Source organism: Castanea sativa, chromosome 7 (genome assembly GCF_040712315.1).
Source record: "Castanea sativa cultivar Marrone di Chiusa Pesio chromosome 7, ASM4071231v1".
NCBI classification, from domain to species: Eukaryota; Viridiplantae; Streptophyta; class Magnoliopsida; order Fagales; family Fagaceae; genus Castanea; species Castanea sativa.
Window position 1 is genome coordinate 29,807,314 of NC_134019.1, and position 144,179 is coordinate 29,951,492.

Sequence of the window (144,179 nt, forward strand, 5' to 3'; positions counted from 1 at the left end):
CCAACTGTTAGATATTTCACAGATTAAGGACAACATCTACATTTTCAAACTCATCATCCGTTAGCTCTGGTAAAGAGTCTTCTAATACAACAATATGAGGGAAAAATTCTATAGTAACAGTTACATCATAACCATCAATAGTAAATGAATAAGTAAATATCATGGGTTCTGTAGGGGTATTGGGCCCAGTAATTTATAATGGACGGCCCAACAAGGTCTTTTGGGCTAGAAACCCAAATCCGAAAACATCAAAATGATCGTGGAGTATTTAAGTGTCCCATACCGTCCGAGGAGTAGATTTGTCCTCGGAATGTTAAGCCGAGGATACACAGTGTACGTGGAGGACAGTAGAAAGAGCGGTGGAATGTCTGAAGTAAAGCTGCTACCACCACCCATATATTAAAGACTCTGTAATTGATACGCGGACAGCATAGATGGAAGGATGGGACCTGAGCATAGAGCTTGGAACTTGGTCCCAAATCCCAGCGGGCTTTAGGGAAGAATGGATGGGACAAGTATCCAAAAATCAGGGTTGCAGTGAGAGAGTGGAAGATGATGAAGAGAAGAGGAGGAGTATAAATAGGAGAGAAGGCATAGGAAGAATGGGGAGGCTTTTTGAGAAAGGAAAAGGGTATGATAATCAATACTTGTATCCACACTTAAGAAATACTATTAGAAACTATCATCGGAAACAGTCCGAGGAGGAATTCTCAATCTTACTTTTTGCAAACGATTCTTTGTTTTGTTCCATTGGGCCCAAAGCCCGTTCTTTTTGTGATTGTCCAAAGCCATCCTTGAAATCTAAATTACAAACCCATCCTCTACAAATTCATTGTGAAGAAAGGCCTTTCAAGCCCATTTTCCTCCCAGTTGTGGTTTGGAAATTTGAATTGTGTCCTTACAGGTTCCATAGTAACGAATAATGAGGAAAACTTAGTGTGAGATGAAGGGAGAGAGAGAGATCCTAGCTAGCCCAGCAAGATCATCATGGTGGCAAGACATGCTCATGGATATAGTATATGTAGTGAGTAGAGAGAGTCATTTTGTTAGTAGTATGAGTAATGAGTGATAGTGTATGGTAAGGCTACTGGGACTTTCTGCTGGGGGTAGCTGAGTGTTTCTAAGTGGAAGTATGAGGGGTGTTTTTGAGCTAGGAGCTAAAGAACTCAGTTTCTATACTTGAAACTGAGAGTCTTGTGACTTAGAACTGTGCTGGAGTTTTTGAGAAAGCTAAACAGAGGAGTTGAGTAAGAGTTCTTCTCTATGAGTATATTTCTTAGTATGTTCTCTTCTCCCCCCGAAGCATTAATGGAAAGTTCCAATTATAGTTGGGTTTTAGGGGGTAATTAGCAAATAACTTCTGCTAAATCTTTCTCAATCTTTAGAAAATCCTTAGTGAATCTTTAGAAGGTTCTTACTGTTTTGGGTAATAACAGCTGGGATTCTGATTTAGCATTGAATGCTGATTAGCCTTGGCTGATGGGATTAGAGCATGCATTAGGCTAATGATCTTGGTTATGCTGCTACTAGATTCAGAGCTCCCTTGGGCAAATTGTATCACCCCAAGCCAGGTGTCAATCTTGAAGCCCTTGTTAGGAACTCTGCTGAGATCCCTTTAGTGCCCTCCAAACCACATTTCCCTAAGTTTCCCCATTTGGGGTTCATGTGCTTGGTCCATGAAAATGAGATGATTTCAAGTTGTTTCAGGAGCTTTAATGGCCTGGTCATGGTTGCTCTTGTTTCTTGACTGAATGGGTTGGTGAAGAAAGAAGGGGCAACTAGTTGAAGCTTCCCAGCTTTCTGTCAAGTCACCTTCAGCTTTATGTTACATGAGAAATGATGAAATTTTAGCTTGTGAAGGAAGGGTTGAACCCTTGATGTACACATGTCCTCTTTTGATCTGATTGGACAAGTTGGAACTTGATAGCAGTGGGCTCCAACTGTTAAGTTGTACTGAATTTCGACTGATTAGCTCACATGAGCTTCAGTTGCTGGGATTTGTGTATGAGTTGGGCTGGCTCAGCTGGACTTTGTAGTTAAGCTTCTTTGGACTTGGTTATTCCTACAAAAATGAAGAGTTTTGTCATGGGTGATATACATGGGCTTTTATAAATTTTGTGAGAGAGGTATTTCTTGAGAGGTGAGTATTTATATTTCCCATAAATGAGGGATTTAGTATATGTAAAACAAGTGTTAAGATAATATTTGAGTTTTGTAAATGTGTGCCAAAATAGCAATTGGACTTTATGAAATAATTGCCAAAATAATATTTGGGCTTTGTAAAGTAAGTGCCAAATTAATATTTTGGACTTTGTAAAATAGTGTCAAATTAATATTTGGGTTTTGTGAAATAGTTGCCAAACTAATATTTGGGCTTTGTGAAATAGTGCCAAATTAATATTTGGGCTGTGTGAAGTACTTGCCAAATTAATATTTGGGTTTTGTAAAATAGTGTCAAATTAATATTTGGGCTTTGTAAAATAGTGCCAAATTAGTATAGTGCCAAATTAGTATTTGGGCTTTGTAAAATAGTTGCCAAATTAGTATTTAGGCTTTGTTAAAATAGTGTCAAATTAGTATTTGGGCTTTGTTAAAATAGTTTGAGATTTTGTTAAAATATTTTGAGATTTTGTAAAAATATTGCCTTGTAGCAACGGACTTAGTAAGATTGCCTTGTAGCAACGGACTTAGTAAGATTGCCATGTAGCAACGGGCTTTGTAAAGAGTGCCGTGTAGCAACGGGCTTTGTAAAGGGTGCCGTGTAGCAACGGGCTTACTAAGAGTGCCGTGTAGCGACGAGCTTAGTAAGAGTGCCGTGTAACAATTACACAGCACCTTTACTAAGCCCGTTACTACGCGACACCTTTACTAAGCCCGTTGCTACGCATTACATTTACTAAGCCCGTTACTACGCGGCACATTTACTAAGCCCGTTGCTACGCGGCACCTTTACTAAGCCCGTTGCTACGCGGCACCTTTACTAAGCCCGTTGCTACGCGGCACCTTTACTAAGCCCGTCGCTACATTGCACTCTTATTAAGTCCGTCGCTACACGACACCTTTACTAAGCCTGTTGCTACACGGCACTCTTACTAAGCCCGCCGTGTAAGGTGCCGTGTAGCAATGGGTTTTGTAAAGAGTTTTGTTGGGCTTTTCGGGTCTTGCCCACAAGTTAAATGATTTTGGGCTTTTTTGTGGAGGAAGTATAATTTTGGGGCCCAATGTTGGTAGCAATGTGATGGACATTTTTGTGAAAACCCAAGTTGGATAATATGTGGAATATAATGGGTAATATTTGTGAGAGGGCCCAAGGTGATTTGTGAGGCTTATATATATATATATATAGGGAATATTTGTGGGAGCCCAATACCATGGAGAATATTTGAGTAATATGTGGGAAATATTTATGTGGGCTCCAAAATAATTCTTGGGCTTGTGTGGGTATTTTTGTGAGTGGGCTAAAAAAATTAGGGCCCGAAAATTTGTACCTTAACACCAGGTTACTAAAACATCACATTTAACAGCTCCATCCTCACATTGTGCAATTCCAACATCATATGTGACAATTCTTTTGTTACATTTGGTGGTTATCTTTTTTTTTTTCCACATTTGATGGTTCTATTTTTACATTGTACAATTCCAATATCATATTTGATAGTATTTTTTTGTCACATTTGATGGTTTCATCCTCACATTGTACAGTTCCAACATCACATGTGACAATTCTTTTGTCACATTTGGTGGTTCCCTTATTTTTTTTCTCACATTTGATGTTTTCATCCTCACATTGTGTAGTTCCAACATCACATTTGACAGTACTTTTGTCACATTTGGTGGTTTCCTTATTTTTTTCTCACATTTGATGGTTTCATCCTCACATTGTGTAGTTCCACATCACATGTGACAGTTCTTTTGTCACAATTGGTGGTTCCCTTATTTTTTTTCTCACATTTGATGATTCCATCCTCACATTGTGCAATTCCAACATCACATTTGATAGTACTTTTGTCACATTTGGTGGTTCCTTTATTTTTTTCTCACATTTAACGATTCCATCCTCACATTGTGCAGTACCAACATCATATGAGACTGTACTTTTGTCACATTTGGTGATTTCTTCATTTTTTCTCACATTTGACAATTTCATCCTCACATTATGTAGTTCCAACATCACATGTAACTTTTCTTTTGTCACATTTGGTGGTTCTCTTATTTTGTTTCTCATATTTGATGGTTATATTGTCACATTAGGCAATAACCAACATCACATCTGACTGTATATTTGTCACATTTAGTGGTACCTTATTTTTTTCTCACATTTAATAGTTCCATTATTACCAACATCACTTTTGACCGTACTTTTGTCATATTCGGTGGTACTCTATTTTTTTTTCACATTTGACAATTCCATCGTCACATTAGGTAGTACCAATATCACATCTGACCGTACTTTTGTCATATTCAATAGTTTTTTTTTTTTACTCATATTTAACAGTTCCATCATCACATCAAGTCGTACCAACATTACATATGGGCATAGCCAACCCAACTCAACCCCACCAAATTACCTAATAATCAATGAATATATATAAATAACAAAAATAGTACTCCTAAAATATCTAAAATTCCCGAAATACCTTTAAATATACTAAAATTACCAAAATGCATCCTAACAATTAAAAATTGACAAAATAACTTCGAAACTCTTAAAAATTATTGGGATATCCTTAAAACCTAAAAAATGACCGAAATGACACTAAAATCTAAAAATGATTGAAATACCCTCTAAACCTAAAAAATTATCAAAATACCCTTAGATACTAAAAAAATGACTTAAATTACCATGAAACCTAAAAAATGATAGAAATGACCTTGTAACTTAAAAAGTGACAACAGTGCCCTTAGAACCTTAAAAACGACCATAATGCATCTTAAACTTAGAAAATGACCGAAATACTCGTAGAACCTTAAAAATTACCGAAATGAACTTGAAACCTTGAAAATTTTTGAAATACTCTTGAAACCTCATAAAATGACCAAAATACCTCATAAAACTTGAAAATGACAAAAATACTCTCGAAATTGTCAACAATTACCAAAATACCCTTAAAACCTAAAAAATGATCAAAATACCCTTAGAACCTAAAAAATGATCGAAATAACCAAAAAACCTAAAACAATGGCCAAAAATACTCCATAACACTCTGATTAGTTTTTAATCTTTGCTGTGTGATCCATTGACCCCTGTTTGTCATGGATAGATGACAGTCTCTTATTATACCTCCTTTATTTGATGGCACTAATTATGCATACTGGAAAGTATGCATGAGAGCTTTCTTGCAGTTTTTAGATGAGAAGGTTTGACAAGTTGTGGAAATTGGTTGGGTGAAGCCAAAGGAATCGCCGACTGATTGGGATGAGGCCAAGATCAAAACGGCAAACTTCAACAGCAAAGCATTGAATGCCTTATTTAGTGCGGTGATCAATGAGGAGTTCAAGAAAATATTCTCAACTGAAACTGCAAAGGAAGCATGGACCATCCTCTAGACAACCTATGAAGGAACTAAGGCTATCAAGGATTCAAAGCTCCAAAGACTCATGACTAGCTTTGAGGAGATAAAGATGGAGAATGATGAGACATTCGATAAGTTCTATGCCAAGCTGAAGGACATAGTGAACTCAACATTCAATCTTGGTGATCATATTCCTGAGCCCAAGATTGTGAGAAAGGTGCTCAGATCTCTCCCTGAGAGATTTCATGCCAAGATAACAACAACTGAAGAATTAAAGGACATTGACACCATTCCTTTGACAGAGCTGATTGGCAACTTGCAAACCTATGAATTGGGTTTGACTAAACTTGAGAAATGAACCAAAAATAAGAATATGGCACTGGAGGCCAAAAGTAATGAGACTGATGAGTCTTCAAATGATGAAGATTCCAAGATGAAGTCCTACAACACTATACAGTTCAAGAAGTTCATGAAGAATGCCAATGTGAAAGGTTTTGACAAGGACCGTAAGCAATCTAGTTCTTCTCGTAATCACTAAACAGTAAATCATCTGATTCTTTAATATTTTTTGGTCTTTCAAAAGTTTTAATATCTGAATTTTTGAGTTATTTTTTTGCCGTATCTGAAACCGTTTGACAAATTTTTTGTAAGTTATTGCACATTCAAGTAATGGCTTCTTCATCAAATTGTAACACAAATTGAAGTCATACAATAGCAAATCATGCAATAATGTAGACTCTTAATCAATTTAAGATTTTATAAAATTATTTTAGTCTATCTCACAAATAAGTAGGTTCTCGCGCATAGCACAGGTATGCGACTAGTGTAATTATATTTTTGAAGTTGGACTTCGAGTGATTAGTTAGGATAGTTTAATCAAATAAAGCACTCCTAAATATCCACTAGTATTATTTCGTCCTAAAATAGCTAAATTTTAGAACTCAAAACTTATCGGAAAGTTGCCAAATGGTTAAAAAAAAGAATCAAAAACAATTTTTAGACTCACAGATAGAATTCTTGTCTGATACACAGAGGTAGAGGAGGCCATCACCCTTTTGATAACAAACGTTCAAGTCCTCCACCATTTACACCTTATATTCGCCCCTTGCTCCCAACACCGCCCTATAGCCCTCCATTCCATTTTTCACCTAGTTGCTAGAACTTGTTGCTTTTATATTAGTTAACACAAGTGGATGAAAGTAAAAAAAAAAAAAAGTGTAATGTTTTTAATAAGAGATTAAATTTTATAAGAATGTGGTGTAAAAACTCAAATTTCACTCATGCAATTTCAACATGTCACATCATCATATCACATAGTAAATAATAGGCACAACCACACTCAATTAATTCTAATACCTATTTGAAAATTCAAATCAACTTTAAGTTTATTGAGATGTTATTATATGGCATGATATATTAAGTTTCAAGTAAAAAATTGATGTGACAATCTCCTGTTAAATGATGTAAAACATGGGTTTTACACCCCTTTTTACCAAATTCAGACTCTTAATAATTTAAAGATGGAAAAAAGCTTTCTAAACTATAAGAACGAACAACAAATTTCATGCAAACTTTTGAACCTAAAACAATATTTTTGCCTGAATTTATTAGACAACAAGACATGTGAGATGGGAATGGGAGAGTAACAGTTGTTTAGGTGTGAACAAGTCTTTTAGTAAATTACTTAAGAAGGTCGTGTGGGATGTAAATGGCTAGAAACTTGTCTAATTTGGGAGGATGCCACCTAGCAAGTGGGTGGAATCTTCTCTGACTTGGTTTGTAGCTAAACTTTATTCTAAAAAATGTAAAATGAAGAATAAAATATAAAAAATTACATTTTTCCATTCTAAAATATCACGCTGATTACATTTAATTCCATGAACTATCAAAATGTACGATTGATCCCATCAAATCATAACTCTATTTCAATGTCCTCCTATCATCTGTGTTGGTGTTAAGTTTAAAGGAATTTAGCATTGAAAGACAAAATTACCCCACTCTCCAAAACAAACAGTTGAAAGGTAAATTGGTTTTTCAATGCTAAATTATGTTAGAGTTAATAACAAAACAAATGACAAGGGGTTTAGTGTAATTTATGTTTAAAAGAGAGTCAATTGTGCATTTCAATAGTTCAAAGGATTAAATGTAATTAGGGTAATAATTCAGGATAAAAAAAATATATAATTTTCTCAATAAAATAAGAATAAATTACATCACTAAAATTTAGAGTAATTTTAAATTTTCTCTCTAAATATTAACATTTTAATATGCACTCTTATTGTTATGCTAATGCAAGTTTTGAAACAATTCATATATCCATTTGTGAGTGGTTGTTAAGCGCCCCCTAAACTTGTCACATATACTAGTTGGCAGATTTAAACTATGTCATGTCAAATTAATTATGTCATGTAAATTAAATAACCAACAATAACTTTTAAAAATTAAAATAAAATTATCTAAAATCTGAAAAATAACAAAAACTAAAATAAATCTTACACGCACACGCTCTCTCACTCTCTCTTGTTGTCAAGCAATATGCTGTCACATCACAGCACCTAGGAAAAAATTCACCATGTTACGGTTGCATGTTTATTCTCCCTCACATGAGGATGGACCCCACAATGAAAAGTTCCCTTTGCCAAACAAAAGTGCTACTGTTTACCTAGGACCTAATAGGACTAAAACGCCACTTCTCTCTATCCCTCTACTCTCTCATATAGCTGGTATCAAAACCTTGTAACTAGTTTCACCCTTCTTTGATTAGTATACTCTGATTATTGTCCTGATTAGTATGCTCTGTGATTTACAGTTGCCACAATATGTGGATCCTCTGTATTTATCACATCAGAACACTGGATTTGATAATCAAGTAGAACACTAAGGGTTTGTTCTCAACGTTTCAAAGAAACTAGTTTTCCTAAGTCATCTTGTGGACGTGTGAGCCTAGAAATGGCGTTTTAGTCCTGTTAGGTCCTAGGTAAACAGTTCTTCCTTTCAGAAACTATCATGGCTAGTTCATCTTCAGCAATTACTGATACCACTACTATTACTTGTGACCTTTCTCTTCGTAAATCCATTGCAAATAGGTTAGACTACTTGTATAAAATCTCTCATGTACCTGAAGATAATAAGATTCCTATTACTGATTTTCCTATTGTAAATCCTTACACTGTGTTTGATAAACCTCAAAATACCTTCAAAAAATCCATAAAAAGTTTTTAGGTCCTTCTCATCCTTCTACTGTAAAAGAATATATTCAAACTTCTAAGTTTTACCAGTTCAACATTGCAGCAAGTGAGAATGAAACTTTTATCACCCTTGCCCTTTCCCGAGAATTTGTAATGCCCTGGCAAAAACAAGGATACACCCACCTCCATTTTGGTGCAGTAAGATTGGCACTAACCTTTCATGGAAGAAAATGACTCCCTATAGCTTCTAGAATTTCACTTCTCGATTCTAGATTCTTAGAATATCACAATGCAATTATAGAAATGGTCCAAACCACTCTTAATGCGGGAACAGTCTTTGTCACACTCATTCCCAACTTTAGCATGTCTCTTAAAGATCCTCACCTTTATGATGCTCTTAAAGTTCAAGTTCAGATTATAGGAGCTTCACAAGTGCACGATACTTTTGCAACCACACTCCATTATCAGCTTGCCTACAGATTTCAAAACCATGCTTTTGATATAGTTGTGCCAAAAATAGCTCAGACTAATGACACTTTTTTAATCCAAGTTGATCCAGGCATGACGCCTATGTGCACATTTGTTCCAAGACAGTTGAACAAAAAGCAAATGACTACTCTCTTTCCAGAATCATGGATTACAAAATATGAGACGCTTCATTAGGCGGCTAAGCCAATACAGTCCAACAATCCTTTCTTTATCAAAAAAGCAAATGGCGAAGTGGAGATTAGGTTCTTGGCAGCCACACCAGAAAAGAAAGAGGTAACCGTCTTTCCTACTCAAATTGTTATGATCCAGCCAGTGTCATACAAAGGTCTTGAGGGCCTTCAAATTAAAGCATTTCGAGAAGATGGGCAGCCTTGCTATGAAGGAAAATCATCCTCTGGTCATATATGGTGGGATGTTTGTGACTGTGCTGAATGCCAAGAAGAAGAAGTTTTTAAAAAGGATCATCCACGAAAAAAGAAAAATTCCTCCCAATAGATTCTCAAGGAAAGATATGAGGCAGGAGATCCAGAAGTAGACCTCCTTGGCGAACCCTCTGGAAAATTTGACTATTATATTCTCTATCCCAGAACCAGGAAACAAAATTTTCCTTCTCCTTTTCCATGTAAATAAAACCATAGTCAAAACCAGAAACCTCCATTAATCCCATACTACCAGAAAGTCCTTCCCCAAATACCAAAATGTCAACCCAAACCTACTAGTCAAACCCATACACAGAAGATCTTACCTTGTTACATGTTTGACCATGCTTCACCCTCCTATTCACAAAATTTTCCTCCTCTTGAAAGTTTTGACCATCCCCAAACCAACACCAAACATGTTTGGAAAATCAAAAATCCTGTTGGAAACAATCCAGACAATACCAAGAAACAGGTTTCTTCTACTGAAGCAGTTTTAAATTGGCAGGCAGAAAATGTTGTGGCACAAAACCATGTCCTTTCAAAGATTCTTGATAATCAACAAAAGATGGCAGAAGCAGTTACTCAAACTTTCTCGTCCTCAAATTCTCTTATTGAAGATTTGAAGAAGAAAATACAGACAGTTGAACAAGAATTGGCAACCATTGCCTCCACAGTAAAAGACTTGTCTATCTCCTTCCTTCTTATTGGGCAAAAAGAAAAAAAAAGAAAACAGTTGTTGATGCAACTTCAGTCTATGGAGAGTTCACAGAAGGTGGCTACAAAAGCTCTTCCAATGCAAGTCTACATGCCTTATCAAACTCGCCAATCATTGTATAAATATCTGTCCATACCTTTAACCTTACCATTTTCCCTAGTTTCCCCCTACCAGAACCTTCAACCATGACATATCCTGATCACAATCCTTTTAAACCAAGTGGAATCTTTCCCAACATAACATGCTCAGCACCACTTCAACTAGAACCTCAAACCAGACCACAAAATGAACCTTCTCCCATAAAAAAGGACAAAGAACCATTACACCAACCCCCAGATCCAACTGTTGGTGCTTCTTCAAGACCTTCAGATATGAACATGTTGGCTATAGACCCTGATTCTCCAAACCCAATTTCATCATTTCTTAAAACCCTTACCCTTCAAGACCAAAAAAAACCTTTTGTACTCCCAATCATTGATGACACAGATCTAGACTTGTCTGGTCTTGACCTAGAAAGAGTATTTATGACAGACCCAAAGGTGGAAGAAGATGATGATGTCCTTCACCTTGAACAACCTCCACCACCACCACCACCACCACCAATATTTCCCCCACCACCTTTAATCCCTAACTACCAAACAAGATTAACCTACTCACCAACCACAGATTCAAAGCACTTGTTCACCATTGATAATGCCCCTCCTTCGAAATGGCATGATGAGATTTTTAACAGGTATTCATGGTGCATAGCTGAACTCCAAGCCCCAAATAACATTGTTGCACAAATCGTTGCCAAATTTGTTGCAAGACTTACTGGAAGAATGAGACAATAGTGGATCAATCTTGGAGAATACAGGCAAAAACAAGCAGCTCAGTGTAACACTCTTGAAGATTTTTTCATAATCATTCATAGTGAATTTCTTGGTTCAGTGGCACATTATACAGAAGTGGCAAGAGAAGAATTCTTACTGATGAAATGCTGCTCTTTTGAAAGGAAAGATTTGGAAAAATATTTTGACAGAATGTCAAGTCGATACTACTCCTTTAATGGTAAGGATGATGTCAATTCTAAGCACACCTTTCTTAACTCCTTTCCAGAGCCATTAGGAGATGAAACTCTTCGTATGATGAACCTTCAAAAAATAACTCTGCAATAGGCTTCTTTGGGAGAAATCTACCAGCATGTGCTTATTGCTCTTGAAAAACTCTGCAATTAGAGAAAGTTTCTTTCAGAAATTGACAAGGTCCATAGTAAGCTTAAGGACAACTGCAAAAGAAAAGATTTGCAGATAAAGTGCTATGACAAAAATTGTGCTTGTCCAACAAAAAGGAGAGATCATTTCAAGAAGTATTCTTGGAAGAAGAAACACTATGCAAGTTAGAAGAAGAAATCCTTCAGGAAAAAGAAATGGAAGTTTCTCAGAAGAAAGCAGTTCAAAGGAAAAACTTCAAAAGTTTGTTTTGTATGTAGAAGACCAGGTCACTTTGCAAAAAATTGTCCAAAAAAGGAAAAAGCAACAAAACTTTTGGAACAAGCCTAGATTCATGCAGATGATACTCCCTTCTCAGATGTTGAATCACTCTTCTCACTGGATGATGACTACTCTCCCCAAGCCTTGGCAGTTATGGCTTATTCTACCTTAGAAGATGATTCAGACCCAGACAATAGAGAAGAATCAGACCCAGAAATCCAAACCATCTACATATCCCAGCCTCTATAGCCCCCCTAACTGGTCCCACACCCATAGCCCAAGTGCACATCCTCCTTGACACTTATTCTAGACCCATTCCAGTAATAGCCTTGTTTGACACAGGAGCAGCAGCAACAATTCTCCATCCCAAAATATTACCTGAAAACTTTTGGTTACCCCATCATCAGATGTTTAGAGCAGCCAATGGAGAAACATTTCTGATCACCCAGAAAAGCAAGCCTATTTGCATTAGAATCTTTTCAACCCTTACTATTAAACACCAAGTCCTTGGATCCCCTCTCACAGGCAGAGACCTTTTTATAGGATTTGATCTCCTTCATCAAATACCTAGCCTTAGATGGTCATCAAAAGGACTTTTGCATAAACAACATCTTCTCACCTGGACCCAAGTACCCCATTTGTTCACAGTCAATCCCTTTGACTCTTTGAGACTTCAGATTATCAATGAATGTTGTGCAACCACCCACTCCGAATTCCTCCTTAAAAATCGAAACCCTTTGTGGAAAAATCCATCTTTTTTCATACACTTACCCTTCAAAAAGAATGAAGATGTTAATCCCACAAAAGCTAGTCACAGAGGAATGAAACCAAAACATTTGTCTTTGGCTAAGCAAGAGTTATCCACTCTTCTTTTAGAAGGCCTTATTGAACCCACAACTTCTCCATGGGCGTGTGAAGCTTTCTATGTCAACAAGCATGCTGAACAAATTCGAGGAAAGCTTAGATTGGTAATTAATTACCAAGATCTTAATCATTTTCTTGCAGATGACAAGCTCCCTTTGCCAAACAAAAGTGCTCTTTTCCAGCATCCTTCACATGCTAAGGTATTTTCGAAGTTTGATCTCAAAGCAGGATTTTGGCAATTAGGAATTCATCCAAAAGAAAGGTACAAGACACGTTTTGCATCCCAGACCACCATTATCAATGGACTGTTATGCCTTTTGGTCTTAAATATGCTCTATCCCAATTCCAAAAAGCAATGGTAACGCTGTTCCAGCCACTCTTGACAAATGCATTAATTTATGTAGATGATATCCTTTTATTTTTAAAGGATGCAGAATCCCATGAAAAATTGCTTACTGAATTCTATAATTTAGTAAAAGCTCAAGGGATAATACTTTCAAAAAAGAAAATGGTCATAGGGATGTCTTCTATAGATTTCTTGGGAGTAAACATTTCAGATGGAAAGTATACTTTGCAGTCCCACATTGCAGTTTCTCTTGGTGAATTTTCAGATAAGCTCACAAGTACCAAATAGATACAACAGTTTCCTGAAATTGTCAATTACATGTCAGACTTCATCCCAAAAATCTCCAGATACAAGGATTGTTTGGCTAAATTGCTGAAAAAATCTCCTCCAGAGTGGAATTCAGTTCATACAGAAGCAATCCAACAATTGAAAAAACTGGCAGAAAAACTTCCCCCTTTGTAGATTCTAGGACCAGGCAAACGAATTCTGCAGACAGATGCAAGTGATGAATACTGGGCAGCAGCTCTCTTTAAAGAAGTTGATGGCAAGAGAAGTATTTGTGGTTATAAAAGTGGTGCATTCAAGCCTTCAATGCTTCATTACCATTCCACTTTCAAAGAAATCTTGGCGTAAAACATGGAATTGAAAAGTTCCAGTTTCACCTCCTTGGGCACAATTTCCTAGTAGAAATGGACATGTCTTCCTTTCCCAAAATGCTCCAGTTCAAAAGAAAAATGCTTCCACATCCTCAGTTACTCAGGTGGTCAAATTGGTTTTCACAATGGTCTTTTCAAGTCAAACACATCAAAGGAAAAGATAACCTTCTCACTAACTATCTTTCTAGAAAACCTCCTGTCCTTACTTCCACGATTGTCCCTCCACCTTTGTGTGTATATCCAATCACAGATCCATCATTATCCTCAGGTTCTTCCTCTACAACTCCTCATGATATCCTCCACATGGTAGAAACCCTTCCCCCAGAAATAAAAGACCAAATAAAGACCTTGACCTTTGAAGCCATATCTAAAAGAATCATTAAAGTCCTCCATAATTATCTTCAAGAGCATCAACACCATTTTCTTGCTATTTTCCCAGATATAGAACAACCATGGAAAATCCCTTTTGCCTTTTGGATAACAAACTGGACAGTTGTACATTACCTCTACATGTGGTATCTACTCAATGAGTATTACTTGTGTCTTCATTTTGAGCCAGAATTTTACTCATATATTTTCCCTCGTGAAAATAAATATTTTCACAAATTCTAGTTTGAAATCTTGAAAAATGATGCTCATGATGGTCAATGGTTCAAATATTCCAAAATAGAGCACCCACGTTTTGGTCACAAAATTACTTCTGCATGTATAGTAGCCAAGCTAAATTCCAAAAATAATGTTCAGGCAGAAGGAATCCTCCACCCTACAGAAATGTATTGGGTAACAAATGCCAATGGTACTCTTCACACATACGTGGACGTGTCTTGGATATCTTGTCACTATTCTCTCACAATGGCAGAATCCCTTAACTAGGGAATCTTACCTGAGATAGTCCCAGCAGATCCAAATGTTTGTAGACAACAATGGCCACATGAAGACCATTGGGAAATGCCAAATCCTTTGGTTGGACATGATGACCCATACCACTATAACCATGATCCAGATGTTGACGTTGATGAAGAATGGTTCCAAGGAAGAGATGAATGGGACGACTAGACATCTCTAACACTTAAAAAAAAAAAAAGGTTCCGAAAACTTCCATGAGAATGGGCATCTTATCTGTCAGAAAACTTTATGTCCACTAGCAGACTATAGAAGACTTTCTTTGCTAGATGTTTCTGAAGACCATGGCCCTAGCACTTTATGGTCACAGTTGTCAACCATGCAAGGAATCCTGGATGTTCTTATCTTCTCCCCCCAGACAATATTTCTCTCTCTGTCAGTAGCATATCCGGAGGTAGATCACTACTGAACCTGGTTCCCTAATTCAAGATGACACTTGTCAATACATTTTCAGGACCCCAACTCTCTTCGACAAATGTCAAGAACGACCCAGCCCCTACAATCTAGAGTCTCCTTATCTTCTGATTGTAAAATATTTTCATTGTAACTTATTGCCTATAAATAGGCATCTTGTGTCTTTGTAAGGGCAGAGAGTGAAGAAAGCCCTTTGTAATATGTCTTCCAACTTCTCTTATGTCTGATGTAAAAAAGCTGTTGAATCTAATAATATCCCTTAGTTTTTTGTATCTTGTTCTGTGTTCTATTCCCTACTTTTATGTTATCTTCTATACGGTCCTAGCAATATATGCCATTAACTAGTTTCCATGATCTTCTTACACTCCTATTGTCTCTCTATCCTTCTACTCTCTTGTATAGTCACTCCTATTGTCTCTCTATCCCTTTACTATCTCTCCTAGGAAAAAATTCACTATGTTACGGTTGCATGTTTCTTCTCCCTCACATGAGGGTGGACCCCACACTTGTGGGGTCCACCCTCATGTGAGGGAGAAGAAACATGCAACCGTAACACAGAATAACTTCTTAGCACCTAGAGTGACTTTTTAACTCAAGAACTGTCCTTGTTGACCATTCAACCCAGCTATTTACGACAATTCAAAGCATGATGATTGAGAAGTAAGATTTAGGTTTGAGTCTGACCTTAAAAGTTCCCCTCAGCACAACCATTCTCTACACCTGAGAAGGAAGATTTGGTTTTTCTCATAACTTTTTATGGAAGTTTCATACATATATACACTTAGTTTAGGTTAAAATAAAATTTCTACCTTGCAAAATAAATAAATAAAAACCGACGTCATTTATGAGTGAAAGAAATTTAAACAATACTTAACGTGAGGGGAGTGAATCAAAATTTTGAATATTTATGGGTCAAATTTAAAATTATCACAAACTCTAAGTATGTAACTTGCAATTTAGTCTTAATTAAACATTTATAATTTTATAACTAAAGTAGTAACAGAATATCTAAATAATGCATTTTCATATATATTAATAGGGGTGTAATTTGCAATTTACCTAAATATTTATCTATACAACTAATAAGATGATTCCCTTGTTTGAGTTTCATTATTTAGTATACCAAAGTACCCTCAAATTATGATATTTAGAAAGTTTAAGTAGTGGAGTTAGACATGTAAAATTACTAATTTAAAAACTCATAAATTTTAGATAATTAAAAAAAAATACCACTTTTTTACCATTGACGCTTCTCCCTCTCCACGTTACTTTAACAATTTTTTTTAGATAGTTTCAAATGGTTTTTTTCCCCTTCTCTCATGTTAGTCAAGTTCAAAATGTTACCACTTCTCATGGGATACTTACCCTTCCCCTTAATTTTGAAATTATTTCTCCTTAATTACTATCATAAAAATAAAAATCCTACCAAAATACATTTCTTTCTCCAAAACAAATAATATACTATTTTGAATACAATATTTTTTTAGCTAACAATTTTTTTAATTTAAAGATAACCTTTTATCCATATCCCTTAAAATTAGGCACTTCCATCTCTCCTTATTCCTTCTGAATGGCAAGTCAGTTGCCAAAATCAAATATAAATAAATATTTTTCTTCCTCCTATTTAATCTATAAAAAATAAAAATAAATAAGAACTCTCTTTCTCTCTCAAAGGAAGGAGTAGTCTTTTCCTACAAGGTAATTCTCTTAGTGTTGTTTCTTCTTTTCTTTTATTTATTTATTTATTGTTTTATTGCTATATGGTTTTAATTTATTTGCTAAAAAAATGGTAAGAAAAAGATTTGAAATAATAAACATTTTATTGTTGCCACACCTTTCGCCTTTATTTTGAACCAAAGTAGGTTGTAACTACTATATTTTAGTCGGTATAACTATTTTTAGGGTTATTGGAGCAATTGCAGTTGTTGTATATCTGGTTTTGTGGGGGCAAAAGTGAGGAACTAAGTACCAAATGAGATTGAAGTCAAAGTGTCAGACAATGACAAAGCTTCAAGGGATGGCACCATTTTCTTAACATATTTGTTTTGTTTTGTTTTTCTTTTCTTTTCTTTTTACCATGTGAATAGATTTTTTTTTTCATTCTTTTTTGCTTTTTTTTTTGGTAGAATTTCTGGTAAAAAAGTGTAATTATTTACTTTATTTTATTGCAATTGGTTTGTCCATGATTATAGGTTCTAGAATGAAAGGACATGGAAATAGGAGAGATAAAGTAGGATGATATTCCTATGAAAAATAAGGTCATGAGTCGATGCTTAATATTAGTAGGAGAATGTGTTAATACCCAATTGTGATTAATGAAAAAAAAGGCTAATATATATTTTATGGACGTGTTTATCCATATGAAATGAACATATTTATACATATAAATATATATACACACACAATAATTCATGTTTAGTTAGATCCATCATCAAACAAATAATGTTCAAGAATTCCTTTGTGACACAATAATTCAATATCTTTTGAAGAGTTAATGAGATAATCCATGAAGTTTACATAGTCAATGAAATAATAGAGATAATTATCACCATATTGCTATGATGTAATTATATTTTTGAAGTTGAAATTTGAGTGATTGTCTATTATCAATAGTAGGATTCGTATTTTCCCATTGTTGAACTTTATATGGAACAAGTTTTCTAATGACTTCTTAAACTTGACTTCAGCCTCCAAAAATTATGTGGCACAATGCATTAACTCACAGTTTTCCGTATTATGTGCAATTCTTGGGAAGGAAGGACATTTTTTTATGCACCATACCAAGTAGGGGTTTGGCTTACCTTTACTACTTTTTCAACTGGACATCTCATTGTGTTTTAAATATATAATAGCAATTGGTAGTGAGTTTTAATCTCCACCTTTTATTTAGTTAGTGGGTAATGTAGCAGTTTCTTATTAAAATAAAATGAGATTTCAGTTTAAAAAGTACTGAAAGTAAGCCATACCCAACAAGTAATTGCTCAATATTATAGAAGTAATTATCTGCAATTAATTCATAAATATAGTTCCCAAAACCAAAGAACTTCAGGGCAAGATGAATACTGTTATATTGCAGAGTAGGAACCTCATTCATTGTAAACAACTTAAATAGAACAAAGAATAGAAGTAGATTTTTTAATACAATAGATAGCCTTCTCAAGTTGTGTGGCACGCCACATTGAGTCACAGTTCTTTGTATTTTATACAGTTTTCGAGAATGAATGGCACATTTTTTTATGAAACACACCAAGTAGATTCTCAGTATTATCGATAGAATTACCAACAATTGATTCATGGATATTATTTTCAGAACTAGAACTTCAGAGCAAGATGAATAATTTTTTGTTGATAGGTAAGAATCTCGTTCATTTTGAACAATTTACAGAGAATAAAGAACAGCAGTTGATTTTCTAATAGCATTATATCATGTGCCAAGGTATGGCTCATCCATTTCATTTTAATAATTAAGTCACAATTACCTATAAGATTCTCCATCAATTAACAACTTCGACAACTTTGAGCTTGGGCTTTTATCGAAGATGCTTCATATTCACTTCTTATTAATCAAACTATCATACTTTGGCCCATCTAAAGATGAATTCTTGATTTTTTTTTCCCTAGGTCCACATGACTCTTTACATACAGTAGCTTATAGCTATATATATATATAGTAACTTAGAGTTCGTTTGGAATGTGGTGAAAATCTAAGCTTATTTAAGTTTTTTAGCTTATTTTTGATACGTTTTGGTACTATTTATGGGTCCTATTATACTATTCAGCTAGTTTTTAACTTTTTTTTTTTTCCTCATACTTTCAACAAAAAGTTTTCAATTTCAGCTAAATAAGTTGTTCCCAAATGTTTCCTTAGTTAAGTAGTCGGCAATAAATTGATTTTTCTCCTTATATTCTTTATATGTTAGAGGAATTGTATTATGTTTTTGTGGTTTGAATATGTCCACGTTGATGTATAAACATGAGTATGTTATATGTATGAACATGTCCACACTGGAAATAGTTTGGACGAGTGTACCAAGCAGCACCACAATGAAGGCAAAACCGAGTAGTCTTAGGACTACTTTTCTTCTTCAAAGGAAGTCTAGATGCAAACTTATACTCCTGCCTGAGAATAAAAATTTGATTTGGTGTGACCAACAACACCACAATGGTGACACATGGTTACAAACTCAGATTTTTTTTGTAACCTAGGATCTATGACTTGTACAAGTGTCATGTTATAATTAACAAGTAGATTAAGTTAGTCTGTTAGTAATAGCCGTTGGCAATGTAACAACTTTCTAGTAAGCTCTCTTACTTTATTCTCAATATATATAAACATAATAATAATCAATTTGATTAATTAATGAGAATTAAATATTTTCTCTTTGGTTTTTTATAAATATTCTACACCAAAGGGAGGTGACGAAGTATAAGAAATTGCAAAAAAAAAAAAAAAATCTTGAGAGTGCAATATCTCCCAATCCAAAGATGATATTCTCGAGCCATTTTTTCGTGACTTAGCTAACTAATTATATTTACGAGAGGGTGTTAACAATAAATTGTTCAAACCTAAAGCTTTGTCTATCATTGGAGTATATAAAAAAAAAATTGTCCTGATAGTTAATATCAAGAACCCAGCCGCAAGACTAGTCCAGGTACCGTGGAATTCAAATTTATTTTATCAAACTAGTCAATTCCTAGGGTGTGGTAGTGGTAAATACTGTGTTACCAATGACAATGTTAATAATCAAAGTAATTTTTTTATATATAAAACTGGCCATTTCTATTAGTTTGAGGGATTTTTTCCCTTCCAAAATGAAAAGTGAAGGAAATTTTATTGGAAAATGAAAATAACATAATTTTTTTTTACTGGCATATACAAAACGATGTTGTTTTAGCCATATTAAAAGTACGTCTTATTTATTTATTTATTTGAAGGGACACTTAATGAATAATTACATACACTAAAGGAAACAAATCCAAACGATACTTAATGTTAAGGGAACAAATTAAAAGTTTAACATTTTTAAGGGACAAAATTAAATTTATTGCCAATTGTAAGGGTGTAATTTGCAATTTTGTCATCGGATTCTATAGCTAAAGCAATTACAAAATTTTCAAACAATGCATTTTTAGACATATTACATGATAATTGTTATAAATATTAAAATAAAATGTTTATCCATACAAAATGAACATATATATATATATATATATATCCAATAATTCATGTTTATTTTGATCCATCATCAAATAAATGATGTTCAAGAATTTCTTTGTGACACAATAATTAAACATCTATTGGAGAGTTAATTGAGATAATCCAGTAAGATCACATAGTCAATGAAAAAATAAAGATCATTATCTAGACCATATTGCTCTAATGTAATTGTATTTCTAAATTTGGACTTTGAGTGATTATCTATTCTCCATAGTGGGATTTGCATTTTCCCATTGTTGAAGTTTATATTAAACAAGTTTTTCAATGACTTCTTGAACTTTACTCTAGCCTCCTAATTTTTTTTCGCACATTGCATTGACTCACACTTCTTTGTATTATGCTTAGTTCTTGGGAATGAAGGACACATTTTTATGCACCAGACCAAGTAGATGCTCAATATTATAAATTGAATTATCAACAATTGATTCATTGATATAATTTTCAAAGCCAAGGGACTTTAAAGCAAGATGAATAATGCTATATTTCTGGGTAAGAATCTCATTCATTGCAAACAACTTGTTGAGAACAAAGAACATAAGCTGATTTTATAATAATAGTTGATAGCCTCCTAAAGCTTTGTGGCACAATGCATTGGCTCGCAATTCTCTGTATTATATACAGTTCTTGGGAATGGAAGACACATTTTTTATGCTCCAGACCAAGTTTGTTTTTTAATACAAGATAAAAATTCTACTCTAGCATAATCTAAGTGTATATGTGTGTGAAGCTCTCTCCTGGAGACTGAAACTCCGGCCCTTACCTCCCACACTCCACAAGCACTTATACTTGTGGACTTGTGGAGTGACCATTGAACCAAGGGTGTGCGGTGGTTGCACCAAACCAAGTGAATGCTCAATATTATGGATTGAATTATCAACAATTGATTCATGATTATAATTTTCAAAATTAAAACTTCAAGTAAGATGAATAATGTTATATTTTTTGGTTGGATCCTCGTTCCTTATAAATAACTTATTAGGAAGAAAGAACATAAGTTGATTTTCTAATAACATTAGGTAACGTGTCAAGATACAGGGCATCCATTTCATTTTGAATTATGTGGCAGAGTGTGAGAGGTGAAGGAAAAAAGTTGTGGATTCACATTTAAGTGATAAACAATTACTCACAATATGCAATGTCAGAATTGTGACAAAATGTTGCAGAATAATTTGTGGTCAATCTTTGAGAAGTTATCAACAAGAAGAACAGAGATAGATTCCATTCCCACATGCTCAAACATCGCGTGTTTATCACTTGACCTCTCACACCATTTAAAAGCTCCACCACACCACTCCTCCATGGTCAAACAAAACATGACTTCCTCTTCCTCACTAGTCCTCCTCACCATCAGATAATAAAACAAAAGTCTTTAAAAATATTGTTAAGACAATATAGATTTCTTGGATTAAGATCTTTTGGGCTATTTAAGAATTTTTAGAGTTACTTTAAGAGTAGATTTCTAATTTGAGTAGGTTTTGAAACTCGGAGGGAGGTTGAAAAGCATCCAAAATTTTATGGTACTTTTTTATTTTTTATATTTTAGTGAAGAGTTAACGAATGCCATGAGAGTATTGATTTATAAAATATTTATAAAATTGTTTTATAGAAAAAGAAAAATGTAATTGAATTTGTAATAACTTCTTAGAGTATTCACATTGGGTCATGCAAATGTCATATGTTGGTTCAATTTAGCATCAAATCCCCAAAACCCCCTATTACTCGGTCTTGCAATTGCAAAAAAATTTGTAATTGTGCTATAGTGCCATCCTAAATGTATGATGGTACTGTAGCAAGCTTGAATAAGTATTAATTATATTTTATTATCTCTTTTCTCTCTCTATTTATTTCTTTTTTCTTTCTTTCTTTTCTTTCTCTTCGTCTTCCTTCTCTTCTCTCTCACTCTGATACTTGGTCTGCTCTATTCTCTCCTCAAACCTGAAACCCATTTTCTCAAACCCAAAATCTCGTGTGGTGGTGGTAGCGGCGGAGGTAGGCGTGGGCGTGGGTTGTAGTCTATGGTGGCTATGTGGGTTTTTGGTTGGTGGTTTTGGGGTGGTTTGTGATGGTGGGGTTGATCTAGGTTTGTAGTGTGAGTTGGTTTGGGTTTGTGGTGTGAGTTGGTTCGGTTTGTGATGGTTTGTGGTGTGAGTTGATCTAGGTTGTGTGGTGGTCTTTGAAGTGGTTTGGTGGTGTGGGTGTGGGGTTTTGATTTGTGTGGGAGTGGGCTTTGGGTTGGTGGGTGGCAGTGGCGTGGTGGATTTGGGTCATGGTAGGTTGTGGTGGCATAGGGGTTTTGGTTGTAGAGGTGCAGTGGTGGCATGGGTGTGGTTATGGATGGGTTTCGTGGTTGTGTGCCTCACGGTGGCGGTGGTGGGGGCTGTGATGGTGGATTTTGGTTCCAATGTGGTTATGTCTCTGGTTGTGGTGGCATAGGTGGGTTTCATGGTGGCAAAGGTGGGTTTTGATGGGTTTGATTTTCGGTGGGTTATAATTTGGATTTTTATTTGATTTTTTGTGTTGTTGTCGTGCTGGTTTTATGGGTTTATGCGTGGAGGTGGTGGTGGACTTTATGGGTTTTGTTCCTAGTGGTAGGGGTGGGTTTTTTTAACGGTGGTGTTGGATTTCTTGTGGCAGAGGTGGTGGTGATGAGTGTTGAATGAGAGAGACATTGAGGAAACGATAAAAAGATTGATGCGGGAGAAGGGGTGAGAGAGATTGGATTCTATTATTTTATTGGATAGTATATATTATTTTAATGAGTTGAATAGGAAAATAAAAATTGGGATATTAGGTGTGTTGTAAGATGATATGGTATAAATGATAAAGTAGCTTTTGAAATGGTAAAATGGAATTTTTTATGAAAACCAAATGTGAATGCTCTTAAAATTTTCAAAAAAGTTATATTAAAACTTTTCTAAAATGAACCATTAATAAATTTCCCAAGTACACTTGTGAACTAAAACTTAGAATCTCATGGTACTTTCAAATTGCAATCAGAGGAACAAAAGTACAAATTTAAAATCCCAACTTGATTTTTTTTTTTTTTTTGCGAAAATGAACTTTTGGTCCTTACATTTTTGGCCGATTCTCGATTTAGTTCCTAAATTGATTTCGCTCCTAGGTCAATCCTTAATTTCAAAAAATTGTTTATATTTTGGTCTCTGCCATCAACTCAGTAACAGAAAAATCTGAGGTAGCAAATAGAATACATTGTGTGCATAGTAAATGCTGACGTGGCTAATAAAATAATATTAAACAAATTTATTTGTCATTTTTTAAATGCCACATCAGCACTTAAAATGCCACGTCAATATTTAAATTAATAAAAAAATAAATTTGAAAAAAACCTTAAATCTAATACAATTAAAATTATTTCTTAAAAAAACAAAAATCATTATTGTATGGACACAATTCGCACCCAAACTCACAGTGAAAAAGGGATGGGCCCAAAAAGCCCAATATAATGAAATTTGTATAGAATGAGCTTGAAATTTAGGTTTTAGTGATGTTTAGAGAACAAAGATGATGGGCTCAATCACCACGTCACACTCAAGGGACTGTTTATATGAAAGAAATTTGTCCTCAGACATAAGCCGATGATGAATTCTATTATTTCTTTCAAAGATAGATTGCCACTAAGGATGGTGATGTATACAGTGTTATCTCTCTACTTTTTCTCTTCCTTTCTCTGAGCACCCTCCTCTTCCTTTTATATCACCTCCCACCCATGGATCAGATTCTTGATCCAGATACTTGTCCCATCTACCTCCCCTCAAGTCTTTGGAGGCAACTGTTAGGCTCCCCCTTGATGCTCAGACCTCACTTCCCCATTAATGTGGCTAGAGAAGCAGTTGCAGAGCATTCAATGCAGTGGCGATGATAGCAGTTTTATCTTAAATATCCCACCGTCCTTCTTCTTATCTTCTATGTATACCATGCTTACCCTTACCTATAAGATCTTCTAGAATAGTGTCTGTGGAGGTCAACCAGCCTTTCTTCTACCTCGGCTTTAGATAGCCAAGGACATATTCCTTCTCGGACCATTCTCTTAGATATGCTTGACCAAATATCACTTTTTTACCTTTTAGCATTACTTCGTGGGCTGACATTTACACATCCTCAGACCATTCAGTGTTCTCGGATTAGGCCTTTAGCCCAACACATACTCTTGGGCCAACCCAATACGTGTTCTTGGGCCCATTGACCCTACAATTATCTTTTTAATTCTTTTTTTTTTCTTTAATGTGTCAGTATTCAAATTTTTTAAAAAAACCCTAAGCAACTTTATCTATCTCTAATTCTCTCTCTCTCCCTCTCACTTTTTCTCTTCAGCCTCCATGGATGGAATCTCCCTCTAATCTCAAAATTCTCTCCACTGTAGCTCCATGGCTGGAGCTCACAAGGTTGGCCTTCTTCTCCACCACACATCCCTGACCTGACCTAAGCTTTCTCTAGTCTACAAATCTCATCTCTGCTCAAAACCTTACACCCGATCCCAACCAACATTGAGCAAATCAGGGGCTGATCTTCGAGGTTTTGATTATGGAGACCATGGGGTCTTGATGCGGAGAAAATAATGTGAAAATTTTGGAGTCTTGCCAGTGGGTGTTGTGAAAAATGGATCGGTGGTTGGTGGCTGTGGTGTCGTGAACTCCAAGCAGTGGTGGTTGTGGATTGGTTTGGTTTCGTTGGTTGTGGTGGGTTTGTTGTTGGTGTGGGTCGATTGGTTTGTTTGTTTTTAGTCTTCCTTTGGTCGGTCGAGTCCGTTGATGATTTTGGCTTGGGTTGATGATAGTGGGTTTTCTCTAAGATTGGTGGCTGTGGCGTTGTGAACCCCAGGCAATGGTGGTTGTTGATTGGTTTGGATTCGTTGGTTGTGGTGGGTTTGATGAATTTTTTGGGTTGGAGGTTTGATGATTTTTTTGGGTTGGTTTTTTAACGCGGGTTTGATGATTTTTTCATGTTGGAGGTTTCGGTGGAGGATAGAGATTTCGTATGAATTTTTGCATGTTTATTTGATAAGAAAAGAAAATAAATATCTTAGATTATTTTAATTTTCTAGGCAACTCGAAGAACATATTACCCATTGTTCTTTCGAAAATAATGAAAAGAAAAAAAAATTCAACGTTTGTTTTTTTAAAATATTATTAAATGATTTATTTTTAATTTTCTGACCTAATTTTTTTATTAATTTAAATGCTAATGTGGCATTTAAAAATCATAAATAAAAGTTTTTTAATATTATTTTATTAGCCACATATGCATACAGTATATTTCGTTTGCTACCTCATATTTTTCTGTAACTAACTTGAGAATGTGGACCAAAATAAAAATAATTTTTTAAAATTAGAAACTAACCTAGAGCGAAATCAATTTAAGAATCAAATGAAGAATCCACCCACAGACCAAAATTACATTTTCGACTTTTTATTTTTCGATTAGTTTTACAACGAAGACAACACTCCCAGTCTCCATAAACTAGAACCAGATTCTATCCCCACGCTACCGAACATCGCGTGTTTATTACTCGCACTGTCACACACCCTTTAAAAGCTCCATCATCGTAATCATCATCAAACAAGCAAAACATGACTACTTCTTCTTCTCCTTCTGCCTCACTGGTCCTCCTCATCCTCCTACTCTGCACCGCGTCGCACACGATCCCCACCCTATCCTCCGCCAACATAGAAGCCTATCCTTCAATCCCAGGAACCCAAACAACCACGGACCTTTCAAACAATGGCGAGCTTGATCTTGCACCGGTTCGCCGGGAAGTCTACGGCGGCGGCCGAATCATCGATATAAGCCACCGTTACACGCCGGACATGCCGTCGTGGGACTCGGTTGATGGGGTGGGTCAGTTTCTGTGGCTTCCGAAGAGCATCAAGAATGGCTCCCTCGCTAACAACTCGGAGATGAAGCTTCCCACTCATACGGGTACCCATGTTGATGCCCCGGGACACGTGTTCGACCACTACTTCGACGCTGGCTTCGATGTCGACACGCTCGACTTGGATGTGCTCAATGGTTCGTGTATTCTATTCTATTCTATTCACTGTTTTTGTTCTCTTTTGTTTTCTTGGAATTGTGTTCGATGTTGAATTATGTTCTTGTTTTGCTCATTGTGTTTGACCACTTTCTTATATTAAAAAAAAAAAAAAAAACTTTTAAGCCTAACTTTTTTTATGAATCAATTGCAATGGGGTCCATTTCAGCAGTTTGTTGTGTTCTAAGTTGTCAATGTTATGTCTAATTTACACAGTTATGAATTTATGATGTTCATATTCAGTGTTTTTTTTTTTTTTGGTGTAGTGTAGTGGTAGATTGAATTACTGGATGTTTTGACTAATCATGGTTTTTTTTTTTTTTTTTAAGCGTTGGAGTTTGTGGGGGAAAAGGTAGTGGAAGTTACCTTCAGTTGTTAGGTTGAAAAAGGGTTTCTTTTTGTTCTGCATTTTTTTTTTCGGTTGATTGATATTTTGGTTAAATTGCATGTTTGGTTCTCTACCGTTGACATTTGTTCTAAAATCGTCTTTTTTTTACTTTTAAAAAGTGTTTGGATTTAATTCCTATAATTTCAAAATTGTTTCATAAATCATCTAATGGCTGAAAAATGCTGACATGGAAGCTAGAATTCATGGCATGTCATAGGCTACAAATCATCAAAGTAATCATGTTTTCATGAATTGTGTTTGTTACATTAGGTCAATAGCATTTCCCATCCATAGATGATGGTAACAAATTTTTTTGAAACATAGGTCAAAGGCTGAGGACCAAATGTGCAATTTAACCTTTTTTGTATTAGTGTGTATTTTGGTGGTCAAAGCTCTTCTGTGTGATTTCTCTGCACTTTACCACTCTCTTGTTGGATACTATGGGCTTGTGTGCAATAATTTTGAATGCATGGTGGATTGGAGAGTGCCTGTTCCACTAAAAGGAAGGTAAGGTATTATGTGTTGACTTCTTCATGGGATGAGTTAAGCTTAAATGGGCAAAATGTATGTTGAATAGGGCATTCTTATATGGTTGAAGATAAAATTCGAGTTTCATGTTCTATTTTATGGTTTATGAAAACTGTTAAATTCATTTAAACAAATGTCAAATCTCCTACTGGTTTCTCTCCGACTGTCTTTTTATTGCAAAGAAGATATTTCCCTCCTTTGGAGAGCAGATTCTCTTTCTATGGATTGGTGCATCTGAAATGTGAATGTTAGATTTTTTTTAGCTTGATTTGAAACAGAAGGATATGTTTAGTTCATTGTTCCTATGAGACTGTTTTGGTAAAGTCTCCTTCCTGATTTCTCGAGAAATGCTTATTATAATCTGTTGTGCTTTCTTTTATTTTTTGATATGTTTTTGCTCTTCATACCTTGCGCATCTAAATGGGAATTTCTCCCATATTTTCTTGTGATGAAATGTAAGATTAATTTTAGATATATAGTAATTACATTTTATTGTTTTGATGAGATATTATTGGTGATGATCGGATTATATTTGTTTATTGCAATAGGTCAAGCATTGTTAGTTGATGTTCCAAGAGACAAGAACATAACTGGTATGTATTTCTAAAGAACCCTCTTTTTGTAACTTGTGATTAGCTTCTCCCTATGTTAAAAGGAAACTTTATTTGGAGGGGGGTGGAGGGTGCTGCTACAAAATTTTCAACATGCTACTTCATTTTTGTTGGGCAGCAACATTAAAATTCTGCTTTATGTGTCTATGATGAAATTAGATGCTGCATCAGTTGGTGTCGCCTGCAGGGGCAGAGCCCAGATTTGTTGCTTGGGGGGGGGGGGGGGGGGTGTTTTTAATAGAATTATATATATCTGTGTATGTGTGTGTTTGTGTAAGTGTTAGTAAAAAAATATCATGTTTTCTGAGAAAGGTGTAAATCAACACCATTTGAAGATTATTGATTTGATTTCTCTTGAGTTTCTTAATTCCATGTTTAATTTTTTGATAAATAACTTCTTAACATTATGATTTTTAGTTAGATATCTTTCTTTCATAAAACTTTGTATAAAGTTCAATAGTAATTTGTCATACAAAATTGAGAATTTTAAAGATTAAACTTTTATATTTAAAAATTGTATGAAAATTACCCTTTTATATTTAAAAGATCACTTTTGATTTCTTAAAGATTGGAACCCCTTCAATATTATAATTTAAAAAACACGTGTCCATTTATAAATAGACCCATGCGATTTAAGGCAGGTGCTTATTAGCCACAAGGCCCACTACAACAATTTTTTTTTTCAGCTACATGGAATGTTGTTATATTTTCCAAGTGATGAGAACATTTTGTGCGTTATATTTTCCTAAGTTTTGGATATATTTGGAGATAACAAAGTCTATTCCTTACAGCTGAAGTTATGAAATCCTTAAATATCCCCAGGGGAGTACGTCGTGTCCTTTTCAGAACTTTAAATACTGACAGGTAAGTTCAGAATTCCTACTGTATTGGAACTTTTTGTATTGATGACTTTATCTTATATTATGTTGTTTTCGAATTTATTAGTTGTCATTGGTGATACTTTTTTTGAGATGATCATTGGTGATACTTTTTTTGAGATGATCATTGGTGATACTGGTTTGCCTGAACTAATGCATTTGATGTTTAATTAAAAGAAGAACTATTGCATCTCTCATATTTTAAAAAGAAGTTGTTAAAGATTATTTCGTACTTAATTATGAAAGTAATAATTACGCATTTCGGTTTGTGCTAACACTTGTTGCAATTTCAGGAGGCTTATGTTTAAAAAGGAGTTCGACACAAGTTACGTGGGATTTATGAAAGATGGGGCACAATGGTTGGTAGACAACACAGACATCAAACTTGTTGGTAAGATAGGCCAATGCTCTGTATCCTCTTTTTGTTACTGTGTCTTCCAGTTGTGAATTTCACATTTCCTGCTAATTCAACAGATAATGCAAAACATTCTACAAAAAAAATTCTTTCTTGCAATGTGATAACCCTTATAAAATTCATTGAGAACTGATTCTGCAAATAGAGTTGTGTGTTTGGTTATTGCAAATCAAGAGGGCATTAGTGAATTTCAATTTCCTTTCTGTTCATGATATTTGCATTTCTGTGCTTTTGCTTGCCAATCTAGTGTTTGCACTGACACCTTTTTCTGCTATGTAATGTAGGAATTGATTACTTATCTGTTGCTGCCTATGATGATTTGATCCCATCTCATCTGGTCTTGCTGGAAGGCAGGGTAAGAAAATCTTTGTTTGATCTTCCATGTTTGACTTTTAGAAAATGTTTTGCTGATTTTACTTAGAATTTTAATTGAGTATAATATATATGGTGAGGATTCATTTTTCCAGCCACAAAAATTGAGATTTTTCTGTCCAACTGTATTTATAGTTGGGTATTTAATTGTTTGGGTTTATGATAGAGATTCTTGTGAGATTTCTGAGGTTGATTCTCTGTCTATGAATCTGAAGTAATGTTGTCCTGGTGATTGGGGTCAATATGACATAAGATCTGGTCTCAAGTAATGTTGTCATTCAATTGTGAATCATTAGTGTATATCAGGATTGGGTCATCGCTACCTCAGTTTGCTTTGTGTTTCTCAACTGTTAGTGCAGTGATGTTAACAGGAGCCAAATGCATCAGACTACTTCCCTACTACCCTTCTCCAATCATGAAAATCATCATTGTCCCAGACCCCAAAAACACCGTCATTAATTGGTTTAACCTCAACCTCATATTTTGGATGGAAAAGTTTTTGACTAGTAAGTTACAAACGCACTAGTGGGGTTTGAACCCACAACCTCACCTTCCATCCCATTATTATGGAAGGATGAAATGGCATTAGGACTATATATTATTGAGGGCTTCATCTCTTTATGTTCAGTATTTTGATTGCTTTTACTTTAATTACTTTTAGGTTATTTTCTAAGTATGTTGTATTTAAATTAAGAAAATAATCTAAAATATCATTAAAAAATTCTGTTAACAATTTTTTCAAGCAAAAACTGCCATCATCTTTCCAGCATTGGCTTTTTATATAACTTGGTCAAGAATTATATTCCCCTGTTGGCCATTGTAGAGATTGTTCTTTTAGTCATGCTCTCAATCAATGTCTTCTTCCCCCTTACTGTATTTGGCTAATAAGCATCTACCCGAAGGTTGATGCCTGGGATCTTGAATTGTGAGCAGCTGGTTCTGGTTTAATCTCAGACATGTTTGTTTTCCCACATTTATCTTCTTTTACATTAATGAGTGCAACGTCCCATTGGGAAAGCATCATTGATTAGTCTATAGGTGATCCAGATTGGGATTGAAATGCTACTATGTCTATGCCATGGCTTTAAAATATTAAGTAACAATTGAATTTTGTTGATTTTGGATTCATGTAGAAGTAGTAGGGTCAACACACGATGCTAATACTGCTTTAAAATTCAGGAAATCATCCTTGTGGAAGGCCTAAAGCTCGATGGTGTCCAGCCAGGAATATACTCTGTCCATTGCTTACCTCTTAGGTTGCTTGGTGCTGAGGGATCACCAATAAGATGCATTCTCATCAAATAAATAATAGTTTCCTTGTAAGTGTATATTACTGAAAGTGATCTATCTTATGCAATAATTTTCCTCGTTTAATCTGAAACCTGTTTTCTTATTGGTTTTAGTGGTATACTCATGCATATTGGTTAAATTGTTACAGGAACAATGTTAGCCTAAGAAGGCGAGTGGAATCAGAATGTAGAGATGGGTTTTCTTGTGCTAAATTAGAGCAGGAGGGATATGATGTAGTAGCATATGGTAAACATTTGACTCGGCAAATGTTATAAATTGGTTGGGCCTTTGGACTTTTTGTACAGGTAATAAAACTATTATTCCTAGTTTTTGTATACTCAACAAAAAAGAACCATCAAAAGGAAAACTCAAATACACACCTACATTGTTTAACATGCCCATCAAAATATACCCATCACTTAGAATAATCATTTGGACTGAGTGGTGAATAGAGGGGTCAAACCTTAAAATGTTGCATGCTAGGAATTTCTGGCCTATTATTGGTAGGAGAAGATGATAATCCCTTATTTATTGCAATCAGTTTATACTTTATAGCAATAACAGCGGCTATTCATGAAGCAGAGTCTAGGACAAGGTCATGTACTAATAGGGGCAGTATTCTTACTTTTGAATTTCATTGTGCCTTTCCTAGTTCAATAAATCGGAGATAAATGTGAACCAGAAAAATAAATAGTTTCAGTAGGCTGTAGCTAGCATATTATGGCTATATCCCTCATTGATTTCAAGCATAATGGTACGTAACGTTGAGTTGAATGTCTTTGAAGTTTGAACAATGAAAGATCAGGCTGTGAGCATACAGAACAGCTTATAAATTATTCTTATAAAAAAAAAAAACGGCTTATAGAGTATAATAAATTGTCCAAAACAAAAACACAACTCCTAATTAATAAAAAAGCAATGAGGAAACCAATCATGTACTAGCTCTTGCACCATAATGGAAAGAAAAGAAAAGAATGGGAGAAAGTTTTAATTACACATTTAGTCTCCATGTTTTAAAATGGTTCTCATCTTTTGAAATGCTTCATTTTAGTTATTATACCTTTAAGATTGTGTCAAAAAATTCTTACCATAACATGTGCTTTAATTTTCTCAATCTCTAAACAGATATAAAGAAGCAAACAAAGTTTTTTTAATCACCAATCTCTTCTCTCATTTGTTGTTATCAATGTATAATTTCAAAATCAAAGCAATATTTAATGTCTCAATGATATTGATATGGTCCAAGTGGCCTTTCCTTATGTGGGTTTCTTCTTTCCCTTTGGACTCCCATAAGGTGGATTTTGGGCTACCTAGCTAGTGAGTAGTGAGGTGATGAATCTTGGGTTTTTACAGACAAAGTTTGGACCATGCCATGTAGTCTTGTGATTGGAGGAAATATCGGGTCCAATTGGCTTTCTTTGGCTTGATTGGCTCTCTAAGGGAATTTTTTAACTTTTGGTTTGGTGGGTTTTCTTGCCCATTTCGTGTAGTGGTGTATATGGATATGGGACCAAATGAAAGATGAGAAAGACGTCTTGGGCAAAGTCCAACCCATGAAGTGTAAGGAATGGTTTTATTGAGCCATTTCTTATTTTCTTATTTTTGGCCTTTTGCTTATTGGGCAAATAATACCCAATGAGACTAGGCCATGCAAATTGTAAAAAATATGTCACCAAACAGGCAAACATTTAGCCCCTCTAAGTCTTGTGCGGGACCACTACTACCATTACATATTGTCATTTTAATAGTTGTGAAATTTGTTTTGATGTTAGACTCACTATCTAATACACTGTTCTATATGATAAAAATGTAGCCATTTGTTGTGGATGTTGGTTATCAAGCTAAGCTATATTAATTCTTCTCCTCTTCTCCGGTATCATTCTTGTTTTAGCAAATTTGCGTATATGGCAATTGCTTACGAAATCATTAAATGTGTAATGAAAGGCACAAAAAAGGGCAATATTAAATTTCATATGGTAGAATATTTACAAAAAAAATGTTTTTTTAACAACTACTTGATAGATTCTCACCCGAATTCATCCAATGTGCCTGATATGTCACCCTAAGAAAAACAATATACAAAATAATAGGAGGAAGAGAGGGCACCACTTAGAACACATACACTAAAATAACGAGTCAAACTCGATAACCACAAAAAAAAAAAGACAAATCAATATATATCATTCCTATTCTTTAAAAAAGAGTCATTAATTAGAGAAAATACTTAAACACCCATCACACTGACCAAATAAAAGAAAATAAAAGATTAAAAAAGATAAGATAATGATATGGAAAGGATAACAATAACAAAGTGTGGTCTTATTTTGTAGGCACTATTTTACATAGGAGTTAAAAGAATTTTTTTTTTCTTTTAGAATCTAAATCACGATAAATAATAAGTTTTTTTTTTTTTTTTTTTTTATAAAATCTAATTTAGCAGTCATCTAAATTAAAAAAAAAATCAATGATGACTTAATAGAATTCAATGATGACTAAAATAGATGACCAAAAAAAAAAAAGACGAAAATCATATGAATTAACTGAAGGATGCTGTGTGGGCCTTTTTTTTGCAAGTATTGGGCTGGGCCGCCTGCCGCTACACTAGGCTCAAACTTTTCTGGATCGAGGAGTTGGGACCGGTCCAAGAGCAAACCTTCCTGGTCCGGCTTGTGCACAAACAATGCCATTGTTGGTCAGGTCTTGATCGTACACTTACAGCAGACAGAACTATCACGTTAACTACAGCAGGCAGATATAATTAAGATACTAATAAGAATTTAGGCAAAGTAGTTAGTGGACCTTAATGATGGGTGCCCGTCTTACACAATATTAACAAAATAATGAGTATTAGATGGAGAATAAGGAGCATGTTAAAAAAAACAAATGTTCGCGGGCCGTGTTAAGCCGTTCTACAGAGTTTATGTTAGGAAGGGAAACCACTCCTTCAATGCGACTAATCTCTCTGAGGAGGAAGTTAGCTGCTTTGAAGGAACGGGCCTAAGTGACTTGGGTTGAATGCAATTTATTCTTTTCGTTATCAGAGAGCATGGGTTGGAAGGGGAGAGGGAGATTAACCCATTCAGTACATGCCAGCCACTCTATTCCCTCTGCCTCTCTCTTACTTATTTTCTTTTCCGTTTTTCTTTCTTTTTTTTACTCTCTTTTTCTTCTTGTTTTCTCTCGTTCCCTTATTCTTTGTGATTCTAGCGACTATCTTACAAAGGTTTTTTCCCGTTCCTCCTTCTCCCCCTAGCCGTGCACAGTAGGGCTCATTATATAGGGCCAACCGTGCTTAGCTTTTTACCATTTTAGCCCTTAACCGTTTTTGTCTGACATGGGTTCCTTTGCCGACTGTCACTGACTGGTCAGTCACCCAGCCAGCGCCTCTCCGCCTCAAACAGAGAAGACTTTTTTTTTTTTTGCTTTGCTTGCTGCTTGTGGCATTCTTACTTGCCATAGTGTGGATACTCTCCTTCCCTCTACCTTTCTCGGCATGCACCTGGTGATTCCCACCCAACTTTACCTCTTTTGGATTGTATATCATCCCAGCAGAACAATACTGCCAAAAGGGCTTGAGCAGGAAACATGAAAATGGGTTCTTCCCCCTCCCCACCGCCAGACCATACCCCCTTTCCCTCTGACCTGTGACCTCACCATTTTCTGTATTGGTTGGGTACAAGCTGGTGGTGCCTAGGCCTTGCGCGTGCTTTGCCTTCATGCTTGTTCAAAAAACTCCGCCTGCTGCTCATCTGTTTGCAGTGGTTTGAACGTTAAACTGCCTAGTCTGCTGCTCGTTTTTTGCTTCTTTTGGCATGGGCTGTTTCGCCTGACTCCCCATTTATGGCCTGCATCTTGTAAGGGTTGGGCCTTTCCCGATTGTGGGTCGTTCCATGTCTTTATTCCCAGCTCCTGTTACTTGCTTCCTGCTATACAATTCTGTTGTGCCTGCTGTGGGGTCTACTTGACCCAAGCCTGTTGGGCCACCTTAAACCTTTTCTGTTTATTCTTCCTCCGAAGACCCAATGATCTTACTAGGCCTTTTGCTACTCGCGGGCTCCCTTGTCCCATCTACTTTCGTTTGGGCGTCCTTGGCCCACTCATTCTCTTAGGCGTCCTGGGCCCTTTTTCAATTCTATGTTTCCCATGGGTTTTTACTAACTTCTGGGCCTTCCTCGGCCCAAGTACTTCTCACCTTTCTTTTAGGGCTCACGGGTTTTCTACAGCCCCTTACTTTCTTTACTTGCACTACTTTAGGCTTGCTGCAACAACTGTGACCCATTCTCACTTTTCTACATTCATATAGCCCATGGGTTTGTTGTTATTTTCTTCCGGACCTTTTTAGGCTCACTATCCGTTATTCCTGCCACTTAGCTTAATGACACTCCATACTACTTTCTTTTGCCCATGACTTTGGGCCTGCTTCCCTGCTGGGCTCGTAAAAAAAATGAGCATCTACAAATGCTAAAAAGCTTCAATCACAATAAGTGAGTCCCCTATCAAACACATCAAAAGAGAAATGGTGATGAACTGCCAGTTTGAGGGCCAAGAGAACAACATGAACTTCACCGAGAAGGAGGTCCAATGGGGGCAACAGAGAAGCATGGGCAAAAAATAGCATTTCGATAATCATTCCTACAAATAGTAGCAACAATAGAGAATCCAAGTTGGTCCCATAATATAGGTGTCGGTGATGAATCAATTGATGCTAATTCAATGACTAACAATTTTTTTTTAAAAGGAGTCACACAATACTATTTAGAGTCACACTAAATAACAAAATATTATAACAAAGGAGAGTCACACAATACTATATAGGAACCCAAAGACCAAGTGAAATTGAGTTCCCAATGCCTTTCTTATACAAGCAACAAAGTACAACTTGGAAAACCAACATAAAAAATTACAAAGACCCATCAGCATTTTAATATTTTTCATTATTCAAATATCGAAGTACAACCCATAAAACTAACATAAAAAATTACAATGATTCATCAGTATTTTAATATTTTTCATCACCTTTATAAGAAAATGGATTGCAAGTAAAAGGAATGTGAAGAACTTGAGGATTTTCGTTTTGTAAAATTTACCTTGCCAAGAGTGTATGCGAGAGTGGAACCTGCAACACTGGCGCCTACAATGATGATGTCTGTGTTGGAACCATTAACGTTGGTGAAGCCTACACATCAGTATGATAATTCTTCTTTACCGTCTTGTTATTGACATTGTTATTACGACAAATAATGTAGAGAAGAATGAAGCCGAATAGTACTGACCTCAAAGCCTACACATCAATGAAGAGTCATAAAAAATGAAACATCTTTTAATATCATCTTGTGTAAAACAATAAACCAGAAAATATCTAGTAAGTCTTGAAATAACAATAAGCAAAACATGGCCAAATAGAGAGAGAAATTGAATTAAGAAATGTAGAAATAAAAAAGTGAGATGAGAGAGAGAGAGAGAGAAAGAGAGAGAGGGCTGAGATTTGATCTGAGAAAGAGCTTACCTCAAATCTATCTGTTGTTGTTGTTGTTTGTAGTGAAATTTGAAGCAAAGAGGTGGGTGAGAGGAGTTTCTTAACAATGACGATAATGGTGAAAGGAAGATTAACACAGAATTAAGAGAATTGGAGAACTGAAGAAGAAGTCATTTGAGTTTAAAACCAACGTGAGTGTACTAAGAGTGTGGTCTTATTTTGTAGATAGTGTGTTTACATGGAAATTAAAGAAGCATTTTTACCAAGTTTTGCCTCTATTTAAACATAGGTTGTAGGGGTATTTTGGAACAAAAAAATCCAGTCCAAACAGGGGAAGCCCCTTAAATAGTAGTATAGATAATCTTAATTTTTTGACAAATCAAAACAATTGAAGAAGTAGAGAATAAATTGGGTCCACAGTTGGCATAAAACCAGTGTTTTACGCCAGCCAATGAGACCACACCAAGTCAATATTTCAGTGAAAGCCAAAAACACCCTACCGCAGACAATAATATCTCTCTTAAATCCCAAATCACAAACACTGATCAAACCAAATTGTAAAATCAGCGTATCAGACCAAATTGAAAAATCTCCTTTGCAGCTCTGCTTCCTCTTGCTCGAACCTCCACACCACCACACACTGACGCACGCTGCCATACAAGTCACCAGATTCGTTGCTGGAGCTGGTAAACATGTCGGAGCTGCCGTGAGCTTGGTTTCATGATTCCAAGGTTTGTGTTTTTAATGATTTGCCCTTTTTCCCCATTTAGATTTCGAATTATTAATGGTTTGGATTTTTTTTTTTTTTGGGATGTTAATAACTTGATTTGTTATGAGTTTTCTGTATTTTGGTATCTTGAGCGGTGGAGAAGCGGTGACTACAAAACAAAGATAGTGAAATGGATGGAGCTCCAGAAGCGAATGCGGATCTACGAGCTGGTTCTTTGCCACCATTTTTGTTGATTTTTGCTAGAAACATAACCCCAATGGACCACAGGTGGAACCAGCATGGTCTTGGTGGGGGACAACTTTCATGGATTGTGTAGAGATTTGCATCCCGGTCTAGTGAGTCTCTTGCATTGGAGTGGGAAAGGCAAGCCACGGGCTTGACTTGATGCTAAATGGCCTTGCCCTTTGGATGCGGTGTGGGCACCTAATGATCTGTTACAAACTCAGTTCGCTCTTGAGTCTTAAAATTGGTTCTTTTTTTTTTCCTTATAGCTTTGCCTTGGAATCGTGAAACCATCGATGGCTCTGAACACTGGTTTTAAAAGAAGAAGTGAATAAACAAAAAGGAAAGTACTTCAAAAAGCAAAGACACATTGGCAGATCTGATTTTTACAAGTTTGGATTTTTTTTTTAATTTACAAAAGAAATACTGGTTTTATTGAATTAATGACGTGGCGTGGTCTCATTGGCTGGCGTAAAACACTGGTTTTATGCCAGTTCCGGACCCAATTTATTCTCGAAGAAGTATGGTGTCAACTATCAAGTAGATGAAGTGTATAAAGGATTTTGATTTGGCTAGTTTTTATTTATTTATTTATTTTTATTATTATTTTTTGGGTCAGGCTTCCATTTTTAAAAAATATTTTATGAAAAACTGAAAAAAACTGTCATAAAAGTTTATAACTTTTTCAATATTGTATAGAATTTTTTTAAAAAATAATTTACTAATATGTATGTTGTAACGGCATACATCAATAAAACCCTTATTTGTTTGTTTTTTTGATAACGGGTTATGGGTCATGCCTGGGATATTGTCTACTTCTATGGGCAATACATTTGTAACAATTTAATCTTAGAAAAACAAGCAAGTCTAATGTTACAATAAAAGATACAATTTGTACTACAATTTGCACACGTGACGAGTTATGATTAGTGGAAGGATAGTGACGGGTCCAAGTAAAGATACCCTTCACCAACCACAATTCACTACATGTACAAGTTGTGACACAAATTATGTATTTTGTCGTGACAACAGACTTTTTCTTTAAAAAAAACATCACCCAAACTGTAATAAGTCTCTTCCTAATCCTAACCACTTAACACGCGGAGCACGTACATCCATACATCTGTAACAAATTTAATACTATATTTCTCTCTTTCTGCTTCAAGAATTCCGCTTATATTTCCACTGATTCCACACTTTTGCACTCTGTCATCACAAATCCATGATCACCAAGATGATGATGGCCAACCCCCTTCTCTTCTTACTACTCTGCTCACTACTGCACCCGATTGCCGCCACCAACGACAACCTCGTACCTGAACGCAGAGAAGTGTACGATAACGGTCGAATCATAGATATCACTCACAAGTACACTCCTGAAACTCCCTCAGGTGGTGATTCTGAAAATGGGGTTGGACAGTTTCTCAGGCTCAGCGACTCCATGAAGAACGGCTCGCTCTACAATGGCTCCGAGCTCAGGAAGCTCTTCGTTCACGCCGGCACCCACGTCGACGCGCCGGGTCACATGTTTGATCACTACTTCGATGCCGGCTTCGATGTCGACACGCTTGACTTGGGAGTTCTTAATGGTACTACTTAGTCTCACACTCTCGAGTCGAGCCTCGTCTACTCGTTCTTGCTCTGCTTTTTGTGTTTGATGCTATTTCTGATATACTAATTTGGGTTTTTTTTTTCTTTTTTCTTTTTTTAAAAAGGATTAGTCGTTATATATTGTGCAAATGTGATGTGATAGATGATTATATGTATGTGTTTGTTTGTTTTGATAGGTCCGGCATTGTTAGTTGATGTTCCAAGGGATAAGAACATTACTGGTATGTATATTTTTAGCGAACTTTTCTGGTTTAAATACTCTGTTGGTTTCTAAAGATTAGTACACGAGCGATCTTAGTTCATGGAGTTTAAAAGTGATAGCTTTTAAACTAAAAATCGTCGAGTTGTCACTCCATTAGACTAAATTCGATCATTTTAGGGACTATAATTGATCACTTTAAGTATTTAGGAGCTAAAAGTGATCACTATAAGTATTTTAGGGACTAAAAGCGTTCGCATAAAGTGTGTTAGGGAATAAATTAACTTGTGGGCTAAAGTTTAGTGACCAACCATGTATTTTGGCATAGTTTTAATTGAGGGTATGATTGTGTGTGTTCACACGTGCAGGGCAAACCATTTTAAATTAGGCACTTCTTATGCCCTGCTATGTAACAAGTTTTTTGAAAGCTAAATGAAAATGTACAAGTGATAAGAACATGTTGTGTCTGATGTTCTTAAGTTTTGGACAGAAGGCCTAATGAAGTCTTCTCCTGGCAGCTGAAGTTATGCAGTCTTTAAATATCCCCAAGGGAGTACGCCGTGTGCTTTTCAGAACATTAAATACTGACAGGTAATTCTAGATCAATTTTATTTTTGAAGATTTTCACTATAGTATTTCAGTTTCTGTTCACAATTTTGGCTAACAAATAATAAATCTGCATTAATAGGTTTGATATTCATGATATTGGTAATTGGTTTGATTGAAAATCTTACATCTTACATGATATCAGAGAACTGTAATTTTTAAGATTCTTTTTAACTGCAAATATTTATTGCTATATTTTTTTTTCCCCTCACAATCAAAGGTTTATGGAACACATTTTTATTTGTGAACTAAAGTTTATCTTCAGATCAGAGTCATTTTTGTTTTGTGGATGTACTTACTACATGCAATCTTTTAAGAATGCCATCAAAGGAGGTCAGGAAGTAGAATTTTAGCATGCCTGCCCATGTACTTGCTCAGCATGCTAAACAATGTTGAAGGCTTTGTGGCTTGGCTGGAGGAAACTCCTAGCCTTATTGAGCATGCGTGTGCTCAGGATGTAATCCATTTGTCTTTTGCTGTTGGTTATTGAAATTTCCAGGTTTCCCATAAAAAAAAAATGTTGCCACAATTTTTTGTACTTGCATAAGGTCAACATATCATACTGATTTGTTCTTTACCTTTTGTTCTCTATCCAATTGTCTCTTGAGCTTATTAATGGTCAAATTATTAGGTATATATGATGTTAGAATCATATTAATGAAAATCAGTTTTCCCTTTTATTTGGTTCTTGTGGGTTCATATATTAGCTAAAAAATATAGATTTCTCTCTTGTGATGCAAAATGAGTTTATATTATTAACGAATCCTTATCAGATGAACTCCCCCCCCCCCCCGGGGGGGGTCTCTTCTCATTTCATTTTCCCATTATAAGTTGCTTCATGTTCAAAACTCATGGCTTGCAGGTGGTTAGATGACTCTAGATGACACAATTCATTATATCATATTCATTGTTAAAATTCTGCCACTGGTTACAGTGGCCCTAAAAGAGGTTAACATATTGACAGCAGAATATCATAATCATTGTTAAACTTTTGCTGTTGGTTACTCTAGCCCTAAAAGAGTAAAACCTGTAGACAGTAGAATGTCGTTAAGGGTTAACTATCAAAGACCATTATAATGTTGTGAAAAATGTGATGGTGCACATCATAGGAGAGGCAGATAATTAATGATGATGAAGTGGGAAAAATGACCATGTGAAGATGGAAGTTGAAGTTATTAAGAAAAGGTAAGATATAATATTATAATATATGAGAAAGCCTTTATCCTTGGATTTTAAGTACTCTGTACTCCTTTACCTTTCTTCTTCTGGATACATAATAATTCTCCTAGACAAAACTGGCTTGTTGGATTCAACAAGTTGCTGTATTATTGGAAAAGCGAGAAAGGGTGTTGTTGTGATGACTATAGCCTCCCTTTAACCTTGCTTCCAACTACTTCTTCTTCCTGAAAATGATTGTTTGAGTTAAAAATGCTGAACCTTTGCAATAGTAATAATTAGAAAATTTGATTTGAAATAAAACCTATCCAATTTCAGGAAGCTTATGTTCAAAAAGGAGTTCGACACAAGCTTTGTAGGATTTATGAAGGATGGGGCAAAATGGTTGGTAGACAACACTGACATCAAACTTGTTGGTAAGATATAGATTGACTTTGATAAACTTTAGAGCCACTTTAAGCCTTTTTGCTATGTGGATTCTTGCATCAATGTTGGATGATAGCACTTAATTTTCTAAATGTAGTTACTAATATATGTTGTTTATGATATGGAACTCAATCACTACATAGGATGTCTAAGATCTTTCAAGTAATAATCACAGACAAATTTTCACTTAATTTATGCATGTATAATTATTATGTTTGTAAATGTTGAACATGACTATGAAAAACAAATGCAAAGTAGGCTATATGATATGGACAGAATCTAGTAAGTTTAGAGTAAATATTTAGTATTAGAAAAAAATTAGAATTTTGCCATATTTAATATTGATGTATTATTTTGATCCCAAGACAAAATTATGATCCCATGTTGCCTTGGATTTAATTTGAAAGAGTAATCTGTGAGACATAATGTAGATACTGAACTAAAATAACACACTAATGTATTCCTATGGGGGGGGGGGGGGATTATTTTGATTATGAATAAAATTTCTCTTGAAATTGTCCCAATGGCCTAGTGTTGACTCTAGCCAACCCTAGGCGTTGAAGTTGTCTCTCGCTTGGTGGTGACTCCAAGCAAGCTGAGGCATTGATTCCTAGGTTCTCTATCTTTATTTTGTCTGTCTCAGTGTAATAAACTAAACAGTGTCTTTTCTAATTTTCAAGGTACAATTACATTAGTTGTAATTCACTATTCCACCGTATCTAGATCATACTTTCGATTTGATAGGACACCATTGTTCCTTATTCTGTTCACCTCAATCTTCCTCCTTTTCGGCACTTGTAACTGGAGGTGTCAGTAATCTTCATTGTAGAAGATGTAGCCATCTTAACAGAATCTCTCAATTTGTACCCAGATGACTGTCATTTGTGATTCATCTCCTTTTATCTTTCCACTTATCTATATCACATCCCCATTTCAGTTATGCTAATATGAACTTGTTGATTGTTGGAGACTGGAGTCCATTATTCTTTATGTTAAAGGGGCTATCTGATGGTGTTTTCAATGCCCTCCTCAAGGTGATATTAAACATTGATTATGCAATAATCTGGGTGTTAATTGATTTGATATTGCTGTTCTAATTCTATAGGCAGCATCCTTTTCAGCCTAAGTTTGTGATGATGGAAAAGGTACAGTATTTTTGTGGGTTGTTAATTGATGAATATTTTGGTTCTACTCACCCTGATCTTTACTAATTTGTTAAGGATCCATAGCCAACCTCAAAAAATTTGGGACTAAGGCTTTGTTGTTGTTGGGAAGGAGTAAGATGGGTAATAGCCTTTACTAAAAAGATCATACCCAGTGCACAAAGCTCTCACTTTTGTGCGCTCTGGGAGAGGTCATACCTTGGTGCTATGGCAAGTTCCTTCTATTAAAAGCGACGGGTTGCAGGTTCAAGTCCAGGAATCAGCCTCTCCTAAAAATGTTTTAAGCATCACAAACTAAATGCTTTGACTGACACATAAATTCTCTTTCCCTGTTCCTACTCTAGTTACTCATCTTTGAGAAAATGTGGGGAACTAAGGATCAAATTCCTTTCTGCTCCTCCTTTTCATATGCCATTACTGTAGCATTCAGCAGTATTCCAAGGTTCAATCATCTCTTTGTCATTGGTTCTTCAATACTTCAGATAGTGCAAAAAGCATTCTATTTAAAATTTCTTTGTTGCAATACGCTAGTACCCCTTTAAAATTCAATGAAAACTATTGAGAGGAATGTTCAACTAATCCACAGGGAGGGGACATTGGTGAAACTCCTTTGTGTTCATGATATTCTCATTTATGTGCTCTCTATTGCAAATCTAATGGTTGCACTAATGCATTTTCCTGTTACGATGTGTAGGGGTTGATTACTTATCTGCTGCTGCTTATGATCATTTGGTCCCAACTCATCTTGTCTTTCATGAAGGCAGGGTAAGAAAATATGTCTGATAGTTTAGTGACTCATTCTAGTTAACTTTTTCCAAGTGTTTTGCTGTTTTTATATGATATAGCTGTTGAGCAGTAACTATCTACTAGGTGAAGGATGATTGCATCTTGAACTGTGGACTAGTTGACACATTTTTTTCCCTGCAAGTTTGTCCCTTACAATCTGGAGTGCAACATCATAGTTGGAAAATATGATTGACTAGTCTATAGGTGTTCCAGATTGAAGTTGAAGTACCATTATATGTCTCTGGCTTCTTTTACAGGATAAATAAAAAACTGAGTTTTGTAGTAAAGGTGCAAAAATGCATGGATTCATGTAAAATTAGAAGGGTCAACACAGGATGCTAAGATTGCTCAAATATTTCAGGAAGTCATACTTGTGGAAGGCCTAAAGCTTGATGACATCCAACCCGGAATATATTCTGTACATTGCTTACCCCTTAGGTTGGTTGGTGCCGAGGGATCACCCATAAGATGCATTCTTATTAAATAATAGTTTTCATGTAAGTATACTTTCTGATGGCATAGTGATCTCTCTCTCTCTCTCTCTCTCTCTCTCTCTCTCTCTTAATCAGTATATGGTATACTCATGCACAACGATTAAATGTTACAGGAAACAATGAAAGCCTGGGGAGGTGTTGAGGAGAAATACCATGAAGATAGGTTTTATTGTGCCTCACTGAAGCAGAAAGAATATGCAATAAAGAAACTCTGAAAGATATGTTGGATATGTATTCCTAATATTTAGCATAGGTTATTATGAACCATGTAGAAATGCCTAAAAACTGTACACTTGCATTGCTCTTTGATTGTATATAATATACAGCATAATATACAGATGTGGTAGAGCAGTACTCACAGGGTAGCCTAACACTCCCCTTGTAAACTTTATGATCTGAGGATTAGTTTTGACATAGAAGCCTGTTGCGATGTTTATGGAGCTCCTTGGTGAAGAGATAAACAGTTGTTCAGTATAAGGATCAAACTATACACAAAAACAGTTTATGGGATAAGTTCATGGATGAAATGATAATCAAGCTCAACGTGCTTGGTGCTAGCGTGGAGAAACTAGGTTGGAAGCTATGTAGGTGTATACGGCTTAGAGTGCCATAGTAAAGTTTAACTAGCTTGGAGACCAAAACACATTGCTCGCAAAAAAGAGCATATTTTAGATGGTTTCAGCACACGTGAGCTAGCCAGCAATATGTGAATTCAACACTGCTCGAACGAGACACTGTAGGTTGTTTCTTGGCACCCCTTAAGATCAGGTTAGGGCCGAAGAAAACATAGAAACCATAAATGGAACATCGAGTGTTAGCCGGTTAGGACAATCAGCCTAGCTAGTCAATCTCAAGGCTTCAAGCAGACCTAAAGGACTAGAGGACGAAGAGCATTCAACCAACCCAAGATTCAGGAATATCCAATTCGCTCTAGGCTGAAGATGCTGCCATGAAATGGAAGTATCACTATAAAAAATAAAAATAAAATAAAAAACTCCTTGGGAATAGTATAATCATAAACAGGGCCCGCCTTAGACATTGAGACATAGGGCGAGAACTAAAAATAGGGTTTTTTTTTTATACTTATATATTAATTAAATTAATGTTTATTTAATATTTTTATATTATAATATATTCATTTAAAAAATATTTTTTTTGTCTTTTGAGATGCAAATTGACTAATTAAATTTTTGTATTCAAGTTCTTCTAACATCTTATTTTCAATCGATAATATAGCTAATCCACTTAATCTTTCTTGGGACATTGTTTAGTTAAACATCATTGTGGTGAACTTGTTCATTTGTGACATTATCATCATTATTTTCATTTTCTTCTAAATTATTTTGAAGTTCATTCTCAAGATTTGTTGTATTGCAAAATTGAACATCATTGTTATCTTGCAATTGTATCATTTCATTATCTTCTAACTCTTTTTGGTAAATTTCTTGCTCATTTGTGATATTTTCATCTAAATTTTGTATTTTATTTGGTTTATTACTAATAACAAATTTATCCATGGATCATTTTTGAGACTCAATTAATTTTTTTTTTCTTTTTTTAAGTTTTTCATATCCATATGCATATTTTCTAGTAGACATTTCTAATCAAACAATATATTTATGAAGACTAAAATAAAAATAACTTTCAAGTGTAGAGCAAATGAGAAATAGAACATGATTTATATAAAAAGTATTGTTGTAGTTTCACTGAACAATAACAAGTTTTTAGCAATCTCAACCTGCATAAATAAAGACTTATTCAATATATTACTACTAACTAATATATATATATACACACACACACACACAAGATTAAAATTTAAGAAAAAAATAAGCATAAGCATAGCAAAAATTTAAGCACAACTATAACACAAGGCTTATTAATAAGACCCACCCACAAAAAAAAAAAAAACAAATCCTATCTATAACCCAAAAAAAAAAAAAAAAAAAAAACCTTGGAAGGCCTAAAACTGATAAACAAAACCAAGGCCCAATCTTATTACAAGTCAAAGTGCCCTATGCCCAAATATTTATACCTGAAGTTGAATGGCTGAACCTGAGAGAGGTGAAGAGCAGTTTGAGCAGTGAGCAGAGAATTGGATTTAGAGAAAGAATGAGACTATGAGAGACGTGGAGAAACCGAGAAAGCTTGCTTGAGCTTGAGCAGTTGAGAGAGGTGGTCCAGGCGGAGGAAGCTTGCTGCCTTGCTTGAGCTGTTGAGCAAATGAGAACAATGGAGAGAATGAGAGATAAAGTGAGGCGGAGAGCAGAGAGAGGTAAATTTTTTTAGGGATTTGAGTTGTTTTATTTGTTTTGATTTGTTGATTGTTTTGTGGTTAATCTTTTAGACTGGATTTGTAGTTTATCTAGTTGATTTTTGGTTTGTCTAGAGGATAATAATGTTTGATTTACCAAAATTTTTGTTTTTTGGTTAAAAGAATGTGCCAGATTTTTGTAATTCCTCTGAAACTTTTTTTTTTTTGCTCCTACTACTCCATAATTTCTAAAATTTTAGGGTCTCCCTTCCATTTGGGGGCCTTAGGCAATTGCCTAACGAGTCTAAGGGAAGGGCCGACCCTGATCATAAACACTATCGCATAAAGACTATCGCATATTCCTAGTCGTGGATAGAGATAAAAGGATGTCACGTGTGTAAGAGGATCCACCAGTTCACTACAAATGTATGTAGGTTCAACTACCTTTTGATTTTTTTCCATAAAAGAGGAAGGTACAGCTACCCTTTTAAATCTAAGGACTAAGGATAAAAAAAGTTAAGTAATATGAGTAAGTCTAGGGTTGTCCAACTAGACTTGGAAACCGACCAACTTGCCCAACCCGGCCAATCTGGCCCGAGAACCATCCGACCCGATGCCGGCGACGGTTGGCGGCGGGTCTCCACCCCCAAAACCCGCGATTGGTGGGTCGGTTGATTGGTTTGAGCATTGAAAACTGATTTTCAACCAACCCGATCGATCTCAACACCGGAAGTTGTTCTTCGCCGATTAGAGTGGTTCGCTGGTCTGGTTATGTCCGATTTGTAGAGATCCGATGAGATCTCGTCGAGATCTGGTCTGATCTCTTTGAGATCCGCCGAGATCTCACCTAATTTCTTCGAGTTTCGGCTTGATCTCTTTGAAATCCGGTTAGATCCAACAAAAACCAGCAGATTTCAGCAAAATTCGGCGACGATTCGTACATTCCGAAGTCGACCGAGACCTGATGACGTTCGACCACCTGAACTGCTGCCATTGGCGGGTCAGCGGCAAGTCCAAGTATAAGAGACTCGAAGTGATCGGGTCGGTTCCGGGTTGGGCACAAACCCGACCTAGACCAACCCGTGGACAGGCCTATAAGTAAGGGTAGGAAAAGGATGTTATTATTATTTCTTTTAAAAATTGTTAACAGCTGTATTAAAGACATTTTTTTAAGATATACATTTAAAAATTTTTCATCGAAAATAAAAAAATAACTGATTTTTTGAAATTTTTTTATATTTCCTATAAAAGTTGTAACAAAATTTTTTTTAAAAAGAAATGATATGTCTACAACATTTTTATAATAATTTCAAAACAAATGATAGGTGGCAAGATGTTACTAACTATTACAGTTAGTAAAAAAATAATTTAATGGTGAGTCTAAATTAGAATTAGTAACAACTTTCCACTTAAAATTTGTTGTAAAATACTAAAATTTCTTCTATTTTTTTCTTATAAAAATATTGTAGATATAGCATTACCTTATTTGAAATAAAGTAGAGACAAAAAAAAAAAAAAAAAAAAAGTTGTAACCAAACGAATAGTTGCAGGTTTGGTTAGAGGACATACCTGGCGACATTGCTTCTTCGGCCTATTTTGATGTTCATTAAGATTTCTTTGTCCTGTTTTGCTAATAAATTCCCAGGCAGCTATTGGTCTGGTTTCTCAAAAACAAAAAAAAAGTTTTCTCTTCCGTTCAGATTGATAAAATGATAATGCAATTAGCCAAGGCACATGTAAAGTGATGTATGACAAACCATAAAATCAGATCAACCAAGAACAATGAGTTTAGCTAACTTCCAGTATTTTTTTAATTGCAATCTCCTCTTATTTTAATGAGAAACTGTCACATCACCCACTAACTAAATAAAATGTAAAGATTAAAACTCACTACCACTTGCTATTGTGTATTTAAAACAAAATGATACTTCCAGTTAAAAAAGTACTGGGGGTAAGCCAAACCCAAGAACAATAATATTGATTTTGGTTATTTTTAGGAAAAATATAAAAATTACTTTTAATTTTCATTCTTTCAAATACACATTTCCTCTACAATCAAAATCTTTATGCCTAGTCTAGAAAAATATATAAAAAGGTTGAAGTATAATAATAAAGTCGGTTAGTAATCTATATCTATATATATATATATATTTAAAAGCTGAGATGTAGTATTTAATATTGCTATGCTTTTATTGAGCTATCTCATCAGCCACATCATACTATTTTTCTTTTTCTTTTTCTTTTTAAATTATTTTTCTCTTTATGATATTTTAATTTTTTATATAAAATAATTAAATAAAGATCATGGACAAACATTATTATTCATTAGATACATATATTTGACTATTCAGCTACTCTAATTGATTTCAACTTTTCATTTTCTTCTTTATAATTTCAAGGAATTGTTAAAATTGAATAATTAATTATCTTTTTAGTGGATAAATTAACATTTCAAGTGTCTCTTCATTTATCTACCGTTATAGTGTTTCATTTTCCAAACTTTATGTTTTTCAAAACCTTATCTATCTCTCACTCATACATTGATTATTAATTTAAGTTTTACAATGTTATATATGTCAACGCACATTTTAGATATAGTCACCCATCATCTACAACAAAAAATTTAGCACAATATTAATTGTTTTCCATATTTTTCAATCAAGCTTTAGTTTTCACTATTTTGAGAAGACATCAAGCATTAAGTGTCTCTTCGTTTATCTACCATTATAGTATGTTCTCTTCCAAAATTTTAGTTTTTCACAATCTTATCTCTCTCTCACTTATACATTGATTATTTATTTATGTTTTACAATGTTATATATACCAATGCACATTCTAGATACAATCACCCGTCATCTACAAAAAAAAAATTAGCACAATACTAATTGTTTTCCATATTTTTCAATCAAGCTTTAGTTTTTACCATTTTGAGAAGACATTAATTATTTTTGTCAGAAACTTTCGAAGTTAAGGCAACAATAGAAAGACCATTGAGGTAAACAAAACGCACAATAAAAAACGATCTTTCTTTTTTTTTTTTCTTTTTTTTCCGCTTTCCTTTCTTTTTAGTATTCTTGCATTTTTTGAAGTTATTTTGCTGTTTTCCTTTCCAAAATTATCAATGATATTGACTTTTGTCATTTTTAATTAAGACTTAGAATTGTTAATGCAATTTTCTTTGGCCTATCATTGTTGTGGAAATTCCTAATGTTGATATGAAATGTATTGATTAGCAACATTTTTTGTGCTTTTTTGTAAAGTGTCAAAAAGTTTTTAGTGCAATAATTTTGTTATTATTGCATCCCATATGTTTGGTAAAATTTATTTTAAAAATCTTATGCGTCTTTTCTCAAATCTGTTTGTGATGTTTATTTTGTTTATTCTATTACAAATAATAGGAATCTCCACCATTAAATTTTTAGCTAATTGAACTTTCTTGGTAAGCTTTTACTTTGTTTAGTTGATCATCTTTAAGGAAAAAGCCAAAAAGAGAATAATGCAAAATTTAATTTATTCTAGAGCATCATTATGCTATTAATGTTTTTATGTATAGAAACTTAACGAATTTGATCAATTCTTTCTTGGAATTCCTATTATCCTTACATCTAGCCTCTTAGATTAATTTTTGGGGTGTTCAAGTAATAACCTAGCAACATTCTTTATGGTGTCCCATATTTGTGGTTCAAAACCCACCATCCCTCCTCCAACACCATCTACATATGTCTCTCTCTCTCTCTCTCTCTCTCTCTCTCTCTCTCTCTCTCTCTATATATATATATATATATATATAATCGGCTGTTCAAATTAAGAATTCTCATGTGTTACTCTTTAAAGATTTTATTAGATGTATAAATAGTACTTTTGGTTTATGAAACATAGGCAACAAAACATGAAACTGTTGGAAATCTGGTTTTGTATCTCATACAAAACACACAACGGAAGCAACAATCACGGATCTACTTCATTCATGAGAGATAATATGTAACCTTGAATTCTAGAACATAGAATAGAAAGCGTACCTTGATGCTGTGAAATTCAAAACCAAGACTTGAGAATACCTTTAATCCTCATCTCAATTCCACATGGTGCCCGAGAAGTGTGGTCTTTCAATCAGTCTTTCTTGAGAATCACCAATTTCTTGAAAAGAGTGAGCAAAATATAGGCAAAAATAAATGATTGCCACCCTTCTTGCTAGGAAATCATCTCACAACAACAATGATCAATATATTCAAAGACGCACTCCTAACTACAAGAAAATTCCCTTCTTTGATGGAGATAATGTGTAAGTTGGATTTTATTGATTGGCTTCTTGACTTAGAAGAATATTTTAATTATTGGAAGATTTGTGACGAAAAAAAAGTGTAGCTTGCATCTAATAAATTGGATGATGAAGCAGGGAAATGGTGGGAAGATATTCAAATTGATAGAAAGCGACGAGGTAAGCATCCAATCTACTCTTGGCAAAGAATGAAAAGGGTATTAATTGATTTATGGTTTCTTAATGACTATAATGATATACTAGATTATACAAGTGTTGATTATAAATTTGTATATTCATATGAAAAACAAAATGTTCAAAACATGAAAGGTCAACCACAAAACCAAAATTATCACAGCCAAGTCCATGTGTCAAGTAAAGGAAAGGGTTTGAGGGTTGAGAAGAAGCAACCTATTTCTAAAGAAAATTTTGAAGTGGTTAAAAAAGATCAAAACTTGCAACAAATTATTGAATTGAAGATACCACTTGTCAAAAATTTGATGAAGATGTCAAAGAAAAGAAAGTTGAGTTGATTGTGGATAATGACAGAAATCAAAAGATGATAATTATTAAGAATATTGAGGAAGATCCAATTGAGGTAAAATATGAGGATGAGTCCACAACTCACAATCCTCAGGTGTCGGTTGAGTTTTTGAAGATGGCTACACAATATGTTGATTTTCTTGGAGTAGAAAATTTTAATTTTATTATCAACCCTTTGTTGATTGATGTTGCAAATAAATTGAAGGTAGATGAGAAGAAATTTTATGCTACATTTCATGAAGGATTCAAGTTTCAGAACCGGATCAAGTTATTAAAGCATTCAAGGTATTTGTTTATGTTAGGACATATGTGTTTCACTTGTTAAGAACATATGTCATTCATTTATGTAATTGGCTATTCCTTTGACAAAATGCACTTTACTTGTAATTAGGTAGATTTAGGATGTGTTTAATGCTTCAAGAAACTATGTTTCAAGATTAAGTGTTGAAATCATCAAGTCTGTCCAAGAAACAAGCTGAAAAGTGCAAGTTCATTAAAACTCGACAGCTAACATGTGTCGACATTTAAAGAGCTGTTTCATCCCCGTGGCTCGACAGCTGCTCGACAGCATCTCGATACCTCTATCTGTCGAGGTTTAAGAAAAACAAATTTTGAGTTCTGTTTTGATTCCAATCTGTGGATATGTCTTTGGGCCTTTTTTTCTTCTAACCCTAGATATATAAAATGATTATTTTAAGGGCCGTCAAAGTGGACACAAGTTGCACAAGCATTGAGAAATCTTTGTTCAAGCAAGTTGTGACCAGAGAAAAAGTTCTTGCCCTAGTTCGTCTTTCTTGTGAAGAAGTTGCTGTGTAATATGCACCGTAGTTTTGTAACCAAGCATCTTCTTGATCTTCATTGTGTTGATGAATTGAAGAACTTTGTAGCCAACAATCTTCTCTAGTTGGTGATTGAAGTCGCGTACTGAAATCCGCGCAATTGGTTAGTCACGTACTTGAGAGCCGTGCATTGAAAGGAGAAATTGTCACTACAAAACAAGTCCAATTGGGTATTGGGGTAAGGGTTCAACTGTAGGTTGGTAAGGTACTTGAGATTCCTTTACTTGTAACCGCTTGTTGTGATAATAGTGGAATTTCGGGAGTGATGATCTTAAAATCACCCGGTGGGGTTTTTGCCGTATAGGTTTTCTCTATTCGTAAACAAATCACCATGTCAATTTATTTTCTGCTGCACTTTAGTTTATTGGTGATTTGTTTGTGCTACCATGCATTTGCATGTTAATTTGATTAATTAATAAACTTGGTTAATTAATCAACTTAATCCATCATAAGGGGTCAATACGTTTTTGGCCTATCAGTTTATTTGGAGCGGGAGATTTCAGATTTCAACTATCAACTCGAGGACGAGTTTTTTTCAAGTGGAGGGATCTGATGTAGGACACGATTTAATATTTAAATTTTGTAATTATTTAATTTTAGTACTTTTATGTAATTTTTTGTTATTTTAGGTTTAGGTAATTTATTTCCTTGTTTTAGGTGCTTTTAATGTTATTTAGTCAAATTAGGGTTTTATATACTTTTGTAACCGTCTTAGGCTTGCCTAAGGCGGATACCAATTTTTCTCCTTATGAATTTAGGAAAACCCCTTGTGGATTTGAGGTTTACAATCAGAAGCTAATAGTTTAGTTTTTGTTTCATCAAGAGAGTATTGTGTGTGCTTTCTTTAGCCTTCTGCAACATTAGTTTGGTAAGAGAGTTTTAGTAACGTTGTTTAAGTTTTGTGAAAATACGTATGAGTGAAAAAATATGTGGAAATACGTGTTGTGGTGTTTAAACAATAATTTTCGTTGTTTAAACATCGTTACCGAACGAGACCTAATTATAATGTAGTTTTGTCCCACATTCACATTGATAATGTACCTAGGCAAAAGACAAAAGTAAAGTACCAAAACATAAAGAGTGTATTGAAAATGTTTGATGATTTTACTGTTTGGACGACAGAGGAATGTACATGATGATTTTTAGTTTTGTTTTAATAAAAGCTACTGCTTTTGAATAATTTTTTAAAAAAAATAAAGGTTCGCACAATCAATTTACAAAGTCATTATAGTCAAATTTATAATATCCGAACATTACTTAAAGTCTTTCAATAATCTATATATATATATAAAACCGAAGCTTTGCTCTCTCCACAATTTTTCATGTTATCACAATATTTATAAAAAAAAAAACTAATTAAAAAACCTCCCTTCCATCCCCAAAAGTAAATCTGATATTTTATAATTAAAAAAAAAAAACCCGATAAAACTCTTAAACAAAGGATACGTTAACCACTTGGAATAGTTGAAGTTTTTAGCTAGGCATTTCAATACCAATTTAATCGGCTTTGACTTAGTCAATTTGTTTTCAACTCCAATTCCTTGTTTGCAAAGGATATGTTACTGAACCAACTTTGATATTTATAATCTTCCAAAATAAAGTATAGTACAGAGTTGGAATATTGAGAAGTATAATTCCTTTTCACAGGAAATCGAGTAGTTTTTTTTTAACTCCACATTAACAAAGAGTGAAATTATATATTTCTAACAAGTTCAACTTAAATTCAAACTCAAATATTGATAATTTATCTTTAAAATTGCAAGGTTAATCATGAACACATCAAAGCTCTGCTCTCTCCACAATTTTCCACGTCAGCACAATATTTATAAATAAAAAAAAAAAACTAATTAAAAGACCTCCCTTCCATCCCCAAAAGTAAATCTGATATTTTATAATTAAAAAAAAACAAACCCGATAAAACTCTTAAACAAAGGATACGTTAACCACTTGGAATAGTTGAAGTTTTTAGCTAGGCATTTCAATACCAATTTAATCGGCTTTGACTTAGTCAATTTGTTTTCAACTCCAATTCCTTCTCTGCAAAGGATACGTTACTGAACCAACTTTGATATTTATAATCTTCCAAAATAAAGTATAGTACAGGGTTGGAATATTGAGAAGAAGTATAATTCCTTTTCACAGGAAATCGAGTAGTTTTTTTTTTTTTTTAACTCTAAATTAACAAGGAGTGAAATTCTATATCTCTAACAAGTCTAACTTAAATTTAGACTCAAATATTGATAATTTATCTCCAAAAAGCAGTAATATATTTTTTTTAAAAGCCAAATTGATATGTTGTGGATTTCGATTGCCCCTTTTTTCAGGCCTGCATGTTTGCCATCCGAGCACAAAGGAACTCTGTGACGGAGAAAGATTTCCTTGATGCAGTGGACAAGGTCATCAAGGGATACAAAAAATTCAGTGCAACACCCACGTACATGGTTTACAACCGATTAAGCTGTTATGAACCATAAGGTTCTGCTATTTCATTCATCATTAGGCTGCATATATTGGAACACAAAAAATTCAGTGCAACACCCACGTACATGGTTTACAACCGATTAAGCTGTTATGAACCATAAGGTTCTGCTATTTCATTCATCATTAGGCTGCATAGCTTGGAACATTTGTACTCATTAGTGAGCTTTCTCAATGTGAAGTTGTGAAAGTGTATCAAACCATGATTTGCTACATATTAAAGCCGTGACTTCTGGAATACCCATTAAAATTTAAAACTTATTGCTCTATGGGTTTGTATACTTTTTTCTTTTTCTTATATTTCTCTTTTGAGTAGTCATATATTTTTTGAATTATTTCAATAACTTATTCTTTAATTATATATCTTTTTTGACATTTGAAAATTTTAACATCTGAATTTGTGTTAATTTTTGCAATATTTGGACATGTTTAGCAGATTTCAATGATTATACTATGTATTATTCTTTTGAAGGTAATCAATTTCATTTATATTTCTGTATCGTGTAATCATATACATTTTTTTTATAAAAAATTTATTGAAAGTAAATCTTATGATTTTTCAATATTTTTTGGTCTTTCAAAAGTTTTAACATCTGAATTATTATTCTTTCTCTTATATTTCTCTATTGTTTAGTCTTTTTTTTTTCCAGTAATTTCTAAGCTATGAATTATCTGATTCTTTAATATTTTTTGATCTTTCAGAAGTTCAAGTAATGGTTTCTTCATCAAATTGTAACACAAATTGAAGTTATAAAAGAGCAAATCATGCAATGGTATAATTTTTTAATCAATTTAGATTTTATACAATTAATTTTAGTCTATCTCACAAATAGGTAAGTTCCCATGTATAGCACGGGTTAGCGACTAGTATATATATAAAACCGAAACCTATGAAGTTCCCACAATTTTTCACTTTACCATTATTTTTGTTTTATTTTTATTTTAGATTTTATATCTTATATATTTATTATTTCTCTTCAACGTGTAATTATCTTATCAAATGTTACAAGAGCTTAAAAATTCTACTTCAACTAAAATTCTATAACAAAAATTTTAGTTGTTTGGTGCCATACAACCACTATACTTAAAGGAGACCTAAATTATCACCTAAATTTAGTTGTTTGGGTTTGCAAAAAACCTCACAGTAAGCACCAAGCCACCAACACAAACATTAGATTGCTTTTGTTTTTTTTTTTTTGTTAGAAATATATTTGGATAGCTGAATTGCATAACCAGCCCTCTTCATTGGATTTGCTTCCTTTTCTCCTCTGCATCCTCCTTCTGTAAGTTTTTTTATTTTTTATTTTTTATTTTTTAATGGGACTCCTGTAAGTTGGGTTCATTCAACTTAAGATTACAACCTTATCATATTTTTTTAATGAATTGTAAGGGATGTTCTTATTTTCCACTTTCTTTACGAAATTATAATATTGCTTGATTTTTCTGTTGGTGAAGTCTCATTCGCAGGCATTGTACGAACAATAACATTAGCTTAACCTTCAGTTTTATTAAGCTATTGAATATGAGAAAGTTTGTTATATATTAATTGTGGTAGTTCAATTAATGGAAATATTAAAAAAGTTTAGGGATAACAAGACAACCCACAACCAATCATAAGCAGATTTCATCGATGTACACCATATATATATATGTTGAGTTAATCTTCGGTTCTATATTTTTCTTATATTTTATCTGATTTGTTGTTATATATTTTGGATTTTTCTCAATAAATATTGGGTTCTAATTCTATAATTGTCTAATTGTAGGAGCATTGTGCGCGCTTTTTTATGATTTCTAATGTTCTAGCCATGGCCAATTTCAACAAGTTGTGGAGCTAATATGATTAATCCTCAAAAGAGGTAGATGAGTGGTAAGAGAATTTTTGTCATCGTTATAAGGGGTCATGGAATATCGATATATGCAATGTTCATAACTTCATAGGGGCAGTGTAAGAACTTAAGTAGAGCTTATGTTGTTCGTTTTAGTTAGCTCAACTGGTAAAGTCTCTAATGATTAAATAAAAGATTTGAAGTTTAATCCTCATCTACACCAAAAATCAATTGATATCTTGGTCTAATGATAAAAAATATCATTAAAAGCGGACGGCATAGGTTAGAACTCTCTCAAAAAAAGAAAAGAAAAAGGAGCATATGTACATATAAACTTATACTCCTTGATTTTAACTTATTTTGACCAACCATATGTTCTGCCAAGTTTTTATGTGAAGCATTATTTTATGTATGCAGTTGACAGCTATAATGTAATTATGACACAATAACAAAGCATTGGATCATAGAAAAATATATATATATATATATATATATATATATATATATATATATATATATATATATATATTACCAGACATGCCACAAAGCGTTCCTACAAGAATATAAATGTTTTTAGTGTGTTTTTACTATACCTATTAATTATGTTTTAACCTATTTATACATGCCACAAATTCCTTCATACAAGGGTAGTGTATTAACCATTTATTTTAACTTCATTCCTTTTAGATGAATTATGTGAACTTTATTTTGAATAAAATTAAATATTTTCTTTCATTTTTAAGTCGTATTACGTTCCATTAAAATAAATATTTTTAATATGAGAAATTTTACTTCTACAAAATTTTCACAACAATTTTATAACAAATTTTAAATGACAAGTTGATATTGAAAAGTAAAAAAAAAAAAAAAAAAAAAGTAATTTCAATAATGAGCAAAGATTAGAGCCAATAAAAAATTGCTACATAATATTTATTATAAAATTGTGATGAGATTATTGTAAACGTACCATTATTCTTTTAATATTTATTTAACCATTTCATGCATCGCAGGTTAGCGACTAGTTAATACAGATACATCACTCTAAAGTAACATAATTTGTTTGTTTATTTTCTTAAAAATTTATTTTAAAATAATAAAAGGTCTAATAGTGGATTATAATAAGCAAATTGTCTTAATTTGTAGCCGCACGCCACCTGAATTCGGACTTAAACAGAGTCTTCAAAAACAATGGAATAACTTTCACAAAATTCAATCCACATGGATAATATAATATAGTAATGGATTTATCTGTCAACAAACCAAGAATAAAAAAACCAAGAAAGAAAACAAAGCAACCTCTATATATAATCTAGTAGTTATACACTTTGGCAAAACCATGAACCCATGATCATGATCATGATGATGAACAAAACCAAACCCCATGTCCTCCATCTCCTACTAGTGCTATCGTGCACTTGGGTGCTCACAGTTTCTGCTACCAGCGATGCCTATCCCAGCGTCTCCGACTGTGGCGTATTAGACGAGGTCGTCGTTCCAGAACGGAGAGAAGTGTACGGAGAAGGTAAGATATTTGACATAAGCCACAGGTACAGGGAGGACATGCCGTCGTTTCAATCGGACGATGGGCTGGGCCAGTTCCTGTGGCTCCGCATGTCCATGAAGAACGGCTCCCTCGCCAACGTTTCAGAGCTCAAGTTCTCTACTCACTCCGGCACCCATGTCGACTCGCCGGCCCATATGTTCGACCACTACTATGACGCCGGCTTCGACGTTGACTCTCTCGACTTGGAAGTGCTTAACGGTAGGTCATCATCGTATTAGTAGCATGGTTTTAAAAACTGATCGATGCGGTTAAAGAACTGGTTGGTTGAACTGGTTGGTTTGGTCTGATTTTTAAGACTATAGCAGTGATGAGCAGTGTTTATTACAAACTCGTTGTTTTAACTGTATAGACATTTTATTTTTAATTGGTAGTGGTATTTTTAACTGTTTTAAAGTAAAAGTATCTACTTTCTATAAAATAAACGAATATTTTGGGCTAAAGTAAACTTGTAGTCATAATTTTATTTGACAGTATCCCAGGTTTCTAAATTTTTCTACTGTGCAATTCAAAGTTATTTTCCCCTTACATATGTAGAAAGTATTTGATCAATCGTTTTGATCAATTATTATTTCTATTCATTTCTACTAGAACCATTATTTGAAATTGGTTACATCGCGTGAGATGGACATGCCTGCACACTTAATTACAACCATATATCTCTAATTCTACTGTTTGAACTAAAAATTATTAAGTTTTAGTTCAAACAGCTACTTCATGTCATGTGATATTCAATGTTCTCATATAAGATATAACTAATTTTCATAATAATTTTAATGATAAATGAATGGAAATAATTGACCAGTACAAATGAATTTCAAGATATAAGTACTATGACTAGTGACAATTACTCTCAGAATTTGGATTTTTAGGATAAGAGGTAATTGATCAATTAAGGACAACAAATCATATATAAGGGTTTCTGTTTCTGCAGAATTTTTTGTCAAGTCTGTAGTTAGTTCTTGTTTTGCTTCCTTAGGTGCTATGACTTGGCCTAATCGTCTGGAAGTGTTATGTTTCAGACGTACACTTGTATACACTTTTCATCACTCATTAATACAATTTCTATCTTTTATCTCTAAAAAATATATATTTTATTCATTATTTTACAGTTACTTTTATGATTTTTCTTTTAAGAAAATCACTTTGCTTATTGCGTTTATAAATCTATTACTAAAGCCTGTAAACCAAGTTATCTATTACATATAATTTGCGACTATCTAGACATTAATTTTGGATAGAGAGTGTCGAAATCTACATGTGTTTAATAAAGTGGAATTCAATTGAAAATTCTCACACTAGACATTCGGGAGGAACTACCAAACACAAGTATTTTTATTTTTTAAGGACATAGGTGATTGAGACAAAAGATGAGCTATACTTGACTTTCTTGACTTAATAATCTACGTGTTTAATGAAGTGCAATTCAATTGAATTCTCATACTAGACATTTTGGGAAGAAGGTGTAGGTTCTTAATAATCATATATTGTTTTTTTTTTTTTTGTTGGTAATTGTCACCCATAGTTTAAATTTGAAAACTGCAGGTGCTCACCTCAATTTAACTCAAATATTAAAAAGATGGAGAGGGATGTGGAATGTAGACATGGTGGATGGGATTTGCAGGGTCTACTCTACAGAGAAATTTGTTCCAGTTATTTAACATCTCTTAGATTTGCACAAAATCTTTTGATGCATAAACATTAATGGAGGGTTATTAGTGGGGGGATGTTTGAAAAAAGCTTTAGCATGGGTTATCTGATCCATTTTGCTGGATGAATCTCATATTCCTTGCTTATAATTATAGTTGGCTAGAGTAAATTTGGAGACCTGAGAAGTGCATAATTCATCTTAACCAAGGCAATTTCCTGCGCTGAAGCTTAAAGAAATCATATTAAGATCCTTGTACATTGCAAAATTCAAGTTCAAGAAATTTTAAAGGTTTTCCCTTTTTGGCATCTGAAAAATTCTACTATTTATAACATCTTCCTTCTCTCAGTACTTTTTGTTCGTTCTATTTTCCCTTTACATTGGAACTCATCTCCTGCTTACAATAAATTGATTAATTTATGTGACATTGATGATTATTTATGTTTGTTTTGACAGGTCCTGCGCTGTTAGTTGATGTTCCAAGGGATAAGAACATTACTGGTATGTTCTCTCTTCTTTAATTGAGACCGATTTTACTCTGCTGTGCTTGTTGCTTTCTCTTTCAATGGCCATAGCATGTTCCTAATCGATCAGTCTCGTGCATCATTTTTCAAATTTTAGTGAAGATGGATAGAGAAGATTGTGGAGTGGGACCATAGTGATTTGATAAAAGAATGCACCCTTATGTATTGAAATCAATTTATAAACAAGCTCGTTTGTGCCAATCCTCTTTTTCATGCACTGAATTACTGCTTATTCCTGGGATTTGGGATGCAAAATATGGGGTGATACCTGTCATTTAATCATGGCTTCTCTAATGTTTCAAAGATTATGAATCTCTCTGAAACTACCAAAATATTAGCTGTAGTGTTGCATAGTAGGTTATATACACATGATTTGCTTTGCACATGAATACAAATTGTGCATGGTCATTTGATTAGTTGAACTGCCTCGTTTGTGCCAATCCTCTTTTTCATGCACTGAATTACTGCTTATTCCTGGGATTTGGGATGCAAAATATGGGGTGATACCTGTCATTTAATCATGGCTTCTCTAATGTTTCAAAGATTATGAATGTTTCTGAAACTACCAAAATATTAGCTGTAGTGTTGCATAGTAGGTTATATACACATGATTTGCTTTGCACATGAATACAAATTGTGCATGGTCATTTGATTAGTTGAACTGCCTCAGTTACAACTTACAGGTTCATCTGATTCTGATAATTTCATATATGTATTTTATCTAGCATGAAGCATCAGAATGCAAGGCCAACCATTCTTAAATTCGTATTAATTGGGTTCTTTTTTTCTCAAGTATTTTTTTTTTCCTAAATTAATATATGTATTTATGTAGCATCAGAATACAAGGCCAACTAGGCCAACTATTCTTAAATTCTTAATTATTGGGTTCCTTTTTATCAGGTATCTGGTTCTAAATTATGGTCTTTCCTCTTTCTTTTCCATATATGTCTTTGCAATCTCTCTCTCTCTCAGCTAGAGAGGTTTGTGGGATTTGGGTTTAGTGCTATAAAAAGATAATTTAAGCGTATGACAGGTTTAATCTTCTCTAGACAGTAAACAGCCATCTCAGGAAGCATCTTAAACTGGAGCCATGCTACATTTAAACAACTCAGGGAGTGGAGTCAATGATCTGATTGGCTTGTAGGATTAGATTATCCATATGAAGCAAATATTGTTCCAAAAAAGATAATATTTACTTTAGTTTTTTTTGCATGAGACAGCATACATTTCAATAACTTGTAATTTACTGCACACGTGTCTGTGTGGTACAATGAGAGAACATTGTTTGATTAGACAGGTTGCTCAACACATATCACGATGCAACAAATTGACTTTCTAAACCATGAAAAAACATAATTATTTTGATAAGAACATTTTGTGCCTTTTTTTTTTAATACCTTTTATGCCTTTTCATCTTTCTTTGGTTTTGGCTACATTAGGCTTTAACAATGTCCACTTGATACAGCTGAAGTTATGAAGTCCTTGAATATTCCCAAGGGAATTCGTCGTGTGCTTTTCAGAACGTTAAATACTGATAGGTAAATTTATTGAAGTTATATTTTTGTCAAAGTGCCATCATAGTGGACTGGATTTTCAAACTGTAGTTATGACATTCATAAGATATTGTTATTGATATTGGCTCCTATTGAAATTATTCCATTTTACATTTGATATCACTAGAGTTAGGTCCATATATATGATATATCCATGTTGGCAAACCATGTCAAGTTGTGAGATTTCTTGTGTCTTATAATTGTAATTGAAGATTTAGTTAAAGACACAAAAACTGCTTAAGAAAGTGAAGTTTCCGTAACCTTAACTCCAATCTCGTTCAATTAGGCTTGAAAGCAAACTCGATCAACTGAAATTATCCCTCACTATACAGTTTTAGGGGAAGATGATGATATATTCCAAGACGAGAATGGCTTGTTTGATTCATTAAGTAGCCTTGTTTATGTAATGGCAAAATATGGTCTGATTCAGGCCATTTTATTATTTCATTCATTGTAGTTCACTCTATTCACTTACTGTTCATGTTTGTAGCGCCCCTTTGTCTGTAGATCTATTTTCAGGTTAGGGGCAAAAGAAAATGCAGAATCTTAAGAAGTCATAATTAAAATAGATCTTTTTTATTTGTGAATTAAAACTAATTTTATTTTCAGGCAGCTAATGTGGAAAAAGAAGTTTGCCACAGACTATGTGGGATTCACGAAAGATGGGGCAGAATGGTTAGTAGAGAACACAGATATCAAACTTGTTGGTAAGACACAGATTTTACTTTCTATCAATTTCGAGCTACTTAAAAATAACATTGTGGCCTTCTTTTGTCCCTCCAAGCTGTCTTGAGCATCTTGGAAACCAGGGCTCATGTCTTTTGTAGTTGTATAATAGCCACAAATATCAATTGGTAGCTCAATCGCCATGTGCATTTCATGCAGTTTCATTATATTTAATATGTACTTGATTTTGTACATATATTTGCTGTTTTTCACACTATTAGCATTGAAGGATTATTAACGATTTATTTGGATGGAAGTATAAAATAGAAAGAATTTTTTATTGATGAACTTTAAGGACGGATTGTGGATTTGAGATGATTAGGTAGAATATCTTATTTCAAATCTCTAAGACTAGACTCACCCTTGAATCCAACCCCCCACCCCCTCCCAAGCGTCTATCAGTGTCACTTTGTGTACAAAAGCACCGATATAGCAGATAAACCGTTAAATTCCACAAAAAGCAGCAAGTATGTGATCTTTGATCATTACACTGTGAAGTCAGTGATCATGCCCTTCCACAAATGTTTGGAGATTCCAATGTAGACAACCATCTACCACTGCTGATAGACCGACACTAGCGCAATGTTCTGGATCAGTTTTTTCAAGTTTATTACTAGTTCTATATAGGAATTACTTCTACATGCACCTATTAACTTGACAAGTTATTCCAAACGTGAAGTTTAATTTACTTGGTTGCTATGTGCTAAACCATTAATTTAATTTTGGGATGGTATCTTTTCATTCAATTACATTTATTCTTGGAACCATTAAACCTAATGTTTAATTATCTGCACTATGGGAAATTGTATTGAAGTCCCTCTCTGTATGTGTGTACACTTTTTCTGTTCTATAATGTCATTGTTTTGCTAAACCTAGTTGCACTAACCCATCTTTTTGCTATGAAATATAGGAATTGATTACCTAAATGTTGCTGCTTATTTTGATTCAATTCCAGCTCATCATGCTTTTCTTGAGGCCAGGGTAAGCAAAATTATATGATGAAATAGGCTTCTAATGTCTTTTACTTTTGGCAGCAATTTATTCCCTAATGCTTTTTTTTTTAATGGGATATTTCCTAATACACGTTCCTGCATAAATCATATCCAATAGATGAAGTTTCATTCAAGCCCCTTTTTTTCAGAAGAACTCTCCTTTCATTTTAATAATTATTTTGTATCTGTAAAATGTGCACTTCTGATTATCTAGCTTGTATATGATATCAGAGAATTTTTGCAAGATTTTAATATTTTTCTGCTGTCATGTCTCTGGCCATAAGTTTCATAATCTCCATGCAATGATTTGATGATCAATTGAGTGGTTTAAGTGATTCTCCAAAAACCAAAAAAGAGTAGCTTAAGTTGCATAGTATTTTCTTTCTCTTTTGTGTGGGTTGGGTTCAGAAGGATAGGTGATAGAATTTCAATTTGCTACTACATACAGAATTTTCTTTATGACATTAAGGAGACTGGATGTTGCTGCACTAGTATTTAGATTTAAACTAGGAAATTAAAATTTACACTCAAAACTAACACTGCTAAAATGGTTCAGGAAATCATTATTGTGGAAGCTGTAAAGCTCGATCACTACATCCAAGCAGGAATATATTCCCTTCATTGCTTACCCCTTCGGTTGCCTACTTCTGATGGATCACCAGCAAGATGTATTCTCATCAAATGATATTTTACATGTATGTTTTTTATATTGTTGTACGAGATATATAGTATCACCATTACTGTTGACTTTATAAGCCATGTGATGTCTTGGGGGGCCATGGCCACCCCCTGATCCAATGGAAAATAATTGCAATGGTGAGGAAGGTAATTGAAAGGAGTAAATAAACGAAAGAAGTAAAGATGTGGTGGGAATTGAACTTTAGAAAGAGAAAAGTGTAAGGAAAATAAAGATAAAAAAAGAAAAAAGAAAAGTTGGGTTAATTTTGATGAAATGGCATGATCGTTGGCAGGTGAGAGAGGAGATTGATGGGAAAATAAAAAGATGATTAAAAGGATTTTGAAAGATGTTATCATTAATATTAACATCCACATAATGATTGAATATATATATTGAAATATTTTGTTTCAATGGCCAAATTGAAATGGCTATGGAACGATATTCAAAACATTGGTTGGTGGCAATTGATAGCACCAAGTTTGCCAATGGGAGTTGTTTAAGAATAACTAATCACAGACTCATGCGATGTGAGAATAGATAATTATTTTGTAATTGTAATATAATGTATAATTTTTTTTCCTAAAAATTTGTTGAAGATAATTTGTTCTTTCTAAAAATTAAACAATTTTTATTCGATCCAATTAAGTCTACTTTGATCCCATTTCGGCCAATTCGTTCCACTTGGTACAATCCAGTCCACATCTTCAATTTTAGTCCCCTTCAATCCATTTTGGACAGATTGGGCCTTAGATTGATTTTTATTTATTATTTTATCATAGATTGTCTTTTCAAGTTTAGCACGAAAATTCTTTCTTTCTTTTTTTCATAATTTTTGGGTTGAAAAGTATGAAATTTTGTTATATTTGGGCTAAACTGTTTAGTTTTGAGTTAAAAAATACGAACAAAATAGGCATTAAAATTATAAGTATGAGCCCTAAAAATGTAATAAAAATGATATATACAGAATATTCAAAAGTCCTATTCGGTCCATTATGTCCTCTTTGGTCGACTTCAGTTTTATTAGGTCCACTTTGGTCATATTCAGTCCACATTGGTCCTATTTTGTCCACTTCAGACGTAGTCGGTCCATATTGGTCCTATTAGGTCCATTTTGGTCCACTTCAGTCATATTAAGGTAATTCGGTCCTCTTTAGTCTTATTAGTTCCATTCTTTCTACTTTAGTTTTATTTGGTCCATATTGGTCTAATTCAGTCCAATTTGTTTCCATTCGGTCCATTACATCTACTTTGGTCCTATATGTCCATTCGTTCTTATTCAGTCTCCTTTGATCCTGTTCGGTCAACATTGGTCCATTATGCTCTATTCGGTCCACCTTCTTTTCATTCAATCCTATTTTGTCTATTCGGCCCACTTTGTTCCATTTGGTCCAATTCAGTTCATTTATGTCCATTTTAGTTCAATTTGGTTGCCTTCGCATTTTTGTGGATCCATAAAAAAGTGGGTTATAGTGGTGTTTGACAAACGCCACTATTATATAGTAACTATAGACTTATATTGGCGTTTTACAAAAACGTCAGGTCCATACCCTATAATGGCATTTATAAAACGTTGCTATAGCAATGTTTTATAAACACTACTAAAGGGTGTGGACCTATTAAAACGCCATTATAGCTAATTAAAAGAAATAAATTTGATATATAGCAACATTTCAAATGCCACAATAGCCAATTAAAATAAAAAAGACCTATAGCAGTGTTTTCAGATGTCACTATAGGATATAGACCTATAATGGCGTTTTTTGAAATGCTGTTATAGGCTCAATGTTTTAATACGCCACTAGACCCCTCAAAACGCAACTATAAATAACCTATAGCAGCATTTTTCAAAAACTCCATTATAGGGTACCTAAAGTGGCGTTTTTTATATACACCACAATAGGTAGCATTTTTCGTAGTAGGACTTACATACAAGGAAAAAATATGTTTGGGTTGAGAACACCTATTTCAAATCTATTAAAATTAGTAGCCTCATAACATGCGTTTTTGCTTGTGTGATGAGGGTTTTTTTTTTATCATAATTTTTCATTCATTCCAATTTGAAGTTTACATATTTTCTCATTAATATTACGCATTTAGAACTACTAATACAACCCGAGTGTAGCAACAAAAAAAAAAAGCTGTGTTTTTATTTTATATATCTAATTTTTATTTGAGAATTTAATTTATAAGTAGATAAAATAATTTGAAAATCAACAGAATTTTATAATAAAAAAAATCAGCAGGAAAGTGACCATATTTTTTAGTCTATGTTTTAATGTGAATTAGAGTTGTTTTTTTATCGGATTGTCCTTTAGTTTTGTCTATACTTAAACATAGAGGTGTAAAGACATTTTTGAACAAAAAAAAGAGGATTCCAAACCAGAAAAGCTCTTTAAATAGTAGTATGGATTAACTCATGATACTAATTATATTCATTGTTTTTTTTTTTTCCCAATATATAGCTAGTGGGGAGGATTAGTAAAGTTCCAATTAAAAATATGTTGCACAACAAATGATATCGTTATAGCGACACAATCACTTGAATCCATCCTCTTCTCATTCATCGGTACCGGTTTGTTTCATAACTTTTTTGTAGTAATAAATTTCTGAATACCATTTTTTTTTTTTGTTGTTGTTGAGAAACAAAGAGTATGAATTTTGGGTGTTATTTTTAAATACTGATAACGCACACACTGAATGATTAAGACTACAATGAAAGGTCATTATCGTTGTTGTGGCTGTGGATGAGAAATAAGCAAATTGTATTTGCACCATCTGAAAAGGTTAAAACAAGTTAAAAAGTGGCTAGCCTTAAACTTCAAACACAATTGAACAGTTTTTCACTGTATATACCAAGTTATTTACGTTGATTGCCCGGAGCTTTTGTACAGACTGAACACTTCGATCGGCAAAGCCATGATGAGGATCAAAATCAAACCCCTTGTCATGCTGCTAGTTCTATCGTGCACATGGGTGCTTACAGTTGCGACCAGTGATGCCTATACCACCATCTCCGACTGTGGCATGGAGGACCTCGTCCCTGTAAGGAGAGAAGTGTACGGACATGGTAGGATATTTGATATAAGTCACAGGTTCAGGGAGGACATGCCATCTTGGGATTCCGAGGATGGGATAGGCCAGTTCTTGTGGCTCCGTGACTCCATGAAGAATGGCTCCCTAGCCAACTGTTCCGAATTCAAGTTCTCTGTTCACTCCGGCACCCACGTCGACGCGCCAGGCCACGTGTTCGATCACTACTTTGATGCCGGCTTCGATGTTGACACGCTTGACTTGGAACTGCTTAACGGTAGGTAATCATCCTAATACCTTTTTTTAGACTAAATTTGTTATTGTCTTTCCGTCAAAGCGCACGTGATGAGGTGTCTGTTAAGTATCAACTAAATTCAAAACAATTTCGTTATTAAAACTATGTTAGATATTATTATTCTTATTTTTTGACTAAATTGTTATTTATACTCTTATGGCCTGTGGATGGAGAGAGATAGGAGGGAAGTAGAGTAGAGTTGACTAAAAATAAGTTAATTTTGTGTTAAATCTCCTCTATTCTACTCTACTCTCTCTTCCTATCTCTCAATCCAGATGGAGACCCCCCCCAATCTGATATTATAGTGCCTGTATAAAATTGGTGGGTCTACTCCACAAAGAAATTTGTTCTAGTTGTTTGATATCTCCTTGGTTTGCATAAAAAAGTTCTTGATGCATAAATGTGAATGGAGGGGGTTATTAGTGGGTGTGATGTTTGAAGAAAGCTTTGGCATGGGTTATGAACAGGTTGTCTGATTTTGTTAAAATCGGTGGTTTAGTGATAAATTTACCATTTTGTATTAACTTATGCTTTTTGTAACAAACGGTAGTTTATAAGATGATGTATCTCATACTCCTTGCCTAGACATGAGTGAAGATGATTCTGAATTATCCATTTTTTAATCTAATCCATATTAAAAAAAAAAAAAATTCAGGGACTTGATAAGTTCAGAATTCATCTTAACCAATGCAAATTCTTACTTGGGAGATCCTTGTACATTGCAGAATGGGTGAATCCTCTTACATACACCTTGTATGCATAAATGTACACACATTTCATTTTTGAACTGAAGTCGTGTCTTGAAGCTACAATTTCTGTGCAAAATGTTTTGAATTGAAATTGTGATTTCAAGATACAATATCAGTTCAAAAAAAAAAAAAATGTGTACGTTTGTGTGCATAATAAACAGCTCTCTTGGAAAATTCTAGCTTAAGCAATTTTAAAGGTTCCTCCTTTTTGGCATCTTAAAAATCCTACTCTTTTTAATCTCTTCCTTCTCTTGTTTTTTGTTAAATTTACTCTTTACGTTTGAACTGCATCTCCTCTCTTATAATAAAGTTATTAATTTATGTGACATTGATTATTATTTATGTGTGTTTCAATAGGTCCTGCACTGTTAGTTGATGTTCCAAGGGATAAGAACATTACTGGTATGTTATCCCTTCTTTAATTGAAACAGAGCAATGGCCATAGCATGTAACTAATCGATTAGTCTTGTGCATCGGTTTTCAAATTTTAGTGAAGATAGAGAATATTGTGGAGTGGAACCATAATGATTGAAGAAAAAAATGGCACCCTTATGTACTGAAAATTAATTTATAAATAAGCTTATTTGTCCCCTCCTCTGTTCCAATCCTCTTTTGCATGTACTGAATTACTACCTATTTCTGGGATTTGGGATGCAAAGAATGGGGTTGAATCCTGTCATTTAATCATGGCTTCTTTAATGTTTCAAAGGTTATGAATGTTTTTGAAACCACCAAAACAATAGTGTGTTGTTCAATTGTAAGTTATAAGAAGAGAATCTAAGCACGTGATAGGTTTAATCTTCAGTTTTGCTGCTTCTGCACTAAACAGCCATCTCAGTGAGCTTCTCAAATTGGAGTTGTGCTAGATAAAATAACAACTCAAGAATGCAGTGAATGATCTGATTGGCTTGAATGTTTGCACTAGCCATATGCAGCAAATATTGGTTCAAAAATAGATAAAAATTACTGTAGTTTTTTGTTTCATGAGACATGCGTACATTTCAATAACTTGTTGCTTACTGCACACATATGTGTATGTGTGTACAATGGAAGAACAATGTTTAATAAGACAGGATGCTCAATATATATCGTGATGTAACAAATTGATTTCCTAAACCATGAAAAAACATATTTATTTTGTAGTTTTGGGTATATTAGGTAATAAAGTCCACTTGACACAGCTGAAGTTATGAAGTCCTTGAATATTCCCAAGGGAATTCGACGTGTCATTTTCAGAACATTAAACACTGACAGGTAAATTTATTTTAGTTATATTGATGAAGTTCCATCATACTGTCATAGAGGACTATGGACCAATTTTAAACTATAGTATGACATTCATAAGCTATTGTTGGAGATATTGATTCTTATTGAAACTTCTCCATTTGACATATGATATAATGAAAGCCAAAATTGTTATTGATATTTTTTGTTCTTTTGCTAGTTATTGTTTTCCAGTGCAACAGGTTTATGAACCAAAATCTTTTTTCTGCACTAGGCTCCGTAGTATAATTTTTAATGAAAGGAAGTAAATGTCATAGTTAGTTCTTAGTTTTCATTACAAAATGTATGTTGCTCTTAAGATGGCATCCATAAAAGTCATCAAGTTAAATCTGATCTTAAATGTTTTTTTGATGCTGTACCTTAGCTTTCATTTATGATTTTGGCATGCCTGCACCTGAAACACATTTTCAGTGCAGATTAAGCTATGTTCTTCAATCTTCAATTTTAGATTATACTGTGCTGCTGCTTTTGGTTACTACTATAAACGGTAGATATGGTATGGAAAGTGGAATATGGTTGGCATCTAGCTACCAATGAATATAAAATGTGATAGATGGGAAAAAGATTAAACAATGTAGTATTAAATATATCCTGAAGAGTGTAGTCAATAGAATGTGATTAACATTTAGCTATCAATTAATGCAACATATGATACGAAGCAGATAAACAATGTAGTTCTACAAATGTCTATGAAAAGGTGGAAGATTATCCCTTACTATGTTTCTCTTTTTTTTGAAAGAATCAGTCATTTCATTAACAAAGATTAGAGTTCAAACACCAATACAACCATCAGCTAGCTGCAAACTAACCATGTACAAACAGAAAACCAACTGCAGAAACTATCTGCAAAACAAGAACTGCAGGCTTGCAGCACAGCTAAGACCAAAAACAACAATATGCAAACAGCAAAGATAGAAACCGACCCCACCTTTAGAGGATCAAGCTCTACCTTTAACGTCATTCATTATGGCTCTAATAAGTTACTCTTCGGCATACAGCCTATTAGCATGAAGAATTGCATTTCTTCAACTTCAAAGGTGGTACATAGTTGCCCACCAAGCTAATTACAGAGCACAGCTCTCAAGCCCTTTCCCTTTAGGTGTATTACACTCCAATCAACTAAATCCTGCCAGCTGACTTTGGGATCAGACAGTAACCATAAGCTCATAATGGATTTCCATACTCTTTTAGTGAAGGGGCAATGATAGAAGAGATGCAGAACTTACAGAAAAAACAAAATTTGTCTACCATAATTCCCCATTGGATCATTCTATCTTTGTTTGGAGTTTTTTTTAGCATGACCGTTTATCCTATGAATGAGTGCCTGGGAATAGCTAGATTAAACCACAGTAGGTTTCACCAATCTCATTCCCTGTTAGAGCACACACAAATTTAGGAGATGAGGACCATAAGGCTTTATCTTCATCTTTTAATTCAACCATATGCAATTTACTTTGTTTGTCCACCAATTAATCTGATCTTGCAAGCCTTCAAATCCAAAATTTATCTTTATGAACAGATGCAAGATTAGATTCAACCTGACTGGCAGCATTATAAGCCCTATGACCACACCTTTGCCGTTAAACTCCATCTGGATGACATAAATCAAGCTATAAGATCTTGTTTCCATCCCCCATCTAATACCTCAAGAATTTTCTTGCTTCACCCCTGAGTTTAAGGATAGTTCTCCATCCCAAGAGCTGTCTTGGGGGATTTTATTGGTTCAGAAGCATCTCCCTTTTAAGAGACAAGCATGAGTCCATGCTACCCATAGGGAATCTGATTGGGTGAAGAGGTTCCAAATGTGTTTTATGACTGTTGCTTTATTCCAGTCAGCGAGCCTTTTCAAGGCTAGACCCCTCTTTGCTTAGGAAAGCATACCGGGATTACTCCAATACCCCCTCTGGAATCTTCCTTTCCATGCCAAAGGTATTGGCTATACCAATGTTCAATTTCAACAAAGATTTTGAATTATGTGAAGTACAGATTGTAATAATTGGAGCCTTCTGGCAAAGGACAAGTTTCTGGTAGTCCAAGAATTAATTCTAGCTAGAATGTTAAGAAAGGGCTGGCAATCCTTAAAACTAAACTTACCAGGGATTAATGGCATACCAAGATATCTTACTAGACAGGAGCCTTCCTTGAATTGAAGAACCTCCAGTATTTGCTTCTTTAAACTATCAGAAATAGATGAGCAAAATACCTCACTTTTGCTTGGCTTTATACAGTCCAGAGATATATTTGAATTCTTCAAGGGATTCTTTAATAATATGGATTGAAGATCTATCAGAATCAGAAAATATAAAAAGATCATTAGCAACGCTAAAATGAGTAATCTGCTTCCCTTTGCATTTGGGGTGATATTTGAATAGACTATATGATAGGACTTTGGATTTGAACAGCCTATTAAAGGCTTCCATGGCAATAACAAGGAGGTTGGGTGAAAATGGGTCCCTCTGCCCCAGTAACTTCCTGCCATTGAAATAATCCACTAAAGATTAGAAATAGTGATGCACTTCTTAATCCATTGGACAAATCTTGGAGGAAAACCAGCTACCATTAAACACATGAGGAGAACATTCTAGTTAAGTGAGTCATAAGACTCTTGAGATCAGCTTTAATTGCACATCTGCAGTCCGCTTGTTCCTGTGGTAGTTCTTTACATGGGCTAATAGAATATTTTCAGTTATACTTATACCTTTAATGAAGACTGTTTGGTTTGAATCCACCAGTTCTCTCAATTACTCTCTTCATTTGTTGGCCGATACCTTAGTAATGCACTTTTAGATGACATTACAAGCAATTTGCCTAAAATCAGTGATGTAAGAGGGGTTGGGATCTTCAGGAATCAGTGTGATAACTTTGAAATTCACTTCCTTAAGCAGCTTGCCAGTATTAAAGAAGGAAGAAACAATCTCAATAAAAGCCTCTTAACTGTATTCAAGGCTTCCTTGAAGAACTTGTCAATGAAACCATCAGGTCTAGGTGCTTTGTCTCTCTCCATACTGAAAAGAGCTTGCTGGATTTCATGCTTAGTCACATTCCTCTGCCAGCTCTTCATGGATTCAGGTATTTGATAAGAGAAAAGTAAAGCCACCTTACTTATCATCCTTTTCTCATTCACAGCAGTGCTTGAACCCAAAAATTTATTATAGAAACAGAATATGCGCTCCTTAATAGCATTTGGATCCTCCACCCTGGTACCATCATTATCAAGCAGGCATTTGATTTCATTCCTAGCTTGCCTTCCTTTGACAATGCTGTAGAAATGGGAATTTGCTTCTTCTTCTTCTTTTTTTTTTTTCATTAAGTAGTCTTATTTAGATAATGGAAAGATATAGTCCAATTCAGGTGGTTTTATTCTTTCATCCGTTGTTCTCTCTATTCACTTCCTGCTCATGTTTGTAGTGCTCCTTTGTATGGACATAATTTTATGCTAGGGGCAAAAGATATTGCAGAACCATAAAAAGTCATACTTAAAAAAAAAAAAAAATGGTGAACTAAAACTAATTTTATTTTCAGGCAGCTAATGTGGAAAAAGGAGTTTGATACAAGCTTTGCAGGACTGATGAAGGATGGTGCTGAATGGTTGGTAGAGAACACAGATATCAAACTTATTGGTAAGACATAGATTGTACTTTCTACCAATTTGGAGCAACTTGAAAATAAAATTATTTTGGCCTTCTTTTGTCCTTGCGAGCTAAGACTTTCTGTGTGCTTAACTTACAACACTTTTACTTCATATAGTTATATAATTCTTACCATTGTGAACCGGCAATCTATCATGATGCAATTTGACTTTTTGTTCTCATATTTTAAATCTTATTTAGAGGTAACTATAAGCAGATCCAACGAGCAAAGATTTGGTTCTGAATGGTAAAGACCAGTAAAATCATTAGCTAATTCCTGGTGATTTAAAGAATCTTGGGGCCATGGAAGAAAACACAGGAATCTTGCATCCATTACTTTCAGCACTTGGGGCATGAATGGATAGTTATATGCAGAAATTACCTTGCATGTCTCAAGACTCTCAACCATGTTTCTTCCACTCTTTCATTTCCATGCCCCATTAGCATTCTCTTAGAATTTCCCCCTTTCTTCATTGGCCAAGTTGTCTATCAGCCTCATTTTGTATACAAATGCAATGATAATATTGGTCTTATGCCTTGCAAGTTGATGTGTATATTAGTTTCTTATCATAAACTATTCAATTCCACAAAATGGCTTCGAGTATATTAAAGTTTGAGAAAATTTGGGAATTTTGATATAATTCTCATTCATGAATAAATAATAAAATTTTGTTATAAAAAAATAAGAATAATAAAATTCTATTCTTATACACAAGAAACAGAGCAACAGAAATGAAAACTAACCATATCTAACGGCTACTAAAACTGGAAAACAGAATCCACTATCTAACTAAATAGATGAGCTTCTTACAAGTGTCCATCTCTATAACTGATAAATATTATACTAAGCTACATGTAGTTTAACAGAAATTTAAATACAAACTACAAGTCCTGCACCAAATGCAGAATATTCTTCACTTTCAATCTATATTACTAATTTGATCAAACCCTCAATAGTATGTGACATTTTATCATTACGCTGAGGTAAGTCATAACTTTCACAAACGTTTGGAGATTCCAATGTAAATGGCATGACAAGTACCTTTTTTTAAAAAAAGAGAAAGAAATCATTCCTCCTTCCAAGGTAAGTCATTTTATTTTATTTGTTTGTTTGTTTTTTTGTTTGTTTTTTTATTTTATTTAGCAGAAAATGACCCATCTTCCAAGGTAAGTCACCTGGTTGCACTAACCCATCTTTCTGCTATGAACTATAGGAACTGATTACCTAAGTGTTGCTGCTTATGTTGAAGCAATTCCATCTCATCTTGTTTTACTAGAAGCCAGGGTAAGAAAAACTGTCTGATGAATTGCGCTTCTATGTTTTACTTTTGGCAGCTATTTATTCTCTTGATACTTGTTCCAAAGTAACTCATTTCCAATAGATGAAGTTTCATTCAAGCTCCTTGAATCAGAAAATTTTCCTTCGTTTTTCAGAAGAACTATCCTTATTTTGTAATTGTAGAATGTTTAATTTTGATTATATGGCTTGTATACCAGAGACATTAGTAAAGTTTTCTGTATTTTTCAGTTGTCATGTCTATGAACATACGTTTCATCATTTCCATGCAATGTTAACCAATAGAGTAGTTTAAGTATCATAATATGTTCTTCCACTTTCGTTTGGGATGAGTTTGAGAGGATACAGGTGATAGAATTCAATTTGCTAGAATATCCTGAAATTTCTTATGAAATTTCATCCTGACATTAAGGAGACTGGATTTTGTTGCAGTGGGGTCGTATTTAAATTAATGCAGGAAAATAATATTGACACTCAACACTAACACTGCTAAAATGGTTCAGGATATCATTCTCGTGGAAAGTCTAAAGCTCGATCACATCCAACCGGGAATATATTCCCTTCACTGCTTACCCCTTAGGTTGCCTGGAGCTGAGGGATCACCCGCAAGATGTATTCTCATCAAATGATATTTTATATGTATGTTTTATATTGTTGCAAGTGCTGTAGTATCACCACTACTATGACTTTATAAGCCATGTTATGTGTCTTGTGTTTGATGTGGAATGCAAAGTGTTTGGTGTGTCTTATGTTTGCACTATAACTTTCTTGTCCCCTTTTATCAGTTTGATGATGTGCTCGTGCAAAGTGCTTAACTTGTTGCAGGAAACAATAGTAATCCTTAGAGGTGTTGAGTGGGAATAAGGCACTACAAGAACAAGTTTACTACTGGAGATAGCCAGATAGGACGGGCATATATATATGGGCGGAGCACAAGGGATATGCAACAAAAAACCCAATTCGACCACAATTTTGCATAAAGGCTCCAATCAATTGCATAATAAACACTTCAATGACTTTTGATAAGTAATAGTTTTGGAGAGAGAGAGAGAGAGAGATGATAGCAAACAAGAAGAAAATGACAAAAGATAACGAGGAAGGAAGATGATGAGGTAAAGAAAAGAAGCCTTCAGTAGGTGTGGATGGTTTAAACCTTGAAGGTTATAATAGAGGGCATTTGTATCTTTTTCTTTCAACCCAGGCTTACAAAGTTGACCATAATCAAGTGCTTCCAGGTCATCTCAGACCTTGCAATTGCCCCCTATTCCTCCTCATTTTCTCTCCAATTTGGAGAGATTGGTTTGAGGTAGGCTTTGAGTAATACTACTATGAACCTATCATTCATAACTTGTCATCTTAATGGTTGTGAGATTTTTGTCTATAGAGTTATTGTAAACTTACACATCAATGTGGTGTTTCTTTTTGATAATTCGATAGTTGAGGATGTGAGATTTTGAACCCTTATGTGGCGTTTGGTACGGGATAATGTTTTAGGATTCTCAGGAATGTTTAAAGATTCCCATGTTTGGTTGAAAATCACACTAGAGAATTAGATGCCAAGGAAATCTGGATTCTCCCCTCAAACCCCACTTAGTAGGAATGTGGATTCCCTTTAAAACAGGTGGGAATCCAGATTCCCAAACTTAAAGGAAATTGTATTTTTTTATAAATTGACAATTTTAACTCTTTTTCGTTATCATTTAAGCAATTAAGATAAAATATAAAACAAATTATCAATATCTCCATTGTCTTTATCTTTTCTTGCCAAAATAATATAAACATGATAGATAACTGATGTGGGATGAAAACGCTCAGACCGTCCCTGGACGGTCATCACCTCGGCAGCCGTCCAGGAGTTATCCTCAGTACGAGGGTAACGGAAAAGGCCGTCCTGAGGATGATAGTGAAGCTACATCCCTCGTCCATGGGATGCACACAGCCTGTCCCGAGAGGACTCGTCCACATAAAGATTCGTGAACGAGGATGCTACACTTGGAATTATCAGGCACACTCGACGAAGGAATTCCAAGACGAGGATATCATACTTAGAAGAATCTCCGAACATAATGTGGCAATCCCTTATCCCATGCATAACTGTCATGTATCCGTTGTGAAATAGAAGTGTAACTCCTAAACGGTTATGGCAGTTACGTTTAATCCTCCTTGAATCCAGGGGAGGTTCCAGTATTCGATAATCGTCTATGGGAACACTATATAAACACTGATTCAGACAAAGCAAAGGTACGTTGAACAGTTTTTGTCAAAAGATTGGAATTCCATATACCAAGAGAAAACTGACTTTATCATCAGAGGGTTCTTGGCCGGCAGCCCCGGTCACCTTTGATTCGCTTTTCTTTTTTCTTCAGGCCGCAGAGAGAGCAAGTGGTCCTTTCAAGTCCGAAACATCCAGCCTACTGATCTTCTTTGCATCATCAATAACTATGTTGATATATTCTTTAACAAAATTTTATTTAGGTTCACGTGTGGGAAAAAGAAAAGTTGTCAGGTTATTTTGTTATGAATTAAACTCTTTTAAAAATTATTATTAAGAATAAAAGCATTTAAAAATTTATTTTTGTATTGTACTTATCATTTTGAAATGTTAGACTATAATTTTAATGAATTTTTCATAATTAATAGTTTATATTTGGTTTTTCATTATATATTTAGAGGAAGATTTTTTTTAAAGGACTTGGTAGTTTACATTCAAATCTAAAGATAGAATGGAAAAAATAAATAAATTATTTAAGATTTCTGAGAATAAACCAAACATTATCATCTCACATTCCCAATGAAACCAAACATAGGAATAGCTACGTTCCTAGGAATGTGATTCCTGGAAATCACATTCTTAGGAATCTGGATGTTAAGAGTAATGTGAATTCCTCCGTACCAAACGCCACATTAATATTTTTGTTGGAAAAACTAAAATGTGTCAACTAGTTAAGTTACAAGACTCTTGAAGTTAATGTGGTATTCTACATTCAGGGTTCAAATCCATCCATCCCCAATTATAGAATTTAAAATTTTTTAAATCATGTAACTCAATTGGTTGGTAAGCATATTTTTGTGTTTTTGACAAAGATATCCAATATTCAAATCTATTGCCTTAAACTATCAAAAATATTAACCAACAAAAAAAGCATCAAGTTATTAAACTTATTTTACTTCCAAAAAAAAAAAAAAGATAATGAATTTATCAACTTGTGGCAGTTATTTAAATTTTCACAAAATTAAATCCACGAATAATATAATAGCAAAGCTGAGCTAAACCATATACGTACGTATGAATATGCATGGTTAAAAAGGACAAAAGGCCAATATAGGGTAATACATTTATCTGTCAAAATACGAAGAAAACCAAAAAAAAAAAGGTAAAGAAAGCAACCCGTGGTGTCTGCAATATAGAACCTGTAAATGTAAATGGGGTTTCCTCAACAAAAAAAAAAAATGTAAATGGGGGTAGTGAAAGATAGAAATTTCATTTAAACACTTCACAGATGGGCAAGAGAGAGCCCAGATATAGAAATATTGGCTTGTATTCTGACCCAACAGAGCTCATGGTTCAAAAATATTAGTTTTAAGCTTTTTGACATCCGTTACCAACTTGTGCCCCTTTTCAAAAAAATTAAAAAAAAAAAATCCTTTAGTAGACAAAAATATATTTTCTAATCAGGGGAAAAAAAATTAGGGGCAAACCATTAGTTAAGAAGCTAGGGCCGGCCTAAGGGCATTCAACCATGTGTGTCACGTGCGCAAGTATTCGATCATCTTGGTTTTTACAGACTAGTCTATTTCCAAGGGATTCAAGTTTGCCTTCTCTCTTAGTGTTTCTGGAGTAGAACTGTTGTAGAAGTGAAAATCTAATTTGCACCTAATCACAGAGTGCCAAGTGCTATTTAGTGGGTCCCATTGACATTATTTAGACACCAATAGAAATATTCCAAATGTTTCAAAATAAACATTACAAGGAATATTTAAGAGTCTATTCCACATAAACACGTGTTAATTTAAATAACATAAGCAGTTTAATTAAATTTTGTCATGTGTTATTTTAAATTAAAACACTTTGGCTAATCAAATAATGTCATGTGTTCCTTGGAGAACAAGATATAAATAATTTCATTTAAATTATGACATCTGGCATTGCTCGTATCCAATTACATGTGATCACACATTCCCAAGACTTTTATAAATAGAGACCTTCCTCAGTCTTATGGAAGACATTTAGAAGTCTCGAAACTTTGCCAAAATCAAGCTTCAATGCTTCCAAGAACCTCACCCTTCGAATACGAAGAGCATTTGAAGTAAAAGCATTCAAGTCATCCTTTTAGATTCCAAAGTTCATTGGAATCAAGCTCAAAAGCCTCCATAAACACCAAGAGTTTACAAATTAGTAAAGCTCTATGGATTCAAGTCTCTAAAACCCCAAAGAACTTCCACTACAAATTTTTTAATACAAAAAAAAAAAAAAAACATTCGAAAAACATTCATCCAAATCACTTTTCAAAGTTCCAAAGTTCTACTAGAATCAAGCTTTAAAGCCTCTAGGAAATTTAAAAGACTTTGATCCATCGAAATTTCAACGGATTCAAGCTCTATAGCCCAAAAAAACTTTCACCACAAATCTACGAAAATTAAGAACATTCGAAATACCCACAAAGAACACGAAGAACATGAAGAACAAGAAATCTCTAATAGGCATACAACCAGAGATTCATCTCAGGTTTATTCTAAAGACCTTTAACTCCACTTTCCAATTCAAGTGGTGGACACCTTGTGTTCGAATCAAGACTACATCAGCGTAATACTTGAATTAAAGACTTTCAAGGAGATCAAATCAAATGATTATTCTATTGAATTAGAATCTAAATATAGTGAATTGTACCTACAAATTCATCAATACAAATTTACATTTGTGAAACATATTCAATTGTTTGATTTCAAAATTTGAGAATTTGTGTTTACAAATGTATAAATAAATCAAGTTATGTTTGTAAATAGCTCAAGCTTAGCTTGGGAAAAAGCTTGTTCATATTTGTTTACTTAGAAAACAAGCCAAGTTCAACCTTAAGTTAAAGCTCGATTATTAAACAAACTAGTTGTATACCCGAGCGTTGTGCGTAATAATTTTTTTAGAATAATCTCATTAAATATATTTTTTTATAAATATTATTATTTTAAAAAACTATATATATATAATGTATATATATTGAAATGTGAATCTTTACACATACCTTTAAGTAAACTCTATATATTCCACTTCTTTAAATGCGTAAAGCCAAAGATTACTACTCCATAATAATAGTGACTAATTAATTTTATCATTTTTTTAATAATCTCATTTGTAACACTTCTTATCATTATCATACATTTACTAACTGATGATTTGCATAGCAAAGACGTTAAATGAGATGTAGCATCGTTCATTAGATTTTCAAAAGTAATAGTGTATGATATATATATATATAAGTCAAATGAAATATCAAAAAAGAGATTTTAAAATTTTCTAGCTTTATTTCTTATGTAATATCTATTATTCCTAGAGAACATCTATTTTTTAGTTAAGATTAGAAATATGGTTTTTATAGTTAGAGTTTGATTAGTTTTAAGTTTAAATTTAGTACTATAATTGTATTTAATTGTTGATTATTGATTTAATTTTTTAAATGAATGTAACGGTATATTTTACTATATGGTAAAGTTTTTAATGTTCTCCATATGGTCATCTCTATTTTATTTTTTACTTCTCCTTACAACCTCTTTGTTTTCCAATTAACGGTTACCAATTAGTGTTTGATTTTTTTTTTCTTTGCCATCTCTCTCTCTCTCTCTCTCTCTCTCTTTGTTTCTCCATTGGCAACCGATCATTTTCCAAAATTTAATGATAATTCTATGACATTAAATATGCATTATTAGTTTCTTTATGTTATATTTGGTTAGATATCCTCATTAATTTTTTTTTAATTTAGTATTTCTAAATTGGCATTTGTTTTGTATTTCATTTTTTCTAGCATTACTCCACTTTATGAGGACAATTTTATTTGTTTAATTTAAGAAAAACATTATCTGTTTAATTTTTTAAAATAAAAAAGGAGAAGAAATATAAATAATTTAATGATATATATGGGGGATTTGGCTGAATTTAAATGTTGAATAAAATAATAAGAGAAGAAAAAAAGTAAAAATAAAATATATATAACAATAAACACGAATTTATCCAAATCATTCTATTTAATATAATAATATTATATTCTTATGTACTATCTTTAATTCTTTATAATGCAATAGGATAACATTTAGCAATCAAAGTGAAAAAAAAAAAAAAACCTAAAACACAAAACTAAATCACTTCAACCTAAAATAGAGTTCTGAAAAACACAAACTTTATCAAGCTAAAGTAGAGATGCAAAAAATTATTAAAAAAAATCCACCAAAAAATTGAGGAAGAAAGAGAGGGAAATAACTTTTTTGTGAAGGAAGATTATACAAAGAATGGAAGAGTGAATTGAAAATTTATACTAAGAGGATGATAATAAAAAGAAACAAAATAAATTAAGGAAGATAAAGGAAAAGAGAAAGAGTGATATTAAGGTAGAAGGTTTGGGGAGATGAAAAGGTGAAGGAAAGGAGAAAGGTTAGAGAAAGTGTAAATGTTAAAAAACGAGTACCTTTGATGAGGACAATTTTTTTTTTTTTTTGAATTTAAGTAAAATATTACTTGTTATAATTTTTTTAAACAAAAAGGTAGAGAAAATATAAATAATTTAATGATAAAGAGTATATGGTTGAATTTCAATATTGAATAAAATAAGATGAGAAGAAAAAAAATTAAAATTAGAAGATATCACGATAAACACTAAATTATCCACATCATGCTATATAATAGAATAATATTACATTCTTATCTACTATTTTTAATTCTTTATAAAGCAATAGGATAACATTTAACAATCAAAGAGAATAAAAAATAATAATAATTATAACAACTTAAAACACAAAACTAAATTGTATTAACCTAAATTAGAGTTCTAAAAAATACAAAAAATTTTCAACCTAAAATACAGATGTAAGAAAAATAAAAATCCACAAAAAAAATTGAGAGAGAGAGAGAGAGAGAGAAAACCTTTTTTGTGAGAGAAAATTATGTAAAGAATGGAAGAGAATGTGACAAATTTAGAGTAAGAGGGAGTGAATAAGAAGGGCGAAATAAAGGAATATTAAGGGAAAAATAAATAGTGATATTAAGGTAGAGGATAGTGGAGAGATGAAAAGGTAAGGGAAGGAAAAAGGTCAGAGAAAGTGTAAATATTTAAAAAAAAAAAGTGAATGTTATAAAATATTATAAGAAAATTGGGAAAAAAATATATAGGATAAGCACAAAATTAAAATCATATAATAAATTATCCAAACTAAGAGGCATCAGATTGGTTTGAATTTTCAAGGAACCATGTGAAAGATGATTTATGAAGGAACATTCTTTAGACTTAAAGTTGTGATCCGAACCGATTGGCATCAAGGATTTAGTAGATGGTCTTCGATCTTGAACATCTATAAAAGGACGCAATAGGCCAATGGCAATAACAACTCAACTCATACAGTACCATAATAGCAAGCCAAACTTCAAATTTCATGGCTCAATCTATGAAATCCCTTCTTGTGCCAATTCTACTCCTGATGCTAATGGCAATAGTAGAGGCAACTCCTCCAGGCGTTGCCAAGAGCCCGAGCTATGCAAGATGCTTGATAAAGAAGTACAAGCATTGCTATAATCTGAAGCTTGTATGCCCCAAATCTTGCCCTAAAAAATGCACGGTGGACTGTGTCTCTTGTAAATCAATATGTGTTGGTTACAAAAGCCCTCCTCCACCTCAAAATCCAACCCATTCACCTCCATCATATTCTCCTCCATCACCTCCTACAAAAACTCCCACACCTCCAACTGCTTCTACTCCACTCCCATCTCCTCCACCTCCTACTACAACCCCACCTCCACCACCTCCTGCAACAACTCCCACACCCCCAACTACTTCTCCACCCCCATCTCCTCCAACTTCTTCACCATCACCACCACCTCCTGCTCCCACAACTCCCACTCCTCCAACTACTTCCTCTCCACCTCCCTCTATTCCAAGTTCTCCAACACCACCTAGTCCTACCCCGCCTTCACCATCACCTCCACCATCGACACCTTCTCCAACACCTCCCGCTGCAACTCCTCCTCCTTCATTTCCTACCCCATCTCCGCCTACTTCCTCCTCTCCCCCACCAACTCCAAAGACTGTCAAATGCAAGAAAAAGAAATACCCTCAGTGTTACAATATGGAGCAAGTATGTCCCAGCTCATGCCCTGGTGGATGTGAGGTTGATTGTGTCACTTGCAAACCTGTTTGCAGTAAGTCTATTCATTAATACACTTTCCATTATATATTGCACACCCATCCTGAAAATTCATTTATACAATTAAGTTTGCCATGCTTCTTTTTTTTTTTTTTTTTTAACATTTTCAGCTTTTTTTAGCTTATGTAAAACTTTCTAAAACTAAATTTTTTTGAGACATAATTATACTTTTGTTCAACTTATTTGTTTTAGGTTCTATTTGGATGTAGCTGAAACTGAAAACTGAAAAATATTGTAGCAAAATAATTTTTTAACGTATAAATAATGCCATGAGACCCATTTTTAATAAAAAAAATTGTCAAAAAATGAAATTTGTGGGTCTATAAACAATACACAATATGCACTGTTCACAAAAAAATGTCACTTTTTGGCTCAAAAAAAAAATTAAAACGTGCATTTGGGAAGCGCAAAACGCGCTTTCCAAATACACACTTAAGTTCAATACGTAAAATTAAGAAATTCTCATAAACAATAGTATTTATTTTACATAATAATTTTTTTTTTTTATCATTCAAGAGCCAATTGTTCATAATTGTAAAGCAGCCTCTTTTGTGCAAAAGCATAGCTTTCTCGAATTGCAATTTTAAAATCTTTTTTTTTTTCTCATAAATTTTGGAACGTACAATGCGTTTTAAAGTGCTTTAGTGTGAGATTGCAATAAATATATATATATATATATAAATATATATATATATATATATATATATATAAATATGGATCCAAGTTAAACCTACTATTTATATAGCAATATGGTTATAATTCCTCTGCATGTTAAATGATAGGCTGTGATAGGCCAGGAGCAGTGTGCCAAGATCCTAGATTCATAGGTGGTGACGGCATCACCTTCTACTTTCATGGCAAGAAAGATCACGACTTTTGCCTTTTATCCGACTCCAACCTCCATATTAATGCACACTTCATTGGCAAGCGAAACCAGAACATGAAGAGAGATTTCACTTGGGTCCAGTCCATTGCAATTCTCTTTGACAAACACCAACTTTTCATCGGTGCACAAAAAACTGCCACATGGGAAGACTCCATTGATCGTCTCGCTCTCACCTTCAACAACGAGCCTATTACCCTCACCGAAGCCGAAGGTGCCTGGTGGCAATCCACAAGTTCTCCAAGTGTTTTTGTCAATAGGCTAGCTGACACTAACAGTGTCATGGTTGAAGTTGAAGGAAGCTTCAGGATCACAGCCAAGGTTGTACCTATAAGTGAAGAAGACTCTAGGATTCATAACTATGGTATAACCAAAGAGGATTCATTTGCTCATCTCGACCTTGGGTTCAAGTTTTCCTCTCTGAGCAACGAAGTGAGCGGTGTGTTGGGCCAAACATACAAACCCGATTATGTGAGTCGTGTAAATGTTGGAGCTACCATGCCTGTATTGGGTGGGGACAAGAATTTTGAAACTTCAAGCCTGTTTTCCACGGACTGTGCTGTTGCTCGGTTTGGTGGGTCTGATGGAGAAGCTTCTTTGGAGAATTTGGAGTTGCCTAGCTTGAGCTGTGCAAGTGGGATTGATGGGCAAGGCGTTGTATGCAAGAGAGAGGGCGCTCATCTTTGTTCTAACCTTTAATTAACTGATAAAAATTCATAAACACAAACATGAATAAAACTTTCAAGGCACTGGAGGTAAAAATGATACTTCCATGTGCAAGATATATATTATTATCTTGTTTCTTCTTATTCAAAAAGCAATAAACAATTCCTCTCTGCTGAAGTGGTTGTAGCATAAGGGAAAGGGACGGGGAATGTGGACTTCAAGAGCAATGTATATTGTTGAAGATTCATTTTTAGAGTCTTTTTGTTAAATGCAATACGGAATTGTTAATTAATTATTGAATTATCTCAATTAAGTGATCTGCAGGATAATTATACTTCATTTCAATTTAAATTAGAATAAGTCTAATGTCACAATTTATGCCACAATTTGTTCATGTGACGAGTTGTGGTTAGTGGAAAGTTGATCCCATATGGACCTATCATCACCCCTCCACTAACCACAACTCACCATATGGATGAGTTGTGGCATAAGTTATGACACAAGTTGTGGCATTAAACTTATTCTTTAGATTATACCAAGTCATAAAGCAAGAAATATAAAAGCAATAAAACTAGATCTAGCAACGAAGTGGAAACCAATAAAGAACATCGATCTATTTCCAAAAAAAATCACCTATAACATACCCCCAGCAAGGTAATTAACTACTCCACGCGAAGGATTTTATAGACAACTACCAAAATTTTTGGGATTAGACTCTACCACCCAATAAACAACTAAACCGAACCTCACTAAAGACTTCCTTAAATCTAGTGCACTCCAAATTAAAGTACCTCCTTAAATACTTCTCTATACTGAACCTCACTAGAAAAACAAACTCCATGGTTTCAAACTCTTTAAGTACTTTGGATCATATGTATAGGTGGTAAACTAGCATGAAATTTTCTTTCACAAACTCTATGTTTTTCAACCTCTCCATCTCTAGAAAAATCATGCATAAGGTGCCTTATATAGCTGCTCTAAGTAGGGTTTCGAATGATGGTTGTTATAGGGATAAGATAGAAACAAGGTTTCTAATCTCTGCAACCTTGCTCGAGTGAAATTCAAGCAAGAAGCATGCGAGTCTCTTAATGGTTTAATGATGTACTTGAGCATTCCTTATTCTCACTTGATCCGACTTTAGCATCTCGCCCAAGCGAACTTCTTCAGTTTACAAATCTAAGCAATCTTCAAACTAGAATTTAACCGAGTTCTACATTAAATAAAATACATCAAAAAACTTGAATTTTTTTAAAATCAAATCTTATGAAATGGGCCAACTTATAATCTTCACAAACTCCCAACTTTGGAAATTTCGTAATAACATTTTAAAGACACATCTACTATAGAAAGTCCCAAGAGATCATAGACTTAGTGCCTATTTGTTTCGGCTTTTGTGGCCCCAAAAGCCACTTTTTGAAAAAGCAAAAGTCACTTCAGTGTTTGGTGTGTTTAAAAAGCTGAGTTTGGAAGAAAGCTGCATTTCCCAAATGTACACAGAATGCGCAAAACAATTATGGAGCTCTTCAGACCATATTTAAAAAGTGGGTGCGCGTTCATTAAAGTATCCGTTGGAACAAATGTACAGTTACCAAATTGCCCTTTCACTTTACCCTTTGATAAATCTGACTTTACCCTTCTTTCATTCTCAGTTCTCACGCATTCCTTAGAGCATCTCATCTCTCTACCCTCTCTAAAGACTCACGCCAGCATTTCTTCTCTCTGCTCTCCCCTCTCCGTGCTGCTACAAGCCTCTCTGTGGTAAGTCTCTCTTCGTCTTCTTCTTCTTCTTCTTTCTTCGTCTTCTTCAACACGCATGTTTCCGTATATTTTTTAAAAAAATTTAATTTATGTCTAATATGATTTGAGAAAAACATTTTGAAGGTAGAGTTTTTGATCAAAAAAATGATGGATAAATACATGTTTGTATTGCATACAAAACATACGCAGTGAAAAAATAACGGATTTACTTCATTCATAATTGTTAACATATACTATGTAAGTTTCAGAATTTGAGAACAAGAGAATGTACCTTGATGCGATGGATTTCAAAACCGAAGATCAAAAGCACTTGGGAACACTTTTAATCTTCACTCCAATTCCACTGATGTCCAAGAAGTGTAGTCTCTCAATCAGTTTTCCAAGGGAGAATGTCAAAGTGTCTAACACTTCTTACACGCCATTTTACAATAGTGTTATATTTCTCACACACAAAAATTATGTATGTTTCTCCCTTTGTATCTAACTGATTATCTAATTGGGCTGGCCTTTTGGGCCTTTCCAATTAGGCTTAAGTGTATGGCTTGGAGTGGGACCAAAATGGACCAATAAGACACTAGCTACAATGAGCCTTGGGCTTTCCTGTCAACTCTTGACAAGTCCAAAATTACCAATTTCATCACCGACTACGAACTAAAATTCTGAGTTTACAAAAATCTTGTGATTTATATCTTCTGTGACTAAATCACATAAATCACATACAATACATCTTATGGACTATATGATAAAATCTGAATATTCATGTTACCATTATTTTAGATAATAATAAAACAACTTTATTAACCATAACATTAAGTCATACAAAATGTCATATATAGCATCATACAATAGGATTTAAGAGCACATATCCTAACACCAAACACCAAGCAACACTGATCTGTTACCAAAAACCACTAGGTACCACTAGAGATTCTGAAATATTTGTTGAAAAATTTTCAGATCTGTGCATGCTTTAATTTGTTCTTGCTAATAATCTGTTTTGGGTACTGAAAAATTTGTTCTGTTCTTCCATTAGTGAAAAATTTGTTATGTTCTTCCAGTATTGAAAAATTTGTTCTGTTTTGGGTATTTTAGTTTTTGTTACGAGTTGGATTTTGGGTCTATGTTGGTGCGAGCTTGTTTTGTTCTTTGAGGTTATTCTGTCCTGTTTTGTTGAATATCCTTGTTCTGTTTTGGGTATTTTAGTTTTTTTGTTACGGGTTGGATTTTGGGTCTGTCTTGGTGCGAGCTTGTTCTGTTCTTCGAGGTTGTGATGTTCTGTTCTGTTGAATATGGTTGTTCTGTTGAATATACTTGTTCTATTGAATTTGTTCTGTTTTGGGTATTTTAGTTTTTGTTACGGGTTGGATTTTGGGTCTGTTGATTATGTGATCTCTTCTCTTGAGTATTGTTTGTTTATTATAGAGCTTAGAAGTTAGAATAAGTTACTTGTTTATTAGGATGGCATCTATGTTGTTGGAAGTACTATGTATGTTTTCTACTTATAGGGAAAAAAAAAAGGTAATATGCGTGTTTTCTTCTGATATTCACTCTTTAACAATCTTGTAGAAAAATTTAGCCTTCGTCACTCTAAAATGGGAGGTTCTCTTTTGGTTTTCTCCAAGTATTTTTTGCTCTTAAAGAAGGAAAAGCAAAAAATCTGATTTCAAACTATACCATATGGAATATCCATTCCCATGCACCAATTCAATATAAAAGACAGACTTCATTTCATCTAACACTACCGAAAAATTAGAAAGGTTTTTATGGACTATGGTCATAGCACTTCCTAGGAGGAACATGTTGATTAAAGTTGGAAGAATGTTGACTACTCTCTGATAGGAACTAACAAGAATTTTGAGTGTATGATTATAAAACAAAGCAGTAGTGGTTTTTTGTAGAGAGAGATGAGCTGAATCAGAGTCTATTTAGGTTGGTGCCCTTTGATTCTTTGAATAATAGGTCTGGTAGAGGAATTCCATGAATTCTTCGCAATTCCTACTCTTAAGGGAATGATGGAACTTGTGGTTTAAATTTAATAGAGGTCTTAGCACATATGCTGCTTGTTTTGCTGTGTTTTTTGTGTTGTGGAACTGAATGTATAAAAATTGTTTTAAAGAATTATGAGAGAATTAATAATGGTGTAATTGGGTAGAGGAGATTTGTAAGTAGAATTTGGATATTGGACAGAATTTAAATTCAAATCAAATAAAATTCCTTGTTTGGGTGAATCATGAAAGGAAATTTCAAAACTCATGGGGCAGTTTTAGACAGAATTTGAGATAGGTAAGTTCCACATAAAAATTCCTGGTTTCTCCCTCTTTCTTCTGTCAAAGTTCAAACCCTCATTTCTTAACACTAACAATTGTTTCACACCAAATCATCAAACTTTTTTTTTAGTTTGTGGATTTATTGGATCATGTTTGTTTGTAACTAGTTGACTAGATTGGAATATTATGAATTCTTTTTTTTGCATTTCTTATGGTTGCTTAACTCTATAGATGGGTAAAAAGACCACTTCCAACTCCGAGGCAAAAAAGGCTAGAGCATTATGGGGGAGAAGCAAGTTGGACAACTATTTTTTGTAACTTTTGTGTGGAACAGATTGAAGCCGGGAATAGAACAAAAGGTGCTGCCTTTAGTACCGAAGGTTGGAGCGAATTGGTGACCAAATTTTGTGAAATGACCAGTCAAAACTATGATAAGGACCAATTAAAAAGTAGGTGGAATGTATTAAAAGGTGATTGGAGAGTGTAGGAACAATTAATAAGTTATGACACATGTTTAGTTTGGGATGCAGTGAAGGGAACAATTAATGCTAGTAATGATTGGTGGGACCGGAAGTTGAAGGTGAGTTGAGTATTTTATTAATATGTAGTTAGTTGGAGATAGTTTTTTAATATTATTGTAATATGAGTGAAATGACAATTACATTTTGTAGGAATTACCCAAAACTACAAAATTTCAACTGAAAGGTCCACAAAATCTAGAACAACTTGATAGAATGTTTAGGAATGTTGCAGCAACTGGAGTAGCTGCATGGACCCCTTCTTCAAATACACTCCCTCCAACAATGCCACCGGAGGGTGTTGTTGATTCTGATGGTAGCTTCAAATTTAAGGATAATCAATGTGACATGAGTTTAGACATTGATAGTTTGCAGCAAGGACATACTAGTCAATCACGTAGTTCAAGACAAAAGCGAACTAGTGAATCAATACACTCATAGAAGAAAAAGAAGAAGATAGAAGGAGTTGCAATGTTGGACGATCGTACTAGTCAATTAATAAAAGTATGTCAGAATAAGTTTGCAGGTACTTCACGAGAGTTATCAAGTTCAATTGATAATGTCATGGAGATTGTGAGAGCAACTCCTGGAGTGGAAAGTATGTTTGTGGTTGAAGCTTCTATTGTCTTAATGAAAAGGTCATGTAGGGAGATGTTCCTAAATTTCAAGGACCCTGAGTCACAACTGCAATGGCTACAAGTCATGATTAGGAACCAAAAGAAGTGACCAACTTTATGTGGTACTCTGTATTAGCTTAGGACTAATATTAACTTTATGTTGTATTAGCTTAGGACTAATATTAGCTTTATGTTATATTAGCTAAGTTGTATTAACTTTAAACTAAGTTATGTGAGATTTAGTATTAGCTTTGGACTAATATATGTGTAATGTGAACACATTTGAAATTTTCATTAAAGTGTTATTGTTGCCTTTTGTTACTTTGTTGATGTTGATTATTATGTTGATTTATATTAAAGTAGTATTAGCAATGGTTGATTATTTGTTACTTTGTTGTATAGACTAAACCAATATGGATGATTATAATGGTTCTCATGAGAGTGGCTATATGGAACTGTTAATGGATGAGAATTACAAAAATTACTGTGATGATCTTGATGGTGGTGGCTTGAATGATGGCAATTATAACAATGTTGACAATAATAATGATGGTGATAACAATGATGATGATGATGATGAGAGTAATGACAGTGATAATGATAGTGACAATAATTCTGATGATGATGATAGTAACGACGATTCTGATGAGGAGTCTTACTAGCTTGTGGTAGTTACATGTGAAGCAGTTGTGATATATTTCAATAAGCACATTAATAAGACTCCTTGTTATGATTATAAACAAACAGGGTGGGCTTGGGTGAAACGTTGTATGGAAGGTAATGAGAAATTGTATTACAACATGTTTAGAATGAAAAATGAGGTGTTTCATAATTTGTGTCAAGTTTTACAACATGACTATGGACTTCAACATTCAAGGAATATAAGGTTAGAAGAGTCAGTGGCAATATATTTATTGATACTTGGTTATGGAACATGTAACCGAATGGTTCAAGAAATATTTCAGCATTCAAGTGAAACCATAAGTAGACATTTTGAGAAGATGATTACTTTGTTGGGTGCTCACTTTGCAGCTGCAAATGTAAAGCCTTCGAATCCAACTTTTAGTGAAGTTCCAACCCAATTACAAGACCATCCAATTTATTGGCCACATTTCCAAGTATGTGTACTATTGTATATTTGAATAAGTGCTATTGTCTATAAGATAACACAATGCATGTGGAACTGAAAACTATTAATGTTTTTATTAGGATTGCATCGGTGCAATTGATGGCACACATGTGATAGCGGTTGTACCTACTGATAAGTCCATTCCATACTTTGGAAAAAAGGGATATCTAACCCAAAATGTGATGGCTGCATGTGACTTTGATATGTTATTCACATTTATTTTGTCTAGATGGGAAGGTGCAAGCACACGACATCTCCATTTTTCTTGATACTATTCGTAAACAAAGTAATAACTTTCCACACCCACCACCAGGTTTGTAATTGGTTAATCAATTGTTCATTATAATGACATATTGTGTGTGTGTTAATATAATTGATTTTTTTTTCTAGGGAAATATTATGTAGTTGATTCTGGATACCCAATGATGAAAGGCTACTTGGCACCATACAAGGGGATATCTTACCATCTTCAGGAATTTTGAAGGAAAGGTGGAAACCCTAGAAGTAGACATGAAAAATTTAATCATGCTCACTCATCTCTTCGATGTGTGATTGAGCGCACTTTTGGTGTGTGGAAGAATAAATGGAGAATTATCAGAAACATGCTATCTTTTCCATTCTATATCCAAATACTTCTTAATTGTATCTGCTACTATGGCTCTTCATAATTTTGTTAGACTAAATGATAGGGATGATAGGGGCTTCATACATGCCAATCGAGATTCAATTTCTAGAATAGAGCATAATAGTGAAGCAGATAGCAATTATGAGCAGAACTCAAGAACTTTAATAGACCTTGCGATGGTGGTTCTTCGTGATTCTATTGTTAGTTCCATTTGAGGGGATAATAATTAGTAGTTGTTTTTTTTTATTTTATCATGTAGTACAATTTAAACTTAGGTTATTGGTATGTATTTTATCATCTTTTTATATTTTTATGTAGTACAATTTAACTTGGATTATTGGTGTGTATTTTATCATCTTTTTACATTTTCATTTTGTGTTTCGTGATGACGAAAAATATATATTACAATATATATGTTATAATATATATTATAATATAGATTTAATATATATTATTGGTATTAAAAAAATACCAATAATATATATTTATTATTATTATTATTAATTAGTTTTTTTTAGTAAGTATATGAAGTAGTTGATTTAAGTATGAAATAAACTCCTTTATATATGCATTGTCCTTTTTGGTAATTTATCCCTCAAACTGTCATTTTTATAAATGTTAGTCAAACACTCAGTTTTTTCAAAAATCACTTTTTAACAGTTTTTCCCAAACACTCAATTTTTTTTAAAAGTACTTTTTCATACTGCACTTTTTAAAAACCCCACTTTTTCAAAAAATCCAATTTTAAAAAGCTGAATCAAACTCACCCTTACTAGGACTAACGAAACTTAATAAACTTTCAACAAGTAACTTGACTTTCTTGAAATCATGAACAAACACAGAATAACTGAAGGATAATTATGTCAAAAATGTTAATCTGCATTATTAGAAATAGAATATGCATTTGTAATGGAGTAGCTATTCTTGTTCATTCGTTTGTTTGTAAAAATGAATGAAACCTCAAATTTACATTTTTAAAATAACTTTTTTTTGAAGTTACATTTCTAAAATAAATTGCTTATATAATTTACAATGATTATGTAATTCAATTATCCTAAAATTACAAATTAAGAATTTTTGCATACTATAGGATAAGTAAATTGTCTTGTTTTTGAATTATAAAGTTTAATTTTTACACCTTTATTGGGTTTATTTTATTTTATTTTTCTTTTGGGCCAAAAGAAGTACCAAAAGAATTTGAATTATAAAACGGAGCAACCAAGCCCACTAGTGACTGCGAGAGAGTACAGAAAAGACGAAGCTGAAAAACAAAAACCCCAAATTTTGGGTTTTATCACTTTATAGTTTGAGAGAGAGAGAGAGAGAGAGAGAAACCTCGGAGACAGAAACATCATGGACGGAGGAATGTCGTACCAGCGATTCCCGAAGGTGAAGATCAGGGAAATGAAGGACGACATGGTCAAGTTCGAGCTACGAGAGACGGACGCCAGTGTGGCCAACGCGCTTCGGCGCGTGATGATCGCGGAGGTCCCGACCGTCGCCATCGACCTCGTCGAAATCGAGGTCAACTCCTCTGTCCTCAACGACGAGTTCATCGCTCACCGACTCGGTCTCATCCCACTCACCAGTGACCGAGCCATGAGCATGCGCTTCTCGCGTGACTGTGACGCTTGCGACGGTGACGGCCAGTGCGAGTTCTGCTCCGTCGAGTTTCACCTCCGTGCAAAGTGCCTCACTGACCAAACCCTCGATGTTACTAGCAAAGACCTCTACAGCTCCGACCACACTGTCGTTCCTGTTGAGTTCTCCGATCCCAATGACCCTGGCGAGCAAAGGTACCCTTTTTAGCCCAAAAAAAAAATCGAACTTCCTCGTTGAGTTTTTGAGGGTTTGGAGATTTAATGATGACCCATTGGGTTCTTTAGTTGATTGGGTTTTGAAATTTGTTTGTTTCGGATTTAGAAATTTTTGCAAATGGTTTTGAAATAAAGCCCCATTTGTTTGTTTGGCCAAAATGAAACCATATTATGATTTATTGATGTTCTTTTTTTTTATGTTTATGAAACTCTGCATGTGTCTGTGCTTTAGCTTAGTGTGTCATATATTTTGTTCATAGCCTGGAAAAAAGAGGGTTTGGGTAACAGTTAGTCACTCTATTTTGAGTTTGTTATATTTGAGTTGGTTGGTATTGCATTTAGGGGAATTATCATTGTGAAGTTACGTCGTGGACAAGAACTGAGGCTGAGGGCTATAGCCAGAAAAGGGATTGGTAAAGATCACGCAAAATGGTCACCTGCAGCTACTGTCACATTTATGTACGAACCAACGATTAGAATCAATGAAGACTTGATGGAAACTTTGTCACTCGAGGAGAAAAGAACCTGGATTGAAAGTAGTCCTACCAAAGTTTTTGACATAGACCCCGTTACCCAACAGGTTTCTATTTTTTTTATCCAGTGTAGTGTTATTTTTTAGAGTAAAATATATTTGCTCAATCTTATGTTTCTTTTGCCTCTTTGTGTCTGGTAATATGCTTGAAGCTTCGAAATGTCGGTTGTGTACTTCACTTGTTCTTTAAGTTTATTGCCTTAGAGGGATTTCACTTTGAGGATGCTATGATTCACTTTTATTTTATTTTCATTTATTGCCAACAAGTTTTAGCTCAAATGCAACCTTCTTCCTTGATAAAAATAAGGTGGAGGCTGAAGTTTGTCGGTTTACGCATCCTTGTGTAACTTACCAATAAAAACAGTATAGTTTTACTCTCCTGTATGGGCCTTTTATCATGTTTGTGTTTATAGGGAAAAATTTAGCAACAATGTTCTTTTTTGGCTCATGTTCGTGTGGCCAAAGTAATATTAATGGTTACTAGGTTAGATAACATTAGCTGCCTTTGTTTATATTATTGTTAACTGAAAAGGCTGAACTGGGTAGATTTTGTGGATGTGCTATGTTGTTTGGACCAATGGTTTCTCCTTTTTATCACTGAATTTTCTCAATCCTCAAATTTCAGCTTGGCTAGGGATATTAAAGGTCTGCAGTAGTTATTGTGGCATCTGGAATTCTTTCCTGACTTTTTTCTTGAGTTGCTGCATGTTGTGCTTGACAACTTCATGAGGTTGTGTGTTGCTTGTGTGTGTGTGTTTTTCAATGATTTATTTCCTATTATCATTGAGTCTCTAGATCATAGAGTAGGAGATATTAAATATTGATGTAATTGGACTTAATAATCCATGAGTGTGAGAACTTTGGAAGAAGCAATATCTAACCACTGGGGGTATAAGAATTTTGACTATGGAGAGAGAAGAAGAGAAAGAGGTGTTCAAAAAATTCTCATTTGTTGACATCTTCCACCTTGCAATTCCTGGTATGTACAATTTTTAGAATTGTTGGACAGCAGAATTGGGCTTCTTTTTCTTTTCTTTGTTAATGATATAATTGGTGACTTGTTAGAGTTTTTTTTTTTTTACATATCAATGCTGCAACAAAGCACACTTTTGCCAAAAGAGATGGAAATTTAGAAGAGAAAAGTTTATTTTAAATGGACAGTCCAAGGTTTAAAAGATTTGGAATATTTTCTAGTCTTGTACTTATATAATGTGACGGAACTACTGTTTGGGATTGTTCATATGGATTAGAATCCGTATCTCATAAGGATTTTTTTTTGTGGTCATCTATTGTAATTCAGGTCCTAACATGAACAGGTATTAGGTGAGAGGTCTTCTGGTGTGTCTAGGGCAGGCAAATAAGTTGGTAGGACGGCTCAGATTAGGCTAATAATGAAAGTCTCAAACTTCGGTGTTGAATAAAATACCTTTGTCCTTTCTCTCTCCCTCTCTCTTAATCGCTAGCTGGTGCGTTGATATCTTCTCTGTTTCTTCCTCCATATACTCTTCTCTTGTTATTTCTTTCTTAAAACAAACATGCATTGAAGTGTTTCTTCTTTTGGGGATATGGACAAGTATTGTTCTTGACTATAGACTTTTGGATGAGACTTTTGAGCTTCCTGCTTGGGGCTGCTATCAAACTCAATTTTTCCTGGTTTGGTGCCATGCTTTTATTAAAAGTAATATCAAACAAGAGCTATTTGGGAAATGAAAATGTAGGAAAATTAGTGAGAGTTTACTTGATTCTTTGATCGATTAATTAATACAATGAAGCTCTGTAGGGTTGTACAAGAAACCGAACACACCAACACTACTGACAGAAACCAACCCAAACCGGCCTCCAACAACAGCTACAAAAGGCGTGGGAGCCAGTGATCAGCCGAAAACTAGCTCACTGAGAGTGGTGAGGTGCGGTGTGGTGGTAGGTAGCCGTTTATTGGCTACAGTGATAACAGACTTTCGTTCTTGTAACTGACTCCCCAGTAACCTCCTGAGAAATAAGACAAAAGCACATGGCCACTAATCTAACAATCAAGAATTCAAGATACAGAACTGCTTCTATTTATAACTGAGAACGCCTCGTAGCTCAACAGCAGCCTGAGACCTGTGATGGAACAAGCCCAGTGAACAAATTGTTGTATAGAGTCACTATGTCTTGTGTAACTTGTTCACTTGTCTTCTTCAAGCTCTTCACCTTGCTGTTTAACAGCTTTTGACTTCTTTCTTTAATTTAAGTGATTTTCCATCTTTAGTTAAAGATGACTGACAATATTGAAGTCTTAGTTATTTCATTATAATATATGTTCATTGGGTAGAATTCTTATATGAGAGTGGTAGTGCTCTTTAGGTGGCTGACACACTAATGTATTATTTAATCTGATTTTGCATTCCTAGTGATGATGCCCCTGCAAATGTGCATGAAAGGGTTCATTTTAATAGTGAGAACTTTGTGCATTGGTCTAGATTCAGTCAGATTTGTACTACATGGCGTGATCCCTTCTTTGATTGCATTGTTTGTCATTGTTACATGACTAAGTTTATATTGTTCTTTTTTATTAGGTGGTAGTGGTTGAACCTGAGGCATACACTTATGATGATGAAGTGATCAAGAAAGCAGATGCTATGGGGAAGTCAGGGCTTGTGGAGATTGAAGCCAAAGAAGACAGCTTTATATTCACTGTAGAATCTACTGGTGCAATCAAAGCTTCTCAGTTGGTACTCAATGCCATAGAAATCCTCAAACAAAAGCTGGATGCAGTTCGCCTGTCAGATGATACTGTAGAAGCCGATGATCAGTTTGGTGAACTAGGGGCTCATTTGCGAGGAGGATGATGCTGTTTGTAAAAAGAAGATGAATCAATTGTTCCTTTTTAAGTTTTAGGAGATCAATTGAATTTCATTCGGTTTTTGGGATTTGGTCATGTGCTGTACTAACTACATCTTCCATTTTTCTTGTTAACTTGTGCTGTGGTTGCTAGTTACTCCCCTCCAAAACAGAAACCTTTGCTAATCTGTTTAAAGCAATGTATGTCCTTGGATCTCTGGAGAAATTTAACCTATATTTTCTTTGTGAACTTGTCATGTCATGAGACATAACCTACAAGCAAAACCTGTACACTCTGCTTACTAGTGGTCATGGCATTTAGCTTGTACTTCACCGCATATTACTTAACATGTATACTTGTGCTTATTGTTAGATACTGTCACTTCCCCAGTTTGTTCTCATTTTTATCACTTGAATAATGCATTTTACTTTGTTGATCACTTGCATTAGTTGCTCGTAGAACTGTTAGGGCCAAAATGATCACAATGTTGGTAACTAAACATTCTAGAATACTTTTCAACGCTAATGGCTTGTTTGGTTTGAGGGGAGGGGATGGAAATAAAGTAAAGTTGGCTGGAAAATGCTAATTTTTAGGCAATTTTATTTACTCTCTTTCACTTTCTCACCCTCTCTCTCAATCCAAACAGATAATAAGTTCTGTGTTCACTTTGTTTTTTGTGTGGGTTTATTTTTTTTTCCATCTCTTTATTGACCTAGAAAATATCATATGGGTAACTGGGTAGGGATATTTTAAGTTGAAAGCTCTATCATGCAATAGTTCAATGAATATGGGCTCTGATCGAGCCAACTATGTAAGTATATGATTTTGTTTGCTTTAGAGCATCCGCATCAGTTTATTCATTTTACACATTCATTTTTACATTAAAAACCTACTTTTTCTATTTTACACATCCATTTTTACAATACACTCACATCAATTTATCTATCCTACCCTCTTTTTTAATTAAATAATCAATTTCTTCACTTTTTTATTATTTCCCTCAACTACCACATATAATTCGCGCGTGCTCTCTCTCTACCCATTTCTTATTTCTGATTTGTTGCTTTCTCTCTCTCTCTCTCTCTCTCTCTCTCCAATCCACATCTCAAATCCCTCTTCGATCCACATCCACATCCCAAATCCCTCTCCGATCCACATCTCAGATCAACCTTCCCTCTCTGATCCACCTCTCAGATCAACTCTCCATCTCTGATCCACATCTCAGATCAACCCTCCCTCTCTGATCCACATCTCAGATCAACCCTTCCTCTCCGATCCACATCTCAGATCAACTCTCCCTCTCTGATCCTCCATCTCAGATCAACTCTCCCTCTCGATCAACTCTCCCTCTCCGATCCACGAGCTTAGAGCTCCGATCCACGATTCGCGGCTCCGATCCATGATCCGCGGTTCCGATTCACGATCCGCGAGCTTCGATCAACGATTTGCGAGCTCTGATCACGATCCGCAGCTCTGTGTTTGTGTATCTCTGGGTTTTTTTTTTTTTTTGAGCAAGTGTATCTCTGTGTGGGTGTGTTTGTATTTGTGTGCAACTAAGGAAAAAGAATAAGATAAGGAGTTGAGTTTTAATTGGATTTGTTGAGCACGGAAAGAAGAGAAAAAAAAAGGAGCAAACGAAAAATTATAAAATAATAGGATGAATGAGCTACAGTAACCGTGTAAATATACACAGTTACTGTAGTTCAAGGATGGATTTGCACAATTTTAGACATTTTTACATCCACTGATGGGAGAGTTTTTTTGCTCAAAATGTGTAAAATTTGTAGTTATTTTTATTTTAGAAACTTTTACATAAACTGGTGTAGATGCTCTTAGGATGTCCTTTGTCTTGGAGGATATTATTTAAAATTTGGAATGAAAATCTCTGTTAGTGTACATGCTGCTAGTTTGTGTGAAATTTCAGATGATTCTTCAGAAATCTAGTTGAAAAATCGGGACAAAATGATAGCATTTAGTTAATATTTCCAATCTATTCAAAGCATCCACATCAGTGATACAAAATCTTGTATAATAAAAAAAGATATCACTTTTACACATTTTACTTAAAAAATGATCCACATCAATGCTTTTAAAAGTGTGCAAAGATGTGTATATTTATACACTTACTACAGTAACCGTTTTATTAATTTTTTCTCTCGTCTCTGGTTGGTCTCCATTTTTCTCATTTTTTCTCTTTCTTGTCTTTGCTTCTTTTTTCCTTCTCTCTCTCACTCCTCATTCACTCTCTGCTTCAACCACTCATCTGTAAGCTCTTCTTTTTTCAAGCATTTTTTCTACATCTATAAGCTCTCAACCATCTAGTAAACGGAGAACATGGCGTCCTCTTTGTCAGCGTCGACTTCGGCAAGAGCCGGAGGAGGCTCCGATCAACCTTCATAGCTGCAGCAAAGGAATGGGTCTGATCAACCTTTGCTCCGATCAACCTTGGGTTTTGGCTTGAATGGGTCTGGGTTTCGGCTTGATCTGGGTTTCAACTCCGATCAACCTTGAGAATGAAAAACAAAAAAAGCACAAAGCAAGTAAATAGATATGGGTTTCAGCTTGATGGTGGCTGGGTGATGATGACGGTGGTTGGGTCTAAGAGAGAGAGAGAGAGGCCATGAGTGAGAAAATAATAAAAAAGGTAAAAGAATGATTATTTTATTGAATAAATGTGTAAAATAGATAAATTGATGTGAGTGCTTTGTAAAAATGAATGTGTAAAATAGAAAAAGTAGGTTTTAGATGTGCAAAATGCAAAATGCAAAAAAAAAAAAAAAATTGCATCCACTAGTGTGGATGCTCTTAGACTTGGATTTGGACCGAATCTCTTGATCTGATTTCAGGTTACTTTAGGTGGTCAAGCCTGGTTGAATGGACCTGAGTTGCAACTGCTTTAATGCCCAAATAAGAAATCAAGCAGTGTGCTTGGTTATCAAGAAAAGCATACCTTGGAACTCATTTGCAAACGTCCACTTATTTGGTGTTTCTAAACAAATTAATAATTTTCAATAGGGACAGAAATCATTCTTAGACAATTCAGCTCAGAAAAAGACTTATTTATGTTCATTTGTTTAACAAATAATCTAATCTCAAATCCAAGTTTAGGCTCATCTATTAAACGAGTAAAGTTCAAACATAGTAATATGTTTGTAAATATGATACTCAATTTAACTATGTATAATGTTATATTTTTATATGTATATATGTCTAAAAATATACTTATATGTATAGACCTGAAATTGGATTGTATAAGTTTGTACTTAGATTTATATTATATTATTTGTAGTTTGTTGATAATATAAATAGTCAATTTGTAATGAAAATTTCATAAGTTTATGAACAAGTAAAAAATGGACCAAACTAGACCGAGATGGACAAAATGGACCAAACTGTACCGAAATATTCTAAAGTGAACCAAAATAGACCAAATTGACTAAAATGCTGCACTGATGTAGCTAGGTAGGAGCATAATAACAATAAATGTTACGTTTAAACTTTTGGATATTATATAGGTATAGATAGATGGGTAAAAAAATAAGTTAATTAAGAAATTTGTCAACAAGTTTAAGTTTGTTTGACAAGAAAATGAATCAAGCTTAAATATGTAATCTTATTTGGTGATGAACTATAGTTTGACTTTGTTGAGGTCTAAAAAATCACAATATTGCACCAAGACCCAAAACAACACAAAGGATTAAACTCTAGAAAAATAAAATATTTAGACCTTCAATAAAGGAAAAGGAGGAGAGGCCCAAACCCATTAAGAGTCATAAGGAGGAACCCAAATCCATGAATGGGTAAACTTCGGACCTCATGAAACAAAGGGAGGAAAAAAACCCATCCCTCAAATGTCAGAAAATCACTGGGGAGCCCAAGAAAAAAGCTGGGTCGTGATACTTGGGGACTCCTAGGAGCCTGGGATCCTCGAGCTATGTAGCAAAGGTCAGACTGAGATTAAGACAGTTCAAGGTAGGCATGCCAATAAACATAAAGAATTAGAACAAATGGGTCCCTATCGGCCACCCAATGATGCAGAAATCGGATCAAAAGGCTTGGGAAACAACAACTCATAAGTAAGGGTCTGGTCCCAGGAAGAAGAACCATGAAGGAAGGAGGCTAAGGATCTTTTTGCTTGGCAGAAGGGAATTAGCTCACTTAGGAAAAATGACAAAAGGGAAAGCAGCCAAAAGGTGGGTTTGAAGGAAAGGAAAAGAAAAAGGAAAAAAAAAAAAAAGTGGAATCCAGAAGCCTTGAAGGAAAGAACAAATGTCAGCCTTCTAGGACCCCCAGAACGGGAAGGTTAGCTAGAGGCTTTTGAAGAAGAAACCTCAAAAGAAGAAATTAATGAAGAGTGAGAAATGGACTTGCCACCAATGTTGCTAACACAACATTGGTTCTGATACCCAATGGAGCAAATAGAGGGAATCAATGGTACCCTATAAACCCTAGGATGACACTATAAAAGAGTAAGCAGCCAACAGTGAAGAGGCATTCAAACACAGTGGATTGAAGTAAAAATACTTAAGAAAACTCTGCCAGAATTCAAAAGAAGAGAAAAAAGAGGAAAAAACGGTGTCCGGGATCCTCATAACAACCACTAGAGAACACACACTTAGTTTCAAAGGGATTCAAACTTTGCAAGTCTTAGAGGCCGAAGAGCCACCTAAGTTTGTGATTTTTGAACTTATTTGGACCTTATAACATGTCCTAGATAGCATAATGTATTACATGATTAAAAGAATGATGAAGCATTTTACATTATTTTAAGGATCTCTAACACTTTATTTTATTTCCTCTTTCTTATCATTTCATTCTTTGTTGTTCCCTGTTATTCAATACGTATATTCTCTGTATGTTAGTGTGTATGTGTTGTAGAATTCATGCCATGTGCACCACTTAATTTGAAATCAGTACCATTTAGCTGCGGTGAACCAAGCCCAGTCCCTTGAAATATAAAGCAACAGACCTAGGATCCTCACTTTCTTACTTAGGCTTGTCTGCTGCATTTCTCTAAAAAAAAAAGAACTCACATAGACTTGTGTTCGAAATAAAATTAAACGAGCATATTTGAACTTTTAATGCTTGACTTGACTCAGCTCATTTAGTGTCCTAATTAAATTTTCTCAGCTCCACAACATACAATACACCCTTGACCCTTCATTATCATACTATGCTAACGCTTAAACCATCAGAGTTTACATTAGGTAATTTGAGCCATTTCACACCACCATTTTAGTTTAACAACCCGTTGGCGGAAATACTATTCCTATATTAGATTTCTTCCACCAATTGCTGCGAGGTTTTCGATTCCAGTTTCAAAATTTTTTTATATTTCATTTGAAATAACAGCACTACAAGTCACAAATTCTAGCTGTGTTGCAACATGTTCACCTGCGTGTGTACTAGGAAAAAGTCACGGGTTCTGCTCCTAACAAGAGAATATGTGGGCCAAATACCAATTTATCTCCATTCTAGGCCAGGGAGTGGTCTAAAGCCAGAACAAGTAAAGGTTAAAAAAAGAACAAACTCTACGATTCTATGGTTTCAATGATGTTATCACTCAATTTTGAAATCCTATGCGATGAGATTTGAAAACATGTCACCATCATCTACATCCTTTACATACAATTCTGAGGGTTCCACTGCCCCCTCTATCTCTTTGGACTAACAAACTAACACCATGTTTTCGGCCTCTACATTCTTATCGGTCTGTCGTCCTTACTGTGTAGGCCCTTGCAATCACAAGAAAGTGAATTTCATGTCCTAGTATTGAGGTCAATTTTTGTAGGTTTTGACAAGATAACGATTATGGTAAATGCTTAGAACCTATTATAGATCTGAGTCACATAATAGAAGGTAAAAACTTGCACATAATTATGCAGCATATCATACTGTGACAACAAATATACCAAACACACATATTATGGTGCGCCTGAAATGAATTATTTGCCATATTTAGGGTTCTTTTGGAAATAATTTATTTAGATAAAATTGAAATTTTTTTACTGAAAATGTGTTAAAATTTACTTAAACTTTATTAAAATTTGAAAATGTGAGAAAATACAGAAAAAATAAAGTTTAAAAAAATTATATATAAAAAAGTTAAAAACTAAACTTAAAAGATCATTCCAAACACACTCGGAAAATTCTTAGGTAGTCCCGGAGTATAGTGAAATGGTGCTTCCTCCTTTTACATTCATGGTAGACCCCACTATGAATTTAATGAACAAATCATACTATGAATGTGAGAGTAGAGAACACTATTCTCCATACTCCGAAAGTACCTAAAAATTACTCAACACACTCCTGATGTCCTGATGACTTGTAGCATGTAGGTGTAATTGAACCAGGAAACTTTAAACAAATGTGGCCTTTTGTTTTACTTGTCACCTAACACACAAGAGGGTTTGGATTGGGCTCAAACACTCACATCTGTATTTCAGCTTTTTATTATTTATTTTTTTTTGTTGAGACGCGTATCATTTATTGTTTATTGGATATGACCAGTAATTTTAAGCCAATAAACAGTAATTTTAAGTATGAATAATGTTTTTCATACATTAAAAAATTATTTTACTATAATATTTTTTAGTTTCAATTTTTAGTTGTTTTTAAACGGATCCGAATTCAACTCAGCACCCTGTTTAAAATTCAAAAAAAAATTTGTTTAAAATTCTAAATATTTGTTGATGATAGGGGTTGATTATTTTAGCTGTCAAAAGATACCCAAATCTTTGTCTGCGAAACTAGACATACCTGCAGTTTGGCAGGTAAGTCTTGGGTTGGGACATACATGCCATGGCTGACCCCCCAAAACATCTAAAGCTGCTATTGTCCTTTTTTTCTGACCCTCTGAAAAGCAACCTACCAAGCTTAGAAATAAATTTCACCCCTTAATCAGAGGGAAAAGAAAGTTTACCAGATAAAAATGTAACATTTTTCGTAACGTAAGTTTTAATTCAATATAATTTCACTTTTAGATCGGTTGATTTATAGGATAAAGTTTCTCTCGAAACTAATTTGAAAAAAAATTCTTTAAACTTATTTTTATATCTTTTTATTTGACGTGAATCTTGAAAATCTAGCTATTAAATTGTATTTTCAGTATATTCTTAACATACACGTCAAATTTTATTCAAATAAAATGTTAATTACTATTCGATCAATAAACGTATTTTTTATACATAAGTTTATGTTATAAAAATTTAAAATTTAAATATTTGATTAATGACATAATTATTGATCTTTAACTTTTTTTAAATTTTACAAGTATAAAGAACATAATAAAAATATTAAATTCAATGGTTAAATTTTCAAAATTTAAATTCAATATAAAGATAAAGGAAAAGTTTGAATAAGTTATTTCTAAACTAATTTGAAAAAAAAAAAAAACATTTTCCTAATTTGTATTACTATTATTATACCATCATCGCAACAAATTACATCAACAGTTTTGCATCACTAACTATTTATCTGCTTGACAAATCAAGGACCACAAACATAGCACTGGCTTGGCCACTTGATAAAAGAGTAAATTCTGAATATATATTGAATGCTACTTGGAGGACATTTTCCTTTCTTACATTTTTGACACTATATTTGACATTGTGGGGCAGCCAGTTGGGCTCAAGCAAGAAAATAATTTGAGGCCCCAGTCGAAGATTTTGAAAATAATTTGACTTGCATATTTATTGATTTTGAGGACAATGTCATTCAAGGTAGGTACACAAACCCAGATGTCATAAACAGCTTGAGCTAAGTTCATTTACTATTTGTTTGCTGATCAACAATGCTTATCAGTTTAGACAACTCATCCTCACCAATCAGCTTTTCCTCTATTGGCACAAGTCTGGGAGGTGGTTCGAAAGCTCTTAATAACTTGATAAGAAATAATGAGTTCCATCTGAACATACTTCAATTCTTTTGCTGGGCACCTAATTAATTGCAGGTCAATGGTTCAGTCAACAATGGGCTTCATGGGGTTAGGCTCATGAGCATGCCAGTTTTGGTTTCATATAGGCATATAGCTTATTTCCTTATATACACAATTTTGGCAATAATTGCGTTGGAAAATTTTTATTGATTTTTATTTAAATTTACTACTATTGTCATTTTTTACCTATTGTAACAATTTGTCACATTAACAGATACGAAATTTATTTTCTAATTTTGTGTATTTATAGACTTTCTCCTTAAAATATAATGTAAATTATACTGACTTATTTTTTTAGATTTTACAAAATGATATCCAAATGATTTTTTATGTAATGGCACTCTACTTGAAGTTTGTATAAATATGATAGTTAAATTTTGTCTTTTTTGAATTGAGATTTTTGGGGGAAAAAACACTTTCTTCATGAGATTTTTTTTCTTTTTTTTTCTTTTCCTCAACTTGCAAGATGACGAGAAAGTTTGAGGTTTTTTATTTTCAATGTCCTATAGGGTGACGAAAATAATGGGCCTTTTACTTATTCTCTATTGTGGTTATTACATAAGCTACGTTGCACTTAACATTTTTTTTTTAGTGTGAAGTTCCAAAAAATTGTTAAAATTTTGATCTTGAATATGAAGAATGGGTAGCTCTCAACAATTTGGTTAATTGTGCTAAAGTACTAGGTCAACTTATGCTTGGTTTGAAATGAATTATTGGCAAAGCTTTAGCAACCTAGTACTTTGCTCAATTTTATTTTTATTTTTTAAAATCCCTTTAGCACAAATCCAAGATTTCAACATTCAAACAGCATAATTGAGTTTGGACCACATACATGTCAAAATTTGCCCAAGATGACTCCTAAGATATACGAGATCTATAGCATGAATAATTTATATATTTATATGTATACATGCATCTTGTTGGTGATGAATTTGATCGTACAAGTTGAAGACAATTCTTCGATATGTCATGGTGGCTAAACGGTTTAGGTTTTTGGCAATACATGAGTTGTGACCACCTTGGATAAGATCCATTCCTATCACATTGGATGCCGATTGTGTAGTATCAATATTAACTGTTTACCAGACAATATGAAAAGAAGTTTGGGACAATAATTCGATTCACGCATTGGATGTGCAATGCAGGCCAGTTGACAGTCGTTTGGGGCCTCCATTCTGATTTTCTTCGATGTCCCTTTGCCTTCTGGGACCATATTGGATTGGTTTTTAGAGTTTTGAGTCCTATATAATTAACATGTTATAATGTAATAATGGTAGAAACTTCCATCAGGTAGAAACATCCAACGTTTGCCCACATATGTTTCAGAGAAAAATATTTTACTTGTGTTTTAGTTAGTAGTTTCACCATGACCAAAAAAAAAAGACTGGTCAGGCTCAAAATTTCTGTAGTACTCTTATCAAGTATCAACCATGATTCTCAAACCAGTTTTTAACTTTTTATGCTCAAGGCAGATTGGCTCACTGCGACCAACCATTTTTTTAGGATGATGGGTGTGCTTGGTGTTCCCATAAAATGTAGGATAAATGTGGTCGCGTTTAAATTAGAACATGTTTTAATCTTTCTTGAATCTTTTAAGTTCTTTTTGACAGTTGAGTAATCTCAACACTACCCTCATTTTGTTACCTATGGTTCCCAACATTATAGTGTTCCCATTTTTCATTTTATGCTTCCTTTTTCCATGTTGGCTATTAGACCATTATAATCTGAAGTTTAGAATCTCAAGATAGTTTAGACACTTATAAATTAACATACAATCAAATTTACTCCTTAGCCCTAGGGTGATGGGGGTGTTCTATGGGAAAGTAGATGAGTGAATGAGACTTACAACTCTTAATCCAAGTCCACATCAAAGAATATTATAATCTTCAATATAACTTTGGGCATTTATAAGAATATATCTTCCAAAGGAGACATAATACATTCAATGACCTTCCTTTGAATTCCTTCTTGTTTGAGGAAATAAAGGCCCTAGAATTTGTTATGAATTTGCTACCTACACCTGGTGATGGGGCATCCCTACAACCAAAGGGCCAATCATGTAAAGAGCTATTACACCATAGTGGACCAAACCAGAGCCATTCGTATATACCAACTCATACCTAGAATCACTTCGATGTGTCTAAAACTTTGATTCAGTTGTTGGGATGTCATTTTCCAAGATGTCCTAATATATTGTCTTAGGATTCAGGAACTATACATTTGCTTTTACGTCCCCTGGATTTTCATAAAATGATATGCAGTGTGTGCTAAACAGCAAGTTTTAATGGGAAAATTAGTTTCATATGGTTAATATGTTTTACCTTTAGGTATCTTACATATGAATTTTGTACCAATTAATCGATTATCCAGTACTGCTTTCTTTTGTGAGAAATTGATGTAGACAACTTATGATTTTGTCTTGGTCTAGAGTGAGATTGAAAATCCTAAAACATCACTCTCTCTTCATATATAAGCCATACTTTAAGATCATAGAGTGCATTATATAAGCCATACTTATGATTTTGTCTTGGTTTAGAGTATCATTTTAAGATACAAGAAAGCAATATTTTTTATTATCCAAAAAAAAAAAAGCAATATTTTTTTTCACTGGGGTGTACTTCCCATGTCAAAGTTCATTTTTGGAGGACATAATATTGAAAGTTGGGATCATAACATTTTGAAATGGTTTCCAGTCAAAAGGACAATTGATTGCCCAAGAGCTAAAGATGGCAGGGTCCATAAAGTAACACAATTGTATGTTTTTACTTTAAATTCCCATTGATGTTGTTTCCATCTTCTACAAACAAACACAACCCCTTCTGAGAAATAAGACTGTGTAAGAGAGACTAGAGAGAGAGAAAGGCCTATGGTCCCATATGGTCCTCTTCTTTGTTGTCCTTCAAAGCTTTACAGCTGTGAGCAAGAAAAAGATAGAAGAAATTTTACTTGAAGGTTTTGGTGCAAATTTGATTTCATTTGATTTCATTAATGAACCAATAACAATGATAGGAAAAAGAGATGTGACCAGGTCAAAAAAGATGGTTTTCAGATCACCAAAGCTTTTTTTGTAAGAAAATAAAATAAAACAACATTTATAAAAAGAAAACCCCATCATATTATTATTCTACAATTATTGGAGTGGGGGCAGACTGACCTCATGAGCTTTGGTCTTTGGGAGCAAGCTGTTTTCCTTGAAAAAACACACCATCTCTCATGAATCATGATAATCACTAGCAATAGCATGCATCTTCTGCCCTCAATACTCTTCCAACCTTTTAAAGTAGAGAACCAAAAAAAAGAAAAAATAAATAAATAAAAGACCAAAGACAATCTTCCCAAAAAATCAAAGATTTTGTCTCCCATATTCAAAATCCCCACCTCTTGCCTTTTCAACTTTTGAAGGTTTAGTGCATATCAAATGAAATCAAAATCAATGTCTCTCTCTTTGCCTTTGTTTTGTGGGAAGACTTTCCGTTTCTTAGGTAAAATGTCATTGCTTATGGGATTTATATAAGATTTTTTTTTTAATATTAATGCTATAGATATAACAAATTTTATAATTTACAACCTAAAAATGTTATTTAATGGTAGGAAATTTTTGTAACTTATCTCCTTACAAATTTTAGGTTATGGGTTTGAATAGTGAGTCTCGCTATTGTTTGAGTTATCTCATACCATATCAAATTCGGATTTGAATGGGTCGGAATAGTGACCACACTTGCAAATCAAAAAAAAAAAATTACACTTTTTTAATAATTGGTTGAAGTAAAAGTATATAATTATGGTAATATCATTTTTTCAAGAATCATCACCAACATCATTTTTATTGTACAAATATCACAACTTATCATCTCAATAATTATGATTTTTTTTTTTTAAATTAGCTATGTTATTAGACTCATTGATATTTTTATACTCTTACAATGAATAATTGAAACGCGTTACAAAATAAAAGTTTAAAATATGTTACCTCTTTAGACTGCCACCGTATATTTTTTTTTAATGTGCATTATTTAATGAGATAATATATTTTATTTTTTGTGAAAATGTTGTTTACCCTTAATGCTCACAATTCTTCTTCTTCTTCTTCTTTTTCTTCTTCTTCTATGTAATTACTTGATTAAATTTTATAATTAACATAGTAACTTCCAAGTACACATTGCGTATTAATTTAGATGTGTGTGTTTAGCAATAACTATGGCTGTCTAGTAAAATTTGCAAACAAAAAATTACGTTTAGATTAAACTTTCAAAAAAAAAACTTATTATTCTTGTGAGACCGTGCTATGAGAAATTCTTTAAACATATATTTTATTCTTTCGGTATATATGTGACAAAATAAATATAATTATTTGAGTAAAATAGTTATTATCAAAATAATTTCAACACGTGAAAAGCTTATTCAATATAATTAAATTATTCAGAAGCATGCCTGTGCTCTACAATAGTGACAAAATTTGCTCTAGCAAAAGAAATCCTAAAACATATTCACACTCTCACATCTCAAAGCCATTAGCCATGTGAATGTGGAGAAAATCACGTTTTCAATAATTATATTCAATATTATTCCTTCGATTTTGTAAAAATAATATTAGCATATAACACGTGAAAAAAGCTGAGTGAACTTTTTTTTTTGTTCCAAAAAAAAAAAGATAAAGGAAAAAAAAATAAAGCAAAGGGAATAAGCAAAAGGGTGAATGGGTAATGCATTTTCCATTAAGAATCCACTAAGATGAGCATCATGAATCTCTACCACCACGCAATATAGATGGAGAAAAGATAAGGGAATGTTAACTTTTTTTTTTTTTTTTTATAATATGTGAACTTTATATGTGGTTACGGGTTATACCTACTTTCACGTTAACTTTAGCTTGGAAAGATTGTAGGGTTTATTATATCCGAGTTAGTCTAATCCAATGACCATGCATAAAAAAAGATTGGACTAAATAAAGTCAGCAGTACTGCAACACAGTGCTTAAAAGCTGAGGTAAAACTAAAAGCAAACTGAAGCTAGCAAGCATTCTTTCTTGTTAAAAGCGCGTGCACTACAAATTGAGTAATCACGGTAGCAAAAGCATGACGGTAGTAATCACGTGGGGTTTTTTTTTTGCCCTGATTTTATTATATTTTTGTTATTTAGCATCAAACCTAAAGATATTAATTAAATAGCATTTAGAGTTTTTGAGATTCAAGTTACTCAAATTCTAAATTATGGCAATCTATATAGATATATGAGTTTCTTCAATAAGCGAATATAGAACGTACACACACTCTCACTTCTCATATTTTTTTCAAATCAAAGAGAGTAGAAGTTGTGTTTTTAAATATTTTTTTGAGCAAATTAATGCAATTTTTTTTACTAAAAAAATTAGGTTACAATCAAATTTGTAAACAAAATTTTTCAATTTTTTTTAAAATTTCAAATGGGCCTTAAATTTTTTTTGAAAAAAATCACATCAATTTGCTCAAAAATATATTTAAAAACACAACTTTGGTTTATACTTTAACAAGATTATTTCACTTATAAACATTGACATCACTTAAAAAATAATAATAATAACTACCAAAAATACCTATTTTTAATGGGAAAATTTAATCAATATCCTAAAGGTATTAGTTTAGAAAAAATTTTCAGAAATTTTTTACAAAAAAAGAAAAAAAAATCTAATTTTAATGTCCTTTTTTTTATATATTTTCTATAAAAGTTGTTCGAAATTTTCTTAAAATTGTACATTAACAAATACCCTAAGACATGTGTTAACTAGACCCATTTAATATTCAGATCTAACATTTTTTAATGAGTTAAGGAAAGTAGGAAACAATGCAGCGGTCCATATGGTGTTGAATATCTGGTGTCTTTTTAAAAAAATGGTATAGAAAGAATATATATTCTTTATGAAAAATCCTAAGTATACAACAATTTTTAAGTTGTGAATGGTAAAACTTTACTTTTATATGTTCTAATTACTGATCTTTTTTATTTTACATCGATCATAGCAATTAACAAACATACTCATAGTCATAGTTGTGATTAAAAAAAACAATTGTAAACTTTTTATAAGTAAATTTTCTTTTTCTTTTTTTAAGAAGGTAAAGTCTTTGGGACTTGGGGACCACTCCCAACACCATCTCCTCCCATTGGAGACCGAGAGGTAGAAGTATTATCCAAACAAAGGGTTAAGAGTTATGTAAGTAGACATATTGATTTTTTAAATAATAAATTAAAGGACTAAGACTTCTTGCCCTATAATCATAGAATTTTGTACATAATTAACCCTACAAAGATAGGCTGTGCTTAATAGGTTTCTATTATGATATAAGAATGAATGGTAAACACGGATAAGTACAAGAGTTGGTCGGGAAGGGCGTAGTAAATTATCAAGATAGAACTTTCTTAATTAAATAACCATTTTCTTTGTTTTGGAATACAGTTTTCAAAATTTTGTCTGGAAGTAAACATAAAACACATAGAAATCCACCAATTTCCCTAGCGGGAAATAGTTTTTTTTTTATGCATTTGGGTTATTACTGCATATATGCATAAAGAAAATAAATTTGATTTGGGCAACACCCTACGGCCAAAAAGCATTTGGAAAAAAAATTAAATTACCAATTTTTTTGTGCTAACAAGGAAAAAAAATCTTTGCTAAAAGTGAAATTATTACTTTTTTACTTTTTTCTGTTATCAAAAATTATATGATTTCATGAAACACAATGTTGGGGGGGAAAAGCAATGACAACAATATATCATAATTATCTACAATGTGTCATTGTCAACAATATATCATAATTATCTACAATGTGTCATTGACACCGAGTATATAAAGAAACTAAATATATCAATTGATTATCAAAAAATATTATAATATATATAATTAAAACTAAAATATCAATCATCACAAAAATAATCCATCCATATTAGCAAGATATTGGTCTAATAAGGAAGATCATTTTAGACCTTCAAAATAGGGATGACAGCGAGATGTGGTGAAAAAAACTTCTTGTTAGACAAAAGTGGGACAAGTTAAGATAAAACTTAGTGGAAATATTTTGACATCCTTAATGAGATGGCTTGAGTGTAACAAAGATGAGATGAAGGAGAGAACAAAGTAAAATTTTTGAAGAGAGAGAGAGAGAGAGAGAGAGATCTTGGAGTGATGATGATGATGATATTTATATTATAATTAAACTACATATATAAATACTTTAAATTAATGTATAATATGGCTTGGCTTAGTGCTCTAGTGTATAGAAGCCAACATGATACAAATAAATGTTGAAAATTGATCACGCGTTCACGTCGTGCCTTATCTCGTGTAGAAGCTTTTCTTATATAATATATATGTACATTCTAAGCGAGATGAAACAAGTCAAAGGCTATAAACAAGCCAAGTCGGGTTGAGTGAAAGTTCAAGATTGTTTCTTTAAATTTATATTGAACACAAGTTGAGCTCAAGTTCAATACCAAACAAGATTATATGTTCAAGTTTTTTTTTTATTTTTATGACATTATACTTTCAAGTTTGATTCATTTACTTGTAGAACAAACTTTATTAAACTTGTTCATTACTCATAAACTACTTGATTAACTTATTCTTTTCTCATATATAGTAAAAACTATGATTAAGTTTTGCTACCCTTCTACATATATATGCTAATAATTAATAACTAAAATTGTAATTGTAATTATATTATTTTAGTTAACTAGATAGAATTATATACATTTATAAAAACTAGATTCAGCAATACTATATATTGCTAAGAAATATATAATTTTGCTACAAAATGGACAATTTATATTATTGATAAGTTACAGATAATAATTTGATATTTCATTAACTTATTTCAGTATCCATTAATTCAATCTTTAGTCCATTCAAGTATATTATAAACGTCTATACATATAAACATATAATATAATACATAATTTAATTGACCCTCATGTTCAGTTATCATATTTAAACTTGGATTGTTTAACATTCAAAGAAACTTAAACTTAAGCTTGACTCATTTGTTAAACAAATGAAGTTAAACAAGTATTTTTCCTAATTGAGTTCCAATTATATATTCAAAAACAACTTTGTTTGATTATGAGTTCAAATTGTGTTTGAAATAAAATAAAATTAACAAACTTGAACTTGCAGTACTTAACTTAGGGTCCGTTTGGAAACAACTTATTTAGTTGAAATTGAAAATTTTTTGTTAAAAATATTGTAAATAAAACTAAAAAATAGTTGAAATAGTATAGTAAAACCCATAAATAATATCAAAAAGTGCAATAAGACCCACGAATAATAGAAAAAATAATTTAAATAATAAAAAAAGTTGACTTTTTAATCTGGTGCCAAATACAGTAGGATCTGTTTAGAATTCACTTATTTTGCTAAAACTAAAAATTTTTTATTGAAAGTACTGTAGATAAAGGTAAAAATTAGCTGAAATAGTATAGTAAGATCTATAAATAGTATCAGAAAGTACAATAAAATTCATGAATAATAACAAAAATAAATTAAATAGTAAAATAAATTGACAAAAAATATCCTACTAAAAATCAACCTTAGTTAGACTTGGTTACAACCCTGGACAAAAAATATCCATTCAAGGTCTGACATTTTACTTGAAAATTAGAGTAAATATTGTGAAAATAATCCATACAAAAAGGTGCATTCACGCTCCTCCATAGGCGAGTAAAACGTATGTTAACACAGTGATAGGCTCCTACACACTTAAAGCCAAAAAGTGTAGGAAATCTTAGAGCAATAGATGATGGGTGTTTTTTTTAGGTCAGTGATTAGGTTATAGAACAGAGAGAGAGAGAGAGAGAGTCTGAGCAAATTACGGTCATATCTCTCTTAATTCTCTCAATCTTATTACACCAACAAAGGGGGAGTGTGGGCTCTTGGAACGAGGTCAAACTCCCCAATTAAAAAAGTCTCACATAAAACCAAACCCCTCCAAAACCCCACTGGCCGACAACCTTTTTCTCTCTTCACATGCAAATTAACAATGAAACAACCAAACCCATAAATAACAACATTTTTCCTTACCTTAATTAATCATGACTACTAGATTATTTTTGTTAACTGGATTTTGGGTTTTTGTTTTGTTTAGGACACGACACCTATCTCTATCTGTCGCCCTGTGTCTGTGCCACCACACCAACTGTACCTTCCCCACCCAAATTTAATTAATGAGAAATGGAACAGAAATCATATCATACAAATGAACAAAACTTGCTCTGAATTTATTATAGAATAAGATCATATAAATATGTCCAAATGAAGTATGTCTAAAAGAGAGACTCAGTAGATGGAGAAGAGTGCCAAAAACATATACAGAGAGAGAAGAAGAAGACGACGAATATATATTGTTCATCAATGCCAACTAATGATATAGTCCCCTTTCTCTTCCTGCAAAGTGCCATTCATTTCCCTCTAAATTGCATTTGTTTCCTCTCCAAGAGATTGAACAGATGGTGGACACTGTATTGGAGATGCTGCCATATATGGACTGGAAAGCATTTCAACATGCACCAAAAGAGAAATTACTCATAATATATTTTTTCTTTCTTTTTTCCTTTTTATTTTGGAGAGAGAGAGAGAGAGAGAGAAAGAGAGAGATTATGGTGGGCTGCCAACAATGCCTACAGAGACTCGGTTGAGTGATGGCAATTTCATTTGCTGTTCGTGGGCTCTGCTCTTCTTGAACAGAGGCTCTGGTGATGAATAAGCTGAGGACCCCACAGCCCAAGAATCGTTGGAACTATCCGAGCTAAAAACAGCATCAATTACACCACTTGGGCTATCAGGAACTTGTTCATACTTGCGCTTGTGACTGTGAGGGTTATTATGGGCGCAATTATAGGCATTTGATAACTCAAGGATGAGATTGCAGCAGTCATTTACTTTTTCCTGTTACAATGCAGACGGTTAATCAAGATCAAATCATGTGTATTAATAGCTTCACGTTTGAACTCAATTATAAGAGAAGCATTAAAGTACCAAAAACTATTTAACTCATTAGGCCAGAGAGAGAGAGAGAGAGAGAGAAAAAAACCTTGCTTATCTTAAGGACATCCAGAAGTTGGTGTTGGTATTCCATGGAATTACAAGGCTCAACTTGGTCTATAACGTGCATCATAGTAGCAGTGGCCAATACAGAAGGAAGATAACCGATGAATCTTGAATCTACAATATTTGACAAAACGTATGCCAAAAGATAAGAAACCAAGAGGGTACATTTCTTTGGTCTTTGTTTTTATCGAAAACACTAAGCTTTTGTCAAATGGGATTTGAGGAACCGTTAAAGATGCTTACCTGAAACCACAGAGAGAAGAAGAAGCTCACAGCGTCTCAGGAATTCCCAGTGGAGATAGGTCTTCAATCCAAGCCTCCTTATGATGTGATCCAGAAATGAGAGTGGAGTCACAGGGTGCATCTTCCACTTAAGGGTTGAAAGCACCAAAAGCTCCATTCTTTGTATATCTTTGGTCTTAAACACATACTTTGAATCCTCCACCTGAAACAGAACAAGACTCATATTTGTCTTTCAAAAACAACAAAAAGACACTAAATTGGATGATACATATAATATACATTGGATGCATTTGAACGTACTTGGAGGTCTAAAAGGAGTGGCACATCGGTCTCTTCAACTTTTGCAGCCAAAGAGAGACAAGTCACAGCCACGAGCTGGATCATCCATGGCTTATCTCTCTGAAAATGAAGGCTTGTGAGAAACCTGTCGAGATAGTTAATTGCTAAGATTGCTGTGAGAGCTGAGAATCCGTAATGGGAATTGACTTTGAGCATCCACTCCACAGCTTCACGACGAGCTACAAAGAGAGCAGAGTCTGTTTCCACATTATCATGGTTTAGTTGCTGTACTAGTTCTTTGGAGAAGAGAGATTGAAGCTCCTCATCTTCCCAGAACAAATCTTGTTCCAACAAGAGCAAAGGAAATAGAGAAGGGTTGTTGACATTATTATTGTTTGTGCTACTATAAATCTCACTCTCTCCATGTGAAACTTGTACTACTTCTTCTTCTTCTTCTTCTTCCCATCTCTCTTCCTCACAGTACAAAGCATCCAGCAAAAATGAAGGGTTTTCTTGTTGTTGTTGTACTCTTAGTTGCTCATTTTGTTGTTGAAATGCCATCTTCTTCTGAGAAGAAGAGGTTTTAGTTCTCTGTTCATTATACAAAGGAAAAGCGGAGTCTCAGTCTCACACCCATGACTGACTCTCTCTCTCTCTCTCTCTCTATGCTTTTTTAGTGAGTGAGAGAGTGCAAAATAGTAAGAGAGAAAGAAAAGGTGGGAAGAGGGATTGATTTTAAGCAGAGTGGGTTTCACGCTTGTCCTTTTTATATATATTGGGTTTTGGAAATCTTTGTGCTTTCGGTGTGTTTCGTTGGCGGGCAGAATTGTAACGGCACACACACCAAGCCGGACCCCATGAAAACAACCTCTTATGGAAGCTAAATAAAGAGACACTGTACTCAAGGGATTGGCTGTGAAAAAACAAAAAGAAAAGTGAAAGAGAGAGAGAGACAGTCTTTTTATTTATTTATTTATTTGTTTTTATATAAGAGAGAGACTCTCTTGGTAAAAGGGTTTTTTTTTTCCTGCTAATTAAGAATAACTCCTTTTTTTGGGGGGTAAAAATTATATTATCCCAAACACTTTTTTTTTCCTTTTTTTTTTTTTGTTGTGAGGGCATTGAAAGCTCTCATCAAGTTGCTCTTTTCACATAAATATATGGGTAAATACTTTTTTTTTTTTTATGAACAAAAAATGGGTAAATACCTATTCTCTTAAACACCATAAAATTACATGAACAAATTCTCTCAACCAATTGTTAAGACTAAAGTATCTAAACAATCTTTTTTTTTTTTCTTATCCATTAAACATAATTGAAAAGCAAGTTGCTTAGGTCTTTGCTTATCTTTTTTTTTCTTTTTCAAATTTGGCACAAAAGGAAAGTAATTGTTCTGAGCCTTTGACCCAAACGTTAGAATATTCCACCACTACTGTTCAATTCTTTTTTAAAACGTATAATCCTCAAATATGTTTCTTTATCTTTGTCTTTTATTGAGAGTTCAATGTTTATATATTCTATTTCCACTTCGAAAATATCGAGTCTCTTCCCAACATAAAAGATGATTGAGTGGAACGGTGTGTTGACTGTTGATCATGAATAGGTTGTCATCAACTAACATGTATCTTTTTATTTTAACCTATTTATTAGGTTGTCATCAACTCGAATTTAACCTATTTATTTATTAACAATTTAAAAAAAAATATTTTTTTCAAACGCAATTCCAGTTTTGCCCCTTTCAACAAATAAGTAACAAAATTCTTTCAAACATGCTTACTAACATATTATTAAACTGGCAAAAAGGACGGAAATCTGTTAATATATCCAAATATGGACAATAAAAACAAATGTAGATTGTAGATAGAAGTGTTTTAGAATTTTTTATTTTTATTTTTATAAACACTTCACATTATCTCTCTAGTATAGGCATTTTTGAATTGGGTTTTATTAAATGTGATTTGGATGTGAAGTGAAGGAATAGAGGAAACTTTCAGAGTTTCAATAGTTGGGTTTTATTTTCAATCCCACAACTCATGACTCCAATGAAGTTCTCATCCACTAACATAATGATAATGAGCTCCCATGCCAAATTCAAATCGTTGAAGAGTGAATCTTTTAAAAAACATTACAGTGTTGGCAATGGATAGCATCAGTGGCAATGCCCTAGGTAGTGTGTTTTTCATGGAACGTTGTTGAAAGGACTAGTTGAGAGTTATAACATGATGTGGCTTTGTTGACGTATAGATTTTTAATCTACTACATGCTTTTCATCAAAAATAAATTGAGGAGAATTGGAGAATTTTTAATGGGATAGGAGTTGAGCCCTACTTCTTATACAATGATAACATTGTAGAAAATATGATCCTAAGTCCAAACATTAAAGAAGAATAAATGTGTGTTTTGTATAGCTAAACATTAACTTTTAAAAATTATACTTAGAAATTTTTTTTTACATTTTTAAAATAAGTCCAGTTAATGGATATCCGAAAATATTTAATAAGTAAACATTTAATGCAACTTGGTATATTCTGCTGTTGTCATTTTTTAAATGCTTTTATGATATAACAATAGCATAAAGGCACCACCGCACACACTTGGTGTGATGGTTACTCTACAAATATAAGTGTTTGTGGGCTGTGGGAGGCAAGGGCCAGGATTCAAGTTTCCAAGAAGGAGCTTCACACACATATACACTTAGATTAGACTAGAGTAGAATTATATCTTGTATATATATAAAATAAAATTAAAAAAAAGCATAAAGGCACTAGTTAACAAATGTCTTTAAACATTGGAATATGTAAACCGATGTCTTTTTTTCTTTTCTTTTCTTTTTTTTGAGCAAATGTAAATCGATGTCTTAATATTTCCCTTAGCCCTCTCTTATAGTTCCTTATGTTTTGAGTGTTATAAAAAAAAAGGAAGTTTTAATCCGTGTTTGATTGCAATTGTTAAGATGAATTGAACAAATTTCACTGCGTTGAGAAGTTGTAAAAATACATAAATAAATATGGCTTTAATCGACTTTTGTGCAATTCTTAAAAAAAAAAAAGGGTTACATTAAAAAAAGAAGAAAAAAACTCCACCTTAATCAACACTGAAGTCAACAATCATTAATAAGAATTTTTTTTTTAGGAACATTAAATTGTTATAAAGAAGCTAATAAATATATATGCCCTTAAAGCATACAATAATTAATTATATTTAAAAAAATTTAAAAAAATATTGACAATTTTTTTAATTTTTAATAAAATATTTCTAAAAATATATATATCTTAACCTAATAATAAAATTAAGTTCTGACACCAAACCTGCCATTGAAAATTTTAAACCAAAGTTCAGCTCTTTATGAGTTGGAGAGAATTGTTTTTTACCAGTGAGTCAATGACGGTAAACAAAAAGACAAAGAAAAACCCAAAAAAAAAAAAAAAGTATAAGAAAAGAAAAACAAGTTTAAAGAAGATACCAAAAAAATGACAGGTTAACCCAGTCCATGGAACCGAACAATTTATAGAAGATTACAGCAGGAGAAGGACAAGTTTCTAGCTAGTTTCTATAGTTTTCTTTCTACCACGCGCAATTTTGGTTTTGGGAAATTGAGAGAATCAGCTATGCCTATGCATCCAAAGGGTAAAAGAGATCGAAGGAGTATTATTTTGTGTGTAAAAACATGTACTACTCTATCTCTGTCTCTCTCTCTCTCTCTGTGTCGTTGGAAAGTCATAAATGATGCCGTCTTGTCTGAGAGAGAGGACAAAGGGAGGGAGGGAGGGAGGGGGCTAGTAGGGCTGAATCATTGAAGCCGTATTCGTACGCTTCTCTTTGACGTGCACATAACTCTAACACTATATGTCTATCACCACACTGTCTTTTGGGCACTTGAGCAGTCACCACCTCCAATTTTTTTTTTTTTTTTTTGCTTGTTTATAAATGGAGATATGTCAACCCGTGACACAAAAATGAAAAATAGCACGGTACATGTCGATTGAGTTATAACTTATAAGTAGGGTCGTTTAAATCAGGATCATATTTATGAGCGGTTTGCTAGTACTATGAATTAGATCATAGATTGTAAATTTTTTTATGTCTCTATTAGTTAAAAACTATAGGGATGAAAAAAAAGATATATTTAATAAAATATCAAAGATTCAAATTAATAAAATATATTCATCTAAATATAGAATTTAATGCTCTTTTTATATAAATAAAAATAAGACATTTGAATTGATATTTTGACTTCCTATTTTAATTTAAAAAATAAAAAGTAAAAGACTTAAAAGCCCTAAATAAAAGTGCAAATCAATAATCAAAGGAAAGTAGGATTATTTAATCAAAGTAACTTAACATTAAAAAACCTGACAGTGTAAATAAAGTTGTGGGGTTCAATGTTTTTTCTAAAAATCTTTTAGTTTTTTACATGCTTAACCAAGTTATTTTTGTTGTCGACACAATCTATCATTTCGGCCTGCGTTATAAGCCCAACCCAAACAGACCCCCCTAACCAAAGTGAACCAACCCAACTTGAACAGATTTAATTCGGGGCCCTCACTTATTCTGCCAGCTTTGTGGTGAACAAATTGAAAACCCACCACTTCTATTTGGAATGCATTTTACAATTAAATTGAGCATTTGTGGTAGTGAAGTGTGTTCCACCTCCCTCAAATTTGTAGGGACATGAAATTACAAGGGAGATATTGTGATTTTTGGAGCCTTGGTGATGGATTGTTTGTGGAGGCTAAGGAACATAGCTCTTCGTGAAGGTGAAAAAGTTATTTAACTAGGAAATTTTTTTTAAGGATCTCATGGTAGATGGAAGAAAATCTATCGGTTTTGTCTTATGCTCAAATCCAAGTGAACCTTTCTGCAAAGTCTTAGTGGGCTCCCCCTCCAAGCTTTCTCAAAATTAAATGTTAAGGTCAGAAGTCAAAACCATGCTTGATTAGCAGTAGTTTTAAGGGACAACATGGGTCAGCAAATACAAGCTTGGATAAAAATTGTGTCCCCTTCCTTGACAAGATAAGGTATTCCATATATATGATATACCCTCTCACAATGTGTGAACCCTATAATGGTATGAGATCCACACGCGTGAAAAGAAATAATAAAAGAAGATACATATGTCAGATGCGTAAAAGAACTGTTAGCTTATCAGACCTTAGTGAATCTTTGGCAATTAAGCGGCTTTTGGCGAAGGCTTGTAAAATGGGAATAAGTAATTTAATTGTTGAAGGTGATAACAAGGTAGTATGGAGGGGAGTTCCAGCAAAATGTAATGACAGGTTGGGACATCTCATTTGTCTAGGAGAATATCAACTCTTAAGAACCAGTTTTCTTGTTGCAATTTGAGTTGGGTTAGAAGGGTATGTAATTCAGCTACAGATGGGTTAGGGAAATGGCGTCAAGCACCAGGTTCTCTGGTGGTTTTTGATGTGGTTTAGGCAAGAGACTTTGGTGGTGAGGAATGGGGTTGAGTTGCTTAAAGAATGCAAAAGGGAAAACATAACTCTTCAAGATAATACTCTTGGAAGAGACTAGCTCTAAGCTGTATTTTAGAAATTCAAATCAAGACTGAGTACGAGTGCAATAGCCTTGTTTATTCATTGATGGCGGGAATGCATGCTGCATAAGGTATTCCATGTATATGATATACGTATTGCTGTCTTTTTTTCACTTGATTCTATTATAAATTAAAGATCCTGTTAATGACAACCTCACGGAAATTGTTAATAAACTACTTTAAAAAAATTTAATATCATTTTTATGAAAAATATAAAAAGTCGTTAAAATAATTTTTTTTTTATAACAAGTTCTAAAAAATATTTTCTAAATTAATGCCTTAGGAGTATCTATTAACTTTCATAAATTAATCTATTCATAAAACAAAGAGTAATTCCTTGTGCTGCATAAGCTGCCTGATGATAAAAATATATTTTATTCATAACTGAACTGTTTGTTATAGCCACTGTTAAGATCTATCATATCCTGTTGGTTAGCCTTTTGGACATAGGATCTTAGCATCTGATTATCCAATCTTGTAACTAACCAGCTAAACACTTTTTAAAAACTAGGTAACAATAAGAAAAAAGACTTAAAACTTGTTACAAAAGATCAAATACGAAGAAACACAATGCCAGGATGCACTGCATGAGTTTTTAATGCAATGCAAAAATGCCCTTTTTAATGAATGTTCTATTTTCCTAATTAAGCCATTTTTTTTCAAGAAAAAAAAACAGAGAAGGAGATTTTTACATTAAAATCTTATGAAACATTTAACACTCTTGTTAACTACCAAAAAATGACCTTAATTACACAACCACCTGCAACCAGCATAAACTAAATATGTTCAATCTTCACTCCTTTCAATTCTAAATGCAAGCAGTCAAGCCATTCTTAGTATGGTGGTGGAGGATATGCTCCAGAATAAGGACCTGATTGAAAAACAGAGGGAAATTTAGTACAAGTGATGAGTTAAATAGTAGCAGAGCAGGAAGCATGCGCCTGAAAACAAGGTTTACCTGGAGGATAATACGGTGAAGCTTGTGGAGGTGGTGGATATGGAGGTGGAGGATAAGCTGATGTTGGTGGGTATGGTGGGGGAGGATAGGTAGATGGCGGTGGTGCCGAGTATAGGGATGGTGGATAACCTGCTGAATTAGGTGGGTATGAAGAATAGGGAGATGAGGTTGGGTAGGCTGAATTGGTTGGGTAGGGAGATGAGGTTGGATAGGCTGAATTGGTTGGGTAGGGAGCTGCGGTTGGATAGGCTGAATTGGTTGGGTATACAGGAGCTTGGAGTACAGGCGGCATTCCATAAGGTGGTGCTGATGGAGCACAGCTTGATGCAGGTTTCTGCAATAGTCCAATACAATTCTTAAGCTCCCATAAAAAACAACCGCAATGAATTAATACAAGACCAAGCTATTCAATAAAAATGCAAAGTACTGTAATGTAGCTTAATGTAACTTACAGCGGCCTTAGAATAATGCATTATTAGTCGCACTTCTCCTCCGTATCTGCAACGGAGAAAAACATACATTAATACAATAACAAGAAGCCTTGATAGACAAATAAATTAATCCATGAAAATTAGACATGATCTGGGACTGCTATTAACTTGGGAAAATAATATAAAAAGTATTTGAAGGACTTTTGGGATAGAAATGATGTGTTCCTCTTCAGCCCAAGTATTATTTTACAAATTTATTCCCAAACGGCCACAGATCATACAGTTTTTAAGATCAAACCATAACTCAACCTAAAGAAAGATGCCTTTATTATACTAGCTACAAAAGTAAAGGAATCTCCTTCTCTCCTATAATACTATCTACTCCCTTCTTTCCTTCATTCAATTTTTGCCATAACTCTTAAAAAGACAGTTTATATATACACAATTAAAAAGAATTTGTGACTACTCAATACAGCTAGAACTTGAATTGTCAGATAACTTATATAAGGAATTACAAGTATGTATATATTGAACACAATAAGTGGAACATCATATTCAAGATAATTCAGTACTAACTAAGACAGAGTAATTTACTTAATAGTCCAGGAATTTGATTAGCAACACTATCAAATGAAACATAGTCAAAGGTGAAAAAGCACTTGCCAGAGTGAAGCAAGGCGCTGAACTCTAAATATTGTTATTATACAAGTAATGAACTCAAATCATATACATTCCATGCTTGTTAGGCACAGTTTAAATTTTTCAAACGGGTAGGAGGCTCTATTAATTAATCTATGAGCAACAATCTTATATTAAAAATTTTCATTGAAACAGAGAAAAGAGACACTCACTAACTTGTGCTAAATTACAAAACTACCTTCTTCTTTCTTCTTATTTATTTATTTATTTCTTTTGGAGCTAAATTTCATAAAGTCTCAAGTGCCTTAAATGTGAGTGACTCACTATAGGCGCCTTGCCTCACTGTAGTGCCTAAGCAAGCATCTAGCTCCCCTTTGACTACACTCAATGAAATCAACATATTTATCCACAAAAGCTGCCCCCCCCCCCCCCCCCCCCCAAAAAAAAAAAACCACTGGGAGGCAATTCATTTTTATAGGCAGTTCATTGTTCACCAGTAATCTGAAAGGTGCTTACATAATCTAACATGCTCTCTGTGCTCCTAAAATGCTGCTGAATTTGCAGTCTTTCAACATCACAAAGAAACTTAGGAAGTCATAGTCCCAGACCCCATTTGAACAACTATTAAAATCTATTGAAATGAGTCAACTATTCTTTCTCACGATTCCAGAACACAAAAGCAATAGGCTAATGGTGCAAACTACTGCTTTAAAAACTACATAGTTTACAAGAACCCTGCCTTCTCCAGAAGAAGAAATTGGCTCTTTTGTGTCATGCTGTCAGCACAGTAAACTACCCACGCATGACGCAGATAAAACCAGCCTCCTTCCATTAAACATTAATCAAGAGATGAACCAGAGAGAGTTAGGAGTTTGCTCAACAATATTAAATCTTTCGGCATTGAAGCATACAGCATGTTAATTCTAACACATAACTGTCCAAGGGCATTAAGTTCAGGCAATAAGGTCTATAGAGAGGAGAGTGGGACTGGGTTTTCTTAGCTAAATAAATACATTAAAAATTGGATTCAATATAATAAACAAAGCGTGCATTTTGAAACATGAAACCAACTAGGAAAACAAAAATCAAGTTAAAATTCGAGCATTGTAACAACTTCTACACACAATATTCTACAGGTAGCAACGAATTTAATTTGATTGTGTTACTATATAATCCAAACTCATTAATATATCAGGGCTGTGACTTAACTCAATAAAACTATCAAAGTCTTTCCACTACAAGAACATGTGAAGATTCTGTTAATTTGAGCAAAGCTAAACCCCTCCATCCACTTATATTTTAGAAACAGATTATAAACTTAAAAGGGTTAGTAATTTATAGCATTTACCTCCCAGTTTTAGTCTGCAGAGGCCAAGTGGTGTCGTCGAAACCCTGTGAAAGAACCTTCCCCAAGTGAACCCTATCCAAAAAAAAAAACACCCAATTAACAAAATTGATCCAAAAGGGTCTAAAAAGCACACAAAATCAATTCAAAAACAAAACTTTAAGGCAAATTTAATTACTTTCCGCTGCCGATGAAATCGTCTACTGTAAGGGTATTGCTGTTCCAAACTGCAGCAGTTATCTCTTTAAGGCCTTCAATTAACGAAAACACAAACTTCTCTTGGAATACCGGAGTCTTATGACCATCTACACACACACCCAAAAATCAACATAACTCACATTTTAAATCTATAAAAGCCTCAAAAATATAAAGAGAAATTAAAGGGATTGAATTTGATATTCAGATTTGAGTTTGACATAGAGAATTGGTCAATTGGGTACGTACCAGTACAAGTTCTGGTGCGGAACCTGGTACTACCATATTCTAGGCACACGTACGGGTCTTGGCGTGAAATCCACTCGGTGTCTTTCAAATTGTTGCACCCAACAACTGTACCAAACCAAAAACGAGATTGAACACAAATGACATGGACATGGGATTGAGTTTGTTGTTAACATCGTTAGTTAACAACAGAAATAAAAAGGTACAAAATTGAAGGGAAAATAGTGAGTGTTATTACCAGTGACCTCAAGAAGTTGGCCTTGAATACCAAAATTCGACATGGGATGGTAAGAACTCGAAGAGCTTAAGATTGAACAAAGTTGGATGTTGGAACCTAAGATAGTAGATGCAGTGTTTTGATTGGCCTTCCTTTCTTTGAGGTCTTGGTCTTTATAGCAGCCTTGAGGGCTATTTGACGCGGCTTGTTGGACCTAGTTTTTTTTTTTTTTTTTTTTTGAGAATCTTGACCTAGTTTACAAAGGTGAATGACTTTATAAAGTTATGAAAGTACTTTTAGTTTTGCCCAATCAACAAAATAAAATATAATAAATCTATTAAAAGTTCAAAACCACAAGTTTACAATGTATTTTACAATATAATTTCATTAATGGTTTGTCGTGAGTTCATGTGAGAATCACGAAACAACTTCTTTTTTTTTTTGAGAAACAAAATCATGAAACAACTTAACACTGTAAAAATGTGTGAAAAAGGTTGTATTTCCATAACTCAAACACAAATAATAATAATAATAATAATAATAATAATAATAATAATAATAATATTGAAAGTAAATGGAATTTATTGATAGTGACCTTAAAGAAACCAACCATGACTGGTTCAAAGTCTTTTTTTTTTTTTTTTTTGGGAGGATATGCTCAAAGTCTATCTTTGTTTTTACTAATAAGGACAAAATCTTTTTCAATCTAATTGGAGTAATTTTCTAGCTTATTCCACGTGAGATCATTTTTCCTTAAAAAAATTGACATTTCCAACTCAATTCTATTTTTGAAATTAACAAAATTTTGATTTACTTTGGAGGAAAAAGTTTCTCATTCAAAGCAAGACATAACATATCATAGTTGCACTGCATACATTCAAGCAAGAAAAAGAAAATCAGAAAGCCCATGTTCCATTACTATAAAAGATCCATTCTACAATTATACCATATTCTTCAAATGCAGAAAATCCCATACCCAGTTTGCCAAATCCCCAAACACATGAAATTACTCCAATCCCAAACCATTGAAAAAGTTTCTCATGAAATAGAACACTGATAAAATACATGCCACGATTCTCTCTCTCTAAACAAACTTGCATCATTCAAATCCCCAAATCCCATAAATTTTACATTTCCATTCCACCAAACCAATCAGATGATCTCCCACATCAAAATCACACAAATGGAACCAGCAAAAAGTACTAACATAACAATAAAGATCAAAATTTGAAAGCAACCCATTAATATAATTGAACAAAAAACAAAGAAATTAGGAAATGGTATTTATATATTTCAAACTTACCTTGAGAACAATGCATGGCTTCACTATTTAATCCTCTTAAACTCTCTTATGTTGTTAAAGCATCAATGTACCTGTCTACATACACAAGAGATTTAACTAAAGTTTGGTTCACAAAAAAAATTGTCAATCTTTGAATGGCATGATCGACCTGTCTACATATCAACCTATCTATAATATCAAAACAATATTCATGTCTACAATATTCCTTCATGATCAACCAAAAAGTAATACAAAATAATTTGATCAATATCCACGGAGAGTCCTCAATTAGATGCAACACTATCTTGAATATATTAAACACATCATATTAGTAGCACATAACAATGCATTACAATAAACACACAATTTTCATTAAATTAAATGCAATATTTTTAGTACCTAAGAAGGCTATGAAGAATGCATAAGTGGGCTAAATTGGGTGAACATTTCTTTCATGTGCAACATCATTTTTTTCATTTACTCTTGATGCTTTGCATTTGATTGGGCTAGTGCTTCGATGAGTTGATCTTAATGCTTTGCATTTGATTAGGCTAGTGCTTCAGTGAGTTGCTCTTAATGCTTTGCATTTGATTAGGCTAGTGCTTCGACGAGTTGCTCCTCATGCCATGCATCTGATTGGGCTAGTGCTTGGGCAAGATTCTCTTGATGCCTCTCCTCTGAATGGGAAAGTTGGTCCATCACAGATGCAAGCGAAGTCTCCAATTTAGTAATCCGATGGGTCGTTTTGCTTGACGAAGGTGGAGTCAATGTATAGCATGAAAGGTTGGACCCACTTCTTCCTGATGGGGTTGGTCCAAAACCCACCCCAAGTACACGTCCACAGCATTCTGAACCCATCACTGAGCAAGCGCATCATTTTTCGACCATAGGATTCCTTCACCACGCTCTCCTCGTAGTGAACTGTCCTCTTAAGTTAAAATTTGATTCATCTTAGCTTGTTTTCACACAAGAACCGAATAACATATTACTTTATATAAACAATTCACGCACTAAATACAAAAGAAATAGGTTACGATATAGGTTTACGATGTTCTCCCCCACTTGGGGATTAACAGAATCCTCATCTTTGGTATGGTATACTTTCGCATAAACATCTGTACGCTCCATTGCTGCCCTACTTTCTTTTGCCTACATCATATTCAACAATCTCATTACAATAGTGAAAATTTATGTTGGTGAAAATTCATCTGTTCATGGGTATTGTGGTGGCTGCAGGTTTTGGATAGCAAGTTCAAGAAATTGATTGCAGTGGGAGCTTAGAAGATTGCAGATCAAAGACAAGGAATAAAACAGTGTAAATATGCAAACATTTGCCTCTTGAAAGAATTATAAAGATGACTTTATAATGGTATCCTATCATATTACATTAATAAAAATCAAGTATTTCTCCCAGAATTTTGGGGTTGAATATAGCTTCTCAACAGACAAATTAATTACAATTGATCACATGTATTCTTCTCTATCATTAGTATCATATTCTAATATGTCTTGTGATTTATGGCTTTGAAATAGGGTAGACGCAATAATACTTTGGTTGTCTGCAATTTGATTCTTCACAGGTCTCCTTTGAAAGGAAAATTATCTTATGCACCTACATGTCTAAGAGGCGCGCTCCATACTCTGGAAGCATAAGATACCATGAAATGATGAAAATTATCTTATCTTGGAAATGGTTGTGATGTATATCCACAAAGTTCTACGATATAATTATCCGAACTAGTGTTTTCTAGCGCAAAATCATGTGAACCTTTCCTTCCTAGAATAGAATCACCTCCCCCAATAACCAAAAAAGCTCTCTCTTCCTTACCCTAACTATGTGCTCTCCTTTACCACAACATGAAACCTCACATGTATTTCTCACATTAGTTTTTATTTCGAAATTTTACTAATGAGGCCCTCATTAGTAAAAAAATCATACTAATTCACACAAAATAATCAGATTCATCAGTAAATTAGTTTCATCAAACTATTTATATTTGTTACATTTGAATCTAACATAGTAGAATATTAAAACCCTGGCTAGTTGTTGTGTAATGCATTCCTTACCATGATGTCAGCAATTTGGACAAAACTTCTAGGCCCAAACTAAAATAAATAATTAAAATTTATTTGGTTGGTCCTATAGCCGCGTTTTTCAAACGCTGCAATAGGGCCTAACCAAAAAATGCGGCTATAAACACATATAAACGCGGATGTAGATATATCCTATAGCCGCATTTTAAAAACATGGCTACTGTAGAACACCTTAAGTCGCGTTTACTTAAAACACGGCTATAGCCCACCTATAGCCACATTTTTTGTAAACGTGGCTATAACCCGTGTGTTTTGTAGTGTTAGGAGCTTGATGTAATTGGAATATGTGTTCAAAATTGATTATTTGTCTACATCATACTCAATCCAATGTAATAGAGTACCATATCAAGCTTGACGTTTTTTTTTTTTAAATTTAAATTTTCTGCTTAAAAAAAAGGAAAATGTTAAAATGAGATATGTTTTTAGTAACTTTTTATATTTTCCATTAAAGTAATATCAAAGCATTCTTACTATAGTTTATTAACCATCAATCCCTGATTTGTCTCAAGAAGAAAAGCAAGTAATGCAAATGAGTTACAAGGTTATGATTATGTGAGTTCTAGGTGGATAAACAGATTGTACACCTAGAATGTCCTTGGAATCTAGCATCAAGAAGAAAAGTAAGTAATGCACCAGTTATAAGGGTATGCTTATGTCACTTTAGGTAGAAATCCAATGATGGAAAAGAAAAATACTTCCAGCAATTTTACGATAAATTGAAGGTGATAAATTGTTGCTATAAGTAGAAAAGTAATTTCAATAAGGGATGAAATTATTGAAAAAATGTTATCAAAAAAGCATTAATTTTTATTGTATATTATTATGAAAATGTTATCAATAAACTAAATTTTGAGGGTCTATTTGAATACTGTCTATTACTGAAACTGAAAATATTATAGTAAAATAATTTTAAATTTAAATATATGAATAGAACCGTGCAATTTAAGAAAAATTTGGTGAAAAAGTACTCGTAGGCACAAAAAAAACATATGAGCTGTTTGCGTGTTTCCTCTCTCTTTCGAGTGAAAAGACGTGGAAGATACTGACCGTGTGCGTTATCAGCGTGGTGATAAAAGGTAACACGTCTGCGAGTCCAAGAAGTTTTCAGCGCTTGCCCCTTACTACGTTAGGATCAGCCAAGAAATGATTAGGAAAAAGACGAGACAAAACAAAAATTAATGTCCGCGTTAATAAAATAATATAAAGTCAAACTCTAAAAGTACACATTAAAACCATTTTTTTTATAGACATTAGAAGCGAATTTAAACCCACTATAAGTTTCTTTTTTCCCTATTCACGTAAGGTCGTGGCATTTTTTAATTTATCATTACAAATTAATTTTTATTTTCTAAGAAATTTCATTATCAATTATTAAGCATAAAATCAAATTATTAATTAATTTGATTATCAAACATTAATATATATATATATATATTGAGAAACTAGAAAAGAAGACTTGCGTGTGTAGTCATCGCCCTATACCCCAAGTATAGGTTAAATAAGTCTTAGGGCATTGCTAGTGTACAACAAAGCATACCACCACTCGCACCCACATAACACGTTTGGGTTAAATGCCGAAACAGTCTACAACACAAGATATATATCTTAAAACTAAAAACTAGAAGGCTTATCTAGGGGATGAGGTAGATGAGGTAGACTTTGGTTGTTTAATAAGATACATCATTGGGTCATGAGAAAGTTGACTAAAAACTATAGCCACTTGTAGGATGAAACCAGGTTGGGACCAACTCACCAAAGGGTATCTCATGTATCCGAAAGAGAGATGATGTCTTTATTCGATTTATGAGATACCTTAGTGCCCAATCCTTCTTCTTTTCTTATCAATGGTCTGTTTGAATAAGCTATTTGAAAATGAGCGTTTGAAAAAATAGCGTTTTTAAAATGTGTGTTTGGAAAACACAATTCTAAAAATTATATTAAAACGTTTGGTAAAATTTGTGTATAGTATTAGTCTAAAATTGTTATTTTGGTGCAAATTACCAAAAAGGACTGAAAAAGACTTAATTATGATGATATTATTTTATTATATTTGAAGTAGCTCATGAAAATAATAATAATAATATTCACTTCCCTCTAGCCTTTTCTTTAAATAAAAAAAGTATTATTGTCAAAAGCAAAAACTAAATTAAAATAACCCCAATTACTTTCTCTTTCCCCAAAGCTAACATCAACCACAAATAATGAAAGAGAAAAAGAGCTAGTCGAGAGAGAGAGAGAAACTAGATATTTCCTTCACACAGACAACTTTTTATTGCAAACATGGAAAAAGGAGCTAGTGGACATGTTCTGATACAATTTCAATATCAAAACTTGCCCCATAATCTCCAGATGTATCAATTACTTCGAGATGTGAAGGATTCATCTTTGACTTCAATGAAGATTCCACTTGTTCCTTTGTCACCCCCATATCTGGCTTTGGCTCTGTGTGTGTGAGGTTCCTGGCTAGTGGACATGTTGTTCCTACGAGTGGTGCTTTATTTTTTTCAATTTTCAATATTGCAACGATTGAGCTCATTTTTGTTGTATCAACATTCTCCATTGCCGTTCTAACATCCGCCTGAGACCTTGAGCACAATGTAGTTGCTGGAAAGTCAGGGAGGTGAGGTTATTTGCTGGCCGGTGATTTTGTCATTTAGCAAATGCGTGAGGTATATTAGGTATTCAAGCCTTAAAAAGTATTACAAGATCTGCATTTTAAGTGTAGTTTTCAAAAAGTTGGTTGGAACTCCGGTTTCAAAACGTGATATTTTGCATTTGAAAGAACGCAATATCTAGTAAAATCATAGTGCCAAACGCACACGTATTCGTGTTTTTAATAAAAATGCACGTTAAGGCTTTTAAAACAACCTATCCAAATGGGCTCCAAATTTAAATATTTTTATAATAAATGTTTAAAATTTGCCTTCATAGAGTCTTTTAGTCGAGAGGGACTAAAAAAAACCCGACTAGCCCATAACTTGTTGACATCCTTTAAATAAATAAATAAAACTTGTTAAGATAAACAAATTTTTAAAAGTTTTATACGGTTTTTGTAAGTGCACGATTGCACCTGGACCCAAAAAACATACGTGGGCTCAGGCCCAATGAGCCTTAAACAATTAAATTTGTAGAGTGTGGGTTCGCAATCTAGTTTAGTGGTGCTCGAAGCTTGATGAACAGGCTTGAATGTTACAGTGTTTGCAAACAATAGACAAACAGAGCAAAATGAACCTCCTCGGACGTAAGCCGAGAACAACTTATATATTATTTCTCTTTCTTCTTTCAAAGGTTACAGTCTTTAATATTTTTCTCCTCTCCTCTTTCTTTACTCTCTTCCCTCCTTGAATACTACTTCTTCTTCCCTCTTTATCCACGTGTAACGCAAATCACCCTATTAGACACCTGTCCCATCCACCACCCTCTAGAAGTCTTTAAATGATAACAAGAAGGCTGACTTCTACCATTCAGGGGTCATTCCCCCATTAATGCGGCTATGGAGGTAGGTGTAGGGTTTTTAATGTGGAGGTAGCAACCTTTTTCTGAGATATTTTTCTCACACCGTTGCGTTCGGAGGGTGCTTGAATCCCCCTCTTAACCAACGGTTTTTCCAGAACTCTGCCTTGATCTTTTTGGCGAATCCCAGGATCATCGTGGGTCTGTCCGAGGAGATATTCGTCCTCGGACGAATCCTCGGACTCTCGACTCATGGGCCGACCTACAGTTCTAGGGGATTTTTAGTCTAAAACAAACTAGCGCCCTTTAACAAAGCCCAAGGCCCAAATACTTACTTAGGTCCTTCTAGTCCCCACAATAGCCCCTCAAAAATTTATTTTTCCTCATCCTAGGAGAAAAATAGGGTTTTGATCTGACCAGAGCTGCCTTCACACGTTTCGTACATCACCATGCGTGTGGGGTCGTTTCATTCCTAGAAAATGCCGTTTGGCGCTTCGATTTCCAGAACGCGCGCATTTATGACCACAAGTTACACCCTGTTCCCCACGTTCAACGGTGAGATGAACATCCAACGGTCCTCATCACCTCCTGAAAATTTGGGCGGGAAGAATCCAATTTCAAGGCCGCCTCCCGCACGTCATGACGTTTGGAAATCTGCGCCCTCATTCATTTCTTCAGAATTCAATCACATCAAAGCGTCAATCATCATCTTTTCTCTCCAGAAACCCGTGGAAACTCGCATAACTACAAACTCGTAAGTCCTTACTTTCTCTGCTTTTTTCTCCTCTGATTCTGTCCTCGGCTTCCTTCTTAACCGCATTCCTTTTTGAAGCTTGCCCTTTCCTTTCTCTTAGATGGGTAGATTTAAGTGTTTAGTTGATACCGCCACTGGGATGGAAGGCTTTAGGGCCAAATACCATATTCCCAGTGACGTGGGTTTGAAATACTGCCCGGCAGAAGCTGTAGGTGGTTCTAGGAAGACGGGAGAGGTCATTATCCCCATGATTGCCTTCATAGAAGGTGGGATGACCCTCCCTATGAGAAGCGTAACTAGGAAATACCTTCGCAACCACAGGTTGTGCCCAGACCAATGCGCACCCAATGTTTTTAGGGTCTTAGGAAGTGTCGACGCTCTAAATAAGCAGATGGGCCTGAACCTCACTTGGCATGATGTTGTCTTCATGTACAAATGCCACAAACTTAGGAACGTAGGCTATTACATTAAATCCTGGACTAGTATAGTTAGGTTAATTTCCTGTCTGCCCAAGTCTAATAAAGGCATGAAGGACGACTACCTCATTGCCTCAGGCAACTGGCACGACGGCCCTCACTGCCCAGTCGTATAGGAAGACCAGGTGTGGCTCTTTAGGAGTTAATTTCTCTACCCCGAACTTTAATCTAAAAATCTTCTAATGTTTATTTCCTTTTACGCATTGTCCATTTCAATTTCTCATATGCATTGCAGATCTGACCATACTTGGCTTCTTTGGTATTCTTTCTTGCAGATAAACAACTCGTGCGCCCCCGTCTGAGCCACTACAACGTTGCTGATCTAAACCGCATACTACGCTCAGAAGTGTTTGTGAGTGAAGACCTGCAACTTAGAGGGGCTCACCTAATACTAGGGTACGACCCAATATCCTCGGATTTCCAAGAGATAGAGAACGCGATTATCGCAGGGGATAGGAGGCGTAAGAGAATAAACATAGCAAGGCCGCACTTTCTTCCTGACCACGACATCCCCGATGACCTCAACACCATCCTATACACGCGACCCATCGCGGTGATCCCCCTCTCGACGCACTCTCAAGCAACTGCTATTCCGGAGGAGCAAGTGTCCTCTTCGCACACGTTGGACGACGAGATAGACCAGTTTCAGCTCAAGGACGTCGAAAGACCCCGAGGAAACCAGTTTGTTGTGCTCTTTGACGAAGAAGAAGAGCCCGCCGAGGCCTCTAGAGTTGCAGGCTTAATAGTTGCCCATCTCGACGACGATTCCGAGGAGGAGGATATGGACGTGCTCCAAGGCCTTTTGACCAAGAGAGGCGAGAAAGTCGCCCAAAAAAGAGCAGGAGGGACCCAAGCTCTTCCGTCCTTGCCACCACCTCCACCTCCACCTCCAGCCGATCCTAAACCTCCGGTTAAGGAGCCCAAGAATAAAAGAAAGGGGGAGGCCGAAGAGGCTGGTGGCGAAAAGTAGAAGAAGCCAAGACAGCAGCCTCAGCAAGCTCAGCAGCAGAAGCTAGACAAAGGCAAGGGACGTGCTCGTTCAATTGAGAGTGGGGAAATTAAGGACATGGCCGAAGTGCGCTGAGCATCGGCTACCTGGTCTCCCGACTTGAGATTGGACGGAGCACCAATCTCTTGTCAGTTCAGCATCAGGGCATTCCAACAAGGCCATACCCACCACCTGGCTGAGGCGTTGGAACGTCCCTTTCTGCTGCCCAAGGATATGGACGCCTTGGAAAAAATGAGCCAACCTCAGCTGTTTCTTTCTTTGAAAAAGGACTTAACCCTGGTAAGTTTCACTTCTTACGAATATTTCATTTTTAATGATATCGGATTATTAGTAAGTGTTTTCCTTCATCTAACTCTCTGATACTTTGCCACAGGCCATTCAAGAGGTCTTTACTGCCAAGAAATTTGTGGAGGATTCTCGGAAGAAGGCTGGAATGGAGCAGGAGATACGACTGGAGACTGAGAAGTCCCTGGGCCAGGCCCTCGCAGAAAACGAGAAACTCACCTCTAAGTTGGCCAACCTAAAAAGGGAGAGAGATGGCGCCGAGGCCAGCCTGAGAACGATGAGGACTCAAGTGGAGGGTCAGCGCAAGCTTCTTCGTCAAAAGGATGATGAGCTCACCAACGCACAGAAGGAACGCTCTGACTTAGAGAAGGAGCTTGCGCAGATGAAGAAGGAAGCTCGGACCTTCAAAGGTTTACTAGAGACTGAGAAGAAGGCTAGCTACCAAGAAGGGGTGACGGCGACACAAGACCAGCTGACAGAGGCGTTCGCGGCCTTGTGCCGAGAATACTGTCAGCAGGTCTGGGGCGAAGCCCTAAACGTAGTAGGGGTTCCTTCAACTTCCGAGCTGAGGAAGCCCGAGAACGTTTGGCTTCCCCTTGACATACAGGAGATAGAAGAGGCTCCTGGTGTCGCACCTGCCCCTAAGACAGCTCCTTCTGCTCTCCCTCCTGTAACCCCAGAACCCATTCCAGATCCTATAGAACCTTCAGGTTCCAATAAAGAGAAGCAAGGGTGTGGAGGTGCCGAGAAAGGCCCAAGCCAAAGTGTGGAGCCCATTGTCCCTCCAACAACTGCAGCAGACAAAGGGAAGCAAATTCTGTCTTCCTTTGAGTTGGAGCTAAGAAACACTGAGGCAACCAGCACTTCTCAGCAAGACCCCCCTCCAAAAGTTTAGGGCCGAACCTAGGACTTCTCTTTCTTTGTAATTAAAATTTAGCATGTAATGTATGTCAGAATAATTAATGAAAGACAGTTTCGTTTGATTTTCATTTGACTTGTATTTATTTAATCTTTGTGTTTGCCATAAAAATTCCTCTCAAACTATATTTCATGAGTACATCAAGCACGAAGTAATAACGAACGCCTAACAGACTAACTTAACTATTTGCAAACATTTGAAAAGTAAAGCGTTCAAGAACCTACCCAAAACAAACTTGGTTTAGATGATAAGTAGTGCCACACTTTGTAAACCCATGTGTTACTTAGAATTTGTAACTTAGAACGCTAATAATAGTAAAGTGCGGGGTCCGAGGATCCTACCTTACCAAATTTATTCTTAATGCTTAGAGATGTATGACTTAAAACTCAATTTAACCATGGTTCTATTCAACAAGCAATCAGATGTCAATCTTAACAAGGTATGTGGTCTGAGAACCATACAAAACCAAGTTTCTATTTGATATTTTAGAACATATCAATTTCCACAAGGTATGTGGTCCGAGGACTATCCATTACCAAGTTTCTGTTTGATATTTTAGAACATATCAATTTCCACAAGGTATGTGGTCCGAGGACCATGCATTACCAAGTTTCTGTTTGATATTTTAGAACATATCAATTTCCACAAGGTATGTGGTCCGAGGACCATGCATTACCAAGTTTCTGTTTGATATTTTAGAACATATCAATTTCCACAAGGTATGTGGTCCGAGGACCATGCATTACCAAGTTTCTGTTTGATATTTTGAGAGTTGTAATTGATAAGCCCATATACATTTATAATTTAAACCACAAACGACAAAAGCGCCCTTTTATTAATAATAGTACCTTCGAAGGTTGTTTACATTCCACGGACGTTGTACAGCTTTTTCATCTAGATCAGCTAGTCGATATGACCTTATGCTTGCTACAGAGATAATCCGATATGGTCCTTCCCAGTTCGGTCCTAATTTACCCCAAGCTGGGTTTCTAGCAGTACCTACAACCCTTTTTAGAACCAGATCACCAAGCGCGAGTGGCCTGAGCTTCACATGGGCATCATACCCTCGTTTAAGCTTCTGCTGATAATAAGCCATTTGGACCATAGTTGTCTCTCGCCGTTCCTCAACTAAATCTAGGCTCTTCTCCACGAGGCCGTTGTTATTTTCTGGGCTAAAAGTACTCGCCCTCAATGTAGGGAAGCCAGACTTTAAAGGTATCACTGCCTCGGCCCCATAAGTCATAGAGAATGGCGTTTCTCCGGTGGATCTGCGCGGCGTAGTTCGATATGTCCATAGAACGTGTGGTAGTTCTTCTACCCATCTGCCCATCGCATCGTCCAGCCTTTTCTTGAGTCCACTAACTATAACCTTGTTAATGGCCTCGGCTTGCCCGTTTCCGTGAGGATAAGCTGGAGTGGAGTATCTATTTACGATGCCCATGTCACCACAATATTTCCTAAAAGCTTTACTATCAAATTGAACGCCATTGTCCAAAATGAGTGTATGTGGTACTCCAAATCTAGTGATGATGTTTTTCCAGATGAAATTCTTGGAATTGACATCCCTAATATTTGCCAAGGGCTCAGCCTCTACCCATTTGGTGAAGTAGTTAGTCCCTACAAGAAGCCACCTTTTGTTTCCTACAGCCCTCAGGAATGGTCCTACTATGTCCAATCCCCATTGAGCGAAAGGCCAAGGACTGGAGAGAGGGTTAAGGACTCCTCCAGGCTGATAGATGTTAGGAGCGAACCTCTGGCATTGGTCACACTTTCTTGCATAGTCCTGAGATTCCCTCTGCATATTCGGCCACCAATATCCTTGAGTCAGTGCCCTATGAGCCAGGGACCTTCCCCCAGTATGGCTCCCACAAATTCCCTCATGCAGTTCTTCCAAAAGCGCCTCCGTTGATTCGGGGTGCACGCTTAACAAATATAGTCCAGAGAAGGACCGTTTATACAATTTCTGATCCTCGGACAACTAGAAACGCAGTGCCTTTCGACGGATCTTGTCTGCTTCAGACTTGTCGTCGGGAAGAATGTCGTTTTTCAGAAAAGATATCATAGGATCGATCCAACTAGGTCCAGGCCTTATCAAATGGATCCGGGCTGCACTAACAGTGGTAAGAGCTGGCGCTAGCAAATCTTCGACAAGGATAATCCTAGGCAAACCCTGAGCCGAGGACGTCGCTAAGGTAGCCAAAGAGTCTGCATGTGTATTTCCACTTCTAGAAACGTGAGACAAGATAAAGGAATCGAATTTAGATTGTAAACGTTTGACCTCGGTCAAGTATTCTTGCATTCTTGGGTCCCTAGCCTCCATGGTCCCCGTCACCTGGCCGACCACTAACTAAGAATCCCCTCGAGGGATACCAGGACGAGTCCAATGCCAGACCCTCTCTGGTTAGCTGCCCCATCAACGGATACATTCCAAGTCAAAGGTCTTTCGTTTGTAATCATGCCAACTGATTTCTCATCCATGTGTGATTCCTTCAAATTTTCTTCCAACAATGGTTCAGCAAACTCTGCCACCAAATCTGCAAGAACCTGGCCCTTCACCGAGGTACGTGGCATGTATTTGATGTCAAAGGCTCCCAAAATAGTTCCCCATTTAGCCACCCTTCTAGAGTAGTCGGCACTACGCAACACTGACTTGAGAGGCAGTTGGGTCAAAATTACAACGGTGTGGGACTGGAAATAATGAGGAAGCCTTCGCGTGGCATGAACTATGGCTAGAAGTGCTTTCTCCAAAAGTAGGTAACGCACCTCGGCGTTATTCAGCGTCTTACTGACGTAGTAGACCGGTCTTTGCACCCCACCGTCGTCCCTTATGAGGACCAGGCTGATTGCATGGACGACCACTGCCAGATACGCAAATAGGACCTCATCTACTTCAGGCCGAGACATAATGGGTGGCCGAGAAAGATATTCCTTAAGTTGTTGGAAGGCTACAACGCACTCCTCGGACCATTGGAACCCCTTCCATTTATTCAACGGTTGGAAGAAAGGCCTGCATCAGTCAGTTGACCGCGAGATGAACCTGCTGAGAGCAGCGATCATTCCGGTTAATTTCTGAACTTTCTTTGGATTCCGAGGTGGCTGTAGAGTTTGAATGGCTCTGACCTGTGCCGGATTCACCTCTATCCCTCTATGAGTGACCATATAACCCAAGAACTTACCAGAACTCACCCCAAAGGAACACTTCGAGGCATTGAGACGCAACCTGTACTTTCTAAGTACCTGAAAAGTGTCGTCCAAATCTTTCACGTGCGCAGATATCGTCTTACTCTTCACTACCATGTCATCCACATATATCTCAATGGTCTTTCCTAGCTGCAATTCAAACATTCTGGTCATCATCCTTTGGTAAGTAGCACCAGCATTCTTCAACCCGAACGGCATCACTTTATAGTGATAATTCCCTGTTGGGAGTAATAAAGGCAGTTTTCTCCTGATCTTCTGTCGCTAATGGAATTTGGTGATAACCTTGGAAGGCATCCAAAAAACTTATCCGAGGATGTCCGACGATGGCGTCCACTAGCTGGTCGATGCGTGGCATCGGAAACGAGTCCTTTGGGCAGACTTTGTTTAAATCTGTGAAGTCTACACATACTTGCCATTTTCCATTCTTCTTTTTTACCACAACCGTATGTGCCAACCACTCCGGATAAAAAACTTCCTTGACAGCCCCAGCCTTCTTGAGCTTGAGCACCTCCTCTTTAACGGCTTCAGAATGCTGCTTGGAAGAATGCCGAGGGGGCTGCCTTCTAGGAGGAATAGTAGGATTAACGTTCAAATTATGACAAATGAAGCTTGGGTCAACACCCGGAGCCTCATAGGGGTCCCAAGCAAAAACATCGATGTTGTTCTTTAGAAACTCCACCAATTCCATCTTCTCCTAGTGTGGTAAACATATCCCAACCTGGAAGAACCTTTCGGGATCATCCGATATCAAAAACTTCTCAAGGTCTTCGCATACGGCCTTCTTTACTGTCACCGCATCGGGCGCATCCAGAGTCGTTAATTGCTATAGGTCTTTCACAGCTGAGGTCGAGGACTGCGCTTCGGTCTGATGTAGCACTGCGGCTGATATGCATTGCCTGGCCATCAATTGGCTGCCGAGAATCTCTTCAATGCACTCCCCCGAAGGGAACTTAACCTTAACATGCAAGGTGGAGGAAACAGCCCCCAGTGCGTGCAGCCAGGGCCAGGCAAGGATGGCTGTGTATGGGGAATATGCATCGACCACGATAAAATCCACCTCAATCGTCTCGAAGCCAGATTGCACGAGCAGCCGAATCTGACCCTTTGGTATAACGGCCTTCCCTTCAAAACTTATTAACGGTGAGTCGTAAGGGGTGAGGTCCTCCAATTTCAACTTCAACCCCTTGAACAAGTCATGATACATGATATCCGCGCCGCTGCCTTGATCAATCATCACTCTTTTTACATCATAATTCCCTATCCTCAAGGTGACCACTAGGGCGTCGTCATGGGGTTGGATGGTTCTAGCCTTATCTTCCTCTGAAAATCCCAAGACAGGCACATTCAACTTCGATCTCTTCGGCTTGGATCCCCACTCCTCGGCTTGGGAGTGTGAAACTGCCATCACCCTGGTGGGACATAAGCTAGTCCTGCCAGGCGCAGCGAAGATAACGTTGATCATTCCCAAAGGAGGCCGAGATGAATTATTCCTCTGATTATTCGAGCCAGACTGACTGCCCTATCCGCTAGGTTGGTACAGGTGCTGCTTTAATTTTCCTTCACTGACAAGCTGCTCCAAGTGGTTCCAGAGGGTCCGACAGTTCTCGGTAGTATGACCCACGTCTTGATGGTACTGACAAAAGAGATTCTGATTCCTCCTAGCAGGATCCCCCGCCATCTTACTGGGTCATCTGAAGTAGGATTCCTTACGGACCTTCTCCAATAGCTGGTGCACCAGTTCTCGGAATACAGTATTAACCGTCTGAGGTGCCGCCAAGCCAGACTGTCCGGAGTAATCTCTTCTCGGCTTGTTGTTGTGATATCTTTCCGACCTGAAATCCCTTCTCTCCTGCGGGATAACCTTCGCCTTACCCTTCCCCTGCAGTTGGTTTTCCTCGACCCTTTTGTATTCGTCAATACGGTCCATGAGGCGACGTACACTCCGTACGGGTTTCTTGGTCAAGGACTTCCTCAAGTCATGATCGGTTGGAAGACCTACTTTAAAAGTATTGATAGCCACCTCGTCATAATCACCGTCTATCTCATTAAACATCTCCCAATACCTGTCGGAGTATGCTTTCAACGTCTCGCCCTCCTTCATAGCCATAGATAACAGCAAGTCCAACAGTCGAGGAACTCTGATGCATGTAATAAACCGTGATGCGAATGCTCTAGTCAGTTCCCCAAACGAACCTACAGACCCAGATTTCAGACCGTTGAACCACCTCATAGCAACAGGTCCCAAGCTAGAAGGGAAGACTTTGCACATCAGGGTCTCATTGTGAGAATGCACTGCCATTCTCTGGTTAAAGTGGCTTACATGTTCCACCGGGTCCGTCCAGCCGTTATAAATGGTAAAGGTGGGCTGGGTGAACCTTCTTGGGAGTCTTCCATTCTCAATCCTACGTGAGAATGGTGATTTGGAGAGTTGGTGCAACGCCCGGCTCATAGCATCGTTCCCCAAGCCCTTGGAGGGGAGCTTCTTGTGCCTATGACCGGGTGAGCCATTCTTTTCACAAGAGGATGTTTTGCTGGGAGGCGACCATGACCTTGAACTGTAACTACTTCCCCGGAATCTCCCTGAAGAAAGACTAGATGAGGATGGCGAATGCCTCCGTCTGACGCAGCGTAACTTCCTCTTAAGATGATTGATCTCATTCTGCATGGCTTTGGCACCATCTTCATGGGTGGTACTGTCTCCTCCACCTTGAGTATGACTCGCTCTAGGATACTCGGTGTGGACGCTACCCTCTCGATCCCTCCAGCGCTTAAGACGCTCGAAAAGATCCTCAGGTTGCGATCCCTGAGATTTTGCATGGTGTGAACCTAAGCCTGCCATGGTGTTCCAGTTCCTTCAACACTAGATTTCTCACAGACGGCGCCAATTGTAAGTGCACGATTGCACCTGGACCCAAAAAACACACGTGGGTTTAGGCCCAATGAGCCTTAAACAATTAAATTTGTAGAGTGTGGGTTCGCAATCTAGTTTAGTGGTACTCGAAACTTGATGAACACGCTTGAATGTTACAGTGTTTACAAACAATAGACAAACAGAGCAAAATGAACCTCCTCGGACGTAAGCCGAGAACAACTTATATATTATTTCTCTTTCTTCTTTCAAAGGTTACAATCTTTAATATTTTTCTCCTTTCCTCTTTCTTTACTCTCTTCCCTCCTTGAATACTTCTTCTTCTTCCCTCTTTATCCACGTGTAACGCAAATCACGCTATTAGACACCTATCCCATCCACCACCCTCTGGAAGTTTTTAAATGATAACAAGACGGCTGACTTCTACCATTCAAGGGTCATTCCCCCATTAATGTGGCCAGGGAGGTAGGTGCAGGGTCTTTAATGTGGAGGTAGCAACCTTTTTCTGAGATATTTCTCTCACACCGTTGCATCCGGAGGGTGCTTAAATCCCCCTCTTAACCAACGGTTTTTCCAGAACTCTGCCTTGATCTTTTTGGCGAATCCCAGGGTCATCGTGGGTCTGTCCGAGGAGATATTCGTCCTTGGACGAATCCTCGGACTCTCGACTCATGGGCCGACCTACAGTTCTAGGGGACTTTTAGTCTAAAACAAACTAGCGCTCTTCAACAAAGCCCAAGGCCTAAATACTTACTTAGGTCCTTTTAGTCCCCACAGTTTTTATATTTTATGCAATTAAAATCTTAATCCCTAAGAAATTAAGGGTAAATTGAGAATACAAGACTAAGGGCTTTCAATTAAGACTTACCCTTTTATTTATATTATAATTTACTTTATTGCACTTATATGTGTGTGTGTGTGAGCATACACATCCTTTTTTATGTTTCATATTAATTTTTTCCCCCTTCAAAATTAATATGGAATGATAATAAATCCAAAGCATACATTCATCATCATTTCTTTCTTAGTTGTGCTAAATGGTTGGTAAGAATTAATTGTTAGGTCTATATTTGTTAAGTGTTAGTAAATTGTGAATAAATTGCTAGTCTTGTGAGCCGTAGAGTTGTAATTCAAGATCAAGATGAAAACCTAAGATTAGTTCAAGAAAAGGGAAGTCACCACCGCACTCCCTTGGTGCGATGGGCACTCCACAAGTATAAGCGATTGTGGGGTGTGGGGGGCAAAGGCCGAGGTTCAAGTCTCCAGGAGGGAGCTTCACACACATATACACTTAGATTAGGCTAGAGTAGAATTCTATCTTGTATAAAAAAAGAAAAGAAAAGGGAAGTCACTGTCTTCTCGCCACACATTCAATCAATTGAGTTATATGCCTCAATGGACTCCCAATCAATTGAGTTTTAGGAATCTTAAATGTCAATCAAGCTTTTAAGTCAGCTTATAACTTAGATTTCAAGCACTAATTGCTTAAGTATTTAAGGGATCATAAGAGTTGACTAAAAACAAGGAGAGAGAGAGAGAGAGAGAGAGAGAGAGAGAGAGAGAGAGAGAGAGAGAGAGAGATTTATATGTGTACCTAGGGTTTATACAACCTAATGCTCTATGTTCACTGTCTAATCCTAGATATCAAAGTGAATATGAAGAATGCTTCTTGAAGAGATTAGAGATAAAGTTGAACTCACAGAGCCTACACAATCAAGTTCCTGTGAGAATATTTGAGGTGGTCCTTGAAGTTGCACACCTAAACATTGTTTTTGACAGAATCCAAATTAAAAGAGTGTAATAGACTTGGAGTGGTTCCGTTTGTAAGTTACTATTGGAAGTATCAACTAAAATTAAGGGTTTATTAATGTTAGGAAACTTGATATTTGATAAACATTGTATGATTAGCATTGTTAATTGAGTAGTGGCTGTGCTGAGTTGTATTAAGTTAGTTAGTTAAATTCTGTTAGTCAGTTAGTAGTTGCTGTACTCAGTTCGTTAGTTGCATTGATTGGGTAGTTTTGGCGGGAAATGGGATTGAATTGTATAAGAGGAGATTTGTGATGTTGAATGAGGAATTATCTAGAGAATTAACCAACCTGCTCTTCCTATTTCTCTCTAAGTTCCTCTTCTTCCTTTCTTTAAGTTCTTCCCTTGCTAAGTAGGTGGTTACCCTTGAAGTAACTAATCTTTTTTGTCCAAATCCATTTTCTCTCTTTCCATTCCAAAATTTCCACACTCTTAACAATTGGTATCAGAGCCCTCCTTCCTGCAACCATGGCTGAAACCAGTTCCTCTTCCTACATCAATGAATTGATCGCCACCCTTAGAACCACCACAGACCACCATGTTCATTCATTACAAGAAATTACACAACAATTGAATGCCAACACTTAGCAAATGAATGCTAACTCTCAACAGTTGAATACCATTAGTATTGCTTTGCAAAAACTAACCGAAGCTGTGGAAAACAAACAACAGCCCCCATCTCCAAAATCCCCAATGTCTCAAGTTGTTACTTTGCCCCTTCTGAATTTTTCGAAGAGTGTGAGGCTAGATTTTCCTTGGTTCAAGGGAGAAGATCTTGGGTCTTGGGTATACAAGGCAAATCAGTATTTCAATTTCTATCATACTTCATTCAATGAGAAGCTTTTAATGGCTTCCTTTCATATTGATTGTGATGCATTGATCTAGTTCAAGATTGTGAAGAAACAGGGGTATTTAGTAATTGGGAGGGATTTGTCAAGCATTATTGACAAGTTTTGGGATGGCTGCTTATGAAGATCCCATGGAAGCATTAACCAAATTAAGACAAACGACTAGTGTAGTGGCTTACAAGGGGCAATTTGAAGCCTTATCCAATAAACTCAAGGGTTTGTCTATTGTTCATAAACTGAGTTGTTTTCTCAGCGGGCTGAGAGATGAGATTTAGTTCCCTGTGAAGATGTTTAATCCAAAGAATCTTAATGATGCTTTTGGGTTAGCCAAAATCCAAGAGGAATTTTTGATTAGCAGTCGAAAGAATTAGAGGTCCTTTTCATTTGAGTATTCCAAACCTTCAATCTTGGGCCCAAAACCTAAAACCGAGTTGGATTCAAGGTTTAAGTTTCCTTTGCAAAGGTTGTCCCCTACTCAAATGGAGCAAAGAAGAAGAAAGGGTCTATGTTTTAATTGTGATGATAAGTTCCAACCTGGTCATCAATGTAAGTTTGCTAAACTTTTCTTGTTAGAAGGTTTATATCCTTTCTATATTCCTATCACTAAAGAAGGACCTCAAGTAATGCTCTAAGCTTTTGTTCACCACCTTAGTTTGCCCATCTGATTGAGGGTGATAGGCAGAGGACATAGCAAACTAAACACCTTGTAGTTTGAATAACTTAGCCCAAAACTTAGCAGTAAACACTGGATCTCTATCAGACACAATCAAAGTAGGCATGCCATGTAACTTGAGGTCATGTTGAGCAAATAAAATAGTAACTTTAGTCACAGAATAGGGATGAAACAACCCTATGAAATGAACATATTTGGTTAACCTATCCACCACTACTATAACCACATCCATTCTTTGTGACTTAGGTAAGCCCACCACAAAATCCATGCTTATTGCAAACCAAGGCTTATCAAGTAAAGGCAAAGGCTATAGCAATCTTGTAGGATGACAAGTCTCATGTTTCATTTGTTGACAAAACCCCACACTCCCTTATATCCTTCTTCAAATCTGTCCTTATACCAACCCAATAAAAGTCCTTTTTTAATCTATGAAAAGACTCAAGAAATCCTAAATGGTCTTCCAAGGGACTGTCATGAACCTGCTAAAGGATTTTAGGTTTCAAGCCACAAGAAGGACTCAGATATACCCTACCCTTAAACAAAATGAACCCATTATGCAAAGAAAAGAATTTGG

General features: G+C 34.8%; 8 protein-coding genes across 9 annotated transcripts; 6 read left to right on the forward strand and 2 right to left on the reverse strand.

Annotated features, from left to right (window-relative positions):
- The first annotated feature begins 25,557 nt into the window (after positions 1–25,557).
- Positions 25,558–31,118, forward strand: LOC142644637 (cyclase-like protein 2). Its single transcript, XM_075819213.1, has 7 exons — positions 25,558–26,224; positions 27,708–27,752; positions 28,562–28,634; positions 28,942–29,039; positions 29,348–29,418; positions 30,615–30,754; positions 30,874–31,118. The coding sequence occupies exons 1-6, from the start codon at positions 25,786–25,788 to the stop codon at positions 30,738–30,740; spliced, it is 852 nt and encodes a 283-aa protein (XP_075675328.1). The 5' UTR covers positions 25,558–25,785; the 3' UTR covers positions 30,741–30,754; positions 30,874–31,118.
- Positions 31,119–38,219: 7,101 nt separating this feature from the next.
- On the forward strand, positions 38,220–43,953 carry LOC142643568 (cyclase-like protein 2). Its single transcript, XM_075818251.1, has 7 exons — positions 38,220–38,742; positions 38,941–38,985; positions 39,482–39,554; positions 41,064–41,161; positions 43,029–43,099; positions 43,482–43,617; positions 43,728–43,953. The coding sequence occupies exons 1-6, from the start codon at positions 38,376–38,378 to the stop codon at positions 43,605–43,607; spliced, it is 780 nt and encodes a 259-aa protein (XP_075674366.1). The 5' UTR covers positions 38,220–38,375; the 3' UTR covers positions 43,608–43,617; positions 43,728–43,953.
- A 13,162-nt stretch (positions 43,954–57,115) lies between these two features.
- LOC142642665 (cyclase-like protein 2) lies at positions 57,116–63,641 on the forward strand. The gene is made up of 6 exons (XM_075817060.1): positions 57,116–57,577; positions 59,481–59,525; positions 61,014–61,086; positions 61,711–61,808; positions 62,738–62,808; positions 63,376–63,641. Exons 1-6 carry the CDS (start codon positions 57,160–57,162, stop codon positions 63,502–63,504), a joined length of 834 nt encoding a protein of 277 aa, XP_075673175.1. The 5' UTR covers positions 57,116–57,159; the 3' UTR covers positions 63,505–63,641.
- A 2,626-nt stretch (positions 63,642–66,267) lies between these two features.
- Positions 66,268–74,545, forward strand: LOC142642615 (cyclase-like protein 3). 2 transcript variants are annotated; one of them, XM_075817008.1, is made up of 6 exons: positions 66,270–66,805; positions 67,930–67,974; positions 68,754–68,826; positions 72,379–72,476; positions 73,700–73,770; positions 74,286–74,545. In XM_075817008.1, exons 1-6 carry the CDS (start codon positions 66,415–66,417, stop codon positions 74,409–74,411), a joined length of 804 nt encoding a protein of 267 aa, XP_075673123.1. In that variant the 5' UTR covers positions 66,270–66,414; the 3' UTR covers positions 74,412–74,545. The 2 variants fall into 2 exon arrangements, with proteins under 2 accessions (XP_075673124.1, XP_075673123.1); XM_075817009.1 differs by lacking the exons at positions 67,930–67,974; positions 68,754–68,826 and having other exon boundaries at positions 66,268–66,809.
- A 6,920-nt stretch (positions 74,546–81,465) lies between these two features.
- LOC142644291 (uncharacterized) lies at positions 81,466–83,928 on the forward strand. The gene is made up of 2 exons (XM_075818936.1): positions 81,466–82,177; positions 82,965–83,928. Exons 1-2 carry the CDS (start codon positions 81,466–81,468, stop codon positions 83,762–83,764), a joined length of 1,512 nt encoding a protein of 503 aa, XP_075675051.1. The 3' UTR covers positions 83,765–83,928.
- A 7,949-nt stretch (positions 83,929–91,877) lies between these two features.
- LOC142643400 (DNA-directed RNA polymerases II, IV and V subunit 3-like) lies at positions 91,878–96,067 on the forward strand. The gene is made up of 3 exons (XM_075818013.1): positions 91,878–92,441; positions 92,805–93,042; positions 95,553–96,067. The coding sequence occupies exons 1-3, from the start codon at positions 91,999–92,001 to the stop codon at positions 95,823–95,825; spliced, it is 954 nt and encodes a 317-aa protein (XP_075674128.1). The 5' UTR covers positions 91,878–91,998; the 3' UTR covers positions 95,826–96,067.
- A 16,909-nt stretch (positions 96,068–112,976) lies between these two features.
- On the reverse strand, positions 112,977–115,091 carry LOC142642248 (cyclin-D3-3-like). Its single transcript, XM_075816583.1, has 4 exons — positions 114,370–115,091; positions 114,070–114,271; positions 113,810–113,940; positions 112,977–113,664 (listed from the first exon to the last, which is right to left on the reverse strand). Exons 1-4 carry the CDS (start codon positions 114,907–114,909, stop codon positions 113,374–113,376), a joined length of 1,164 nt encoding a protein of 387 aa, XP_075672698.1. The 5' UTR covers positions 114,910–115,091; the 3' UTR covers positions 112,977–113,373.
- Positions 115,092–120,440: 5,349 nt separating this feature from the next.
- LOC142641975 (uncharacterized) lies at positions 120,441–124,180 on the reverse strand. The gene is made up of 7 exons (XM_075816305.1): positions 123,955–124,180; positions 123,720–123,824; positions 123,454–123,580; positions 123,279–123,350; positions 121,313–121,358; positions 120,861–121,194; positions 120,441–120,773 (listed from the first exon to the last, which is right to left on the reverse strand). Exons 1-7 carry the CDS (start codon positions 123,995–123,997, stop codon positions 120,736–120,738), a joined length of 765 nt encoding a protein of 254 aa, XP_075672420.1. The 5' UTR covers positions 123,998–124,180; the 3' UTR covers positions 120,441–120,735.
- Positions 124,181–144,179: the final 19,999 nt, after the last annotated feature.

Coding starts and splice junctions, on each gene's coding strand:
- LOC142642665 (XM_075817060.1), top strand. CDS start 57,160: ATGATCATGATCATGATGATGAACAAAACCAAACCCCATGTCCTCCAT. Junction 57,578..59,480: donor CGACTTGGAAGTGCTTAACG/GTAGGTCATCAT, acceptor TTGTTTTGACAG/GTCCTGCGCTGTTAGTTGAT. Junction 62,809..63,375: donor ATGCTTTTCTTGAGGCCAGG/GTAAGCAAAATT, acceptor AAAATGGTTCAG/GAAATCATTATTGTGGAAGC.
- LOC142642248 (XM_075816583.1), bottom strand. CDS start 114,909: ATGGCATTTCAACAACAAAATGAGCAACTAAGAGTACAACAACAACAA. Junction 113,941..114,069: donor TCTTCTCTCTGTGGTTTCAG/GTAAGCATCTTT, acceptor CAAATATTGTAG/ATTCAAGATTCATCGGTTAT. Junction 113,665..113,809: donor ATGTCCTTAAGATAAGCAAG/GTTTTTTTCTCT, acceptor GCATTGTAACAG/GAAAAAGTAAATGACTGCTG.
- LOC142643400 (XM_075818013.1), top strand. CDS start 91,999: ATGGACGGAGGAATGTCGTACCAGCGATTCCCGAAGGTGAAGATCAGG. Junction 92,442..92,804: donor AATGACCCTGGCGAGCAAAG/GTACCCTTTTTA, acceptor TATTGCATTTAG/GGGAATTATCATTGTGAAGT. Junction 93,043..95,552: donor TAGACCCCGTTACCCAACAG/GTTTCTATTTTT, acceptor CTTTTTTATTAG/GTGGTAGTGGTTGAACCTGA.
- LOC142644291 (XM_075818936.1), top strand. CDS start 81,466: ATGGCAATAGTAGAGGCAACTCCTCCAGGCGTTGCCAAGAGCCCGAGC. Junction 82,178..82,964: donor CACTTGCAAACCTGTTTGCA/GTAAGTCTATTC, acceptor GTTAAATGATAG/GCTGTGATAGGCCAGGAGCA.
- LOC142642615 (XM_075817008.1), top strand. CDS start 66,415: ATGATGAGGATCAAAATCAAACCCCTTGTCATGCTGCTAGTTCTATCG. Junction 66,806..67,929: donor TGACTTGGAACTGCTTAACG/GTAGGTAATCAT, acceptor GTGTTTCAATAG/GTCCTGCACTGTTAGTTGAT. Junction 67,975..68,753: donor AAGGGATAAGAACATTACTG/GTATGTTATCCC, acceptor CACTTGACACAG/CTGAAGTTATGAAGTCCTTG.
- LOC142644637 (XM_075819213.1), top strand. CDS start 25,786: ATGACTACTTCTTCTTCTCCTTCTGCCTCACTGGTCCTCCTCATCCTC. Junction 26,225..27,707: donor CGACTTGGATGTGCTCAATG/GTTCGTGTATTC, acceptor TTATTGCAATAG/GTCAAGCATTGTTAGTTGAT. Junction 27,753..28,561: donor AAGAGACAAGAACATAACTG/GTATGTATTTCT, acceptor TATTCCTTACAG/CTGAAGTTATGAAATCCTTA.
- LOC142641975 (XM_075816305.1), bottom strand. CDS start 123,997: ATGTCGAATTTTGGTATTCAAGGCCAACTTCTTGAGGTCACTG. Junction 123,825..123,954: donor CCAACTTCTTGAGGTCACTG/GTAATAACACTC, acceptor GGTTTGGTACAG/TTGTTGGGTGCAACAATTTG. Junction 121,195..121,312: donor TGCATTATTCTAAGGCCGCT/GTAAGTTACATT, acceptor GGACTATTGCAG/AAACCTGCATCAAGCTGTGC.
- LOC142643568 (XM_075818251.1), top strand. CDS start 38,376: ATGATCACCAAGATGATGATGGCCAACCCCCTTCTCTTCTTACTACTC. Junction 39,555..41,063: donor AGAACATTAAATACTGACAG/GTAATTCTAGAT, acceptor ATCCAATTTCAG/GAAGCTTATGTTCAAAAAGG. Junction 43,100..43,481: donor TTGTCTTTCATGAAGGCAGG/GTAAGAAAATAT, acceptor CAAATATTTCAG/GAAGTCATACTTGTGGAAGG.